Source organism: Hyperolius riggenbachi, chromosome 10, assembly GCF_040937935.1.
Source record: "Hyperolius riggenbachi isolate aHypRig1 chromosome 10, aHypRig1.pri, whole genome shotgun sequence".
Lineage (NCBI taxonomy): Eukaryota > Metazoa > Chordata > Amphibia > Anura > Hyperoliidae > Hyperolius > Hyperolius riggenbachi.
Window position 1 is genome coordinate 241,393,328 of NC_090655.1, and position 112,065 is coordinate 241,505,392.

At 44.8% G+C, this 112,065-nt stretch overlaps 2 protein-coding genes across 2 annotated transcripts; both read right to left on the reverse strand.

Moving 5' to 3' along the window:
• Positions 1-53,857: 53,857 nt before the first annotated feature.
• Positions 53,858-93,823, reverse strand: LOC137536998 (oocyte zinc finger protein XlCOF7.1-like). The gene is made up of 15 exons (XM_068259158.1): positions 93,764-93,823; positions 92,834-92,953; positions 89,732-89,863; positions 89,523-89,646; positions 89,288-89,385; positions 88,471-89,158; positions 80,498-81,408; positions 66,213-66,274; positions 65,938-66,019; positions 63,955-64,074; positions 59,541-59,672; positions 59,340-59,463; positions 59,108-59,205; positions 58,353-58,980; positions 53,858-55,961 (listed from the first exon to the last, which is right to left on the reverse strand). The coding sequence occupies exons 1-15, from the start codon at positions 93,821-93,823 to the stop codon at positions 54,889-54,891; spliced, it is 4,452 nt and encodes a 1,483-aa protein (XP_068115259.1). The 3' UTR covers positions 53,858-54,888.
• Positions 93,824-104,892: 11,069 nt separating this feature from the next.
• Positions 104,893-106,487, reverse strand: LOC137535046 (uncharacterized; the record flags this gene model as incomplete). Its single annotated transcript, XM_068256810.1, has 2 exons — positions 104,893-105,926; positions 106,424-106,487. Coding segments are annotated over 2 exons (1,098 nt in total), but the record flags the coding sequence as incomplete, so codon positions are not given.
• Between the last annotated feature and the right edge of the window lie 5,578 nt (positions 106,488-112,065).

Genomic DNA, 112,065 nt, shown 5'->3' on the forward strand with positions numbered 1-112,065 from the left:
AAGATGGTGATAGAAGGCAGCACAGGTGAGTCTGAAATAAATAAAGTGTGCATTTCAGTCTTTCGTTTCAGGAAAGGTGACAGAAGATGAGGCGGAAGACTGGAAAAAAAGAAGAAGATGGTGAATAAAGATAGCACAGGTGAGTCTAAGATAAATAAAGTTTGCATTTCAGTGTTTTCCGTTTCGGTAAAGGTGACAGAAGATGAGACGGAAGACTGGAAAAAAGAAGAAGATGGTGATAGAAGGCAGCACAGGTAAATCAGAGATAAATAAAGTGTACATTTCAATGTTTTGTTTCAGGAAAGTTGACAGAAGATGAGGTGGAAGACTGGATAAAAGAAGAAGACGGTGATTGAAGGCAGCACAGGTGAGTCCAAGATAAATAAAGTGTGCATTTTAGTGTTTCGTTTCAGGAAAGATGGCAGAAGATGAGGCGGTAGACTGGAAAAAAAAGAAGAAGAAGGTGATAGAAGGCAGCACAGGTGAGTCCGAGATAAATAAAGTTTGCATTTCAGTGTTTCGTTTCAGGAAAGGTGACAGAAGAAGATGAGGCGGACGACTGGAAAAAAAAGAAGAAGATGGTGCTAGAAGACAGCACAGGTGAGTCAGAGATAAATAAATTGTGCATTTCACTGTTTTCATTCAGGAAAGGTGAAAGAAGATGAGGCGGAAGACTGGAAAAGAAAAGAAGATGGTAAATAAAGACAGCACAGGTGAGTCTAAGATAAATAAAGTGTGCATTTCAGTGTTTCGTTTCAGTAAAGGTGACAGAAGACGAAGCGGAAGACTGGAAAAAAGAAGCAGATGGTAATAGAAGGCAGCAGAGGTTAGTCCGAGATAAATAAAGTGTACATTTCAGTGTTTCGTTTCAGGAAAGGTAACAGAAGATGAGGTGGAAGACTGGAAAAAAAGAAGAAGATGGTGATAGAAGGCAGCACAGGTGAGTCAGAGATAAATAAAGTGTGCATTTCAGTGCTTCGTTTCAGGAAAGTTGACAGAAGATGAGGTGGAAGACTGAATAAAAGAAGAAGACGGTGATTAAAGGCAGCACAGGTGAGTCCCAGATAAATAAAGTGTGCATTTCAGTGTTTCGTTTCAGATAAGGTGACAGAAGATGAGGTGGAAGACAGGGAAAATAGAAGAAGATCGTGATAGAAGGCTGCACAGGTGAGTCCGAGATAAATAAAGTGTGCATTTTAGTGTTTCATTTCAGGAAAGGCGACAGAAGATGAGGTGGAAGACTGGAAAAAAAGAAGAAGATGGTGATAGAGGCAGCACACGTGAGTCAGAGATAAATAAAGTTTGCATTTCAGTGTTTCGTTTCAGGAAAGGTGACAGCAGAAGATGAGGCGGACGACTGGAAAAAAAGAAGTAGATGGTGCTAGAAGACAGCACAGGTGAGTCCGAGATAAATAAAGTGTGCATTTCAGTGTTACATTTCAGGAAAGGTGACAGAAGAAGATGAGGTGGACGACTGGAAAAAAAAGAGGAAGATGGTACGAGAAGACAGCACAGGTAAGTCCGAGATAAATAAATTGTGCATTTCAGTGTTTCGTTTCAGGAAAGGTGACAGAAGATGAGATGAGAGATTGGAAAACAGAAGATGATGGTAAATAAAGACAACACAGGTGAGTCTCAGATAAATAAAAGGTGCATTTCAGTGTTTCGTTTCAGTAAAGGTGACATAAGATGAGGTGGAAGACTGGATACAAAAAAGAAGATGGTGATAGAGGGCAGCACAGGTGAGTCTGAGATAAATAAAGTGTGCATTTCAGTGTTTCTTTTCAGAAAAGGTGACAGAAGATATGGTGGAAAGACTTGAAAAAAAAGAATATGGTGATAGAGGCAGCACAGGTGAGTCCGAGATAAATAAAGTGTGCATTTCAGTGTTTCGTTTAGGAAAGGTGACAGAAGAAGATAAGGCAGACGACTGGAAAAAAAAGATAATGTTACTAGAAGACAGCACAGGTAAGACCGAAATAAATAGTGTGCATTTCAGTGTTTTGTTTCAGGAAAGGTGACAGAAGATGTGGTGGAAGACTGGATACAAAAAAAGAAGATGGTGATAGAAGGCAGCACAGGTGAGTCTGAAATAAATAAAGTGTGCATTTCAGTCTTTCGTTTCAGGAAAGGTGACAGAAGATGAGGCGGAAGACTGGAAAAAAAGAAGAAGATGGTGAATAAAGATAGCACAGGTGAGTCTAAGATAAATAAAGTTTGCATTTCAGTGTTTTCCGTTTCGGTAAAGGTGACAGAAGATGAGACGGAAGACTGGAAAAAAGAAGAAGATGGTGATAGAAGGCAGCACAGGTAAATCAGAGATAAATAAAGTGTACATTTCAATGTTTTGTTTCAGGAAAGTTGACAGAAGATGAGGTGGAAGACTGGATAAAAGAAGAAGACGGTGATTGAAGGCAGCACAGGTGAGTCCAAGATAAATAAAGTGTGCATTTTAGTGTTTCGTTTCAGGAAAGATGGCAGAAGATGAGGCGGTAGACTGGAAAAAAAAGAAGAAGAAGGTGATAGAAGGCAGCACAGGTGAGTCCGAGATAAATAAAGTTTGCATTTCAGTGTTTCGTTTCAGGAAAGGTGACAGAAGATGAGGTGGAAGACTGGAAAAAAAGAAGATGGTGAATAAAGACAGCACAGGTGAGTCCTAGATAAATAAATTGTGCATTTCAGTGTTTCATTTCAGGGAAGGTGACTGAAGATGAGGCGAGAGATTAGAAAACAGAAGATAATGGTATATAAAGACAGCACAGGTGAGTCCGAGATAAATAAAGTGTGCATTTCAGTGTTTCGTTTCAGGAAAGGTGACAGAAGATGAGATGGAAGACTGGAAAAAAGAAGATGGTGAAAGAAGGCAGCACAGGTGAGTCCTAGATAAATAAATTGTTCATTTCAGTGTTTCGTTTCAGGAAAGGTGACAGAAGATTAGGCGGATTACTGGAAAAAAAGAAGATGGTGATAGAAGGCAGCACAGGTGAGTATGAGATAAAGTGTGCATTTCAGTTTTTCATTTCAGGAAAGGTGACAGAAGATGAGGCGAAAGACTGAAAAAAAAAGAAGAAGATGGTGATAGAGGCAGCACAGGTGAGTCTGAGATAAATAAATTGTGCATTTCAGTTTTTTGTTTCAGGAAATGTGACAGAAGATGAGGTGGAAGACTGGATAAAAGAAGAAGATGGTGATAGAAGGCAGCACAGGTGAGTCTGAGATAAATAAAGTGTGTATTTCAGTGTTTCGTTTCAGAAAAGGTGACAGATGATATGGTGGAAGACTTGAAAAAAAGAATATGGTGATAGAGGCAGCACAGGTGAGTCCGAGATAAATAAAGTGTGCATTTCAGTGTTTCATTTCAGGAAAGGTGACAGAAGAAGATGAGGCGGACGACTGGAAAAAAAGAAGAAGATGGTGCTAGAAGACAGCACAGGTGAGTCAGAGATAAATAAATTGTGCATTTCACTGTTTCAATTCAGGAAAGGTGAAAGAAGATGAGGCGGAAGACTGGAAAAAAGAAGAAGATGGTGAATAAAGACAGCACAGGTGAGTCTGAGATAAATAAAGTGTGCATTTCAGTGTTTCGTTTTGGTAAAGGTGACAGAAGACGAAGCGGAAGACTGGAAAAAAGAAGCAGATGGTAATAGAAGGCAGCAGAGGTGAGTCCGAGATAAATAAAGTGTACATTTCAGTGTTTTGTTTCAGGAAAGGTAACAGAAGATGAGGTGGAAGACTGGAAAAAAAGAAGAAGATGGTGATTGAAGGCAGCACGGGTGAGTCCCAGATAAATAAAGTTTGAATTTCAGTGTTTTGTTTCAGGAAAGGTGACAGCAGAAGATGAGGCGGACGACTGGAAAAAAAGAAGAAGATGGTGATAGAAGACAGCACTGGTGAGTCTGAGATAAATAAAGTGTGCATTTCAGTGTTACATTTCAGGAAAAGTGACAGAAGAAGATGAGGCGGACGACTGGAAAAAAAGAAGAAGTCGGTACGAGAAGACAGCACAGGTAAGTCCGAGATAAATAAATTGTGCATTTCAGTGTTTCGTTTCAGAAAAGGTGACAGAAGATGAGGCGAGAGATTGGAAAACAGAAGATGATGGTAAATAAAGACAGCACAGGTGAGTCCCAGATAAATAAAGTGTGCATTTCAGTGTTTCGTTTCAGTAAAGGTGACAGAAGATGAGGTGGAAGACTTGAAAAAAAGAAGATGGTAATAGAAGGCAGCACAGGTGAGTCCGAGATAAATACAGTGTGCATTTCAGTGTTTCGTTTCAGGAAAGGTGACAGAAGATGAGGTGGAAGACTGGAAAAAAGGAAGAAGATGGTGATAGAGGCAGCACAGGTGAGTCTGAGATAAATAAAGTGTGTATTTCAGTGTTTCGTTTCAGGAAAGGTGACAGAAGAAGATGAGACGGCCGACTGGAAAAAAAGAAGAAGATGGTGCTAGAAGGCAGCACAGGTAAGTCCGAGATAAATAAATTGTGCATTTCAGTGTTTCGTTCCAGGAAAGGTGACAGAAGATGAGGTGGAAGACTGGAAAGATAGAAGAAGATGGTGATAGAAGGCTGCACAGGTGAGTCCAAGATAAATAAAGTGTGCATTTCAGTGTTCCGTTACAGAAAAGGTGACAGAAGATGAGGTGGAAGACAGGGAAGATAGAAGAAGATGGTGATAGAAGGCTGCACAGGTGAGTCCAAGATAAATAAAGTGTGCATTTCAGTGTTTCATTTCAGGACAGGTGACAGAAGAAGATGAGGTGGACGACTGGAAAAAAAGAAGATGGTGATAGAGGCAGCACAGGTGAGTCCGAGATAAATTAAGTGTGCATTTCAGTGTTTCGTTTCAGGAAAGGTGACAGAAGATGAGGCGGTAGACTAGAAAAAAAAAACAGATGGTGATAGAAGACAGCACAGGTTAGTCCGAGATAAATTAAGTGTGCATTTCAGTGTTTTGTTTCAGGAAAGGTGACAAACGATGAGGTGGAAGAATGGATATAAGAAGTAGAAGGTGACAGAAGGCAGCACAGGTAAGTCCGAGATAAATAAAGTGTGCATTTCAGTGTTTCGTTTCAGGAAAGGTGACAGAAGAAAAGGCGGACGACTGGAAAAAAAAGATGATGTTACTAGAAGACAGCACAGGTAAGACCGAAATAAATAGTGTGCATTTCAGTGTTTCGTTTCAGGAAAGGTGACAGAAGATGAGGTGGAAGACTGGATACAAAAAAGAAGATGGTGATAGAGGGCAGCACAGGTGAGTCTGAGATAAATAAAGTGTGCATTTCAGTGTTTCTTTTCAGAAAAGGTGACAGAAGATATTGTGGAAGACTTGAAAAAAAGAATATGGTGATAGAGGCAGCACAGGTGAGTCCGAAATAAATAAAGTGTGCATTTCAGTGTTTCGTTTCAGGAAAGGTGACAGAAGAAGATAAGGCGGACGACTGGAAAAAAAGATGATGTTGCTAGAAGACAGCACAGGTAAGACCGAAATAAATAGTGTGCATTTCAGTGTTTTGTTTCAGGAAAGGTGACAGAAGATGAGGCGGAAGACTGCAAAAAAGAAGAAGATGGTGAATAAAGACAGCACAGGTGAGTCTACGATAAATAAAGTGTGCATTTCAGTGTTTTCTGTTTCTGTAAAGGTGACAGAAGAGGAGACGGAAGACTGGAAAAAAGAAGAAGATGGTGATAGAAGGCAGCACAGGTGAGTCAGAGATAAATAAAGTGTACATTTCAGTGTTTTGTTTCAGGAAAGTTGACAGAAGATGAGGTGGAAGACTGGATAAAAGAAAAGACGATGATTGAAGGCAGCACAGGTGAGTCCAAGATAAATAAAGTGTGCATTTTAGTGTTTCGTTTCAGGAAAGATGACAGAAGATGAGGCGGAAGACTGGAAAAAAAAGTAGTAGAAGGTGATAGAAGGCAGTACAGGTAAGTCCAAGATAAATAAAGTGTGCATTTTAGTGTTTCGTTTCAGGAAAGATGACAGAAGATGAGAGCGGAAGACTGGAAAAAAAAGAAGTAGATGGTGATAGAGGGCAGCACAGGTGAGTCTGAGATAAATAAAGTGTGCATTTCAGTGTTTCTTTTCAGAAAAGGTGACAGAAGATATTGTGGAAGACTTGAAAAAAAGAATATGGTGATAGAGGCAGCACAGGTGAGTCCGAAATAAATAAAGTGTGCATTTCAGTGTTTCGTTTCAGGAAAGGTGACAGAAGAAGATAAGGCGGACGACTGGAAAAAAAGATGATGTTGCTAGAAGACAGCACAGGTAAGACCGAAATAAATAGTGTGCATTTCAGTGTTTTGTTTCAGGAAAGGTGACAGAAGATGAGGCGGAAGACTGCAAAAAAGAAGAAGATGGTGAATAAAGACAGCACAGGTGAGTCTACGATAAATAAAGTGTGCATTTCAGTGTTTTCTGTTTCTGTAAAGGTGACAGAAGAGGAGACGGAAGACTGGAAAAAAGAAGAAGATGGTGATAGAAGGCAGCACAGGTGAGTCTGAGATAAATAAAGTGTACATTTCAGTGTTTTGTTTCAGGAAAGTTGACAGAAGATGAGGTGGAAGACTGGATAAAAGAAAAGACGATGATTGAAGGCAGCACAGGTGAGTCCAAGATAAATAAAGTGTGCATTTTAGTGTTTCGTTTCAGGAAAGATGACAGAAGATGAGGCGGAAGACTGGAAAAAAAAGTAGTAGAAGGTGATAGAAGGCAGTACAGGTAAGTCCAAGATAAATAAAGTGTGCATTTTAGTGTTTCGTTTCAGGAAAGATGACAGAAGATGAGAGCGGAAGACTGGAAAAAAAAGAAGTAGATGGTGATAGAAGGCAGCACAGGTGAGTCCAAGATAAATAAACTGTGCATTTCAGTGTTTTGTTTCAGGAAAGGTGACAAACGATGAGGTGGAAGACTGGATATAAGAAGTAGAAGGTGATAGAAGGCAGCACAGGTAAGTCCGAGATAAATAAAGTTTGCATATCAGTGTTTCGTTTCAGGAAAGGTGACAGAAGATGAGGTGGAAGACTGGAAAAAGTAGATGGTGATAGAAGGCAGCACAGGTAAGTCCGAGGTAAATAAAGTGTGTATTTCAGTGTTTCATTTCAGAAAAGGTATCAGAAGATGAGGTGGAAGACTTGAAAAAAGAAGATGGTGATAGAGGCAGCACAGGTGAGTCTGAGATAAATAAAGTGTGTATTTCAGTGTTTCGTTTCAGGAAAGGTGACAGAAAAAGATGAGGCGGACGACTGGAAAAAAAGAAGAAGATGGTGCTAGAAGACAGCACAGGTGAGTCAGAGATAAATAAATTGTGCATTTCACTGTTTCAATTCAGGAAAGGTGAAAGAAGATGAGGCGGAAGACTGGAAAAAAGAAGAAGATGGTGAATAAAGACAGCACAGGTGAGTCTAAGATAAATAAAGTGTGCATTTCAGTGTATCGTTGCGGTAAAGGTGACAGAAGACGAAGCGGAAGACTGGAAAAAAGAAGCAGATGGTAATAGAAGGCAGCAGAGGTGAGTCCGAGATAAATAAAGTGTACATTTCAGTGTTTCGTTTCAGGAAAGGTAACAGAAGATGAGGTGGAAGACTGGAAAAAAAGAAGAAGATGGTGATAGAAGGCAGCACAGGTGAGTCAGAGATAAATAAAGTATGCATTTCAGTGCTTCGTTTCAGGAAAGTTGACAGAAGATGAGGTGGAAGACTGAATAAAAGAAGAAGACGGTATTGAAGGCAGCACAGGTGAGTCCCAGATAAATAAAGTGTGCATTTCAGTGTTTCGTTTCAGGAAAGGTGACATAAGATTAGGCGAGAGATTGGAAAACAGAAGATGATGAGGTGGAAGACTGGAAAAAAGAAGATGGTGAATAAAGACAGCACAGGTGAGTCCTAGATAAATAAATTGTGCATTTCAGTGTTTCGTTTCAGGGAAGGTGATTGAAGATGAGGCGAGAGATTAGAAAACAGAAGATAATGGTATATAAAGACAGCACAGGTGAGTCCGAGATAAATAAAGTGTGCATTTCAGTGTTTCGTTTCAGGAAAGGTGACAGAAGATGAGATGGAAGACTGGGAAAAAGAAGATGGTGAAAGAAGGCAGCACAGGTGAGTCCTAGATAAATAAATTGTGCATTTCAGTGTTTCGTTTCAGGAAAGGTGACAGAAGATTAGGCGGATTACTGGAAAAAAAGAAGATGGTGATAGAAGGCAGCACAGGTGAGTATGAGATAAAGTGTGCATTTCAGTTTTTCATTTCAGGAAAGGTGACAGAAGATGAGGTGAAAGACTGAAAAAAAAAAGAAGAAGATGGTGATAGAGGCAGCACAGGTGAGTCTGAGATAAATAAATTGTGCATTTCAGTTTTTTGTTTCAGGAAAGGTGACAGAAGATGAGGTGGAAGACTGGATAAAAGAAGAAGATGGTGATAGAAGGCAGCACAGGTGAGTCTGAGATAAATAAAGTGTGTATTTCAGTGTTTCGTTTCAGAAAAGGTGACAGATGATATGGTGGAAGACTTGAAAAAAAGAATATGGTGATAGAGGCAGCACAGGTGAGTCCGAGATAAATAAAGTGTGCATTTCAGGAAAGGTGACAGAAGAAGATGAGGCGGACGACTGGAAAAAAAGAAGAAGATGGTGCTAGAAGACAGCACAGGTGAGTCAGAGATAAATAAATTGTGCATTTCACTGTTTCAATTCAGGAAAGGTGAAAGAAGATGAGGCGTAAGACTGGAAAAAAGAAGAAGATGGTGAATAAAGACAGCACAGGTGAGTCTGAGATAAAAAAGTGTGCATTTCAGTGTTTCGTTTCGGTAAAGGTGACAGAAGACGAAGCGGAAGACTGGAAAAAAGAAGCAGATGGTGATAGAAGGCAGCACAGGTGAGTCAGAGTTAAATAAACTGTGCATTTCACTGTTTCAATTCAGGAAAAGTGACAGAAGATGAGGCGAGAGATTGGAAAACAGAAGATGATGGTATATAAAGACAGCACAGGTGAGTCTGAGATAAATAAAGTGTGCATTTCAGTGTTTAGTTTCAGGAAAGGTGACAGAAGATCAGGCGGATTACTGGAAAAAAAGAAGATGGTGATAGAAGGCAGCACAGGTGAGTCCTAGATAAATAAATTGTGCATTTCAGTGTTTCGTTTCAGTAAAGGTGACAGAAGATCAGGCGGATTACTGGAAATAAAGAAGATGGTGATAGAAGGCAGCACAGTTGAGTCCTACATAAATAAATTGTGCATTTCAGTGTTTCTTTCAGGAAAGGTGACAGAAGATGAGGCGAGAGATTGGAAAACAGAAGATGATGGTATATAAAGATAGCACAGGTGAGTCCGAGGTAAATAAAGTGTGTATTTCAGTGTTTCGTTTCAGAAAAGGTGTCAGAAGATGAGGTGGAAGACTTGAAAAAAGAAGATGGTGAAAGAAGGCAGCACAGGTGAGTCCTACATAAATAAATTGTGCAATTCAGTGTTTCGTTTCAGGAAAGGTGACAGAAGATTAGGCGGATTACTGGAAAAAAAGAAGATGGTGATAGAAGGCAGCACAGGTGAGTCTGAGATAAATAAAGTGTGCATTTCAGTTTTTTGTTTCAGGAAAGGTGACAGACGATGGGGTGGAAGACTGGAAAAAAAAGAAGATGGTGATAGAAGGCAGCACAGGTGAGTCCGAAATAAATAAAGTGTACATTTCAGTGTTTCGTTTCAGGAAAGGTGACAGAAGATCAGGTGGAAGACTGGAAAAAAAAAGATGGTGATAGAAGGCAGCACAGGTGAGTCCGAGATAAATAAAGTGTGCATTTCAGTCTTTCATTTCAGGAAAGGTGACAGAAGATGAGGTAGTAGATTGGAAAAAGAGAAGAAGATGGTGCTAGAAGACAGCACAGGTGAGTCTGAGATTGATAAAGTGTGCATTTCAGTGTTTCGTTTCTGTAAAGGTGACAGAAGACGAGGCGGGAGACTGGAAAAAATAAGCAGATGGTGATAGAAGGCAGCAGAGGTGAGTCCGAGATAAATAAAGTGTACATTTCAGTGTTTCGTTTCAGGAAAGGTAACAGAAGATGAGGTGGAAGACTGGAAAAAAAGAAGAAGATGGTGATAGAAGGCAGCACAGGTGAGTCAGAGATAAATAAAGTATGCATTTCAGTGCTTCGTTTCAGGAAAGTTGACAGAAGATGAGGTGGAAGACTGGATAAAAGAAGAAGACGGTGATTGAAGGCAGCACAGGTGAGTCCCAGATAAATAAAGTGTGCATTTCAGTGTTTTGTTTCAGGAAAGGTGACAGAAAATGAGGTGGAAGACAGTAAAAATAGAAGAAGATCGTGATAGAAGGCTGCACAGGTGAGTCCAAGATAAATAAATTGTGCATTTTAGTGTTTCATTTCAGGAAAGGCGACAGAAGATGAGGTGGAAGACTGGAAAAAAAGAAGAAGATGGTGATAGGGGCAGCACACGTCAGTGGTGCTCACCGCCAGGTCGTGATCATGCTTACGCGTGGATTCACGACCATTTTGACGCATTCCGCCTCGGACACGCTAAGCCGTGAATAGATTTTCAACCACGATAATCTGCTTCGGCTTCGCGTGAATGCGAACAGAAATCCGCATTCACGCTCGTGAAACCCGGCGCTGAAGTCGTGGTTAGCGGAAATGCGTCAAACTATGCGGAAGTGACACATTGCAGGCCAATCAGAGGGCCCCAGCCAGGCCCTAGCAACCAATCACAGGAGGGGAGCTATGCCCTCCCCTCCTGAATATAAAGCGGCGGCCATGATGGAAAAGCTCTGTCCTTGCTAGACTGTGGTGCTGAGAGGATTATCTCCAGGCCATTGTTGTTTGAGCAAGTGCATTTATTGTGTTAAAAACAAAGCGTTTTTTTTGCTAACACTGCTCTTATACTGTACACAGTTAGCTAGTCAGTGAGTGATTGCTGTAGTTAGTTGTAGTCAGTGTAGTGTAGTGGGAGTGTGGGAGTCTAGTGATTATTTAACTGTGTGTAGTGCAGGCAGGTTCAGTGCTGCAGTGTAGTCAGTGTAGTGGGAGTGGGGATTATCTGTGTGTAGTGCAGGCAGGCAGGTTAGTGCAGCTGCAGTGTTCACTTGTATATTCCAGTGACAGTTATACACTTGTACTATTTGCAGGCAGCCAGTCACACCGCCGGCGCCGCCACTCTCTGCCAACGTTGTTCATTCATTCTGTCAGTGACCTTGTGCCGTGCCCAGTGCCCACTGCTCGCTCGCTGGCATATAAGCATCTCATTACACAGTGTGACATCCTTGTGTGCCCACTGCTTCCTTCAGTGACCTAGTTGTATATCCAGTGCCCACTGCTGTGCCCACTGCATCCTTCAGTGACCTTGTACTGTGCCCACTGCATCCTTCAGTGACCTAGTTGTATATCCAGTGCCCACTGCTGTGCCCACTGCATCCTTCAGTGACCTTGTACTGTGCCCACTGCATCCTTCAGTGACCTAGTTGTATATCCAGTGCCCACTGCTGTGCCCACTGCATCCTTCAGTGACCTTGTACTGTGCCCACTGCATCCTTCAGTGACCTAGTTGCAGAGCCGGGACAAGGTCCTTCAGCACCCAAGGCTGAGAATGCAAAGTGCGCCCCTCCATCCCTCCCACCCCAGCCGTCACACACTAATTGCTATTAGACTAAGAGGGCCACAGGGCCCCCAACATCCCCAACACCTTAATCTCCAGTTATCTGGCTTGCAGTCACTGCTATGTATGTCCTTTTCTTATTTCTTTGTGCTTCAAACACAATTGGGAATTACAGCTGAATGAATTGTACACCCCCTCCTACACTGCGCCCTGAGGCTGGAGCCTCTTCAGCCTCTGCCTCGGCCCGGCCCTGCCTAGTTGTATATCCAGTGCCCACTGCTGTGCCCACTGCATCCTTCAGTGACCTTGTACTGTGCCCACTGCATCCTTCAGTGACCTAGTTGTATATCCAGTGCCCACTGCTGTGCCCACTGCATCCTTCAGTGACCTAGTTGTGTATCCAGTGCCCACTGCTGTGCCCACTGCATCCTTCAGTGACCTTGTACTGTGCCCACTGCATCCTTCCGTGACCTAGTTGTATATCCAGTGCCCACTCCTGTGCCCACTGCATCCTTCAGTGACCTAGTTGTATATCCAGTGCCCACTGCTGTGCCCACTGCATCCTTCAGTGACCTTGTACTGTGCCCACTGCATCCTTCAGTGACCTAGTTGTATATCCAGTGCCCACTGCTGTGCCCACTGCATCCTTCAGTGACCTTGTACTGTGCCCACTGCATCCTTCAGTGACCTAGTTGTATATCCAGTGCCCACTGCTGTGCCCACTGCATCCTTCAGTGACCTTGTACTGTGCCCACTGCATCCTTCAGTGACCTAGTTGTATATCCAGTGCCCACTGCTGTGCCCACTGCATCCTTCATTGACCTTGTACTGTGCCCACTGCATCCTTCAGTGACCTAGTTGTATATCCAGTGCCCACTGCTGTGCCCACTGCATCCTTCAGTGACCTAGTTGTATATCCAGTGCCCACTGCTGTGCCCACTGCATCCTTCAGTGACCTTGTACTGTGCCCACTGCATCCTTCAGTGACCTTGTACTGTGCCCACTGCATCCTTCAGTGACCTAGTTGTATATCCAGTGCCCACTGCTGTGCCCACTGCATCCTTCAGTGACCTAGTTGTATATCCAGTGCCCACTGCTGTGCCCACTGCATCCTTCAGTGACCTTGTACTGTGCCCACTGCATCCTTCAGTGACCTAGTTGTATATCCAGTGCCCACTGCTGTGCCCACTGCATCCTTCAGTGACCTAGTTGTATATCCAGTGCCCACTGCTGTGCCCACTGCATCCTTCAGTGACCTTGTACTGTGCCCACTGCATCCTTCAGTGGCCTAGTTTTATATCCAGTGCCCACTGCTGTGCCCACTGCATCCTTCAGTGACCTTGTACTGTGCCCACTGCATCCTTCAGTGACCTAGTTGTATATCCAGTGCCCACTGCTGTGCCCACTGGCCCACTGCATCCTTCAGTGACCTAGTTGTATATCCAGTGCCCACTGCTGTGCCCACTGCATCCTTCAGTGACCTTGTACTGTGCCCACTGCATCCTTCAGTGACCTAGTTGTATATCCAGTGCCCACTGCTGTGCCCACTGCATCCTTCAGTGACCTTGTACTGTGCCCACTGCATCCTTCAGTGACCTAGTTGTATATCCAGTGCCCACTGCTGTGCCAACTGCATCCTTCAGTGACCTTGTACTGTGCCCACTGCATCCTTCAGTGACCTAGTTGTATATCCAGTGCCCACTGCTGTGCCCACTGCATCCTTCAGTGACCTTGTACTGTGCTTACTGCATCCTTCAGTGACCTAGTTGTATATCCAGTGCCCACTGCTGTGCCCACTGCATCCTTCAGTGACCTTGTACTGTGCCCACTGCATCCTTCAGTGACCTAGTTGTATATCCAGTGCCCACTGCTGTGCCCACTGCATCCTTCAGTGACCTAGTTGTATATCCAGTGCCCACTGCTGTGCCCACTGCATCCTTCAGTGACCTTGTACTGTGCCCACTGCATCCTTCAGTGACCTAGTTGTATATCCAGTGCCCACTGATGTGCCCACTGCATCCTTCAGTGACCTTGTACTGTGCCCACTGCATCCTTCAGTGCCGTTGTACTGTGCCTGGTGCATCCTTCAGTGACCTTGTACTGTGCCCACTGCATCCAGTGATTCATTACTAGCAACATGTCTGGCAGGGTTTCGCAGGGTGAGAGGAAAGGGAGTTCAATTGCCTCAGCCACTTCTGGGACTGCTCCACGTCCAGGGAGAGGACGCCCAGCTGTACATGGTCGTGATGCAGCAGAAAGGGGGGCAGCAAAGCCTGGGCCGAGTCAGCGGCCGCCATTGTCCAAATATTTTAAAGTTTCTGGTCCCCGTGTGGTGGTTGAGCAAATGGAACCTGACGTACTCATGGACATCATGACTTCCTCCCAGACCTCTACTGTGAGCACCATTCCAAGCAGCAGCAGCAGCCAACGTCCCACGCTTGTTGTGACATCCACCCCAGCACCCACTGGTCAGCAGCCCTCCCAGGATGACAGCTTTCTGTCCCTCAGTCCGGCATCTGGGAACCTGCTGATGCAAGAAGCTCAGGACTTACTGGGGACTGATGTGGCAGATTTTGAGATCGGGCCACAATCACAAGCGTTGTTGAGTTCTGGTGATGAAGAAGAGGGATCTGTGTCTGGGGATGTAGGGACAGAAGAGGAGGCGGGGGAGTCAGAGGAAGAGCTGGATTATGATGATGCTGCTGATGATGACGACGTTGTGGACCCTAACTATGTGCAGCCTGCTGAGTCTGTGGAAGAATGGTCAGAGGCAGAGCAGGATGACGAGTCACCTCGGCCTAGGCAAGGATATCGCCATATGTCAGGCAGGGGCATCGGCAGCAGTGGGCGTGGAGGAAGTAGACAGGACACTGCTTCAGCCAGCACCAACCACCATGCAACCCCCGGCAACTACTACCACACATTGTTCCGCTGCACCCTCTGCTAGTGGGGGCCGCAGTAAATTAAAGTCACCAGTGTGGGATTGCTTTGAGGAATGTACTGATGACAAAAGGTATGCGGTGTGCAGGTTATGCAGCAAAAGATTGAGCCGTGGGAAAAGTCTGAGCAAGATAAGTACCTCATCCCTCCAGGGCCACCTGAGAAGCCACCACTGCCGCGAGTATGCGGAGTTTAAGAGGAAGCAGGCACTGCTGGCAGGGGTTCCTGAGAGCAGAAGGCCCACCAGCGCAGCAGCATCATCCCTCCCTCAGGGTCGTGAATCCCCCACAGCAGCAGCAGTAGTAGCACGCAAGCGCTCTTACACCTCGGCTACTCAGGACATAGACATTGAGGCTGGCAGCCAGTGTTCGTCTCTCTCCTCTGTCTCCCCTGCATCCCAGCGTCGTCAGACCCTGCTGAGCGACACCTTTCAGGGTCTGACCAAGCCTCTGCCTCCAAGCCACAGGCGGATCCGCAAACTAAATATCTTGCTGGCCCAGGCCATGGCATCACAGCTGCTTCCCTACTCCCTGGTGCAGGAGGGGAGCGCCATGCGGACGCTGCTCCAATTTGGCATCCCCGAGTGGCAAGTCCCCAGTCGCCACTATTTCAGCAGGAGCGCGATCCCAGCACTCCACAAGTTTGCGGTGGAAAACGTGGCCCGTTCCCTGGACTACTCTGTGGGCAAGCGGGTCCACGTGACCATGGACTCGTGGAGTAGCAGATTTGGGACAGGTCGCTACCTGTCCTTTACGGCCCACTGGGTGACACTGATGGAAGGGAGGGAGGACAAGAGCGCATCAGCCCAGCTAGTGGTGCCACCACGCGGGATCAGGGGGGATGCAGAAGGGTCCTGTCACGACACTCCCTCTGCACCCGGAAAGCAAGCCCGCCTCGGCAGCAGCAGCGCCAAGCCTCGGCACTGCCAAGCACTTTTAAAATTGGTGACCCTGGGGAAGGAGAGGCTTACGGCCACCAACGTCCTGGCCGCCCTCAGGAAGCAGGAGCGGAGGTGGCTGACCCCCAGAGGCCTGGAAGTGGGGTATGTGGCAGCCGATAACGGGGCCAACCTGGTGGCAGCAGTGCAGCAGGGAAACCTCCAGCACATCCCCTGCTTGGCCCATGTGCTCAATCTTGTGGTGCAGCGCTTCTTGCGCACCTACCAGGGGATGAGCGAGCTGCTGCAGGATGCCCGGGCGGTGGTACGCTTTTTCCGCCTGTCAGCCACTGCCTCTGCACTCTTGTCCACCTTACAGCAGCAGTATGGAAGGCCACAACACCGGATGATCATCGACATGCCAGTTCGCTGGAATTCGACTCTGGCCATGTTGGAGCGGCTGTGTCAGCACAGGCTGGCTCTTAGGGCCTACATGCTAGACCCAAGTGTCCCCAGCAACCAGCAAGTCCCCATGATTACTGCCACTCAGTGGACACTGATGCAGCAAGTATGCCTGGTGCTGAGTCCCTTCCTGGAGGCAACCAAGATGGTCAGTGAGGAGCAGGCCTCTGTGTGCCAGTGGGTGCCCTTGGTTTGTCTACTGGAGCAGGCAATGGACAATTTAATTGAGCGTGGGGATGAAGCCCTGAGGCAGTTGGAAGAACAGGAGCAGATGGCAGCACAGTCCAGCTCAGAGGAGGGCTCACAGCAGGTAGTGGAAGAGTTGGAGGTCCCTAACCTGAATGAGGAGGAGGAGGAGGAGCAGAGTGCAGCAGGCGTTGTACGTGGATGGCGGTTTGAGGAGGACAACGACATGGCACAGGAAGAGGACAGGCATGCGTTATGGGACAATGGCGAGGACGAGGAAGATCTTGCTGGCAGGGCCCACTTGTTTCCCATGGCTGTGCACATGTTGCGCTGCCTTCGCAGGGACCCCCGGGTGATCCAGATGCGTTCAAGGGAGGACATCTGGATTACCTTGATGCTTGATCCCCGTCTGAAGGGGAAGCTGGGAGACTTAATGACGCCATCCACCACCGAGCAACGCACAAGGGAGTTGAAGGAGGCCCTTGTGCGCAGACTACTGGAAGCATTCCCCCAGCCTTCCACCCCCACTGTAACTGCTCTGCCAAGCCAGCAAGAGGTGCCTGCCATTGCCACTAGCAGCACAACAACAACCACCAGCACCAGCAGCAGCAACTGGCGCACGGGAGACCTGAAGAGCCTAAGCAAGAGCCTGTATGCAGTGCAGCAGCCCAGAACAGAGGTGCCCGCCACAGCATCCACCACCAACCAGCACAAGCAACGACTGACCACCATGGTGTCTGACTATATGGGGTCATCCAGCGGGCTCAATGACACCGACAGCCCCGTGGACCCCTTGGAGTACTGGGTCAAGAGACTGGACATCTGGAGCGAGCTTTCCCAGTACGCCCTGGAACTCCTATCCTGCCCTCCTTCCAGTGTCCTCTCAGAGAGATGCTTTAGTGCGGCCGGTGGCGTGGTCACAGAGAAGCGCTCTCGGCTCTCCCACGCCTCTGTGGACAAACTCACCTTCCTGAAAATCAACCAGGCTTGGGTGGAAGGTGAGTTCCTGGCCCCTATTGTCGGACACAGGGGGACATGAAGTGGCTGCTGCATGTGCTGTTGTTAACTATGCCTGCCTTTATAAAGACAGTTACTACCTGCCTAGTGCCTACCTTGGTTAATTTTTTGGTGTTATGGTACTACTACCAGTAAGTTGCCATGGTCCTCCTTCTGAGCTGCTGAATTGACCGCCCGCTTTGTCCTCCTGACTCAGTCGCTACTACACTCTGCGTTCACACTGCCCGGGTCACTGGGTGCATTTAATTTTTTGGCCAGCACTATGACGCTGTGCTGCTACTACTACCACCAGTATGTTGCCATGGTCCTTCTGTGCTGCTGCTGCTGCTGAACTGAACGCCCGCTTTGTCCTCCTCCTCCTCCTGACTCAGTCGCTACCACGGTACCACCAATGCACTCTGTCTGCAGTATCACTGCCCGGGTCACCGGGTGCATTTAATTTTTTGGCCAGCACTATGACGCTCTGCTGCTACTACTACCACCAGAATGTTGCCATGGTCCTTCTGTGCTGCTGAACTGACCGCCCGCATTGTCCTCCTCCTCCTGACTCAGTCGCTTCCACCAATGTACTCTGTCTGCGTTCACACTGCCCGGGTCACCGGGTGCATTTATTTTTTTTGGCCAGCACTATGACGCTGTGCTGCTACTACTACCACCAGTATGTTGCCATGGTCCTTCTGTGCTGCTGCTGCTGCTGCTGCTGAACTGAACGCCCGCTTTGTCCTCCTCCTCCTCCTGACTCAGTCGCTACCACGGTACCACCAATGCACTCTGTCTGCGTTATCACTGCCCGGGTCACCGGGTGCATTTAATTTTTTGGCCAGCACTATGACGCTGTGCTGCTACTACTACCACCAGTATGTTGCCATGGTCCTTCTGTGCTGCTGAACTGACCGCCCGCATTGTCCTCCTCCTCCTGACTCAGTCGCTTCCACCAATGTACTCTGTCTGCGTTCACACTGCCCGGGTCACCGGGTGCATTTAATTTTTTTTGGCCAGCACTATGACGCTGTGCTGCTACTACTACCACCAGTATGTTGCCATGGTCCTTCTGTGCTGCTGCTGCTGAACTGACCGCCCGCATTGTCCTCCTCCTCCTGACTCAGTCGCTGCCACCAATGTACTCTGTCTGCGTTCACACAGCCCGGGTCACCGGGTGCATTTAATTTTTTGGCCAGCACTATGACGCTGTGCTGCTACTACTACTACCAGTATGTTGCCGTGGTCCTTCTGTGCTGCTGAACTGATCGCCCGCATAGTCCTTCTCCTGACTCAGTCGCTACCACCACTGCACTCTGCGTTCACACTGCCCGTGTCCACTGACAACTCTGCTGCGATGTCATTGCTAATTGCTGCAAAAACAAAAAAAAAATTACAAAAACCTCTCTGGGGCCTTTTTGGCGTCAGCCACTCATCCTCCTCCAGCGGTACCTTCGCCGCCAAGTGCCATTGGAACTCGCCTTCACCTCTTTGATTGCTTAACGCGTATATCCCTTTTTAAAACCACTTATTACCAATTAATAGCCCCATTTAAAGTGTTGATTTCACTTTAAAATCCTTTTTCTCTAGAAAAAATTTTTGGGGGGAATTTTTTATGTTGAAGTTATGTTGCCCCTTATCACCTCGATAATCCATGCAATTTGGGGGATTGTAGCATGTATGGGGGCTTTGTTATTAACGTTAAAAGAAAATCCGCCTCCGGGCGGGAATCCACGCGTGATTACGCCATTCACGGCAGAAAATCCATGTAGTTGCGTGGACGCGGATGAAAATCCGCATGCGGCGGGGCCGAATGCGGAATTTTTTTGCAACCACGCGGATTGCCGAATTCGTGGATGAGGCACATCCGAGCATCCCTGGCACACGTGAGTCAGAGATAAATAAAGTTTGCATTTCAGTGTTTCGTTTCAGGAAAGGTGACAGCAGAAGATGAGGCGGACGACTGGAAAAAAAGAAGAAGATGGTGCTAGAAGACAGCACAGGTGAGTCCGAGATAGATAAAGTGTGCATTTCAGTGTTACATTTCAGGAAAAGTGACAGAAGAAGATGAGTGGGACGACTGGAAAAAAAAGAAGAAGACGGTACGAGAAGATAGCACAGGTAAGTCCGAGATAAATAAATTGTGCATTTCAGTGTTTCGTTTCAGAAAAGGTGACAGAAGATGAGGCGAGAGATTGGAAAACAGAAGATGATGGTAAATAAAGACAGCACAGGTGAGTCCCAGATAAATAAAGTGTGCATTTCAGTGTTTCGTTTCAGGAAAGGTGACAGAAGATGAGGTGGAAGACTGGAAAAAAAGAAGAAGATGGGGATAGAGGCAGCACAGGTGAGTCCGAGATAAATAAAGTTTGCATTTCAGTGTTTCATTTCAGGAAAAGTGACAGAAGAAGATGGGACAGCCGACTGGAAAAAAAGAAGATGGTGCTAGAAGACAGCACAGGTGAGTCCAAGATAAATAAATTTTGCATTTCACTGTTTCGATTCAGGAAAGGTGACAGAAGATGAGGTGAAAGACTGGAAAAAAAGAAGCTGGTGATAGAAGGCAGCACAGGTGAGTAAGAGATAAATAAAGTGTGCATTTCACTGTTTCAATTCAGGAAAGGTGACAGAAGATGAGGCGGAAGACTGGAAAAAAGAAGAAGATGGTGAATAAAGACAGCACAGGTGAGTCTGAGATAAATAAAGTGTGCATTTCAGTGTTTTGTTTCAGGAAAGGTGACAGACGATGAGGTGGAAGACTGAATAAAAGAAGAAGAAGGTCATAGAAGCCAGCACAGGTGAGTCAGAGATAAATAAAGTCTGTATTTCAGTGTTTCGTTTCAGAAAAGGTGACAGAAGATGAGGTGGAAGACTTGAAAAAAGTAGATGGTGAAAGAAGGCAGCACAGGTAAGTCCGAAATAAATAAAGTGTGCATTTCAGTGTTTCTTTTCAGGAAAGGTGACAGAAGAAGATGAGGCGGACGACTGGAATAAAAATAAGAAGATGGTGCTAGAAGACTGCACAGGTAAGTCTGAGATTAATAAATTGTGCATTTCAGTGTTTCGTTTTAGGAAAGGTGACAGAAGATGAGGCAAGAGATTGGAAAACAGAAGATGATGGTAAATAAAGACAGCACAGGTGAGTCCAAGATAAATGAAGTGTGCATTTCAGTGTTTTGTTTCAGGAAAGGTGACAGAAGATGAGGCGGAAAACTGGAAAAAAGAAGAAGGTGATAGAAGACAGCACAGGTGAGTCAGAGCTAAATAAAAGTGTACAATTCAGTGTTTCGTTTCAGGAAAGGTGACACAAGATGAGGTGGAAGGCTGGATAAAGGAAGAAGAGGTGATAGAAGGCAGCACAGGTGAGTCCGAGATAAATAAAGTGTGCATTTTAGTGTTTTGTTTTAGGAAAGGTGACAGAATATGAGGTGGAAGACTGGAAAAAAAGAAGATAGTGATAAAAGGCAGCACAGGTGAGTCAGAGATAAATAAAGTCTGTATTTCAGTGTTTCGTTTCAGAAAAGGTGACAGAAGATGAGGTGGAAAACTTGAAAAAAGTAGATGGTGATAGAAGGCAGCACAGGTAAGTCCGAGATAAATAAAGTGTGCATTTCAGTGTTTCGTTTCAGGAAAGGTGAAAGAAGATGAGGTGGAGGACTGGATAAAAAGAAGAAGATGGTGATAGAGGCAGCACAGGTGAGTCAGAGCTAAATAAAAGTGTACATCTTAGTGTTTCGTTTCAGGAAAGGTGACAGAAGATGAGGCAAGAGATTGGAAAACAGAAGATGATGGTAAATAAAGACAGCACAGGTGAGTCAGAGCTAAATAAAAGTGTACATTTCAGTGTTTCGTTCCAGGAAAGGTGACAGAAGATGAGGTGGAAGACTGGAAAAAAAGAAGCTGGTGATAGAAGGCAGCACAGGTGAGTAAGAGATAAATAAAGTGTACATTTCAGTGTTTTGTTTCAGGAAAGGGGACAGAAGATGAGGCGGACGACTGGAAAAAAAGAAGAAGATGGTGCTAGAATAAAGCACAGGTGAGTTCAAGATAAATAAAGTGTGCATTTCAGTGTTTCGTTTCAGAAAAAGGTGACAGAAGATGAGGCGGAAGACTGGAAAAGAAGAAGATGGTGATAGAGGGCAGCACAGGTGAGTCCGAGATAAATAAAGTGTGCATTTCAGTGTTTCGTTTCAGGAAAGGTGACAGAAGATGAGGTGGAAGACTGGAAAAAAAGAAAAAGATGGTGATAGAGGCAGAACAGGTGAGTCCGAGATAAAGTGTGCATTTCAGTGTTTCGTTTCAGAAAAGGTGACAGAAGATGAGGTGGAAGACTTGAAAAAAAGAAGATGGTGATAGAAGGCAGCACAGGTGAGTCCGAGATAAATAAAGTGTGCATTTCAGTGTTTCATTTCAGGAAAGGTAACAGAAGTTGAGGTGGAAGACTGGAAAAAAAGAAGAAGATAGTGGTAGAAGACAGCACAGGTGAGTCCGAGATAAATGAAGCGTGCATTTCAGTGTCTTGTTTCAGGAAAGGTGACAGAAGATGAAGCGGAAAACTGGAAAGAAGAAGAAGTTGATAGAAGACAGCACAGGTGGGTTAGAGATTAAAAAAAGTGTACATTTCAGTGTTTCGTTTCAGGAAAGGTGACAGAAGATGAGGTGGAAGACTGGAAAAAAAAGAAGAAGCTGGTGATAGATGGCAGCACAGGTGAGTAAGAGATAAGTAAAGTGTACATTACGCTGCTTTGTTTCAGGAAAGGTGACAGAAGATGAGGTGGAAGACTGGATAAAAGAAGAAGAAGGTGATAGAAGGCAGCACAGGTGAGTCCAAGATAAATAAAGTGTGCATTTTAGTGTTATGTTTCAGGAAAGGTGACAGAAGATGAGGTGGAAGACTGAAAAAAAAGATGGTGATAGAAGGCAGCACAGGTGAGTCCAAGATAAATAAAGTGTGCACTTCAGTGTTTTGTTGCAGGAAAGGTGATAGAAGGTGAGGTGGAAGACTGGAAAAAAAGATGGTGAAAGAAGCCGCACAGGTGAGTCTGAGATAAATAAAGTGTGCATTTCAGTGTTTTGTTTCAGGAAAGGTGACAGAAGATGAGGTGGAAGAATGGTTAAAAGAAGAAGAAGGTGATAGAAGGCAGCACAGGTGAGTCCGAGATAAATAAATTGTGCATTTCAGTGTTTCAATTCAGGAAAGGTGACAGAAGAAGAGGCGGAAGACTGGAAAAAATAAGAAGATGGTGAATAAAGACAGCACAGGTGAGTATGAGATAAATAAAGTGTGCATTTCAGTGTTTTGTTTCAGTGAAGGTGACAGAAGACGAGGCGGAAGACTGGAAAAAAGAAGAAGATGGTGAATAAGACAGCACAGGTAAGTCCGAGATAAATAAAGTGTGCATTTCAGTGTTTTGTTTCAGGAAAGGTGACAGAAGACGAGGCAGAAGACTGTAAAAAAATAAGAAGATGGTGATAGAAGGCAGCACTGGTGAGTCAGAGATAAATAAAGTGTGTATTTCAGTGTTTCGTTTCAGAAAAGGTAACAGAAGATGAGGTTGAAGACTTGAAAAAAAGAAGATGGTGATAAAAGGCAGCACAGGTGAGTCCAAGATAAATAAAGTGTGCATTTCAGTGTTTTGTTTCAGGAAAGGTGACAGAAGATGAAGCGGAAAACTGGAAAGAAGAAGAAGTTGATAGAAGACAGCACAGGTGAGTTAGAGATAAATAAAAGTGTGCATTTCAGTGTTTCGTTTCAGGAAAGGTGACAGAAGATAAGGTGGAAGACTGAAAAAAAAAAGATGGTGAAAGAAGGCAGCACAGGTGAGTCCAAGATAAATAAAGTGTGCATTTCAGTGTTTTGTTTCAGGAAAGGTGATAGAAGATGAGGTGGAAGACTGGAAAAAAGATGGTGATAGAAGGCAGCACAGGTGAGTCTGAGATAAATAAAGTGTGCATTTCAGTGTTTTGTTTCAGGAAAGGTGACAGAAGAAGAGGCGAAAGACTGGAAAAAGAAGAAGATGGTGAATAAAGACAGCACAGGTTAGTCTGAGATAAATAAAGTGTGCATTTCAGTGTTTTGTTTCAGTGAAGGTGACAGAAGACGAGGCGGAAGACTGGAAAAAAGAAGAAGATGGTGAATAAATACAGCACAGGTAAGTCTGAGATAAATAAAGTATGCATTTCAGTGTTTTGTTTCAGGAAAGGTGACAGAAGACGAGGCGGAAGACTGGAAAAAATAAGAAGATGGTGATAGAAGGCAGTACAGGTGAGTATGAGATAAAGTGTGCATTTCAGTTTTTCATTTCAGGAAAGGTGACAGAAGATGAGGCAGAAGACTGGAAAAAAGAAGAAGATAGTGCTAGAAGACAGCACAGGTGAGTCCAAAATAAATAAAGTGTGCATTTTAGTGTTTCTTTTCAGGAAAGGTGAAGGAAGAAGATTAGGCGGACGACTGGAATAAAAATAAGAAGATGGTGCTAGAAGACTGCACAGGTAAGTCTGAGATTAATAAATTGTGCATTTCAGTGTTTCGTTTTAGGAAAGGTGACAGAAGAAGAGGCAAGAGATTGGAAAACAGAAGATGATGGTAAATAAAGACAGCACAGGTGAGTCCGAGATAAATGAAGTGTGCATTTCAGTGTTTCGTTTCAGGAAAGGTGACTGAATATGAGGTGAAAGACTGGAAAAAAAAGAAGCTGGTGATAGAAGGCAGCACAGGTGAATAAGAGATAAATAAAGTGTGCATTTCACTGTTTCAATTCAGGAAAGGTGACAGAAGATGAGGCGGAAGACTGGAAAAAAGAAGAAGATGGTGAATAAAGACAGCACAGGTGAGTCTGAGATAAACAAAGTGTGCATTTCAGTGTTTTGTTTCAGGAAAGGTGACAGAAGATGAGGTGGAAGACTGAATATAAGAAGAAGAAGGTGATAGAAGACAGCACAGGTGAGTCCGAGATAAATAAAGTGTGCATTTTAGTGTTTTGTTTTAGGAAAGGTGACAGAATATGAGGTGGAAGACTGGAAAAAAAGAAGATGGTGATAGAAGGCAGCACAGGTGAGTCAGAGATAAATAAAGTCTGTATTTCAGTGTTTCGTTTCAGAAAAGGTGACAGAAGATGAGGTGGAAGAGTTGAAAAAAGTAGATGGTGATAGAAGGCAGCACAGGTAAGTCCGAGATAAATTAAGTGTGCATTTCAGTGTTTCGTTTCAGGAAAGGTGAAAGAAGATGAGGTGCAGGACTGGATAAAAAGAAGAAGATGGTGATAGAGGCAGCACAGGTGAGTCAGAGCTAAATAAAAGTGTACATCTCAGTGTTTCGTTTCAGGAAAGGTGACAGAAGATGAGGCAAGAGATTGGAAAACAGAAGATGATGGTAAATAAAGACAGCACAGGTGAGTCAGAGCAAAATAAAAGTGTACATTTTAGTGTTTCGTTCCAGGAAAGGTGACAGAAGATGAGGTGGAAGACTGGAAAAAAAGAAGCTGGTGATAGAAGGCAGCACAGGTGAGTAAGAGATAAATAAAGTGTACATTTCAGTGTTTTGTTTCAGTAAAGGGGACAGAAGATGAGGTGGAAGACTGGAAAAAAAGAAGAAGATGGTGCTAGAATAAAGCACAGGTGAGTCCGAGATAAATAAAGTGTGCATTTCAGTGTTTCAATTCAGGAAAGGTGACAGAAGAAGAGGCGGAAGACTGGAAAAAATAAGAAGATGGTGAATAAAGACAGCACAGGTGAATATGAGATAAATAAAGTGTGCATTTCAGTGTTTTGTTTCAGTGAAGGTGACAGAAGACGAGGCGGAAGACTGGAAAAAAGAAGAAGATGGTGAATAAAGACAGCACAGGTAAGTCTCAGATAAATAAAGTGTGCATTTCAGTGTTTTGTTTCAGGAAAGGTGACAGAAGACGAGGCAGAAGACTGGAAAAAAATAAGAAGATGGTGATAGAAGGCAGCACAGGTGAGTCAGAGATAAATAAAGTGTGTATTTCAGTGTTTCGTTTCAGAAAAGGTAACAGAAGATGAGATGGAAGACTTGAAAAAAAGAAGATGGTGATAAAAGGCAGCACAGGTGAGTCCAAGATAAATAAAGTGTGCATTTCAGTGTTTTTTTTCAGGAAAGGTGACAGAAAATGAAGCGGAAAACTGGAAAGTAGAAGAGGTTGATAGAAGACAGCACAGGTGAGTTAGAGATGAATAAAAGTGTGCATTTCAGTGTTTCGTTTCAGGAAAGGTGACAGAAGATAAGGTGGAAGACTGGAAAAAAAAAGATGGTGAAAGAAGGCAGCACAGGTGAGTCCAAGATAAATAAAGTGTGCATTTCAGTGTTTTGTTTTAGGAAAGGTGATAGAGGATGAGGTGGAAGACTTGAAAAAAAGATGGTGATAGAAGGCAGCACAGGTGAGTCTGAGATAAATAAAGTGTGCATTTCAGTGTTTTGTTTCAGGAAAGGTGACAGAAGAATAGGCGGAAGACTGGAAAAAGAAGAAGATGGTGAATAAAGACAGCACAGGTTAGTCTGAGATAAATAAAGTGTGCATTTCAGTGTTTTGTTTCAGTGAAGGTGACAGAAGACGAGGCGCAGGGTCGTGCAGAGGGTCCTTAAGTGGGGGGTGCTCAAATTTTAAAAAAAGGGGCCTGGCAATGCCTTCTCCCGCATGCCCCTCCCCTCCTCGTTTCTGGCTAGGGGGGTATTGATTGTCATGCTGCTGAATGCAGATGATGGGTGCTATGTGGGTTCTGGGTGTAAGTACTGAGTGTCATGTGGGTTCTGGCTATGGTTGGGTATCGAGTGTCATGCAGGTGTTGATTGCAAGAACTTAGTGCCATGTAAGATCTGGGTGCATGTACTGGATGTCATGTGGGTGCTGGGTGCAGGTACCGGGTGTGACATGGGTGCGAATACTTGGCGCCATGCCTGTACTGGGTGCTGGCTATGGGTGGGCTTTGGGCATCACATGGGTTTTGAATGCAGGTACTTTGGGTGCGGTTACGGGTTAAGTGGATACTTGGTGCAGATAGTGGGTGCCATGTGGAAGCTGTGTGCAGGTGTGAGTACTGGGTGCAATTTTAGGCCTGGGTGCAGATACTTGGTGTCATGTGAGTGTGAGTACTGGGTGCCAGCTATTAGTGTTGGGCGAACAGTGTTCGCCACTGTTCGGGTTCTGCAGAACATCACCCTGTTCGGGTGATGTTCGAGTTCGGCCGAACACCTGACGGTGCTCGGCCAAACAGTTCGGCCACATGGCCGAACTAAGAGCGCATGGCCGAACGTTCCCCGAACGTTCGGCTAGCGCTGTGATTGGCCGAACGGGTCACGTGGTTCGGGCCCGAACGTGCTCTGATTGGCCGAACGGTCACTTGGTTCGGGTAAATAAATACCCGAACCACGTCATATCTCCGCCATTTCTCTGTGGGTTTAGCTTTGGGTAGGCAGGCAGGGTAGTTCGCTCTCCAGCCACGCTAGCCAGGGTCCCCCCCAGTCATTGTGTGTCGCTGCTGGGAACAGTAGTACACCGCTCGCTCAGCCACACTATATATATAGCATTGTTTACTGCCACTGTGTACCTCGCTCAGCCACGCTATATATAGCATTGTGTTTTCTGACACTCTGTGTACACGGCTTAGCCTGGCTATATAGCATTGTGTGTACTGCCACTGTGCACCTCGCTCAGCCACGCTATATATAGCATTGTGTTTTCTGACGCTCTGTGTACACGGCTTAGCCTGACTATATAGCATTGTGTGTACTGCCACTGTGCACCTCGCTCAGCCACGCTATATATAGCATTGTGTTTACTGCCACTCTGTGTACACTGCTCAGCCAGACTATATACCATTGATTACTGACACTCTGTGTACACCGCTCAGCCAGACTATATACCATTGTTTACTGACACTCTGTGTACACCGCTCAGCCAGACTATATACCATTGTTTACTGACACTCTGTGTACACCGCTCAGCCAGACTATATACCATTGTTTACTGACACGCTGTGTACACCGCTCAGCCAGACTATATACCATTGTTTACTGACACTCTGTGTACACCGCTCAGCCAGACTATATACCATTGTTTACTGACACTCTGTGTACACCGCTCAGCCAGACTATATACCATTGTTTACTGACACTCTGTGTACACCGCTCAGCCAGACTATATACCATTGTTTACTGACACTCTGTGTACACCGCTCAGCAGACTATATACCATTGTTTACTGACACTCTGTGTACACCGCTCAGCCAGACTATATACCATTGTTTACTGACACTCTGTGTACACCGCTCAGGCAGACTATATACCATTGTTTACTGACACTCTGTGTACACCGCTCAGCCAGATTATATAGCATTGTTTACTGACACTCTGTGTACACCGCTCAGCCAGACTATATACCATTGTTTACTGACACTCTGTGTACACCGCTCAGCCAGACTATATACCATTGTTTACTGACACTCTGTGTACACCGCTCAGCCAGACTATATACCATTGTTTACTGACACTCTGTGTACACTGCTCAGTCAGACTATATACCATTGTTTACTGCCACTCTGATTCTGCTGGGAACAGTAGTACACCGCTCACTCAGCCAGACTATATAGCATTGTGTTTACTGCCACTCTGTGTACACCGCTCAACCACACTATATAGCATTGCGTACTCTGCCAGTCAGTGTGTATATTGCTGGGATCAGTAATACTCCACTCACCGTCAACCACTATATGAGCTCAACATGAGTTCCCCAGAGACCTCCACTGTGAGCAGCACTCCCAACAACAGCAACAGCCAACGCCCCACGCAAGCTATAACATCCACCCCAGCAGCCAGTGGTCAGCAGCAGCCCTCCCCGGAGGAGAACGTTGTGTCCATCGGTCCGTCGCCAGAGCGATTAATGAGGGCTGCCATTGAGGAGATGATGGGGCCTGATGTGGAGGAGGAGGTCTGGCTCAGGCCAGCATCCCAAGTTAATGTTGAGGACGATGAGGGGTCTGTGTCTGGGGATGTTGGGGTGGCAGAGGTGGTGGGTGGGTCAGACTCAGGAGAAGAGTTGTATGATGAGGATGATGATCGGGATCATCTGTATGTGCCTCAGAGTCCGACCCCGGAAAACATGTTGTATCGTGTGTTTAGGTACTAAAATCTGCGTTCCCTCCCAGTAGTGTTGGGCGAACAGTGTTTGCCACTGTTCGGGTTCTGCAGAACATCACCCTGTTCGGGGTGACTATATAGCAGACTATATAGCATTGTGTTTAATGCCACTCTGTGTACACGGCTCAGCCACACTATATAGCATTGTGTTTACTTCCACTCTGTGTCTGCTGGGAACAGTAGTACACCGCTCACCCGCCACTGTATAGCATTGTGCTCTGTGTCGCTGCTGACAATAGTGGTACACCGCTCACCCACCACTGTATAGCATTTCTGTACTGCCACTGTACTGCTGCCAGTCAGCGTGTACTTTAAGGATAAGTGAAATGAGGAAGAAATCCGGTGAAAGAGGGAGGGGCAAGGGAAGAGGTGTTTCCCCTGACGGTTCACGTACAGGCCACAGGGGAGCACCCAAGAAAACCCACTCAATACCGCCCATGTTGTCCAGGACAACAACCCTCACAGATCCAAAAGAACAGGACCAGATAATTACTTGGATGACCTCTCAAGCGTCCAGCAGTGGGTTAAGCAGCACCAGCACATCACGCAAGAGGTCCAAGTCCTCAGCCAGTTACAAGAAGCCAGTGGGCACAAAGCTGACACAACCGGCAGCGACACCACGCACACAACTGCCAGATAACCAGACGACGTTGGAGTGAGCTGCGCAGAGGTTGTTCTGGGGAGCTCTACTCCACGGCGGCGGCCCCCCACAATGACATATGACGAGTTTGAGGAGATGGAAGAGGAGGGTATGGACAATGTGGACATAGACCCAGATTTTGTTTGTGAACGAGAACATCGCCGTCGTAGCAGCAGCACAGATGAGTCTGTTGAGGAACCCACTGCTGCACGAGTTCGCCTTGTGCCACAAGGTAGGCGGCGCGCAATTTCAGGCACCGCAAGCATGGAAGTTCAAGTGAGAGGCAAAAGAGGCGCAAACAGAAATCGCCAGCAAGGCAGGTGCTCCAAAGTCTGGGCTTTCTTTGAAGACTGCACTGAGGATGTTACCATGGCGATTTGCAAGGTGTGCAAGACCCGCCTGAGCAGGGGGAAAAGTATTAACAACCTCTCCACCACCAGCATGAGCCGCCACATTCTATCCAAACATCCCACTCTGTGGGCAAACGCGGCAGGACAGGGTACCACCAGCAACACTGCCTCCCTTGGGTTCACCAGACTCACCACCAGACCCGCCTCAGCAGCAGCAGTAGCCCAGCCATTGCGTGGTTCACAACATTCACAAACATCAGACGATGCTGACACTGTCACTTTCCGGACTAGTGCTCTTGAGGTCTCCCAGTGTTCATCAAACACAACAACCAACAGCCCTTCGGTGTGCAGCCCTACGGTTGAGTTGTCTGTCTCTGAGATGTTTGAGTGCAAGAGGAAATTGCCAGCAAATGACCCCCGGGCCGTGGCAGTAACAGCCAGCCAGCATAGCCAAGGTTCTGGCCTGCGAAATGCTGCCATATCGAGTGGTGGAGACAAACAGCTTCAAGGGCATGATGTCAGTGGCCATCCCACGTTACGTGGTTCCCAGCCGCTACCACTTTGCGCGCTCTGCAGTGCCTGAGTTGCATGAGCACGTGGTCAGCTAAATAACCCGAAGCTTGAAGAATGCCGTTGCCTGCAAGGTTCACCTCACCACTGACACCTGGACGAGTGCGTTCGGCCAGGGTCGATACATCTCCCTTACCGCGCACTGGGTGAACCTTGTGGAGCCTGGCAGCGATTCCTCACCTGCTACGGCGCGGGTGTTGCCCACGCCGCAAACAGCTGCACCGCCGTCCCTCCCACTGGATAACAACAGCAGCACCTACCTCTCTGACTCCTTCTCCTCCAACGCATCTCAAAGCTGTACCTCATCCGGAAACGCTAACCCAGCACCAGCAGCAGTAGGATCGTGGAAGCAGTGCAGCACAGCTGTTGGCATGCGTCAGCAAGCGTTGCTGAAGCTGATCTGCCTTGGGGATAAGCAGCACACAGGGGAGGAAATTTGGAGGGGAATAAAGGAACAGACGGATTTGTGGCTGGCACCGCTGGACCTGAAACCGGGCATGAAGCTAGACACCTGGCACGAACTGGCAATGTACGCAATAGAGGTGCTGGCTTGCCCGGCAGCCAGCGTTATGTCGGAACGCTGTTTCAGTGCTGCCGGAGGCATCGTCACAGATCGGCGTATCCGCCTCTCCACAGAAAATGCAGACCGTCTGACTCAAATTAAAATGAATCAATCCTGGATTGGAAACGACTACGCAACACTCCAGGACCCCAACCAAGTAACATGACCAATGAACATCTGGGATGGTTTAGCGTTTCCGGTCCCTGTTTATTGAACCTCTCATCTGTATTACATTTATGACTGCATGGCGGCAAAAAGCATTGCTGCTATATCCGCACGCTTTTTGTCCTCATGCAAGGCCTGGGTTGTTGTGTCTCAAAAAGCATGGCCTTCTTCTCCTCCTGCGCCTGCTCCTGTTCCATCACGTGTGCTGCTGCTGCTGGGTTAGCGTTGCCGCCCGGTCCCTGTTTATTGAACCTCTTATCTTTATTACATTTATGACTGCATGCATGGCGGTAAAAAGCATGCTATCCGCACGCTTTTTGTCCTCATGCAAGGCCTGGGTTGTTGTGTCTCACAAAGCGTGGCCTTCTCCTCCTGCGCCTCCTCCTGTTCCATCACGTGTGCTGCTGCTGCTGCTGCTGGGTTAGCGTTGCCGGTCCCTGTTTATGGAACCTCTTATCTTTATTACATTTATGACTGCATGGCGGTACAAAGCATGCTATCCGCACGCTTTTTGTCCTCATGCAAGGCCTGGGTTGTTGTGTCTCACAAAGCGTGGCCTTCTCTTCCTGCGCCTCCTCCTGTTCCATCACGTGTGCTGCTGCTGCTGGGTTAGCGTTGCCGGTCCCTGTTTATGGAACCTCTTATCTTTATTACATTTATGACTGCATGGCGGTACAAAGCATGCTATCCGCACGCTTCTTGTCCTCATGCAAGGCCTGGGTTGTTGTGTCTCACAAAGCGTGGCCTTCTCCTCCTGCGCCTCCTCCTGTTCCATCACGTCTGCTGCTGCTGGGTTAGCGTTGCCGCGTGGTCCCTGTTTATTAAACCACTTATCTTTATTACATTTATGACTGCATGGCGGTACAAAGCATGCTATCCGCACGCTTCTTGTCCTCATGCAAGGCCTGGGTTGTTGTGTCTCAAAGCGTGGCCTTCTCCTCCTGCGCCACCCTCCTCCTGTTCCATCACGTGTGCTGCTGCTGGGTTAGCGTTACCAGTCCCTTTTCCTGGAACCTCTTATATGTATTACATTTATGACTGCATGCCGACAAAAAGCATGTTACCTGTGCAAAGAAAACAGACATTTCCCGCATTTAAAAGACAGTTTTCCCTTTGAAACTTTAAAATCGATTTTCTCAAAAACTATAAGCTCTTTTTGCTAAAAAATTTTTCCTCTTGTACCCACTCCCAAGGTGCACATACCCTGTAAATTTGGGGTATGTAGCATGTAAGGAGGCTTTACAAAGCACAAAAGTTCGGGTCCCCATTGACTTCCATTATGTTCGGAGTTCGGGTCGAACACCCGAACATCGCGGCCATGTTCGGCCTGTTCGGCCCGAACCCGAACATCTAGATGTTCGCCCAACACTACCAGCTATGAGGGGAAGTGGTGGCTGATGGGAAAAGTAGAGGTCAGTGTGGGTGCTGCAGGAAGGGGCAGGGTCATGTAGAGAATCCTCAAGGGTGTGGTGCTCAAATTTGAAATCGATAAATCGTGCTAAATAGTGTATGTAATACCCCCTCTCCATAAAGCATAAGGCAGTCTTATCCCCCCCCCCCCCACACACACACACACACAAACACCTTTATAGCAGTATCAGGCAGACTGGGTGTCTCCTTCCAAATCTTTTGGCACAGTGGAGCCCACTGTAGGCACAGACTCCAGGCACAGACTCACCTTTCATTACTGGGACCTCTGTCCCTCTTGATCAGCACCCAAGCCTCTTTTTAGGCAAAGAAGTGGTTACCAATATGCAGTGGTTGCTAAGCATTAGTAGATGCAAAACTGCAATAAGTGCCAAGGTGCAGTGGGTGCCCAGATGCAGTGGGTGGTAAGATGCAAAGGTTCACTTTGTGCTAAGTTGCAGTGGGTGCCGAGATGCCAACGTAAAGTCTGTGTCAAGCTGCTTTGGGTACCAAGGTCCAGTTTGTATTGGGTGTTTATTTGCAGTGGGTGCTATGCATTATTGGGTGCTGAATGAGTAGCAGATGGTGATAAACAATAGTGGGTGCCATGTGAGAGCTAATTGGTACAGGGAGCCTTGTTAGTGTTGGACATGAGTGAGTAGGGAGTGCCATGCGTGGTCTGGATGTGTGCCATGGGAGAGTACTGTGTCTCATATGGGTTCGGACCAAGGATGGGTACTGGGTGCTATTTGGGTGCTGGCCATAGACGGGTACTAGGTGCATATAATGACTTTGGAACTTGGTGACGCGTGAGTACTGTGCCATGTGGGTGTTGATTATGGGGGTATGTGGGTCTTTGGTGCAAATACTGAGTGCCAAGTGGGTACTGGGAGTGAGTACATGGTGACATATGGGTGATGGGTGCTGGCTAGTGGGATATTTGTTGTCATGTGGGTGCTAAAGGCAGATGCTGGGTGCCATGTGGGTTCTGGGTGCTGGCACAGGGTGTCATGTGGATTCTGGCTGTATGGGTGTGTATCAACCATCATGTACGTGTTGATTGCAGGTACTCAGTCCCTTTTGAGTTCTGGGTGCAAGTACTGGATGTCATATGTGAGTGCTTGTTGTGGGTGCTGGGCACCAAGTGGAGGCTTAGTGCAACTGGAACTACTGCAGATGAAACATGTGGGTGTTGGGTGCAGGTAGTGGGTATCACATAGGTGCAAATACTTGGTGCCATGCCGGCACTGGGTGCTAGCTCTGGGTGGGTGTTGTGTGTCACGTGGGTTCGGAGTGCAGGTACATCGGGTGCTAGTACTGGTTATGTGAGTGGGTGCCATGTGGAGGCTGTGTGCAGGTGTGAGTAGTGAGTGATATTTTAGAGCTGGGTGCAAGTACTGTGCCATGTAGGTGTGAGTACTGGGTGCCGGCTATAGGGTGAAGGGGTGCAGGTATTGGGTGTCATGTGGCTGTTTGATGCAAGTACTAAGTGCCATATTGAGGCCAGATGTGAGTATTGGGTGCAGGGTGCTTGGTGCAAGTACTGGGTGCTTGCTATAGTGGGGGTTACTGGTTGAGTGTAATGTGGATGCTGAATATCGGTGGGATTGCTGTGGGTCCAGGGGGTGGGAGGTCACTGTGGGTACTGCTATGAATGGCATAGTTGCTGCTAGGGGAGGTCGAGGTCAGTGTGGTTGATCGGGGAAGGGTAGGTCACTGTGGGTGCTGGGGGGAGAAGTAACTGTGGTTGCTGTGGAAAGTATAGGTCAGTATGGGTGCTGGAGGAAAGTGAGGTCACTGTGGGTCCTTTGGGGGAGATCACTGTGGGTCTCAGGAGGTAGAGGTCATTGTGGGTGCTGCTATGAATGGCATAATTGCTGCTAAGGGAGGTAGAGGTCAGTGTGGGTGCTGGGGGAAGGGTAGGCCACTGTGGGTGCTGGAAGAAGTCAGTGTGGTTACTGGAGGAGGAAGTGGATGCTGGGTGTTGGTAGAAGCAACTGTGGGCGCTGGCAATGGGAGAGGTCACTGTAGGTGGTGCTTTTGGGATGGGAGGTCCCTGTGGGTGCTTCAGGGGACAGGAGGGTAGCCACTGGGGGAGGGAAAAATCACTGGGGGTGCTGGGGGAGGGAGAGGTCAGTGTGGGTGCTGGGGGAGACAGGATCTCTGCTAGTGCAGGGGAGGGAGAGGTCACAGTGTTTGCTAGGTGGAGGGAGAGGTCACTGTGAGTGCTGGGGGAGGGAGAGGTCACTATGGGTCCTAGGTGGAGGGAGAGATCACTGTGGGTGCTAGATGGAGGGAGAGGCCACTGTGGGTGCTGGGTAAGAGAGCGGTCACTGTGGGAGCTAGGTGGAGGGAGAGGTCTCTGTGGGTGCTAGGTGGAGGGAGAGGTCACTGTGGGTGCTGGGGGAGGGAGAGGTCCCTGTGGGTACTGGGTAGGGAGAGGTCAGTATGGGTCCTAGGTGGAGGAAGAGGTCACTGTGAGTGCTAGGGGAGGGAGTGGTCACTGGGTACTAGGTGGAGGGAGAGGTCACTATGGGTGCTGCGGGAGGTAGAGGTCAGTATGCCACACTAGGATTCCTGTCGGGGCTTCTTCACTTGAAAGTGTCCCTGGCGGGGGCGGAGCTTCCCGCGGGTGGGCGGGGCATATCACGATCGGGGGCGGGGCTTATTTTGCACACGAGAGGGGCCTTTTTTTGAAGATTTTAAAGAGGGGGGTGCTGGGCACCCAGAGCACCCCCCTGTGCACGTGCCTGACGAGGCGGAAGACTGGAAAAAAGAAAAAGATGGTGAATAAAGACAGCACAGGTAAGTCTGAGATAAATAAAGTATGCATTTCAGTGTTTTGTTTCAGGAAAGGTGACAGAAGACGAGGCGGAAGACTGGGAAAAAATAAGAAGATGGTGATAGAAGGCATTACAGGTGAGTATGAGATAAAGTGTGCATTTCAGTTTTTCATTTCAGGAAAGGTGAAAGAAGATGAGGCAGAAGACTGAAAAAAAGAAGAAGATAGTGCTAGACGACAGCACAGGTGAGTCCGAAATAAATAAAGTGTGCATTTCAGTGTTTCTTTTCAGGAAAGGTGACAGAAGAAGATTAGGCGGACGACTGGAATAAAAATAAGAAGATGGTGCTAGAAGACTGCACAGGTAAGTCTGAGATTAATAAATTGTGCATTTCAGTGTTTCGTTTTAGGAAAGGTGACAGAAGATGAGGCAAGAGATTGGAAAACAGAAGATGATGGTAAATAAAGACAGCACAGGTGAGTCCGAGATAAATGAAGTGTGCATTTCAGTGTTTCGTTTCAGGAAAGGTGACTGAATATGAGGTGAAAGACTGGAAAAAAAAGCAGCTGGTGATAGAAGGCAGCACAGGTGAGTAAGAGATAAATAAAGTGTGCATTTCACTGTTTCAATTCAGGAAAGGTGACAGAAGATGAGGCGGAAGACTGGAAAAAAGAAGAAGATGGTGAATAAAGACAGCACAGGTGAGTCTGAGATAAACAAAGTGTGCATTTTAGTGTTTTGTTTCAGGAAAGGTGACAGAAGATGAGGTGGAAGACTGAATAAAAGAAGAAGAAGGTGATAGAAGGCAGCACAGGTGAGTCCGAGATAGATAAAGTGTGCATTTTAGTGTTTTGTTTTAGGAAAGGTGACAGAATATGAGGTGGAAGACTGGAAAAAAAGAAGATGGTGATAGAAGGCAGCACAGGTGAGTCAGAGATAAATAAAGTCTGTATTTCAGTGTTTCGTTTCAGAAAAGGTGACAGAGGATGAGGTGGAAGAGTTGAAAAAAGTAGATGGTGATAGAAGGCAGCACAGGTAAGTCCGAGATAAATTAAGTGTGCATTTCAGTGTTTCGTTTCAGGAAAGGTGAAAGAAGATGAGGTGGAGGACTGGATAAAAAGAAGAAGATGGTGATAGAGGCAGCACAGGTGAGTCAGAGCTAAATAAAAGTGTACATCTCAGTGTTTCGTTTCAGGAAAGGTGACAGAAGATGAGGCAAGAGATTGGAAAACAGAAGATGATGGTAAATAAAGACAGCACAGGTGAGTCAGAGCAAAATAAAAGTGTACATTTTAGTGTTTCGTTCCAGGAAAGGTGACAGAAGATGAGGTGGAAGACTGGAAAAAAAGAAGCTGGTGATAGAAGGCAGCACAGGTGAGTAAGAGATAAATAAAGTGTACATTTCAGTGTTTTGTTTCAGTAAAGGGGACAGAAGATGAGGTGGAAGACTAGAAAAAAAGAAGAAGATGGTGCTAGAATAAAGCACAGGTGAGTCCGAGATAAATAAAGTGTGCATTTCAGTGTTTCGTTTCAGAAAAAGGTTACAGAAGATGAGGCGGAAGACTGGAAAAGAAGAAGATGGTGATAGAGGGCAGCACAGGTGAGTCTGAGATAAATAAAGTGTGCATTTCAGTGTTTCGTTTCAGGAAAGGTGACAGAAGATGAGGTGGAAGACTGGAAAAAAAGAAGAAGATGGTGATAGAGGCAGCACAGGTGAGTCCGAGATAAAGTGTGCATTTCAGTGTTTCGTTTCAGAAAAGGTGACAGAAGATGAGGTGGAAGACTTGAAAAAAGAAGATGGTGATAGAAGGCAGCACAGGTGAGTCCGAGATAAATAAAGTGTGCATTTCAGTGTTTTATTTCAGGAAAGGTGACAGAAGTTGAGGTGGAAGACTGGAAAAAAAGAAGAAGATAGTGGTAGAAGACAGCACAGGTGAGTCCGAAATAAATAAAGTGTGCATTTCAGTGTTTCGTTTCAGAAAAGGTGACAGAAGATGAGGCAAGAGATTTGAAAACAGGAGATGATGGTAAATAAAGACAGCACAGGTGAGTCCGAGATAAATGAAGCATGCATTTCAGTGTCTTGTTTCAGGAAAGGTGACAGAAGATGAAGCGGAAAACTGGAAAGAAGAAGAAGTTGATAGAAGACAGCACAGGTGAGTTAGAGATAAATAAAAGTGTACATTTCAGTGTTTCGTTTCAGGAAAGGTGACAGAAGATGAGGTGGAAGACTGGATAAAAGAAGAAGAAGGTGATGGAAGGCAGCACAGGTGAGTCCAAGATAAATAAAGTGTGCATTTTAGTGTTTTGTTTCAGGAAAGGTGCCAGAAGATGAGGTGGAAGACTGGGAACAAAGAAGATGGTGATAGAAGGCAGGACGGGTGAGTCCGAGATAAATAAAGTGTGTATTTCAGTGTTTCGTTTTAGAAAAAGTGACAGAAGATGAGGTGGAAGACTGAGAAAAAAAAGATGGTGATAGAAGGCAGCACAGGTGAGTCCAAGATAAATAAAGTGTGCATTTCAGTGTTTTGTTTCAGGAAAGGTGACAGAAGAAGAGGCGGAAGACTGGAAAAAGAAGAAGATGGTGAATAAAGACAGCACAGGTTAGTCTGAGATAAATAAAGTGTGCATTTCAGTGTTTTGTTTCAGGAAAGGTGACAGAAGAAGAGGCGGAAGACTGGAAAAAGATGAAGATGGTGAATAAAGACAGCACAGGTTAGTCTGAGATAAATAAAGTGTGCATTTCAGTGTTTTGTTTCAGAAAAGGTAACAGAAGATGAGGTGGAAGACTTGAAAAAAAGAAGATGGTGATAGAAGGCAGCACAGGTGAGTCCAAGATAAATAAAGTGTACATTTCAGTGTTTTGTTTCAGGAAAGGTGACAGAAGATGAGGTGGAAGACTGGATAAAAGAAGAAGATGGTGATGGAAGGCAGCACAGGTGAGTTAGAGATAAATAAAAGTGTACATTTCAGTGTTTTGTTTCAGGAAAGGTGACAGAAGATGAGGTGGAAGACTGGAAAAAAAGAAGCTGGTGATAGAAGGCAGCACAGTTGAGTAAGAGATAAGTAGAGTGTACATTTCAGTGTTTTGTTTCAGGAAAGGTGACAGAAGATGAGGTGGAAGACTGGATAAAAGAAGAAGAAGGTGATGGAAGGCAGCACAGGTGAGTGCAAGATAAATAAAGTGTGCATTTTAGTGTTTTGTTTCAGGAAAGGTGACAGAAGATGAGGTGGAAGACTGCAAACAAAGAAGATGGTGATAGAAGGCAGGACGGGTGAGTCCGAGATAAATAAAGTGTGTATTTCAGTGTTTCGTTTCAGAAAAAGTGACAGAAGATGAGATGAAAGACTGAAAAAAAAAAGATGGTGATAGAAGGCAGCACAGGTGAGTCCAAGATAAATAAAGTGTGCATTTCAGTGTTTTGTTTCAGGAAAGGTGATAGAAGATGAGGTGGAAGACTGGAAAAAAAGATGGTGATAGAAGGCAGCACAGGTGAGTCTGAGATAAATAAAGTGTGCATTTCAGTGTTTTGTTTCAGGAAAGGTGACAGAAGAAGAGGCGGAAGACTGGAAAAAGAAGAAGATGGTGAATAAAGACAGCACAGGTTAGTCTGAGATAAATAAAGTGTGCATTTCAGTGTTTTGTTTCAGGAAAGGTGACAGAAGAAGAGGCGGAAGACTGGAAAAAGAAGAAGATGGTGAATAAAGACAGCACAGGTTAGTCTGAGAAAAATAAAGTGTGCATTTCAGTGTTTTGTTTCAGTGAAGGTAACAGAAGATGAGGTGGAAGACTTGAAAAAAAGAAGATGGTGATAGAAGACAGCACAGGTGAGTAAGAGATAAGTAAAGTGTACATTTCAGTGTTTTGTTTCAGGAAAGGTGACAGAAGATTAGGTGGAAGACTGGATAAAAGAAGAGGAAGGTGATAGAAGGCAGCACAGGTGAGTTCAAGATAAATAAAGTGTGGATTTTAGTGTTTTGTTTCAGGAAAGGTGGCAGAAGAAGAGGCGGAAGACTGTAAAAAAGACGAAGATGGTGAATAAAGACAGCACAGGTTAGTCTGAGATAAATAAAGTGTGCATTTCAGTGTTTTGTTTCAGTGAAGGTGACAGAAGACGAGGCGGAAGACTGGAAAAAAGAAGAAGATGGTGAATAAAGACAGCACAGGTGAGTCAGAGATAAATAAAGTGTGCATTTCAGTGTTTTGTTTCAGGAAAGGTGACAGAAGATGAGGTGGAAGAATGGTTAAAAGAAGAAGAAGGTGATAGAAGGCAGCACAGGTGAGTCCGAGATAAATAAATTGTGCATTTCAGTGTTTTAATTTAGGAAAGGTGACAGAAGAAGAGGCGGAAGACTGGAAAAAAGACGAAGATGGTGAATAAAGACAGCACAGGCTAGTCTGAGATAAATAAAGTGTGCATTTCAGTGTTTTGTTTCAGTGAAGGTGACAGACGACGAGGCGGAAGACTGGAAAAAAGAAGAAGATGGTGAATAAAGACAGCACAGGTAAGTCTGAGATAAATAAAGTGTGCATTTCAGTGTTTTGTTTCAGAAAAGGTGAAAGAAGACGAGGCGGAAGACTGGAAAAAAAAGAAGATGGTGATAGAAGGCAGCACAGGTGAGTATGAGATAAAGTGTGCATTTCAGTTTTTCATTTCAGGAAAGGTGACAGAAGTAGAGGCGGAAGACTGGAAAAAAAAAGAAGATAGTGATAGAAGGCAGCACAGGTGAGTCAGAGTTAAATAAAATGAGCATTTCAGTGTTTCATTTCAGGAAAGGTGACATAAGTTGAGGTGGAAGACTGGAAAAAAAGAAGAAGATAGTGCTAGAAGACAGCACAGGTGAGTCCGAAATAAATAAAGTGTGCATTTCAGTGTTTCGTTTCAGGAAAGGTGACAGAAGATGAAGCGGAAAACTGGAAAGAAGAAGAAGTTGATAGAAGACAGCACAGTTGAGTTAGAGATAAATAAAAGTGTACATTTCAGTGTTTAGTTTCAGGAAAGGTGACAGAAGATGAGGTGGAAGACTGGGAAAAAAAGAAGCTGGTGATAGAAGGCAGCACAGGTGAGTAAGAGATAAGTAAAGTGTACATTTCAGTGTTTTGTTTCAGGAAAGGTGACAGAAGATGAGGTGGATGACTGGATAAAAGAAGAAGGTGATAGAAGGCAGCACAGGTGAGTCCAAGATAAATAAAGTGTGCATTTGAGTGTTTTGTTTCAGGAAAGGTGACAGAAGATGAGGTGGAAGACTGGAAAAAAAGAAGATGGTGATAGAAGGCAGCACAGGTGAGTCCGAGATAAATAAAGTGTGTATTTCAGTGTTTCGTTTCAGAAAAAGTGACAGAAGATGAGGTGGAAGACTGAAAAAAAAAAGATGGTGATAGAAGGCAGCACAAGTAAGTCCAAGATAAATAAAGTGTGCATTTCAGTGTTTTGTTTCAGGAAAGGTGATTGAAGATGAGGCGGAAGACTGGACAAAAAGATGGTGAAAGAAAGCAGCACAGGTGAGTCTGAGATAAATAAAGTGTGTATTTCAGTGTTTCGCTTCAGAAAAGTTGACAGAAGATGAGGTGGAAGAGTGGATAAAAAAAGAAGATGGTGATAGAAGGCAGCACAGGTGAATCCAAGATAAATAAAGTGTGTATTTCAGTGTTTTGTTTCAGAAAAGGTGACAGAAGATGAGGTGGAAGACTTGAAAAAAAGAAGTTGGTGAAAGAAGGCTGCACAGGTGAGTATGAGATAAATAAAGTGTGTATTTCAGTGTTTCGTTTCAGAAAAGGTAACAGAAGATGAGGTGGAAGACTTGAAAAAAAGAAGATGGTGATAGAAGGCAGCACAGGTGAGTAAGAGATAAGTAAAGTGTACATTTCAGTGTTTTGTTTCAGGAAAGGTGACAGAAGATGAAGCGGAAACCTGGAAAGAAGAAGAAGAAGGTGATAGAAGGCAGCACATGTGAGTCCAAGATAAATAAAGTGTGCATTTGAGTGTTTTGTTTCAGGAAAGGTGACAGAAGATGAGGTGGAAGACTGGAAAAAAAGAAGATGGTGATAGATGGCAGCACAGGTGAGTCCGAGATAAATAAAGTGTGTATTTCAGTGTTTCGTTTCAGAAAAAGTGACAGAAGATGAGGTGGAAGACTGAAAAAAAAAAAGATGGTGATAGAAGGCAGCACAGGTGAGTCTAAGATAAATAAAGTGTGCAGTTCAGTGTTTTGTTTCAGGAAAGGTGACAGAAGAAGAGGCGGAAGACTAGAAAAAAGAAGAAGATGGTGAATAAAGACAGCACAGGTTAGTTGAGATAAATAAAGTTTCGTGTTTCGTTTCAGAAAAAGTGACAAGATGAGGTGGAAGACTGAAAAAAAAAAGATGGTGATAGAAGGCGGCACAGGTGAGTCTGAGATAAATAAAGTGTGCATTTCAGTGTTTTGTTTCAGGAAAGGTGACAGAAGATGAGGTGGAAGAATGGTTAAAAGAAGAAGAAGGCAGCACAGGTGAGTCCGAGATAAATAAATTGTGCATTTCAGTGTTTTAATTTAGGAAAGGTGACAGAAGAAGAGGCGGAAGACTAGAAAAAAGAAGATGGTGAATAAAGACAGCACAGGTTAGTTGAGATAAATAAAGTTTCGTGTTTCGTTTCAGAAAAAGTGACAGAAGATGAGGTGGAAGACTGAAAAAAAAAAAGATGGTGATAGAAGGCAGCACAGGTGAGTCCAAGATAAATAAAGTGTGCATTTCAGTGTTTTGTTTCAGTGAAGGTGACAGAAGACAAGGCGGAAGACTGGAAAAAAGAAGATAAGATAAATAAAGACAAATTAGTATTAGTTCTAAGTATTAAGTACTTCGGTGTTTGTTTTGACGTTGCTCCTCCTTTAAGAAATATGGGAGTGAGATCATGGGATCAGTTACTTATAATAAAAGATCATCAGCATATAGGGATAGTTTGGCAGAGTGAGTACCAGTAACTATTTCCCTAAAGCTGGGATTAGCTCTGATTAGCTCTGATAGCAACTGCAAAGGATTCCATACACAAAATGTATAGTAAGGGAGAGAAAGGCATCCGAAGGGAACCCATTGACTCTTAGCCAAAGGGGAGCTATATAGGCCTAGGATCTTATGTAAAAGAGTGGGACCAAGCCCGATTTGGAGTAAGGTTACTTTGAGAAAGCCCCTGGATCTTGCTGAATGCCTTTTCAGCATCAACAGAGAATATTCATATAGGGATATTGTCCTTATGAGCTCTGTGTTTCAAGGAAATTGTCTTTAAGGTGTTGTCTCTAGCTACTCGAAAGGGGGTGAAACCTAGCTGGTCTGTGTGTATAAGATTGGGCAGCACCTCCTTGAGTCTCTCTGCCATGATCTTATGCTAGGTACACACCATACAATTGTCTGGCAGATTACCTGCCAGATCAATTATTTCCAGCATGTCCAATCTGAATTTCAATCGATTTCCATAGAAGTGAACGGAAATCAATCGAAATTCAGATTGGACATGTGGAAATAATCAATCTGGCAGGTAACTCTGCCAGGAAATTGTATGGTGTGCACCTAGCATTAGAGTAGACCGTGAAATCTAAATTGATAAGGGAAATGGGCCGATAACTGCTGCAAGAATTGAGGTCTTTACCGCTCTTTGGAATTACAACGATATGTGCCTGTAAAGCCTGTATGGGAAAGGATTGGTGTCAGAGATAGAATTAAAGACCTTAGTCATCAAGGAGGCTAGTTCCATGGCAAACATTGTATAGAATATGGTGAAATAACCATTAGGGCCTGGACACTTACCTGGTTTCAAGGAGGCGATACCAGAAGGGATTTTTGCTTTGGAAAAGTTCTCTACTAGTTCTTTAGTCTTCTCTGGATCTATGGTGGGAAGGTTTGTTTTGTCAATATAGGCCTTCATTCTATTGGAGAGTTCAACCGGATCCAGGTCTCTCCTTGAAACCTTTCCCTCTGTGCTAAGGACCTTTCATCTAAGATTATTATTATTATTATTTAGTATTTCTATAGTGCCGACATCTTCCGCAGCACTGTACAGAGTATATATATAATCTTGTCACTGACTGTCCCTCGAAGGAGCTCATAACCTTGTCCCTATCGTAGTCATATGTCTATATATGTATTGTGTATGTATCGTAGTCTAGGGCAAATTTAGGGGGAAGCCAATTAACTTATCTATATGTTTTTGGGATGTGGGAGGAAACCAGAGTGCCCAGAGGAAACCCACGCAGACACAGGGAGAACATACAAACTCCTTGCAAATGTTCACCAGGCTGGGATTCGAAACAAGGGAACCAGTGCTGCAAGGCGAGAGTGCTAACAACTACCCCAACGCGAAAGCGCTAACCACTATGCTGGGATTCGAACCAGGGACCCAGCACTGCAAGGCGAGAGTGCTAACAACTACCCCAACGCAAGAGCGCTAACCACTATGCTGGGATTCGAACCAGGGACTCAGCGCTGCAAGGCGAGAGTGCTAACAACTACCCCAACGCGAGAGAGCTAACCACTATGCTGGGATTCGAACCAGGGACCCAGCGCTGCAAGGCGAGAGTGCTAACAACTACCCCAACGCGAGAGCGCTAACCACTATGCTGGGATTCGAACCAGGGACTCAGCGATGCAAGGCGAGAGCGCTAACCAGGCTCGGACTGAGGAACCGAACCACCGATTTTTCCATCGGTGGGCCCCGGCCGCCCTGCCTTCTGGGGGCCCCAGAGCTGAGAAGGAGGGGGCACAGCGCAGGAAGGGGGAAATTGTGCACAGAGCGGCGGGAGGGGGGAAGCGTCCCCCCTCCCTCACCTAGGGGCCCCCCCTTCCGTGCTCCCCACCCCTCCAGAATTGCAGACAGCCAGCGGCAGCAGCGGGGAATAGCTTACCGGCATCGATAGCTCTGCGTGCCGCTGGGCTGGTCTCCTGCACTGACGTCACGCTATCCAATCACATTCGCGCAAGTACTTCCTGTGAGAGCGTGATTGGACAGCAGTGCAGGAGATGGAGACCAGCAGCGGCATGCAGAGCTATCGATCTGATGCTGGTAAGTGATTCCTGCTCGTTGCCACTGCTGGGTGAAATTCTGGAGGGGGGGGGGGGCATGGAAGGGCGGGGGAGGCTTCCCTCCCTCCCCTAGGTGAGGGAGGGGGGGAGGCTTCCCTCCCTCCCCGCTGCTCTGTGCCCACTGCCCCCCTTCCAGCATGTATGGGGCACTGAGACCTGCATACCTAACTGGGGGGAGCGCGGAAGGGGGGGGCTCTAGGTGAGAGGGGGGGAAGCTTCCCCCCTCCCCACCGCTCTGTGCCTGCTGCCCCCCTTCCAGCATACATGGGGCACTGAGACCTGCATACCTAACTGGGGGGGAGCGCGGAAGGGGGGGCTCTAGGTGAGGGAGGGGGGGAAGCTTCTCCTCCTCCCCGCCGCTCTGTGCCTGCTGCCCCCCTTCCAGCATGCATGGGGCACTAAGACCTGCATACCTAACCTAACTGGGGGGAGCGCGGAAGGGGGGGGGCTCTAGGTGAGAGGGGGGGAAGCTTCCCCCCTCCCCGCCACTCTGTGCCCGCTGACCTCCCTTCCAGCATGGGGGCCCCCACTAACTGGGGACCTGCCTTTGTGGGGATATCTGCCGCCAATATAATTGCATTTTGTGGGGATATCTGCCACCAATCTGATTGTATTTTGTTGGGAAATCTGCCGCCAATCTAATTGCATTTTGTGGGGAAATCTGCTGCCAATCTGATTGCATTTTGTGGGGGTATCTGCTGCCAATCTAATTGCATTTAGTGGGGGTATCTGCTGCCAATCTGATTGCATTTAATGGGGATATCTGCCGCCAATCTGATTGCATTTTGTGGGGGTATCTGCTGCCAATCTGATTGCATTTTGTGGGGATATCTGCTGCCAATCTGATTGTATTTTGTTGGGAAATCTGCCGCCAATCTGATTGCATTTTGTGGGCATATCTGCTGCCAATTTGATTGCATTTTGTGAGGAAATCTGCCGCCAATCTGATTGCATTTTGTCGGAAAATCTGCTGCCATTTGACTACTTGATGAATTATCATGAGTCATGTAACTACTTGATTATTTTATCTAAAATGTATCTGGTCGGACCTAATCTCTGTGAAGAACAAGGTTTGAAAATGTTGGTTTATATAAAGAAAATGCAAATACAAAAAATTAAAAGGTTGGTTTATGCCGTTCTCTTTGAATAACAGTCAAACACCTAGTAAGTGCTAGCCTTGATTGTAATATTTTAAGGACATAGTTCGTTTGCAGTCAGTCACCCCCATTTGGGCTTGTGCAGTCATATACCAGGGGAGTGCGGGATATTCATTGTACTGGATTCCTGAAGGAAGGTGATGGAAGATGGAGCGGGCAGGGGGTGGGGGTCAGTGGCCATCTTGTTGGCTCTTTTTTTTCATCAGCTGTTGTGTAGCTCCTATAGGGAGGGGAGGTTGCTGCTAGTGATCCTGTCTGCTGATTGGATGATGAGCTGCAGACCTACCTTCTCCTGCATTGTTCTTGAGCCAAACTGGACTGTTACTTAAGATGTGAGGACAATTATATATTACAGTCCATGTTATGTCATTACAGTTTCCACAGTATGCATTGGTAACTGAAGTACCAGCAAGAACTGTACTCCCATTGGTTGCACTGCTAAAATGGCATAAGGGAAGTGATTCATGTCACTAGCTGTCCCTCCTCTAAAGAGAATGTAGCTGAAAGAAAGGCTGTGGTGTAGAACAAGGCACATATAAGGAGATGCTATCTTCTATGAGAACGTTTATTCTCTTAAAAATATAGGCATACATTTGTTCCCCTAAAAAGGTATCTTTAATACATTCACATACATGTAAAATTGTCACATTCACAGAATGACTTATGACATAATCTTGTGAAACTGTAAGACAGTGATAAGATAACGGCAGTATTGGTCATCAAAAAACAGACAAAGTATAATTTCTGTACATTACCATCCTATCTCTCTCTTACCAGCCATATGATATCTGGAATGCAGCAAGCCATCTAAGGAGCTACTGAACTTATTTATACACAGAATCCAGCTGGCATATTTCCAGTTACCCATAATCCACCTGTGAGTCACATGAGTCTTACATCCACTACCACAATCCACATGGCTGCTAGCTGCAAATGAGCGCATTTATCCTTCTCTGTTTAGAAATGTAACAGCTCAGGCAGCTGCAGACAGTTATTCTCACATTGCTATGGTAAGGCGCGTCATTAACGAGCATTACCGTTATTAGCGTGCGTTACCTTAGCAACAGTCATGGTAGTCGAGTACCGCGGATTGCGCTTATAGAATAACTGGCAGTACACAGTAAGGGTAATATTGCCATGCGATGTCTAAGCACAGCAATATTACCATGGTTTCCTGCATCAGGTCAATGTCTCCTTTCACACAGAAAGATTTCCCAAACTCAATAATTTAAATAGATGCTCAGCTGTGTGACTTTTTTCATGTGAAAGTAGGTGTCCTCTGTGAGAAAAGCATTTCCCACATTATATGCATGAAAAGGGTGTTCTCTGGTGTATCTGTGGCTCTACTTTACTACCAATGCTTTTCCTACATTTTGAACATGAGAATGGGTGCTCACCTGTGACTTCTCTGGTGCGTAACTAGGTTTACTTTCTGAATTTCCTGCTCTCTGAACATGGAAAGGGTCACTCGCCTGTGTGAGTTTTCTGATGTCTTAGAAAATAACATTTATCACTAAAACCTTTCACACACTCTGAAAACGATAAAGCAAAGATGCCCGTGTGACTTCTCTGGTGTATAGGAAGTCTTCTTTTATATTTAAAGGACAACTGTAGTGAGAGGTATGTGAAGGCTGACATATTTATTTCCTTTTAAACTATACCAGTTTCCTGGCAGCTCTGCTGGTCTATTTGGCTGCAGGAATCACACCAGAAACAAGCATGCAGCTACTCTTCTCAGATCTGAAAATATTGTCAGAAACACCTGATCTGCTGCATGCTTGTTCAGGGCCTATGGCTAAAAGTATTAGAGGCAAAGGATCAACAGGATAGCCAGGCAACTGGCATTGCTTAAAGCAGTAGGATCAGCCATACTATGCCAGGGAAAAAAAAACACATATGTAAGTAGATACATATTTGATCTACTTACATAACACATGTATTATACTGTCCACGTTTTGATTTCAGTGAATGTTATATAGTAAATTACGAGAATTCTGTTCCTGGTGGGGGCCATGTCTTTTGCCCACAGTTAAGGCTAACTCGTGATGTCATTTCTGCCCTTTACTTTTTTCTTGTCTCCTCCAATCACTGAGTCGCCTCAGCCTTGCTTGTAGACACAAGTGAGTAGGGGATTAGGTTTCAGATAAGAAGCTGGCAGGGAAATAAAGGAAAGAGGAGGAATAGATTATAGATAAAAAGAACCCCCAGCATGCAATTCTTTGGCACGACTACTAAAGGGCCAGTGTTCCTTAAGTATGTGATAACTCCAAATCCTAACAGCAGAAAAAGTTTTGAACGTTTTGAATGCAGGATTAGCATCTTTATCACTTAATACACTCAGACCAGTTGCTGTTGAAATTTGATTTTTATGGTGACGATACCGCTTTAAAGGACACCCGAGGCGAAAATAAACGAATGAAATAAGCAAAGTCCTTCTCCTAAAAATGACTTTTCAAGATATCCTACAATTTTATTTTATGTTTAAATCTATGTTTTAAGTTGTAACTGTTTTGTTGTTTTTGCTCAATGACACATTCATTGAAGTATGCCAGAGCTAAATTTTATGAACTATTGACTCCGTTTATCTCTTTCCTGCTTTCAGAAGCCATTTTCTGCTAGTAGAGTGTTTTATAGTTGGAACTTCTTATCAGTGAGGGTCACGCTGTAGTCAGGAGTCAGGACTGAGTCAGCCACTTACATACCTGATATTTAACTCTTTCAGGCAGAGAAAGAAAAAAAGGAACACAGCATAGTTATGTGTGTGCTAGGCACTGTACATACCCATGTCTATCTCATCATGTCACATGTCACCACGGGTATTCTTTAAAAGGAAATACATATGGCAGCCTCCATATACCTTTCCTTACAGTTGTCCTTTAGAACATTTCCCACAATCTGAACAAGAAAAAAGCTGCTTAGGACCTACAGTACTTCCAGTTTGGACCTCTTGCAGAGAAAGAAGATCCATATAGCTTTTCTGAAGGAAACTCACCTGAGGTCCCACCATATTCAGACTAAATTTGATCGCAGATTCCCTTTGGCATTCCACTCTACCTCCACTGGCTCTTAAGGTGGCCACACACCATACAATTAAAAGATTCAATTTCATACCAATTTCGATATAAACGATCAGTTGTCTCGAAAAATCTAAAGCTTTTTTTTCTCATTCGCGCAGTACCATCCTATTGACGTCAGTGAGACCACGTGACCTGCGCCATGGAATGCAGCAGCAGCCGACCCGGAATCTGACCTGCCGAGGTCAGCTTTACCAGTGTAGGAGACCGGGAGCCACCGAAGCTGCGGCGAGGGCACAGGACGGCTGCAAGCGGCTGGAGGAAGCCCCAGGTAAGTGGATCTTTTGTTTTTTGTTTTTGCTTAGACCTTTACTTTAAGACTAAAGGAGTTTCCATTTTTATACAAAGGGATATTCCTGTTGGGCTGGAGGAGGTGGAGAGGGATGGCGAGGGTCGTTTTCTTTTCATGAAGGGGAAAACTGGCATAAGACGTGATCTCCCTAGCAACAGCATACGCTCCTAACAGCAAGCAGCCCTCCTTTATTACGTCTGTGATGTCTAAACTGATGGGGTTCTGCCAAAGTATCCTGATATTAGGTGGAGACTTCAATGTCCCTTCGCAACCACTGTTAGATTACTCTAATGGCACTTCCATTCTCGCTTATAGAGCCCTAAGGGCTCATTCCCACATAGGCCATATGCAATTACTTTTTTCTCCCGAGTTTTCTCCTAGGAGATAACTTTTCATCTTCTATTTAAAATAACTTCCCAGCACTTTTCAACTGAAAAAGTACTAAAAAGTAGGGGGGAAAGTACTATCAAAATTATGTTGAGTATTTCCATGCTTGCTGATGGCTTAAAAGGCATTTTATTGACGTGTTTAAAAATATCACCCAGGAGAAAAACGCAGGAGAAAAAGTTAATTGCATATGGGGCCATAGTGCGCTTTCATGCGCGCTTAAGTAAACACAATCGCAGGGACAGACAATGCATAGACAGCACTGTCTGCCGTTTCCATTCATGCGCGGCGATTCACCACTGAATTGCCACGCAAGGTTTGCTGCATTGCGGGGTGCTTCAGTCCGTGATACCCCCCCCCCCCCCGTCTGGATTGACACTCGGAGCCACAAGGATCTGCACTGCATGGAAACGAGCCCTTAAACATATCAAGAAAAACCTACAACAGTTGACGCTTATGGACCCCAAGTGGATAGCTCATTCGGTTGACAAAGACTATACTTTTTTTCATCAATACATAACAAGTACTCACAATACTACTTTTTTTGTGACACAGCGAGATTTGTCCTTAGTTTGTCTCACAGAAATAGGGTACAAAATGATCTCTGACCATGCTCCTATTTTTATTACATTAATATTACCCGAACAAACGACTAAAACTTAGAACTGGAAACTTAATCTATTGGCCGAGAGATGCGGAGTTCAGGAAATCTCTCATTCCCTTATTTCATACTTTGAGCAAAACAACGCCCTGGAGGTTTCTAAATTGACAGAATGGGAGGTGCACTAAGCAGTGGTTAGGGGTCACTTCATTTGGATGGGGGCTAAGCTCAAACAGGAGCGGGAAGAAGGTATCCCTGCACTGTCTGCTGATATTGTGGAAATTAACAGAGGCAGCAAAAGAATAAAAGTAGCTAAAACTTTTTAAAAAATGGGGAGGCAGTGATGGACTTACCTCCTCCAAGCAGACACAAAAACAGGTTGATATTATATCAACAAGCAAATGTATTTATATACACTCCAAAGGGTCAAAGCAACGCGTTGTGCAGGTGTGGCCCAGCTTCATCAGGCAATAGGGGATGGAGCATACAGCAACAAGTGTCTATGACTCAGCCTTGTGCCTCTGTGAGTGTCTGCTGATATTGCTAGGCTAGAGGCACTTCATAAACAGACCTTGGCTTGTCAAACTTTGGAGGAACTGACTGTGACTAGACTGAAATTACATAATCTCCTTTACAGTTGCTAAGTGGAAGGTGATGGCAGGGAAGAGACTATTTTATGAAATGAGAAACAAAAGTGGCAAATACTTAGCAAGATCTCTTACGAAGCATTACATATTACATACATTATGTACATTACATATTCGAACATCTCCTCCATCGTGGACAACGTAAGCTAGTTAGATCCGAAGACATAGTGGAGGAGATCAGGAAATATTACCTTTCCCTCTATCATTTCCCTACACCAGTGATGGCTAACCTTGGCACTCCAGCTGGGGTTGGAACTACAAGTCCCATGAGGCATTGCAATACTCTGACAGCTCTAAGCATAACTCAGGGAGGCCGAGGCATGATGGGATTTGTAGTTTTGTCACAGCTGGAGTGCCAAGGTTAGCCATCACTGCCCTACATGGTCTCCCGAATTGCAAGCTTCTACTTAAGTTGGCCACTAACAATCCAATTTCTAGTGAAAAATTGTTTGAGCAATCAGAAATTCTGATCGGAAGGTAAATTGTTCAGTAGACCATCAATGCACCAATCTTTGCTTCCTATCTATCACAACCAACAAGAAAAACCTTATTTTGGTTTGACGAAAATCCAATTGGACAACTGTTTTTATGATCGTTCATAATTGATGGTGCCCATCAATAGAGATTATTTACAACCAATCTGATCAGAATTTCTGATCGCTCAAATGATTTTTTTGCTACAAATTGGACCATTAGTGGCCACCTTAACAGAGAGGTAAAAATTGCTGAATTCCTTCAAAAATATGTCAAGCCTTTGAATCTGTCCCAATCTGACAAAGAGGACCTTGAAGCACCTTTGACGACTGATGAATTATTGATAGCAGTGAAAGCCTTAAAGGAACATTATCGAGAAAAAAGTAGGCAGTTAAAATCTGACAAGTTTTGGGCTAGTTCATATCCTCATGGGGGATTCTCTGGGTTTGCTTTGTTTTCAACAGCATTTCCTAAGCAGCAGTCTGACTGACAAAATAGTGTGCAAGTGAGTAGGGAGGCTGGCTGGTATCTTACTATTGTGGCAGTTAAACTGCTGTTCAGAAAATGCTTTTGAAAAAAACAAAGAAAACCCTGAGGAGATGGTCTAGTCCAAAACCTGTCGGTTCTGTCAGATTTTAACTGCCTACTTTTTTCACGATAGTGGTCCTTTAAAGCCTGACAAAGCCCCTGGCCCTGATGGACTCACTTCCCAATACTACAAATATTTTAGAACTTTACTAGCACCAGCCTTTGTCTCTGCATTTAATTAGATCTCACCTTCAACTATCCCATCTCGTAAATTTCTGCAGGCACACATTTCAGTGATACCAAAGCCTGGGAAAGATGCCCAACTATGCTCGAGCTACAGGCCAATTTAAATGCCAAATTACTAGCCAAGATACAAGCCAACAGACTTCTCCCCTTCATTCCTGGTCATATACAGTAGGTTTAGACCAACCTGGCTTTGTTCCTGGATGGGAGGCTAAGGATAATGCAATGAGAAGGGTGGGAATAATGGCATATTGGACCTTTTCTCCTGTCCACCGATGCCGAAAAAGCATTTGTCAGGGTAGTGTGGGGCTATATGCGCGCCACCCTGTCAAACCTTGGGCTGGGCACATCCATAAGACAGTGGATAGAACTGTTATACTCAAGTTTTTGTCAGGGCTTTTAACAACTGGGAATGCTATGAGGCAGGGCTGCCCCCCTTCCCCACTAATGTATATTCTTACGCTTGAACCTTCCCTTAATGCTATTCGTGAAGATAGATCTATCAAGGGACTTCAAATGGGTTCCTCTTAATCGTCGCAGCTTTCGCTGATGATCTTTTATTTTAACTCCAAGATCCACTGACGTTGCTGCCTAACCTTATTAAAAGATTCAAGGAGTTTGCATCCATTTCCAACTTTGAAATTAACTTTAATAAGTCACAAGCCCTTAATGTGTCCCTTGATGGTTCTTTAGTTTGCCTTTGCAAATCCTCCTTTGCTTTCTCCTGGGCTGGTGACTCCCTTAAATACTTTGGCATCAATATTCCTTCTAATCTGAAGGACTTCTATCCCTTGAACTGTACCAGGATAGGTAACAAACTGAAGGCAGATCTGTTAATTTGGAGACAGCAGAAAAGTCTTTCCTATTTTGGCTGTTTGGCTTCAGTGAAGATGAATCTCCTGCCTCGCTTCCTGTATGTCAGACAATGCCCGTCTCTTATCCTGCCACCTGCTTATATTAGAGACCTCCAGAAACATATCAATAAATTCATTTAGAGAAACAAACCTCCCTAGGATAAAACACCAGACCTTATCGCTACCAAAAGATGAAGAGGGAATGGCCCCCCCAAATCTTCACAAATATCACATGTCCTCTCAACTCTGTAGGGTGGTTGAATGGACCAATTTTGAAGCACCTAAAGCCTGGGTTTTAATTGAACAAGAATCGGCTGGGTTGAGTTCACAGGCTGTGGGATTGGTTGACTGCTCAGAACGTGATCTAATTGCATGGGGTAACCCCCTGATGATGGCACCCATTAAAACACTACCTAGAAGCCTGGCGCCGGTTGGTTCAGCATTCTTCCCGGGTATAGTGTAGTAAGTCTTGACATAAGATTATAATCACTAAGCATCAATACTCACAAACCAAGGTTACCACAAAGGCAGCCACTGCAATGGCAGGTGGGGGGTTAAACCTGACCCCACTCAGGTTAAGAAGTCACTCGCTGTAGATCTGAAAGATGGGGCAACACCCCTCCACCAAGGGTGGACTAGACAGTATACTAGGATGTATAACAGAGGCGCCAATGTAGTATAAAAATGTTTAAAAACAGTTTAAAAAGAGGAGGTAGTGGTGGACTTACCTCCTCCAAGAAGACACCAAAGATTGTTGGATTATAGTAAACAACAATTTATTCCCAATACTCCAAAAGTGCAATGTATTTTGCAGAATTAATCCTGCTTCATCAGGCAATAACAACGGAGTAATAGCATATAGGGTCAGTAGAAGAACCACAAGCCTCTATCAAGGTGCTTGGTTCTTCTACTGACCCTATATGCTATTACTCTGTTGTTATTACTCAGTTGTTATTGCCTGATGAAGCGGGATTAAACCTGCAAAACGCATTGCACTTTTGGAGTATTGTGAATAAATTGTTTTTTACTATAAACCAACAATCTTTGGTGTCTTCTTGGAGAAGGCAAGTCCACCACTACCTCCTCTTTTTAAACTGTTTTTATACTAGGTTGGCACCTCTGTTATACATCCTAGTATATCTTTCCTGGGTAGTCTGACACCTCTTTGTGACAAACCATCCTTTCCCCCTGCTACTGATATCCCTATTGACAGAAATTACCTTCTGGAAGTTGCCCGAGAGTTCATGACTTTATCACTCGAGATACAGTCAAATCCTTTTCAGATCTGGCAGCTCTTAGAGAGGATGCTACCCTTACCCAATAGCATTTTTTTCAAATCGGACATTTCCTGAACTCATTAAGGAGTAAATTTGATTGGTCCATGAGCTTGACAGCTTTTGCGAATCTTATTCTTGCTGATAACAAACCCGGACATTTAATCTCTCTTTTGAATCAATTGCTCCTAAGGAAACCAGGATCCATCAAATTAAAATTTCAGGATCAATTGGAAGGGGATCTGGGGAAAATGATTGCTGAGGAGCAATGGCAGAAGATTTTTATGTTGAACCGTAGGGGGTCCCTGTGTGTTAACAATCAGGAACTCGGATATAGGATTATTTCCAGGTGATATAGAACACTATTAGATTTGCATAAGATCTATCCTTCTGTGTCTCCACTTTGCTGGAGATGTGGTTTGCACGATGGAACCATGTTCCACATTTTATGTTCATGCCCGCTAATTAAGCCCCACTTGAGGCAAGTCCATCAGCTGATTACATGATACTTTAGATATTGTGAAATCGTATAAAAAAAAATCCCTGGTAATTCATATTTATTTATTGTATTTATAAAGCGCCGATATATTACGCAGCGTTGGACAATAAATAGGGATACATACAATATTTAGGGGCAACATACAGCAAAATGACAATACCTGAATACAAGAAAGACCAGATCATGCCGCACAGTATGAGTACAAGGTAATGCTTAGTCACTAGAGGGGAGCATGGAGATTAGGCAAGTTAGCTTCACTCAGATGCATAGCATGGGTGCACAGTAATGAAGGTGCATGATCAGGTAGGACACAAAAGGAGGAGGACCCTGCCCGAAGGCTTACAATCTAGAGGCCAAAGGCTTACAATCATATGGTGAATGCTGCTAGGGCTCTGATTCCCCTGAATTGGAAGTCCGTCACGCCCCCTTCCATAAAAGCATGGGTTAAACGTGTGGACACTATGGAATCTATGGAAGGGTTTATCCTTCTATCCTGGGACCGAAATGACTAATATTCTGTTACCTGGTTGGTGTGGGTGGAATTCTAATATTCACAGGAATATAACGATTTCATGATGACATGAGAGATTGACACTGACTTCCTTCCCTTTTTCCTTCTTTCCTTTCTACTCTCATTTCTTCTTATTCTTTTTTCTCTTTCCCCTGGCACAGGAAGATACTTACCATACGCAATTTGTTTTATGATAATAAGATCATAACTTGCCTCTTTAAAGATACTGTGTATGTCAAGTAAATATTAAGTTCTGATGACATGGTCAGTCAATGGTTGACCTTACTTTACAGAACTATCTCTGGCAATTTGCTATGTGTAGACTTTGTTTTACTACGCTAACTTGAATAGGCTGTTTGTGTTTAGTTTCCTTTTTCTTTTCTTAATTAAGCTTTTTTTTTGGCAAAAATAAAAGAAACCAGCTGCTTGTCTGTGTGCCTTTTCTCATAAAAGACCAGGCTTGCTTTCCAAACAAACATTTCCTACACTCTGAACATGAAAAAGGCTGCTCCTCTGTGTGAGATTTCTGGTGTCTCTGAAGTTCACTTTTCTCATTAAAGCCTTTCCCACACACAGATCAAGAGAAGGGATGGATGCCTGTGTGACTTATCTGGTGTCTAAGCAAGTTGTGTTTCTGAATAAATTTTTTCCCACACTCTGTACATGAAAATGGACGCTCTCCGTGTGAATTCTCTGATGCCTAAGAAGATTTCCTTTCATACTGAAAAGTTTCCCACACTCTGTACACGAGAATGGGCGCTTACCTGTGTGACTTCTCTGGTGTATAAGAAAGCACCCTTTCTGAGAAAAACATTTCCCACACTCTAAACATGAAAAAGGCTTCTTGCCTGTTTGGTGTCTCAGAAGGTCTTTTTTGCTATCAAAACCTTTCTCGCATTCTGAACATGAAAAAGGATAGATGCCTGTGTGACTTCTCTGGTGTCTGAGAAGGTGTATTTTAAGATTAAAACCTTTCCCACACTCTGAACATGAGAATGGATGTTCCCCTGTGTGAATTCTCCTGTGTACAAGAAGGTCTCCTTTCCTAACAAAACCTTTCCCACACTCTGTACATGAGAATGGGCGCTCACCTGTGTGAGTTCTCTGGTGTATAAGAAGGAATCTTTTCCTAACAAAACCTTTCCCACACTCTGAACATGAGAATGGACGTTCCCCTGTGTGAGATCTCTGGTGTATAAGAAGGTCTCCTTTCCTAACAAAACCTTTCCCACACTCTGAGCATGAGAATGGCCGCTCACCTGTGTGAGTTCTCTGGTGCATAACAAGGCTTCCTTTCTGAGTATAACATTTCCCACACTCTGAACATGAAAAAGGACGCTCACCTGTGTGACTTGTCTGGTGTCTACTAAGGCTTCCTTTACGATTAAAACTTTTTCCACACTCTGAACATGAAAACAGCTGCTCATCTGTGTGGCTTGTCTGGTGTCTAAGAAGGTCTTTTTTGTCATTAAAACATCTCCCACACACAGAGCATGAGAACGGATGGATGCCTTTGTGACTTCTCTGGTGTCTAAGAAAGGTTGTTTTATAATTAAAACCTTCCCCACACTCTGAACATGAAAAAAGATGGACACCACTGTGACGCGTCTGATGTGACAACGGTGCTGTATTCCTTGGATGAGGATGTCCCTCTGAAGAGTTCCCAACATCATGTTTATCTGGAGGGAAATTACATTTTCTTTAGAAACTGAATTTCTACTTAGTAACACCTTCACAAATCTATGGAATGCAAATGGGTCAATATAATATAATCCCAACATGAAAGTAGGAGCCACTTGCTAAGACAAAGTACCAGTACATCACAATAAACGAAATCACAGGGTAGGTATACTAAGGATAATTTTACATTAAGTAAAGGAGATGGGCCTTTCATATGGTGTACAGTATCTCCTCATTTGTTGGTACCGTGATGCAATACTGAGGCATATAAATGGGCCTTTCATATGGTGTGCAATATCTCCTCCTCATTTGTTGGTGCTATGATGTTATACTGAGGAATGGAGATGGGCCTTTCATATGGTGTACAGTATCTCCTCCTCATTTGTTGGTACTATGATGTTATACTGAGGAATGGAGATGGGCCTTTCATATGGTGTACAGTATCTCCACCTCATTTGTTGGTACTATGATGTTATACTGAGGAATGGAGATGGGCCTTTCATATGGTGTACAGTATCTCCTCCTCATTTGTTGGTACTATGATGTTATACTGAGGAATGGAGATGGGCCTTTCATATGGTGTACAGTATCTCCTCCTCATGTGTTGGTGCTATGATGTTATACTGAGGAATGGGGATGGGAACAGTAAATTCGGGCGCCTGAGGCTAGTGGACAAATTGGGCGCCGCCATTCACTCCTATAATAAATATCGTTTAATTGGCGCCCGATAGGAAAAAAGGGCACCGGAGAAAAATAACGTTTTAAAAGCGGCGCCTGGAGACTTAATGTTTTATTACTGTTTCTCATGATTACACATTATTTAATGATTTATACATTTTTAAATTTTATTTTTAAACGAAAAAAAGTACAATATTTTTTTAAACATTATTTTTAAACGAAAAACAGTACATTTTTTTTTTTAACATTATTTTTAAACGAAAAAACTAACAGGGGGGTCTTAGGTTTAGGCACCAACAGGGGGGTCTTAGGTTTAGGCACCAACAGGGGGGTCTTAGGTTTAGGCACCAACAGGGGGTCTTAGGTTTAGGCACCAAAAGGGGGGTCTTAGGTTTAGGCACCAACAGGGGGTCTTAGGTTTAGGCACCAACAGGGGGGTCTTAGGTTTAGGCACCAACAGGGGGGTCTTAGGTTTAGGCACTAACAGGGGGGTCTTAGGTTTAGGCACCAACAGGGGGTCTTAGGTTTAGGCACTAACAGGGGGGTCTAGGAGTTAGGGGTAGGTACAGGGAGGGTTACTTAGGCACCAACAGGGGGGGTCTTAGGTTTAGGCATCAACAGGGGGGTCTAGGGGTTAGGGGTAGGTACAGGGAGGGTTACTTAGTAAATTTTTTTTTTTAACGTTATTATACGTTTCACTATTTAAACGAAAGATTAACGTTTTTACAATTGCCGATTTAATGCACATTATTTAATGATTTATAACTTTATAAAACATTAATTTTAAACGAAATACAGTACAATACATTTTTAAACGTTATCCATGATTATCGTTAAAAACCCGGCGCCCTTTTTTCCCAGCGCCCCTTTTTAACGTACGCATGGAGATGGGCCTTTCATATGGTGTACAGTATCTCCTCCTCATTTGTTGGTACTATGATGTTATACTGAGGAATGGAGATGGGCCTTTCATATGGTGTACAGTATCTCCTCCTCATGTGTTGGTGCTATGATGTTATACTGAAGAATGGAGATGGGCCTTTCATATGGTGTACAGTATCTCCTCCTCATGTGTTGGTACTATGATGTTATACTGAGGAATGGAGATGGGCCTTTCATATGGTGTACAGTATCTCCCCCTCATTTGTTGGTACTATGCTGTTATACTGAGGAATGGAGATGGTGTACAGTATTTCCTTATTTGTTGAATGAAGAGGAGGTAAGTGTACACCTTAAAAAGGAAGCACAGAGATAATAAGAGCCCCAATAGCGCAATATATGTAACCAAAAGGTGTGTTGCAATGAGGGAAGCCAACCACATAAGTGGAGATTCACAATCCCAACTCCACTCGGATCTCCAGAAAGGTACTAGATGTGAAACTCTCTTATGAAAAAAACTGGTACAGCAAAGCCACGGAAGACCAAACACACCCCTCTAATGTATAAAATTTGGTAAAAAAACAACTAAAATTGAGAACAAGGGGAGGTGGCTTACCTCAATAATGACAAATTAATATAACAATTAAATTTATGATGCACCTCAACTGCTCCCAAATTTCAAGCATCACCTGCACCTGCTGTTCCTAAATCTTCTCTTAACTCATCACTAACTCATCACTCATCTGATCTCAGCAGCCCTAAACCATTAGTCCAGTCTAACCTCATCAGGTGCAAATTAAAAACTATTTCAGCATTTTGTATTTATAACTTACCTGTGCTAATATTCAGAGGCAATTTTTCTTCTTTAATAGATTGAATGTCATTATCTTCTGTAGGTTGATGATCACTTCTTATGTACGTTCCTTCATTAGTTATCCTCAACATTTCACCTTCCTCCGTATAGAGACAATCATCTCTTACATATGTCTTATCTTCCTCCTCTTTAATTGGCACCATCATGTCACCCTCCTCCATAGACTGCTGATCACTCCTCACACAGGTCTCTTCTTCTTCCGCTTTAATTGTCCTCATCATGTCACTCTCCTCCATATGCTGCTGATCACTCCTCACATATGTCTCTTCTTCTTCCTCTTTAATTGTCCTCATCATGTCGCCCTCCTCCATAGGCTGCTGATCACTCCTCACATATGTCTCTTCTTCCTCTTTAATTGTCCTCATCATGTCACTCTCCTCTGTAGACTGTGGATCACTCATCACATATATTTCTTGTTCTTCCTCTTTAATTGCCCTCATCATGTCACCCTCCTGCACAGACTGCTGATCACTCCTCACATATGTCTCTTCCTCCTTTCTCATTAATTTACTTTCCACTTCAGATTGCTGTTGAAATTTCACATGACTCACTTCAGTATCAGTTTTCAGATCAGTAAATTCTACACTCTATATTAAAAAAAAAAATCAAGAGACTTTTTTTTAGAATTGTAAGATTTAATAAACTGAAACCACAGAGTATAATTTTAGAGAGTTTGGCGTAACTTTTTAGCTTTAAACCTTCAGTTCCACCTACCTGATAATGGCAAGCATAGTTGTGGTCTTCCAGTGGACAATCCTGAGAGTAAAGAGGACCTGTACAGCTCTCTGGTGGGTTTCTGTTACTGGATCCATCTGTCGGAAACACACACACTGACTGAACACATCGTCTCTATGTGTTTATAATATGATGGGGGGGGGGGAGAGGGAATCTAGGAGGACCCTCCATACTGCCCTCTCCTCAATAAGAAGCACAAGTCTCCTCTTACCCAGTGATGTGAGGGGTGGCTGGTTCTCCATCATAATGTCCTTGGAATAGTCTTTGTGCCCTTCTACATTCTGCCACTCCTCCTTGGAGGAGAAGGTTGGGACATCCTGACAACCTATAGGAACCTGACACACACAATGACACAGTCACCATCCAGACATCTCCCTTGCCATTACTGTCCAATGTCCAAAGCACTGCTCACCTCTCCCATCAGCAACTTAGTAATCTTTTTGATGACTTGCAGAATCTTCTTCATGTTTCTCTCAGGTACCAGGAAGTGAGGTGGAGGAACTGTGATTGTCACCTGGTCACCAGACTTCACAGGAGGAAATCCCTGTATTGAAAAAACACCAGCAATGTTATGTGACCTCCCAGAATCCTCCTCACCTCTCTGGTCTTGTCTTTGTTTTAATAAAATGGTTTGACACTCAAATTTCATCTTTGGGCTAAAACATTATACACAGCATAAAACTAAGAAACCATATATATAAATGGTTTGCAAATTGTTGGAAGGGTTTAAAGTTAACTTTTCTTCTTTACTCAGGAGTGAACTGATAAGATAGCTGTTCTGAAATTATTAGAATATTAAGCTGTTTGTGCAGAGTAAATACGAATGAAATGCTTCCCCTGTGTCCAGGGGTTAAAGGTAACCTAAAGTAAAAAATAAACTTATGATATAATGAATTGTATGTGTAGCACAGCTAAGAAATAGAACATTAATAGCAAAGATATAACTCTCATATTGTTTCCATTACAGGAAGAGTTAAGAAACTGCACTTGTTATCTATGCAAAAGAGCTTCTCTGAGTGCTCTGACTAATTTAGTCAGAGAGTAGTGCTATTTTCTGAAGCACTTATACATCACAGAGACAATGAAAGACAACTTCTGATAAGATTTTACCACATGGAATTTCAAAGGTTCATTAGCTCTGCTCTGTTTCATAGTGTAAAATACAGAGTGTAGTTTATAAACTGCAAACATTAGAGAATGATGCAATGGTATAAAAAGCTATATAACTAAAAATAAAAATATGAGACCCTTTTCTCTGCTAATGTTCTATTAATTATCCGCACTATACATACAATTCATTATAACATTCTTTTTTTTCACTTCAGTGTCACTTTAAAAAGAGAATTTTATATTTTTTCACTCAGGAATTACTTAATTACAAGACAATCTGATAATCTGTCAAGCAAACAGGTAACGCCGTCAATAAAATTTAGTGAAGAGGAACAAAGCCTTGCCAAAGCCGTAGGAAACTACTCCATCCTGCTACTCCTCGATCTCTCCTCAGCATTTCATACAGCAGAACCATCCCCTCCTCCAGTCCCTACAGTCCTTAGGCATTTGCAACAGAGCCCTGGCCTGGATCTTCTCATACCTCTCTGATCACCTCTTCACAACCTCTTTCAATAATAGTTCCTCCTCTACTACACCCCCCCCCCCCCCCAGGTCAGAGTCCCCCAAGGCTCTGTTCTGGGTCCTCCACTGTTTTCAACGTACACCTCCTCCATCGGCCAAGTCATCTTCTCCCTGGGCTATATGTCGATGACCCCCAGATCTCTCTCCATACACCCAATTTCTTCCCCTCCACCATGGACAAGGTCTCCTCCTCAAAGCAGGTTGTTTCAGCACACGTCGCTCAGTGCCAAGTGCCGAAACTAGGCTCCCCATAGCAACGCTTGCCAGACCTTGAATTACATTTCACTCCGAGTTGCGACAAATTGAAGGAGGAATATTATTTAAGAACGCTGGGGACTTTTGCAGCAGCAGGGAGAGCCGTCTTTCAGCTTGCCCTGCCCCCACCTCACGTACGCCTCCTCCTGCCTCTCAACCATCTCCTCCTGGATGTCAGCCAGTTTCCTGATGCAAGGGTATAACAGTAGACACTGCAAGGGATGCAGCCACAGGGAGGGTCAGAAGCCGCAGGTGGCCCAGTGGTGGAGATGCTTCTTTTTCCTCCTGTCCTGAGAGAATGAAAACTAATAGCACGGATAGAAAAAAACTTTTCTGCTCACTACACAAATGTTCTAATGACTGCATCTGCTCAGATTTGTAGACAGTCCCTATTCAGTGTGCAGCAGGCTCTTGTGTAGAGCGCCCGGCCCCCAACCTCTCTACCCCTCCCCAAGTGCGATGTACTGTAAGGATGCTGGAAAAGTCTGCAAAGCCAGTTCTGCTTCATCAGAGATGAACAGAGCAAGTGCAATAAGCTGAGGCTGGGAGCACACTCGTCTGTCAGTTTTCTGTATGCATTTTCTGCACACCATGGGGTTGATTCACTAAACCGTGCTATGGTAAATATCACACCTTATCAAAGATATCACACCTTATCAAAGTTAATACGCCTTATCAGAGTAGCATAGCGAGCACTATGAAAATGCAGGGGCTCAGGGCAGGACAAGTGCCATTGCCAATTAGCAGGCATAAGTTCATAACGCTCGCTGTGCTACTCTGATAAGGCGTGTTAACTTTGATAAGGTGTGATATCTTTGATAAGGTGTGATATTTGTCATAGCATGGTTTACTGACTCAGCCCCCATGTGTGTCTGTATGTGTGAAAACATGGACATTTTATCACAGAAGCGAATGTAATTGATAGTGAAAATGCATTCAGTGCTTGACTGCCGTCAGTTTTAATCTGCATGGGGAAAACAAATTCAAGTGTGCATTAATCGATTAACATTGGTTCTTAGTTTACCTGTGCATAAAGCGAGGGTGGGGGGGCATACAAAGTTTTGCAGGGGGGCCCAGTGGTTTCTAGTTACACCATTGTCCTGATGCTTAACTTGGATAAAACTGAGCTCCCGATTTTCCCGCCCAAGCTGAACCACCCATCCCGGATATCCACGCCACGATCAATGGCACAACCATACGCCCTACCTCCCAGGCCCGCTGCCAAAGCATCACCCTAGAGTCTAGGGCCTAGACTCTGCTCTCTCCTTCAGCCCCCACATCTAAAATGTTACCAGAGCCTGCAATTTCCACCTTCACAACATCTCCAAGATCCACCCCTTTCTGAGCCCAGACACTACCAAGCTTCTCATCCATGCCCTCATCATCTCCCACCTTGACTATTGCAATGCACTACTGTCAGGCCTCCCTTTGAACCACAAATGCACCCGTTCAATCAGTCATGAATGCAGCAGCAGCTAGACTAATACATTCTTCCCAATGCTCTGCTTCCACTTCTCCCCTCTGTAAAGCCCTACACTGGCCCCCTATCTGCTTCAGGATCAGTTTTAAGATTCTCTGCCTAGCCTAAAAATTAGTCCACAGGACCTGCCCAACTTACATCCCTGAGCTCATCCACGGATATATACCTGCCCACCCCCTCCGGTCCTTAAATGATCTCTGCCTGACTGCGATACGCATTTCTCACTCCCATGCATGCCTACAGGACTTCTCAAGAGCCACCTCCAACCAAGGGAACCCCCCCAACTCTCACCTTCCTTCAACACCTTCAAGCAAGCAAGCCCTCAAAATACACTATTTTAAAATGCCCCCCCCCCCCCCCATCTACCACACTTTAACTATCTCAGCCGGGCACCTTTTCCGCAGCCCTAACTTATGTGTCCCTCCCCTTTAGATTGTAAGCCTTTGGCATGATCTCCCCTTGATCTCGTCCTCCTTGCTCTTTCAATCCCACCAATGACACACTTCTCATGGACTAACTCAGACTTGAATTGATGGGTCTCTGTTAACTCACATGATAATTCATCTTATACCCTAATTGCATGGATAACCTTGTGCTATGTTGTAGAACTGTGTGCTATCTCTCTGTCTGTCAATCCTTGTTTACATTGCGTATATCCCTATTTATTGTTCAGCTCTGTGTAATATGTTGTTGCTTGATAAATACAATACATAACAATATTTAATTAAAACCAGTATTTCCTTGTCTTTTGTTTTATTCTGTGCCTAATGATTTACAGCATAGATGCAATTTTGAGTTTTATAGCTCTTTACAAACCTTGTATAAGAGATTTGCGCAGCCATGCTCCCATCTGTGTGCAAGCGTGGCAACACTGCGCTGACGCTTGGAGCCACCCTGGATACAAGTGGATTCATGCACTGACGCAGTCCATGAAGTGCGTCTGCACAGTGTGGCCACGCTCATTCATATACGGAAGCATGGCTGCTAGCTTTCAGAGGGTCCCGGGCAGTGGCGATGGTCTGGAGGAGGATTTGGGAAGTCTCTGGAGGAGCCACAGGCTTCTCTCTGCCGGGATAAGTATCTGACTTTTCCCCACCTAAAGCTAAAGGTTTGCTTCATTAGACATAAAAGTGATGTCATGTGACCCTCCCACAATATTACTCACCACCAGGGACTAGCCGGCGGGTACGAAACTGTGCTGTGTATTGGTAGACACATAAAGTGTTAACTCACCCATGTCGCCATCTCTTGCAGCTGCACTGCACACTGCTCTCCATCTTCCTGACACTTCCATCTTCACAGACGGAAGGAGTACATGTCAGGATGATGGAGAGCAGTGTGCAGCACAGACACGAGTTATCACTTTCTGCCACGGCTTGTATACACTAATTTGCGGGATCACATTTTAACTGGTTAAGTGTGTGGGTTTTTTCATGTGACCTCCCAAAATCCTCTCTACCTCTCCGGTAAGCAGGCAGATGATCTCCAGTGTGAGGTCGAATATCCTCTCAGTCATGTGACTCCAGTCCTCTTCCATCCTCACCGATGTGGTCATGTGATCCATACAAGAAGTCCTTATCTGTAGGCAAATAACATCATGAGAATTATCGAGACTGCAGGAACCTGGGCTGTATTAGGGCAGGAAAGCATTACATGTGCCACACACTCTGCATTGTGGAAGCTGATGGTTATACCTTATGATACTAAAGTAAACCTGAAGTGGAAGAACAAGACAAGACACTAAGCACCAGAACCATAGAGGTGGAGATCACCCACATCAGAGCTAAGATGCAGGCATACCTCTCAACTTTTTGAGATGAAAAGGGGAAAATTAAGCCACGCCCCTGCCAGGCTGCCACACCCATGATCACGCCCCGTCAAACCCCTAGACATGCATACCATAAAGATTTCATAAGAAAGAAAAATTGTTTGTAAATAAATGTTGTTTTATAATTCAAACCACATTGCTCCTTTCTATTCTGGTTCATTTTCCATCACATTAACATTTTAAAATTAGTAATATATCAATTTAAAGGATGTGTTAAAGTTTAGAGTCAATCAAACACATTGTTTAGCAGAGAAATATATATATTTACATAGAAAGAGGGACAAAGTCCTGAAAGAGGGACAAATGAGGAGGAAAGAGGGACAGGGCTCCCAAAAAGGGACTGTCCCTCCAAAAGAGGGACAGTTGGGAGCTATGTGCAGGCTGTACAAAGAATCCTCAAGGACAGTCCAGCATACACTAAATGGCACAGCCACATACTGTAGCTTGCATTGTGTACACAGGAACATCTGCACAGCATGTGTGATAATAAAGGTGGCCACACATGATACAATAAAATGATCCGATTTTACAGTAATTCGATAAAAATGATCGTATCTCCCGAAAAAATCGAAAGCTTTTTTTTCATTCGACTGAAAAATCCGATCGGATTTCCCGTTTTCTTCGATTTTAATCGATCCGGACTGCCAGATATTTTTCTTCAATCTCTCTAAAGATTGTATGGTGTGTGTTGGATTGTCAATTTATTAATATACACACCCTAGCAATTTTGTTAGAGTTTCCAATCATTTTTATCATAATTGGGGGAAAAATTGAACATAGGTGTGTGGTACATTGGTCATATTTTTGAAATGTTACAATCAGTCACAAAAATTGATTGCAATTCTTAAATTGAACAGATATTTAAAAAATTGTATGTTGTGTGGCCACCTTTTAACTGGTTAAGTTATGGTTCTGGCTATTCAACCAGCCATAAAGCTAGCAGACAAGACAAGCTAGAAGACTACAGTGGTGACAGATGTGGCAGTTCTAAGTGACAGCAACATCAGAAGGAGGAGAAGGAGGAACTGGAGAAGAACCAGAGCCTGAGAGAGGAACTAGAGAGATTCTGGAGGGAGAAGACCAAAGAGGTGCCAGTGGTGACAGGAGTAGTCATTGCTTTCACTCCTAAGCTAGGAGATTGGCTCCAACAGATGTCAGGAACATCAGAGCGCTCTGTCCTGAGAAGTGCAGTGATAGGAACAGATAAGATTCTGTGCAGAACTCTCCAGCTCACAGGCCTCTGGTAGAGGAGCTGAGGATAAAGAAGACATAATAATAATAATAATAATAATGGCAGTATTTGTATAGCGCCTCTCTCCTGTCGGACTCAAAGCGCTTGCGAGGCAGCCACTAGAGCGCACTCAGTAGGCAGTAGCAGTGTTAAGGAGACTTGCCCAAGAAACTCCTTACTGAAATAGGTGCTGGCTTACTGAACAGGCAGAGCCGAGATTTGAACCCAGGTCTCCTGTGTCAGAGGCAGAGCCCTTAACCATTACACTATCCAGCCTAATATATACACTGATCCATATACTGTATGTGTGTAACAGCTGCTGCTAGTGATGGGGGAGGGATATGAGGGTTACAGGGTGTAAATATAAAATACTCTCTTCTTACCTCTACTGCTGCCAGTCCCAGCAATGTCTCCTCTGTACTTCCTCCCTCTTCATCTATGGCTTCCTGTCTGTGTCTTCTATTCCTTATAAATAAGTGACACCACCATCTTGTGGAGAATAGGTGAACTGCAGCGCTCATGTATCTGTACTATAGTTTTTAATCATTGTTTAGTATAGTGATCAGATGAGGGCTGCAAGGACTGTGCATAATCATTAAATCTCAACATCAGAAAAGAGAATTATTTTAGTTTCAAACTGTGAAAAGTAATTAGTTACTCTTTTGGGGGTTTTCTTGTTGTTTGGTGTCTTGATTTAGTATAACTTCTTTCACTTCCATCCTGTAAGAAAGCGAGTTAAAGGACAACTGTAGTGAGACAACTGTAGTATGGAGGCTGCCATATTTATATTCTTTTAACCAATACCAGTTACCTGGCTATCCTACTAATTCTCTGCTTCTAATACTTTCAGCCATAAACCCTGAACAAGCATACAGCAGATCAGGTGTTTCTGACATTATTGTCAGATATGACAAGATTAGCTGCATGCTTGTTTCTGGTGTGATTCAGAAACTACTGCAGACATATAGATCAGCAGGAATGCCAGGCAACTGGTATTGTTTAAGAGGAAATAAATATGGCAGCCTCCATATACCTCTCACTACAGTTGTCCTTTATTCTCTCCAGTAAAGATAGACAGGGCGCCACAAGTTTTCTCGCCTGGAGTAACCAAATGGCTAGAGGCGCTATTAGTGCATATGTCCCAGCTGTCCCTTTATGGAGGGATATTCACTATTTTGTAGTCTGTCACTCATTACTCCTCTATTGTCCCAATTGTAGGTCTTATACATAGGTCTGAACATGCACTGGCATAGGGCTCATGTTCAAAGGGGTCACAGGCTCGTGTGGGCTTCAGTGCCCTAGCCTATTCCAATCTTTTCCCCCTCAAATTTTAAATCTTATAGTGCTGCAGCACCAGCATGACACACACACAGAGGCCCTCTGGCAGTGGAGTGGCTGTATACTAGCTTCCTGATGGTAACCTTTCTAGTCTTCCTGCTGCTGTTGCCTCACTTATAAAGCTGTGGCTGGGCTCAGTAAGTTACTAGTGCTGGGCATAATGGAAAGAACTACGCTTACGGATCATTACGCGTAATTTTACGCTATTACGCATTACGGAATTACGCTTACGGCGTAGACATTTATCTACGGTTCATGTCTGTAATTACGCATGACCCTTACGCAATTACGCGTAAGAATACCGTAATGCAGGTTTTTACGTTATTGCCTTACGCATAAATTGCTACTAGCAATTAATGCGTAAGGCAATGCTCCCAAGCGGAAAAGTTGACGCATGGATCAATGTTAGGTAGCCGCCGACTTTAAGAGTTAATAGCAAAGCCCCCTTAATTGCTGAGAGCCTCAAATTTGGAGAATATATTAAGGAGATCAGAAGGAATAAGAGGAAAAAAATTTTTTGCAAAAAGACCTTATAGTTTTTGAGATGTTAAAGTTTCAAAGGAAAAATATATACATTTAAAAACCCGCCGACTTTAACGGTTAATAGCAAAGCCTGCTTAAAATTTAGGAACACCAAATTCACAGGGTATATTAAGGGGATCAGTGGGAATAAGAGGAAAACATTTTTTTCAAAAAGACCTTATAATTTTTGAGAAAATCGATTTTTAAGTTTCAAGGGCAAAAATGTCTTTTAAATGCGGAAAATGTCAGTTTTTTTTGCACAGGTAACAATAGTGTATTATTTTCATAGATTCCCCCAAGTGGGAAGAGTTTTACTTACTTCGTTCTGAGTGTGGGAAATATAAAAAAAAAACTACGTGGGGTCCCCCCTCCCAGACCTCTTTAACCCCTTGTCCCCCATTCAGGCTGGGATAGCCAGAATGCGGAGCACCGGCCTCGTGGGGCTCCGCACCCTGACTATACCAGCCCGCATGGTCCATGGATTGGGGGGTCTCAGAAGGGGAGGGGCAGCCAAGCTTTCCCCTCCCCCTCCGAGCCCTTGTACAATCCAAGGACAAGGGGCTCTTCTCCACCTCCGATGGGCAGTGGAGGTGGAGGCCGCGATTTCCTGGGGGGGGGTTCATGGTGGCATCTGGGAGTCCCCTTTAAAAAGGGGTCCCCCAGATGCCCCCCCCCCCCCCCTCCCAGGAGAAATTGTACCCCTTACCCATTTCCTTTAAGAGTTAAAAGTAAATAAACATACAAACACTTAGAAAAAGTATTTTAATTGAACAAAAAACATAACCACGAAAAAAGTCCTTTAATATTCTTAATTAACCATTAATACTTACCTGTCCCTTTAAATAAATGATCCCTCGCAATAGCCTCGGAAATGTGCTATCAGTTACAATGTAACAAAGTTATTACAATGTAACAACTTTGTTACATTGTAACTACGCCGCACCCGACGTCACTCGCGGCTCAGCCGCCGCATACACTTACGCGTCCTTGCAGGACGCTACGTCCCCGCCGGCTCCCGCCGGCTCCCGCTGTCCACCCCGCCCACATCTATCACCCACATGTCACCCACATGAGGGTGACATGTGGGAGAGGCGGGGAAGGCAGCGGGAGCCGGCGGGGACTTAGCGTCCTGCACGGACCCGACAGAGCTCTGAGCTATATAGCTCAGAGCTCTCTAAGCTGAATTTGGGCTCCAAGGAGCCCCATTGGTCCTTAGCAGACCAATGGGGTTCCTTCTGATTTGAAGGAACCCCATTGGTCTGCTAAGGACCAATGGGGCTCCTTGGAGCCCAAATTCAAAGATGCTTAGAGAGCTCTGAGCTATATAGTTCAGAGCTCTGTCGGGTCCGTGCAGGACGCTAAGTCCCCACCGGCTCCCGCTGCCTTCCCCGCCTCTCCCACATGTCACCCACATGTCACCCACATGTGGGTGACATGTGGGTGACAGATGTGGGCGGGGTGGACAGCGGGAGCCGGCGGGGACTTAGCGTCCTGCAAGGACGCGTAAGTGTATGCGGCGGCTGAGCGGCGAGTGACGTCGGGTGCGGCGTAGTTACAATGTAACAAAGTTGTTACATTGTAATAACTTTGTTATATTGTAACTGATAGCACATTTCCGAGGCTATTGTGAGGGATCATTTATTTAAAGGGACAGGTAAGTATTAATGGTTATTTAAGAATATTAAAGGACTTTTTCCGTGGTTATGTTTTTTGTTCAATTAAAATACTTTTTCTAAGTGTTTGTGTGTTTATTTACTTTTAACTCTTAAAGGAAATGGGTAAGAGGTACAAGTACCCCTATACTCATTTCTCCTGGGAGGGGGTTGGGCATCTGGGGGACCCCTTTTTAAAGGGGACTCCCAGATGCCACCATGAACCCCCCCCCCCCCCCCCCAGGAAATCGCGGCCTCCACCTCCACCGCCCATCGGAGGTGGAGAAGAGCCCCTTGTCCTTGGATTGGACAAGGGCTCGGAGGGGGAGGGGAATGCTTGGCTGCCCCTCCCCTTCCGAGACCCCCCAATCCATGGCCATGCGGGCTGGTATAGTCAGGGTGCGGAGCCCCACGCGGCCGGTGCTCCGCATTCTGGCTATCCCAGCCTGCATGAGGGACAAGGGGTTAAAGAGGTCTGGGAGGGGGGACCCCACCTCGTTTTTTTTTTATATTTCCCACACTCAGAACGAAGTAAGTAAAACTCTTCCCACTTGGGGGAATCTATGAAAATAATACACTATTGTTAACTGTGCAAAAAAAAATGACATTTTCGCATTTAAAAGACATTTTTGCCCTTGAAACTTAAAAATCGATTTTCTCAAAAACTATAAGGTCTTTCTGAAAAATGTTTTTCCTCTTATTCCCACTGATCCCTTTAACATACCCTGGGAATTTGGTGTTCCTAAATTTTAAGCAGGCTTTGCTATTAACCGTTAAAGTCGGCGGGTTTTTAAATGTATATATTTTTCCTTTGAAACTTTAACATCGATTTTCTCAAAAACTATAAGGTCTTTTTGCAAAAAAATTTTTTCTCTTATTCCTTCTGATCTCCTTAATATATTCTCCAAATTTGAGGCTCTCAGCAATTAAGGGGGCTTTGCTATTAACCCTTAAAGTCAGCGGCTTTTTTATATTATACGGGAGCGTAATATTACGTGATTACGGCAGACTGTGTAATTTCAATAGGAGTTTACTGTCTTACGCGTAATTTGTTACGCGTAATAACGTAACCTACGGTCTACGCGTAATTAATTACGTGTAATACCGTAACCTTACACGTAACGCTTACGGTGCATTTGTAGTGAATTAAGATGCGTAATTACGCTAATGCGTAATTTCGGCCCAGCACTGCTCAGTACCCACTACAGCGCCTGCTCTGTTACGTCTCTCCAATGTACTCCAAAGCAGCTGTGTTTGGCTGGGAATATTCTGTTTTTGATACTAAATAAATCAGCACGTGCAGCAGTGTTGGTTCTCTCTGCTCTTTTTACTCCGATCTACAAAGTAAAGTACACCACAGCACGCTCCAGCTGATTTAAAGGGCTAGTTGAATGGACTACCATTGCACAGCTTGTATCTTGCATCAAAAGTAATGCCAACCCGCTACCCTCTACACTTCGCTGCAGTATTATAGTACTCGTCCCTGGCGGTACTGTCTTAATATTTGAGTCCCTTGCATCTGCTCTGCTCCCCACCCCTTCCCTTGGCATCATGATCACAGATCGGGGCGGAGTACAGAGCTGAAATGGGGGACTTGAGGTGTGGGTGGAAAAAATGTCAGCAGGGACATGTAATAAGGATACTTCAACTCACAGTATGTGTCCCTGCTGGGTGTTAGGCCTTGTTCACATTATATCTTATAGCTTCCGCAAGCGCTGAGTGATTTGTAGAGCGTTTTTCAAAACGCTTTTCCCTGTGCTTTGTGCTTAGAAAAGCGCTTTTGCTGAGCGATTAAGATTTTCACTTCCTGATATCAGTTAGGAAGTGAACTGTTCGATCCGGAAATTAATAAATACAATGGGCCTGATTCACAAAGCGGTGCTAACAGTTAGCACGCTGGTGAAAAGCCCTTTATCACGCCTAAACTCAGTTTAGGCATGATAAGTTTAGGTGTGATAAGTTTAGGCATGATAAGTTTAGGTGTGATAAGTTTAGGCATGATAAGTTTAGGTGTGATAAGTTTAGGCGTGATAAGTTTAGGTGTGATAAGTTTAGGCATGATAAGTTTAGGTGTGCTAAGTTTAGGTGTGATAAGTTAAGGTGTGATAAGTTTAGGCGTGATAAGTTTAAGCACCAAGGGCCATATCCTATTCGAGGTGATAAGTAGCTTGCAGATGCGAGCTACTTATCACCTTGCCATCGCGCGAGGATTACCGGCAAATCCTATTGCCCATATCCTTCGCGCGATGGCCGATCGTTAGGGAGCATTACTCAGGCGAAAGCCTGAGCGATGCTCCCTGTTACCGAGCGATGGGGAGTGAGGTTTACGCTGTGGTGCTGTCCATCAGCACCACGGCCTCACTCCCCACACATGCGCACTCGTCCGCCGAACATCGCCGACATCTTCCACCGCAGCATCTGGGGGTCTCCTTTAATAAGGAGACCCCCCAGAGCTCCCCGTCGGGTCGCCGCACAGTTTAGAAGCCAGCGCACAGCTCTGCCGGGCTCCTCTGTCATACGTACCGCCGCCAATCACCCGCCGCCTCTCGCCGCAAAATCTGTCACGTAATTACAGTGTATCTAACACTGTAATTACTGTGCGCATAGAAGGAGCCCGGGCAAAGCATCTTTGAATCTGCAGCCGGGCTCCCCATTGGTCTGCTGTCTGAACCAATAAAATGGCTCACACAGCAGACCAATGGGGAGCCCGGCTGCAGATTCAAAGATGCTTTGCCCGGGCTCCTTCTATGCGCACAGTAATTACAGTGTTAGATACACTGTAATTACGTGACGGATTTTGCGGCGAGAGGCGGCGGGTGATTGGCGGCGGTACGTATGACAGAGGAGCCGGGCAGAGCTGCGCGCTGGCTTCTAAACTGTGCGGCGACCCGACGGGGAGCTCTGGGGGTCTCCTTATTAATGGAGACCCCCAGATGCTGCGGCGACGACGTGCGTTAGCTAGTTTAGACCTGCTTTTTGCAGGTCTAAGCTAACGCTCATGTCTGCCGGGAAGCATCGCTTCCCGGAGACATGATAAGGGTAATTGGATTCCGTGTTAAGAACTCGCTGGGCGATAATATCGCCCAAGCGAGTTCTTTTCCGCCTGGGGGGGTCTAAAGTTTAATTAGATTAGGCGATGCCCCCATCGCCTAAGTTAAGAACTCGCCAGTGCTTAGCGCTGGCGAGTTCAGCAATAGAATATGGCCCCAACTAAACTTATCATGCTTAAACTTATCACCCCTAAACTTATCACGCCTAAACTAGCTTTTCACCAGCGTGGTGCAATGGTTATCACGCCTAAAGTCTCTAACTGGGTTAGCACCGCTTTGTGAATCGAGCCCAATGTATTTATTCTTAAAAGCGTGCGGGAAATCGCAATTCAAAGCGTTTTCAAGCACTTTGTTATTTCCCATACCTTACATTGAGCCAAAACGCTCAGAAAATGGTACATGTAGTGTGTATGCAATTTTAATAAAATCAGAATGCTCACATGTGAACACTCTCATAGGAAATCATTGCAAAAGTGCTTTTAGAGTGATTTCTAAAATCGCCAGCGTTTTAAAAAAGTAGAATCAAAAACGCTCAAACGGGTTGATTCACTAAACCGTGATATGACAAATATCACACCTTATCAAAGATATCACACCTAGTGCTTGATTCACAAATGTTTTTCGCCCGCAATCACAAATTTTCACGCACAATCGAAATGTTTTGAACGAAAACATATGCATTTTCCCATGAAAATTTGCGATTGCATGTGAAAGATCACGATGGCACACAAAGAAGTTATGCGTGTTATAACGCACGCAAAACGCTAGCACTGCTTTGTGAATCAAGCCCCTTATCAAAGATATCACACCTTATCAAAGTTAACGCGCCTTATCAGAGTAGCATAGCGAGCGCTATGAACTTATGCCCGCTAATTGGCAATGGCACTCGTCCTGCCCTGAGACCCTGCGGGTTTGTAGCGCTCGCTATGCTACTCTGATAAGGCCGTGTTAACCTTGATAACGTGTGACAACTTTGATAACTTTTCATAAGGTGTGATATTTGTCTTATCACGGTTTAGTGAATCAAGCCCATAGTGGGAACAAGCCCTTGCTCTTGTCTTCATGTAATAAGGAAACTGTAACTCACCTGGAAGCTCTGCAAGAAGGAAATATTGTTTTATTTTGCGCTGAAGTTTTCTGCAGCACTTAATCCTGCCCTAGTCTAATGTCCTACCATATTTTATGTATTTATATAGCACATAAGAAAAGATTGAGGGAATTGTGAGAGTTACAGTAATTATTGGCCCTTAGCATTGGGACTGGGTTTAGATAAGATATTAGGTGTAACCCCCCCCCCCCACCACCACACGTGGTTTGCTATATATTGATGGAATGGCGGACTTGGTACATTGTTTTTTTTCTCTTTCTCTCTTTTCTATTTCTTCTATTTAAATATATTACATAGTTTCATGATTGGATGGGGATGATCTTCCATGTACATTATAAGAAATAAAACTGATAACCCAAATGTAGGTCATTGGGTGTGAGTTTACTAATCTTATGTGGGATCAGACCATGAAGATTAGATTTTGATGTGAAAAGGCTACATTACTGTTGTAACAATGCATTTCATTTTTTTCTTTTAATCTCTGTTTGTATGGAAAAAAATTGAAAAAGAAAGAATATATATAGCACTGACATGTTCTGCAGCACTTTACAGACTACATAGTCATGTCACTGACATCTTCTGCAGCACTTTACAGACTACATAGTCATGTCACTGACAACTTCTGCAGCACTTTACAGACTACATAGTCATGTCCCGCAGAGGGGCTCATAATGTAGCCCCACCTTAATCACATGCCCAACACAATCTAAGGCCAATTTTGGGAGAACCAATTACCTTTCCAGTATGTGCCTAAACTAGAAGAAACCCACACAAACCTGGGGAGAGCATATAAACCCCATGCAGATAGTGTCCTGATCCGGACTGGAACTGAAGACCTGGCGCTCCCAGGCAAGAAAGCAATCTGCTACATCACCGGATTTCAACATGCATTCAGCTGTGCGGTGTACAGCTCAGGATTCCAGTAGTTGTAGCATTACTGATAGAGCTGGAGGGATTTGTGCTGTTCATCATTACGTAAGGTAAGCAAGGCCGGATTTATACTTGTGTCTCCTTTTCCATGGGCAGCCCCCTTTTCTGTGTGTAACATTAGCCTTATCCCCGCCCCGGAGAGCAACGGTCCGTGAGGAAGCTACTTCAGTGAAACAATTGTCGACCGTACGGGTCTCTGTGGGTGTTGACACCGGATCTGGTGATGTATTGCGACTGAATACACCATGCTGTCCCAAATGTTTTCACCATGCAAGTCCTGCTATTAAATTGGCAGTTTAAACCAGTTGGTGCCCATGTGTAAATACTGTTTGTGGCTGTCTAACACTATTGTACAGCAGCCTCTCTTTCATGTACAGCTCCCTTGGCCAGCAGATCCCCTCCTCTGTGTGTTGCTCCCTATTAGCAGCCTCCCATTCCATGTGCAGCTTCCTCTTCCATACGCAGCAAACCATCTTCCATATCCAGCCGCCCAAGGCTCAGACCTTTGTGGCCTTCCCAGAAGGAATACTGTTTGGGGTAAAACAATGCTAGCATTTCCTAATTCAATGTTCAGTCTGGTGTTCCATGTGCTGCAGCTGACCGACTCAACACATCACTTTAATCGAGTACCTAGATGCCATTGCTGCATCACGAATGCAGCTTTAGAGAGGAAATAGCAAGGTGTGAAAATGTTAGTTGATATAAAGAATACGCAAAAAAAAAAAATGTTAGTTTATGCAATTCGCTTGAATAAAAGTCAAACAATTAGTAAGGGAGTGCTAGCCTTGTTAGTAATAGTGTATGGACATTGTTGGGGGGCAGTCAGTCACCCCCATTTGGGCTTGTGCACTTATATACCGGGGGAGCGCGGGATATCGATTGTACTTGGCTCCTGAAAAAAGGTAATGGAAGATGAAGCGGACAGGGTGGGGGGGAAGGGGGTTGTCAATGGCCATTTTGTTGGCTTTTTATGCATCAGCTGTTGTGGAGCTCCTGTGGGGGGAGGAGGTTGGTACCTGTGATCCCGTCTCCTGATTGGATGATGAGCTGCAGACTCACCTTCTGCGCCTGATCCAAACTAGACAGTTACTAAAGATGTGAGGGCAATTATTAATTACAGTCCATGTTATACCATTACTATTTTGCACAGTATATGTTGGGAACTGAAGTACCAGCATGGACTGTACCCCCATCGGTTGCACTGCTAAAATGTCATAAGGGAGTTGTAATAATTCCTGTCACTAAGTGTTCCTCCTCTGAGGAGAATGGCCAGACTGGTTGGAGCTGAAAGAAAGGCTGTGGTGTAGAGCAAGGTGTGATGGAATGAGGTCACCCTCCAATTCCTGTTCTCTTTGCCACAGTTTACCATTCAGACCCTGAGGGAATCCTGAAGTCAGCACTGCTGGCAAAGTAACCTTTTGGATTGGTTGGTAAGTCCACACACAGTCCAATTTCAATTGTATGTACAATCTATACAATCTGTGATCTCATATACAGACCAGGTTGCTGCCACCAACCTGCAATTAAGTGTGCGTATACACTAAGTCTAATTCACTACCTTTCTAGAGATAGTAAAATAACAATATTAATATCAAAACAGTTATAGTATCGTTTGTCTTAGGAGATGTGAATCCTTTGCAGAGCCTTTCAGAACAGTACTTAGACAAACGATTTCTTATTGTTTATTTAAAAAATAATGCACAAATTAAATATAAAAATTGATACATATTAATACAGTTAAAATAATAAGGAATTAAATGTGAAAATAATAACTAATTATAGTCTGAGCAATGGTCAAGTTACCGTATGTTCTTTGGAATTGTAAGTCCAACAGGAGATAGAAAGTCCAATTATGGAAAGTTCTGTGGATAGAAGTCCATGGATAACACAGCCAATCCGTGATGGTTTATGGATGGCTGAAGAAGGACTCTTCTTTCACAGCCTGTGTCCAGCCATTTAACCCTTTCTCCACTGCAGGGTGGGGATGGTAATAAGAGATGGTTCCCCCCTTATACAACCCCCCCCCCCCCCCCCGTTAGTAATATGACCTCAGGCTGCAGTCCAGCACCTTTTGTTTTAGGGATCGAATTGAGTATTTTCTCCAATTATGCCATAACTTGGTGGATATCAGACATATGATATAAAAACCAGCATTTTACACTCCGTCATTATGCTCTGAACCAATCGATATCAAACTCGCTTGGGGTGACACCTTCTCTGTCTAGGGAATCGATATCTCAGGCTGTGAGGCAGCTATTCGATCAATTCATCACATCTCAGAAAGCATACTACGCTTGTCGCTTTACGCACTGTGATTTGTGAACGACTGGGCCCCAGCGGTTTGGCAATATCCATCCATCCATGGAATCATGTGTATTTTATATATCAAAGTTTAATTAAGGGTCACTCACTGCCCTATAGCATACAGGCCTGTGGAATGTCTCTTTGATTTTTATAGTTTTACGACCGGGTGATGTTCTGGCTTAGCTATAGTGTCCCTCTTTGAAGTAGGAACCAGGAATGTAAAGTGACTCTGCCATCATGGTTTATTTATTTCCTCTAGTGTGTGGCTGGCTCAGACATGCAGAATATTTTCTTGTTTTTTCAGTGAGGCTGGGAGCCTAAAGAGGCACTCTACATCACACCTTCATGCACATTTTCATGTGATTGCGCAAATGGCGCTCGCAAAATACTGACACAAGGCACATATAAGAACATGCTATCTTCAATTAACCTTCACTCTCTAACAATAGACAGAGATTTGTTCCCATAAAAAAAGTATCTTTATTACATTCACATACATGTAAAATGGTCACAGCTCATTCATAGAATCATTTATGACATGATCGTGTCAAAACATAAAACAGATGACAGCAGTGCATACTGACTGGAACAGCAGGACAGCATAAAAATGGCCAAGGCCTGGCAGCCATGATGGAACAGAGGAGGAGGGGTGTTACATAGAACAGGTTTACAATCAGCAGTATAATTTCTGTACATTACCTTCCTCTCTCTCTCTCTCCTCCCAGCCATATGATATGATATTGGTGCACAAGCAAAGAGAAAAATCGGCACTAGATGCAGTCCTGGCAGGTCAGGGGATGCAGGTGCATGAAGCAAGTTGTGCCTCCAGTAGATGATGTATCAGTTAAAAAGGAAAAAAGAGCTTCTGGGCACCAAGATGCATAAGGACGTCACCTTTAATTTATCCTCCCAACACCTTCAAAACATACATGCAATGAAAATCAGCCTAACAGCCGTTTCGCAGGATAACCTGCTTCTTCAGAGGCAGCACATACTGTGCTGCCTCTGAAGAAGCAGGTTATCCTGCGAAACGGCTGTTAGGCTGTTTTCCGAATAAGTCCTTCTCATAAATGACTTATTTATCACCTACCTACCCGTATTTTTCGGACTATAAGACGCACTTTTTCTCCACCAAAATTCCAAATGTACAGATTTGTGTCCCCCAAAAGCAGATGCAGGACATAGCGGGAGCTCTCACCTATCCAGCCGCGGGCTCCGAGTCCTGCATTCTGCTTTGTCCAGCGATTGGATCCAGCTGTCATCACGGCTTCTCTTGCTGATGAGCGGCACACCCCCAGAATCCTGCGCTCGCCTGTGCACCCCGTCTGCAGCCGCTCCACCACCGCTGTCTCACACTGCCGGAAACCCAGGCTGATGTTCCTTGCCTGCACGGATGATGAGCGGCACCCCCCTGGAAATCTGCACTCGCCGCTGCACCTTATCTACAGCCACCCGACTACTGCTTTCACCACAGGTTGATGTTCTTGCCTGCAGGGATGATGAGCGCCACGCCCCGGAATCCTGCGCTCGCCGGTGCACCCGGGGAATCCTTCCCTTCCTGGTGCACCCCGTCTGCACCCGCCCGACCACCGCTGTCACCACACTTCCGAACCCGGGCCTATGTTCCTGGCCTGCGTCACACCCCCGGAATCCTGCGCTCGTGAGCGCACAAAGTTTGCAGCCGCTCCACCACCTCTGACGCTACTTCGCTGGAGACCCGGGCCAATATTCCGGGGGTTTCGTCATGAAGGAGTCCGCACACAGACTAATCGGAGCAATTACCACAAGTTTATTGTCCCATCACATGTATTATAAATCCACAGTCTGACCTGCATAGGCCTATGCAGGTCAGACTGTGGATTTATAATACATGTGATGGGACAATAAACTTGTGGTGATTGCTCCGATTAGTCTGTGTGCGGACTCCTTCATGACGAAAGTATTTGATGGCCTTGGGGCCCGGCACCAGCTTACCCACTGACGTGAGTGCGGTCTTTTGATTCACAATATTCCGGGGGCACGCCCCCGGAATCCTGCTCTCACTGGCGCTGAAGCTGCTCCATGCCCACCAAAGACCCGGACCGTTATTTCTGCTGGACTGCCTCTTACCCACATACTTTCAGACGGCTGATGAGCAGCACTCATGCTCCCATCTGTGAACAGGGTGCACACCACGTGGGGACCTCCAGCTCCTGGCTCCTATACCGATGCTGATGAGAGACCCTGCCACTGCAGAGGACCCACAGCAGCTGTGATTCTGTGTCCCTGGAAGCCCCCCTCCGCAAGTATTGGAAATGTTGGATGACTAATGTATTAGTATTTAGTGTAGGTTGTGGGGACTATGTAGTTCAGTGTAGGTTGTGGGGACAGTGTAGATTAGTGTAGGTTATGGGGTCTGTGTACATTAGTGTAGGTTGTGGGGGCAGTGTAGCTTAGTGTAGGTGGTGGGGTCTGTGTAGCTTAGTGTAGGTTCTGGGGTCTGTGTAGGTTGTGAGGACAGTAGTGTAGCTTAGTGTGGGTTGTGGGTACAGTGTAGCTTAGTGTAGGTAATGGGGGAAGTAGGGGTTAGTTTAGCTGGGCAGTGTAGTTTAGAGACAGTCTGCGGGAAGAGGGAGAAAGGACCATAAGATGTCCCTGCACTATAGATGCACCAGGTTTAATTTTTTTTTTCCATGGTTTTTGTCCTCTGAAACTAGGTGCGTCTTATAGTCCGGAGCGTCTTATCGTCCGAAAAATACGGTAATAGATAAAATTAACCTTTCAGCACATTTACAAGCAAAATAATCACTAAAACCGTAACATCTGCAAGATCTGCCCTTTCCTGACCTCTGTCACCACCAAACTCCTCACCCATGCCCTCATAATTTCCCACCTTGAATACTGCAGTTGCCTTTTGTCTGGGCTCCCTATGACCCGAATTGCCCCGCTGCAGTCCATCATGAATGCGGCAGCAATAATTATCCACTCCTCCCATCGCTCCACTATGGTGGCTCCCATCTGTGAATCCCTCCACTGGCTTCCTATCCAGTCCAGAATCAGATTCAAGATACTGTGTCTGTCCACAAAACCTGCACAACCTACATTTCCGATCTTACTCAGAGGAACACACCTAGCCGCTCACTCCACTCCTCTAATGAACTTTGTCTCAATGCCCCCCGCTTCACCCAACCCCATGCACGGCTCCAAGACTTCTCAAGAGCTGCTCCAACACTATGGAACCTATTCACCCACCTCCATTCCTGTAAACCCATCCTATGGATCTGAGTGAACTCTTGAGTGAACTCGACTTGCCTAATCTCCATGCTCCCATCCAGTGACTGACTAAGCATTACCTTGTACTCATACTGTGCTGTGTGATCTGGTTTGCATGTATTCCTGTATTGTCTTATTGCTGTATGTAACCCCTAAATATTGTCTGTAACCTTAACTAATGTCCAGCGCTGTGTAATATGTTGGCGCTTTATAAATACAATAAATAAATAAATAATAAATACAAGTAAGTTGTTCCTGACTAACTTCATTTAAATATTACTTTTCTTAGTTTAATTTTTTTGCTCTTTGGGAGCTTAAAAAAGTAACACAGATTAGCTTAAAACAGAGGAAAACAGGTGAAAAAGCTTTGTGAATCATGCCCAATGTCTTCTTTTGCACAGAAAGATTTCCCACACTCTGAGAATTTAAATAGATGCTCAGCTGTGTCACTTTTTCATGTGAAAGTAGGTGTCCTCTGTGAGAAAAGCATTTCCCACATTCTATGTATGAAAAGGATTTTCTCTGGTGTATTTGTGGCTCTACTTTACAACCAATACTTTACCCACACTCTAAACATGAAAATGGGTGCTCACCTGTGACTTCTCTGGTGAGTAACTAGGTTTGCTTTCTGAGACAAACATTTCCCGCTCTCTGAACATGGAAAGGGATTCTCACCTGTGTGTTTTCTGATGTCTTAGAAAATAACATTTATTACTAAAACCTTTCCCACACTCCAAAAGTTTTCACACTCTGAACATGAAAAAGGCAGCTAGCCTGTGTGGGTTGCCTGGTGTCTAAGAAGGTCTTTTTTGTTATTAAAACTTTTCCTGCATTCTGAACATGAAAAAGGATAGATGCCTATGTGACTCCACTGGTGTCTGAGAAGATGTGTTTTAAGCTTAAAACCTTTCCCACACTCTGAACATGAGAATGGACATTCCCCTGTGTGAGATCTCTGGTGTATAAGAAGGTATCCTTTCCTAACAAAACCTTTCCCACACTCTGAGCATGAGAATGAGCGCTCACCTGTGTGAGTTTTTTGGTGCATAAGAAGGAATCTTTTCTTAAAAAAACCTTTCCCACACTCTGAACATGAGAGTGGACGTTCCCCTGTGTGAATTCTCTGGTGTATAAGAAGGTGACCTCTCCTAACAAAACTTTTCCCACACTCTGAGCATGAGAAAGGGCGCTCACCTGTGTGAGTTCTCTGGTGTATAACAAGGCTTCCTTTCTGAGTATAAGATTTCCCACACTCTGAACACGAAAAAAGACGCTCACCTGTGTGGCTTGTCTGGTGTCTATGAAGCTCTGATTTGTTATTACAACCTTTCCCACATTCTGAACATGATAAAGGATAGAATCCTGTGTGACTTGTCTGGTGTCTACGAAGGCTTCCTTTCTGATTAAAACTTTTCCCACACTCTGAACATGGAAACAGCTGCTCATCTGTGTGGCTTGTCCGGTGGCTAAGAAGGTCTTTTTTGTCATTAAAACATTTCCCACACACAGAGCATAAGAATGGATGGATGCCTTTGTGACTACTCTGGTGTCTAAGAAAGGTTGTGTTATAATTAAAACCTTCCCCACACTCTGAACATGAGAAAAGATGGACACCTCTGTGACGTATCTGATGTGACAACGGTGCTGTATTCCTTGGATGAAGATGTCCCTCTGAAGAGTTCCCAACATCGTGTCCATCTGGAGGGAAATTACATTTTCTTTAGAAACTGAATTTCTAATTAGTAACACCTTCACAAATTTATGGAATAGAAATGGGTCAATATAATATAATCCCAACATAAAAGTAGAAGCCACCTGCTAAGACAAAGTACCAGTACATTACAATAAACTGAATCCCAGTGTAGGTATACTGAGGATAATTTTACATTAAGTAAAGGAGATGGGCCTTGTGATGGAATAGCCGTGAGAAACGCAGGCAAATCGGGAAGATTCGCGCAGTCGATTTTCTGATCGCTTCCCGGTTAGATTTGCGCAGTCATTGCAGCGATCAGAATGACATTTTTTCTTTTCCTGAAGTATGTTTGCTGACCAGTGAAGACATGTTGGTTTAAATTAACTTGATCAAAAGAGGCCAGTTCACACGTTCCTGTCACAACTCTGACCAGGTAGTTACCTCATCACAGTTACCTGTGGTGGACAGCATACACAGGAATAGTCAGGAAAAGCCACAGCAGGGGGCCTATTCAAAACTGCAGTCCCATAGACAGCACGGCAGCAACAGAGCAGGACATTGTCATGTGGACAGCCAAAAGTGAAAATATAGCCAGTCATTTTTTGGTAACACTGAGGCAGGATGCAACTGACTATCTCTACTAAAATAACACATTTAGGCGCAGTTGAAATTGCGCACGTTTTAAGACATTGTGGGAGTTTGTAGCCATTCCTAAGCAGAGCTATTAATTTTGGTGCAACCACTTGGGCTAGACTCAGGATTTTTAGTCTCTGTATGATTCCCCGAATCCACTGTGTATTAATTTGTTATCAGCGCAACTGTGGTTTTATAAGTTTAAACCTAAATCTCTCTCCAAAGACTTGAACTGTGATTGGTTTGTCAACCAGAGGGGCGGGCTTGGTCCCACCCCAAAACTAGCTTCCTCAAAACCAGGATGCATACAAGGGGGGGGGCAGTGCTCTCCTGTGTACCATCACCTGATCAAGCCAGCCAGAGGACCATGTGGCTGGTGGCCATTTTGCCTGAACTGAAGCAAAGCAACTTTACGTTTTTCCAGAAAGGACATATTTCCATGAACTTAAGTATTTTCTTCCCTTATTTTTATTTTCCATACTGTGCTACTAATGTCTCTATAATTGTTGATTTTAACGATTTCCTGTATATATTATTTATAATAAACGACGCTAACGACATTTATTTGTTCGGCTACACCTATTATTCAGCAACACCAAACCGAACCTAGCTTCTGAAGAGTCGCTACTATTATTGATAGCTAGATAAACTAGAGTGTTGAATATACAATGGAGAAACTGTGCCACTAACAATGTCAGCTGCTCCAGTGGACTGAGTGTTCCTCCAACACCTTAATAACCGAATAATCAAATATATAGAGGTCCACAGCGCTAAAAAATATATATAAATCAATTTTATTGCTTTACAATAAAAACAAATGGTACCTAAATGCATGTGATTTAAAGGGACAGGTGCTATTTTAGTCTAAGGTCCTTTAGGTACCATTTGTTTTTATTGTAAAGCAATAAAATTGATTTATATATATTTTTTAGCACTGTGGACCTCTATATATTAGATAAACTAGAGTGTGTTTAACCGTTTTTATTTGCAGGTATTAGTCACAGTATAGTTGGAGCTCCTACCCTTCTGTAGGATGGTGGCAGTTATACCCTGAAATAGTGTGTAAATTGTATTACCGTAACTCACAAGCTCCCTTCTAGTCGTTCTGCTGCAAAAATCCCAGCGGTTTCTGCACACCGATTGCATGGTGTGTGTGCTGAAACCGATTGGAAGGCATTGTGCGGTCCGGCCACTAGAGGGCTTGTGATAGGCCTTTCATATGGTGTACAGAATTCCCTCATCATTTGTTGGTGCTATGATGTTATATTGAGGAATGGAGATGGGCCTTTCATAAGGTGTACAGTATTCCCTCCTCATGTGTTGGTACTATGATGTTATACTGAGGAATGGAGATGGGCCTTTCATATGGTGTACAGTATCTCCTCCTCATTTGTTGGTACTATGATGTTATACTGAGGACTGGAGATGGGCCTTTCATATGGTGTACAGTATCTCCTTGTTGGTGCTATGATGTTATACTGAGGAATGGAGATGGGCCTTTCATATGGTGTACAGTATCTCCTCCTCATTTGTTGGTACTGTGATGTTATACTGAGGAATGGAGATGGGCCTTTCATATGGTGTACAGTATCTCCTCCTCAGTTGTTGGTACCATGATGTTATACTGAGGAATGGAGATGGACCTTTCATATGGTGTACAGTGTCTCCTAATTTGTTGAATGAATAGGAGGTAAGTGTATTCCTTGAAAAAGGAAGCACAGAGATAATGGGAGCCCCAATAGTGTAATATATGTCACGAAAATGAAATTGTCAAAGGAAAGGAAGCATAAAATTCTTACAGGTGGGTTGCAATGAGGGAAGCCAACCACATAAGTGGGGATTCACAATCCCGACTCCACTCGGATGTCCAGAAAGGTACTGCATGCAGTCGCTCTCTTATGAAAAAACTGGTACTAGTCTTGGCAAAGCCACGTGAGACTAAACACACCCCTCCAAATGGGGGGTGTAAAGCACAGAGGGGGAAGGTGGTGCCCAAGGATGTGTAAAGTTTGGTTAATTGTTTACATGATATGTATACATGTTTGAGTACATTATCTGCTGGCCCTTCCGTGGTATTTAATGCGTTTTCATTATCCATTTTATGTTAATTAGTACTAAAAACCTATTCCTTTATGGATCTCCCGACTATCATCCTAGTTTATCTATGTTCTCAATATGGAATATAGAGTATCTGCTACTTTGGTTGCAATTCAAACACAAGTAAACTATACTTCTCTGTTATTACGTTTTAATTAACCTTGCCTTCTGATAATTGCAATAGGCCTTAATATTTACAGTATGGATGACACATATTATTCAGTTGGATAGACTCTAGGGGTCATTTTATTGCACACAGTCAATAGTCCACTGGACTTCACTGACAATGATGGAACATTTTTCTTATATATATTTAACTAGTAAAAAGGCCCACCTGTTAAAAAACAGGCACTAGGCCATGGCCGCTATGCAAATTGCATACCGATGCCTCCCGCTCACCAGTCCCCCACCACTGCCCGAAATATATGCATACAGGGAGATGTTGCAGAGGGGTTTTATTATATAGGATACCCATGGCGTTATACAGGGACCTGCTAGAATGAGCAAGGGGTCTAACTGATACTTATAGTTAGTTGAATGCATTGCCCTATTGGGAACCTGGACCTTATTCTATTATAATATGGTTTAGACCTTTGTCTTGTAACCCTTGAAACTTGATATCTTTCCAAAGTTTCTCTCATTATTTAATTATTGATTACGGTAATGTTCAATATATTACCCTCAGCTATTTAGTTGGGTGTCCCGGGTTGCGGGTCTCCACTGCTGTCTGTTTCCCCCACAGAGGGGCTTACTTTAGCCTATATTGTTGGCTGCCCCTGTTTAATTCACATTTTAGATTGTTGGGTATAAGATCTCCATACCCTTGGTTATGGTTATGGATGTAGGGTGGGTCAGGTTGTTGGGCATTTTTTCTTCATTATGGTATGTTCTGGATGTTAGTCATCTTATCATACTGATTTGTCCTTTCTGCTCTTCTTTCCTTCTTCTTCCTCTTCTCTGCTCTCGGCTCTGGTAGTCTCTCCTCTAGGGTCATACAATTCTTGTCATCAGTACCACATGGCATGTTTATCTACTTAAAGATGGATCCACTGTTTCAATTCTCTTTTTAATTTTTAAATGGCTACCCTTAGATACATAACATGGAATGTTCGAGGTTTAGGTTCACAGATCAAACGGTCCTTAGTATTTAATTATCTGAAGCTCTTAGCGGGGCTGGTTCCTGATATACACGATTGCGACATTTCCGCAATTTTTACTGCAATTTTAATGAAAGTGAATGAGTGATTTTTAAAAAGCGCTAATCAATCACAAAGCGCCCAGAAAAGCGTTTATAGTGTGTAATGAATGTAGAATTATCTCCGTGGTCAGCGCACAAAATGTGCGCTGACACTGTGGAAATCCTCCACAAGCGTTTGAATAACAGAACCCAGCTTTGGTGCAATGCGCCTGTAGAGGGGAATTCCCACCGGCAGATGGAGCTGTGGAGTGCAGGAATAAACCCTCTGCACTGCCACAGATGCCAGATAGGAATTGTACGAGGGGAAGCAATACAGGGCAAGACAGCCCCTAGTGAGAGAGAGTGAGCACAGAGAAAGAATGTATGTATGTCCACCAATCTAGTCGCCACCTAGTGACGGTGAACACACAACAGCGAAGACCAAGTGGGAAAGCAATCGCAAGAATGGCGATTGCTAATAGCGACGCAAGACTCAGTAAAGACAGAGCATAGGTGCAGTAAGAAAGACACAGCAAACAATAATGAACAGAACGCCAAGGAAAATAACAAATGCACTAGCTAAACACGGTCGCCGCACGAGAAGCGCAACAGAGACAAAACATGCCAACCCTGACTAACAAATGAACCCAGAAACACAAACAAACAACAGAAACGCTTGCTATCCGGTTGCCTTACCTCAGGCAACAGCAAGCGTTTGCTCCGGACAAACAGACAACAGGAACAAGTTAGATAGGATCCACTGCTCTTCCGCAAGAGCAAGTGCGATCCGTACACAGGAACAGGACTGAAAAGATCCGCTGCTCTTCCGCAAGAGCGAGTGCGATCCGCACAACAAGACAGATGGAGCAACCAGTAGCAACCGCAGCCGAGGTTAAACTCCAAGATAGAATACAGAAAGCTCCACCGCCTCTAACGCTAGGGCGAATGCGATCCAAACAGACAGAGCGATTTCCTGTCAGCCGCCGCTGGCGACAGAACTATCGCAACAGAAAGACAGAACAAGGCAATACAGATAATAACGACCTCACTATGCTAGAAGGAATGCAAGTGCACTCCCAAGGAATTACTCTAAGATAGCAATATTAGCAAACAATAAGCAGAGGGCTGAGACTCCAGGTAAGTTAGCAGGAACAAACCTCTATGACCAGCAGGGAATTCTGGGAGGAAATGGTATTTATACTGCAAGCCATCAAAGGAAGCAGCTAAGCAATTTGCATGACAAGTGGATGCAAATTCCTTCATAGAACAGCAACTCTGAAAGTTGCAGAGTGAAGACAGGTCTCTTTTCCAGGGACCTGCAGCACTCAGACCTAAAAAATGGTCAAAAAGCTGTCTGCCTGTGCAGACAACAGAGCAGATCATTACATAGTGTGTGAATGGGCCTTTAAAACTCCAATCTTGGCCAGAGATAGATTAATACAAGTTAAATTCCTACATCGTACATACCTCACTCCTGAGAGAATGCACAAAATCTCCTCATCCAATAGCGCTATTTGTCCAAAATGTCCATTAGAGCGTGGTACATTTTATCACATGATCTGGCGCTGTTCCAAAATATTGTTTTTTGGAGTGCGATTTATCAGTGAAATACTCTCTCTGCAAATTGTAAGCTGTCTGAAAATAGCTCTACGAGGACATATGCCTGAAGTATCAATTGGCAAACACTCCCAATATCTTATTTGAATTCTCTGTTTTTATGCTAGGAAAGAGATTTATGTATGGAAATCGAACGCTGTATCGTCAATTAATCGGTGGAAAAAGACAATTGACACAGCTCTTCCTCTTTATCGTATGACATACAAAAACGCAATTGCCCAATGAGATTTGATAAAATATGGCCACCCTGGTACAGCAACAAAGACACTGCCGGCACTGAACCAAATTAATCTGTATATCATCATGGATTGCCATGCCTGTTGGGTTGTCATTTTGGTACTGAGTAGTTAATTCCTGTTCTATATGAACCATGAGGGGGACGCTCCAGAGCTTCTCCTTTTTCTCTTCTCCTCCCCCCCACCTTTCCTTTTCCCTCCTTTTCTTGCCTTCTTCCTCCTTTCTTTTTTTTTCTTCTTCTGCCATGTCATTGGGTATAAAAATAGAGTTATAGCTAGGGATGATCAATAAGATGCACATTTTTCCAAAATTATGCAAATTTTTATACAAATGTATGCAGTCTGAAAACGGACCAATTAATTTAAACCCAGGTTTAAATTGGTTGGTCCATTTTCAAGCTGCATATATTTGCATAAGAATTTGCTTACATTTGCATCAACTCGGAATACTTTGCATATCTGTGATCAGGAGTATTGCAGTGTATAATCAGTACAAGTCACATAAGACAAATAAGTCAACATATGACAATGAGGACATAAAAGAGCAGTTGCTATAACTAGGGATTAGTTATAGACACTGCTCTTTTATGTCCTCAATAGCAGACCAAAGCCCATTTAAAAATAGGCTCTAGGGTCTGTTTCTCGCCGCCGCATGCACTGCGCATGCGCGCGTACACCTACCACACTGGCGCGCACCCGCCGCACACGTGCTCACAACCGCTGCATGCACACCCGGCCGCCCGCTCACACACCCGCCCGGCTCCCTGGCCCCGTCCCTGTCCTCCAGTCTCTGTGCGGCTGGGTCCGTGCTGCGTACATGCGCAGTAGCAAAAAGCACGGACCCAGCTACACAGGGACAGCGTGACGCAGGAACACAGGTTTTATTATAGAGGATTGTCATATATTGACTTATTTGTCTTATGTAACTTGTACTGATTATACACTGCAATACTATTGTGTATTTCTGATATACAGTACTATAATGACTTAACCCTCTGCGCAGGGCTTTCCTCTTGCTTTTCATAATATATTGTTCTTTAACAAAAAGAGAAAAACAATAAAAACAACTGATGTTGAGAAAAAGGGGAAAAGGCTTACCTTGATAATGACAACTTTATATAAAAATGAAATTGATGATGCACCTTAGCCGGTCCCAAATTTCAAGCATCACCTGCACCTGCTGTGTCCTATATCTAAAACGTCTCTTAACCCATCACTAACTGGACCCCCTTCATCTGATCTCAGTAGCCCTAAACCATTAGCCCAGTCTAAAAAAACTATTTCAGCATTTGATGTTTATAACTTACCTGTGCTAATATTCAGAGGCCATTTGTCTTCTTCAATAGTTTTAATTTTGTTGTCATCTTCTGTAGGTTGATTATCACTGCTTATGTATGTTCCTTCATTAGTTCTCTTCAACATTTCATCTTCTTTTGTAGATAGACAATCACCTCTTACATATGTCTCTTCTTCCTCTTTAATTGTCCTCATCATGTCACCCTCCTGTATACACTGCTGATCACTCCTCACATACATCTCTTTTTCTTCCTCTTTAATTGTCCTCATCATGTCACTCTCCTGTATAGTCTGCTGATCACTCCTCACATACGTCTCTTCCTCCTCTTCAATTGTCCTCATCATGTCACCCTCCTGTATACACTGCTGATCACTCCTCACATATGTCTCTTCTTCCTCTTTAATTGTCCTCATCATGCCACCCTCCTGTATAGATTGCTGATCACTCCTCACATATGTCTCTTCTTCTTCTTCTTTAATTGTCACCATCATGTTACCCTCCTCCAGAGACTGCTGATCATTCCTCACATATGTCTCTTCTTCTTCTTCTTTAATTGTCACCATCATGTTACCCTCCTCCATAGACTGCTGATCACTCCTCACACAGGTCTCTTCCTCCTTTCTTATTAATTTACTTTGCTGTTGAAACTTCACATGACTCTCCTCAGTGTCAGTTTTCAGATCAGTAAATTCTACACTCTATATTAAAAAAAAAATCAAGAGAAAAAAACATTTTAGAATTGTAAGATTTAATAAAGTGAAACCACAGAATATAATTTTATAGAGTTTGGAGTCACTTTTTAGCTTTAATCCTTCAGTTCCACCTACCTGATAATGGCAAGCATAGTTGTGGTCTTCCTGTGGACAATCCTGGGAGTAAAGAGGACCTGTACATCTGTCTGGTGGGTTTCTATTACTAGATCCATCTGTAGGAAAGACACACACTGACTGCATACTTTGTCTCTATGTGTTTATCACATGATTTGGAGGGGGGGGGGGGGGAGATCTAGGAGGACCCTACATACTGCTCTCTCCTCTATAAGAAGCATACATCTCCTCTTACTTGGTGATGTGAGGGGAGTCTGATTCTCCATCATGATGTCCTTGGAGAGGTCTTTGTGTCGTTCTACATTCTGCCACTCCTTCTTGGAGGAGAAGGTTGGGACATCCTGACAACCTATAGAAACCTGAGACACACAATGACACAGTCACCATCCAGACATCTCCCTTGCCATTACTGGGCAATGTCCAATAATTCCCAGCACTGCTCACCTTTACTATCAGCACATCAGTGATCTTGTTGATGACTTGTAGAATCTTCTTCATGTTTCTCTCAGGTACCAGGAAGTGAGGTGGAGGAACTGTGATTGTCACCTGGTCACCAGACTTTACAGGAGGAAATCCCTGTATTGAAAACCACCAGTAATGTTATGTGACCTCCCAGAAGCCTCCTCACCTCTCTGGTCTTGTTTTTGTTTATTTAAAGTGGTATGACATTCAAATTTCATCTTTGGGCTAAAACATTATACACAGCATAAAACTAAAAAAACATATATATAAATGGTTTCCAAATTGTTGGAAGGCTTTAAAGTTAAAGTTTCTTCTTCACTCAGTAGTGAACTGATAAAATAGCTGTTCTGAAATATTAGATTGTATATTCAGCTGTTTCTGCAGAATGAAATACTTAAAGTTGAAGTGAAGATAAACGTATGTTATAATGAATTGTTTGTTTAATACAACTAAAAATGAGAACATTAGTAGCAAAGATATGACTCTCATATTGTTTCCATTACAGGGGTGTTAAGGAACCTCACTTGTTATCTATGCAAAAGGGCTTCTCAGAGCACTCTGACTAATGTAGTGAGAATGATGTAATGTTATAAAAAAGCTATATAACTGAAAAGAGAAACATGATACCCTTTTCTCTGCTACTAATGTTCTATCAATTATCCGTCCTACACATACAAATCATTATATCATGTTTTTTTTGGTCAGATAGTACAGATAAGAAGAAAACCTTATCTATATTTGCTGAGGAATTACTTATTTACAAGACATGTCAGGAAGATGGAGATAAGTGTGCAGCACATAGATGAGTTATTCCTTTCTGACACGGCCTGTGGCCACCAATTTGCAGGATCAAATATTTACTGGTTAATATGTGTGGGTTTTTTCAGGGCTGTGGAGTCCTCCGACTCTGACTCCTGAGGTTAGGATTCCACCGACTACGACTCCTCTAATTTGCATATTACAATCTTGTTTATTGAAAATATGTAATATAAAATGCATCTCTTAACTGTCAATGCTTAGGAATTTTAAAAGGCAACTGCATTGAGGGGGATATGGAGGCTGCCATATTTATTTCCTTTTAAACAATACCAGTTACCTGGCTATCCAGCTGATCTTCTGCCACTAATACTTTTATAGTCATAGACTTAAAGGGAACCTTAACTGAACGGGGGGTAAAGAGTTTTACTTACCTGGGGCTATTACCAGCCCCCTGCAGCAGTCCTGTGCCCTCGGCGCCGCTCTGGAATCCTCTGGTCCCCCGCTGTCACTTAGTTTTGTTTTTGACGACTCACCAGTCGCCGGCCGCCATGCGTATTATTGGACGCATTCACCAATGCAATTAGCGCTATTGCGGACCGCAATGCGTACAAAAATACGCATTGCCGCATTCCGCACGCGTAGATATGCGGCAACGCGTATTTTTGTACGCGTTGCGGTCCGCAATAGCGCTAATTGCATTGGTGAATGCGTCCAATAATACGCATGGCGGCCGGCGACTGGTGAGTCGTCAAAAACGAAACTAGGTGACAGCGGGGGACCAGAGGATTCCAGAGCGGCGCCGAGGGCACAGGACTGCTGCAGGGGGCTGGTAATAGCCCCAGGTAAGTGAAACTCTTTACCCCCCGTCCAGTTAAGGTTCCCTTTAAGCCTCGTTCACATCATACTCGCTTCCATGTGCATTTAGAAGCGCATATGACGTGGTAACATGCAAAAATGGCAAAGGGTAGAGACAGCCCTTCTGCCGTTCATATCAAATGCAGTACAATGCGCTTGCGTACTGCTGCATGCATTCTGCCCACAAGAGCAGAGCTGACCCATTCACTGTCAATGGATGGGATCAGCAGTGCAGCGGGGAGCAGCGCAGATGGCGTGCAATCGTATGCGTTCCAATCATATGGCCATCTGCGCTGCATAGATGTGAACGAGGCCTAAAACTAGTCCTTGGTAAGATTACTTGTAGATGGTACAGTCAGGAACAAAGATGTAACTGTGGATACATGTAAGAGTGATGTGCAGGTACTCTGCAGGGGAATAAGGGGATTCTTCCTCCATTACACATTCTTCATGTACAATCTGAACCAGGTTTATGGGTGATAGACAACACCTCTGTGTTCAATGTGCACAACATTCTCAGTGGATTCCCTGCAGCTCTGTGGGGAGTGCATATATAGAGTAGTACTACGGTGTAACAAAGTAAACCTGAGACAGATAAAAGTTTTATACATACCTGGGCCTTCCTTCAGCCCCATTCAGGCTAATCAGTCCCTCGCTGTCCTCCTCTGCCACCTAGATATTCTGCTATGGGTCCAGGCACTTGAGCCAGTCGGGCATAGTGCGCATGCACATACTCACCGCCAGGAATGTACTACACCTGCACAGCACTATTGCACAGATGCAGAACACTCCTGGTTGTGGAAGCGGCAGAACTGCGCTGACTGACTGAATTACCGGGACTCATAGCAGAAGATCCAGGTGGCGGAGGAGGACAGCGAGGCACTGATTAGCCTGAAGGGGGCTGGAGGAAGCCCCAGGTATGTATAAAACTTTTATTTTCCTCTGTCTCAGGTACCCTTTAATTTGTAGTCACCAAACAAATTTTAACAACATATCAAATTATTTGATTCCATGAGCAAACGGAATTCATAAATTTGCATAAACCAGCATCAACGCAGAATTATTTCCATCTCACTTACCATCTCTATTAGTGACACGGCTACACATCAGGCTTTATTCTTACAGCATAGATGTTATTTAGTATATATAAAAGATTCCTGTGTACACATCATATATACAGTCACAATCAGATATGTATATCTGACTTTAAAAATACAGGGACTGCTTTATTGAAGCAGCACAAGTAACTATTTTTGATTGGTTTATTTTATTACTGTATATATAATTTATGATGACTATTATCTGAGAAATAGAACATTTTATCATATTTTCTATTTTAATTACAGTTTAAATTCATTAGGAGTCGGAGCATTTTTTCCTGACTCCGACTCCAGGTACCCAAAAATTGCTCCGACTCCACGGCCCTGTTTTTTTTAATGAGTGAGGTCATGTGACCAAAATCCCCCTAACCTCTCCAGTCAGCAGGCAGATGATCTCCAGGGTGAGGTTGAATATCCTCTCAGTCATGCGACTCCAGTCCTTCTCCATCCTCACTGGTGTGGTCATGTGATCCCTACGATAAGTCCTTATCTGTAGGCAGAGTACAACATAAGAATTATCTACACTGCAGGGACCTGGGCTGTATTAGGGTTATATGTGTAAGTGTTACATACACTAAGCATCAAAACCCACATCAGAGCCAAGTTGCAGGCTGTACAGAGAAGCCTCAGTCCAGCACATAGAGCCGTGGTGTAAGACACAGGCAGGGACAGCATACACTGAATGGCATAACCACATGCTGTAGTTTGCATTGTGTACAGGGACATCTGCACAGCATGTGGGATAAACCCTCTTAAATGATAGGAGATCCCACAGAAGGTTACAGAGGAGAACAGAGAAAAGATCCTGTAGGACATCTATATCCAGATGGACAGACAAGTTCTGACAAATCAACTGGCCATCAAGATAGTAAACAAGGACCAGAAGACAACAGTGGTGACTGATGTGGCAGCTCTAAGTGACAGAAACATCAGCAAGAGGAGAATGAGGAACTGGAGAAGTACCAGGGTCTGAGAGAGGAACTAGAGAGACTCTGGAGGGTGAAGACCAAAGAGGTCCCAGTGGTGGAAGGAGTAGTCATTGCTTTCACTCCTAAGCTAGGAGATTGGCTCCAACAGATGTCAGGAACATCAGAGCTCTCTGTCCTGAGAAGTGCAGTGATAGAAACAGATACGATTCTGTGCAGAACTCTCCAGCTCACAGGCCTCTGGTAGAGGAGCTGAGGATAAAGACTTTATCTATACACTGATCCATGTACTGTATGTGTGTAACAGCAGCTGCTAGTGATGGGGGAGGGATATGAGGGTTACAGGGTGTAAATATAAAATACTCTCATCTTACCTCTTCAGCAGCCAGTCCCAGCAATGTCTGCTCTGTACTGCCTCCCTCGGGCCTCTTCATCTACGGCTTCCTGTCTTTCTTCCTTTCCTTATAAAAAGTGACATCACCATCTTGTGGAGAATAGTGGAACTGCAGCCCTCATGTATTTGTTCTATAGTTTAACTTGGTGTATTTGCCTTCTTAAAATAGAAGGAAATCTGCAATAATTCAGCTATAAGCGAACATTTGTGGTTACCCACAATGCACTACTACTGAATATGCAAATTATCCCTTTTCGCCCTTGGTAAGCCAAGCAAGCATCCAGAACCGCTGGTGTATAGCAAGCCTATGGCTTTAAATTTTACACAACCATATCAAACCCACATGTAGACAGCCTGTTTTGGACGAAAAGGGATAATTTGCATATTCAGCAGTAGTGCATTGTGGATAACCACAAATGTTCACTTATAGCTGAATTATTGCAGATTTCCTTCTGTTTTAATAAGGCAAATACATGACGCTTTGCTTTTTTTTTTTTTTTTTTTTTAATAGGAGGGCTTTTTGGTCCCTTTTATCCCCCTATACATTCCTAGTAGTTTGGGTCACCCTGAGCTGCTTGGTTACTCTGTTCTATAGTTTAACAGACTAAGCAAGAAGCTCAGGGTGACCCAAACCACTAGGAATGTATAGGGGGATAAAAGAGACCGAAAAGCCCTCCTACAAATAAACAATGCTTGGTGAAATTTTCCTTCTTAAAACAGAAGGAAATTTGCAATAATTCAGCTATAAGTGAACAAAATTCATATTATGTTCAGTGATCAGATGTGGGCTGCAAGCAGGGGTGTAGAAATAGGGGTTGCAGAGGCTGCGACTGCATCAAGGCCCTTGGGCCAAGGGGCCCTCTCTCAACTACAGTACTAGCTCTCTATTGGTCCTGTGCTCATAATAATCACTTCTATAGATACTTTGAATAGTGGTAATCATCAGGGCCGGGCCGAGGCAGAGGCTGGAGAGGCTCCAGCCTCAGGGCGCAGTGTAGGAGGGGGCGCACAATTCATTCAGTTGTCATTCCCAATTGTGTTTGAAGCAGAAAGAAATAGGAAAAGGGGATACATGGCAGTGACTGCAAGTCAGATAACTAGAGATTAAGGTGTTGGGGAGGTTGTGGGCCCTGGGGCGCCTCTTAGTCCAGTAGCAATCAGTGTGTGACGGCTGGGGGGGAGGAATGGAGGGGCGCACTTTGGTGTTTCAGCCTTGGGTGCTGAAGGACCTTGTCCCAGCTCTGGTAATCATTAACAAACTGTTCCCCATCCCAGTTCTTGCACCTTTGACACTGTGGTTGTTGTCCTTGGCAGGTTTTGGTGCACTGTATCAATTGTTAAGTAGAGTGCTTGGGGGCCCCGTTGTAAAACTTGCATCCGGGCCCACAGCTCCTTAGCTACCCCACTGGCTGCAAGGAATCTCAGCATTAGAAAAGTAATTTCTTTTAGTTTCATACTGTGTGGAAAGGCATTAGTTACTTTGGGGGTTTTATTGCTGTCCGGTGTCCTGAGTTGGGAAGTATGTTTTTTTCACTTCCATCCTGTCAGAAAGTGAGTTAATCTCTCCAGTAGAGACAGACTGATAGTGCATGTGTCCCAGCTTTCTCTTTATACAATACAATACTATTTCTATAGCGCTTTTCTCCCATACGACTCAAAGCGCTTAGGCTCTCTCAGATTCAGTAGTTGGTAGTAGGATGAAGTATTCACACAACAAAAGTTATATTTCTGCAAATGCCAAACTGAACAGGTGGGTTTTCAGTCTGGATTTAAACACATCCAGGGATGGAGCTGTCCTGATCTGCTGAGGTAAGGAGTTCCAAAACGTAGGAGCAGCATGACAGAATGCTCTGGGGCCAAAGGTTTCCAAGTGGACTCTGGGTATGACTAGATTATTAGAGCCTGTGGACCTGAGATTGCAGGGATTACTATGCAGCTGTAACATTTCTTTCATGTATCCAGGGCCCAGATTATGTAGTGATTTTAATGTCAGTAGGCCGATCTTAAATAGGACCCTCCATTTTATAGGTAGCCAGTGAAGGGAGTGCAGGACTGGCATTATGTGGCAGTGACGGGGTTGGTTGGTTAACAGTCTGGCAGCAGTATTCTGTATCAGCTGTAGGTGGTACAAGTCCTTTTTTGAAAGGCCAGTGTAGAGAGCATTGCAGTAGTCCTGTCGGGCAGTGGTGCTCAGCAGAGCTCGAATATTCGAGTAGCTCGAATATTCGAGCTCTTTTTCAGCTATTCGAGCTCGGTATTCGAGCTCCGAATAGCTGGAGCTATTCGAATGGGCTATCCGAGTACACTCGAATAGCCCATTCACTATTCGAGCTATTCGAGCAACTCGGCGCTATTCGAGCTCGGTACCGAGCTCGAATAGCGTCATAGCCCAGATTGATGTCCTTAGAGCCAATCAGAGGGCTCCCAGGCCCTCTGACGGCAGCCAATCACAGAGGGGGACCCTGGCCAGCCCCTACCCTATAAATAGCGGCCGCCATGTTCCGTTTCTCCATGCTTGCCTGAGACTTGTACAGAGAGAGAGTTGCTCCTTTGTGCTTTGGCTTAGCAAGTGCTCTATTGTGATCATTTACCTAGCGTTTTTGCTCACCTACACCTGCCATATACACCTATATTGTTGTTAGTTAGATAGACATTGTATTTTAGTTAGTAGCTTGTGTGTTACATTAGAGACAGGCAGCTGCTGCAAGCTTACAGGTTTAGGCCTCAGGGGGGCCTTGCCTCTGTGGGCAGCTGTCCTCTGTTTATTTCTCTCATCTATACCAGTATTTCTGCTGTCCTTTACTAATAGTATTGTAGTTATACTGTACTAGGAGTAGGACACTCACTGACTGTCACTGTTTATAGGCTACTAGCTAGCTCCTGCGTGTGTGCACTCACTCACTGTCTGTGTGTACACACACTCTATTTCCTTCTGATTACTGATAGATTATTGTTAGTTAGTTGTACTTACTTACTACTTACTCTTACTGTACCCGTAGGGACACTCACTGTCACTGTTCATATAGGCTACTAGCTCCTGTGTGTGCGCACTGCACTCACTGTCTGAGTGTACACACACAACACACACTCTATTTCCTTCTGATCGCTGATTGATTATCGTAATTAGTTAGTTCTACTTACTGTTACTACTTACTCTTACTGTACTAGGAGTCTAGGACACTCAGTCACTGTCCATAGGCTACTAGCTCCTGCGTGCGTGCACTCACTGTCTGAGTGTACACACACCCACACTCCATTTCCTTCTGATCGCTGATTGATTATTGTAATTAGTTAGTTCTACTTACTGTTACTACTTACTCTTACTGTACTAGGAGTCTAGGACACTCAGTCACTGTGTTCATAGGCTACTAGCTCCTGCGTGCGTGCACTCACTGTCTGAGTGTACACACACCCACACTCCATTTCCTTCTGATCGCTGATTGATTATCGTAATTAGTTAGTTGTACTTACTGTTACTACTTACTCTTACTGTACTAGGAGTCTAGGACACTCAGTCACTGTGTTCATAGGCTACTAGCTCCTGCGTGCGTGCACTCACTGTCTGAGTGTACACACACCCACACTCCATTTCCTTCTGATCGCTGATTGATTATTGTAATTAGTTAGTTCTACTTACTGTTACTACTTACTCTTACTGTACTAGGAGTCTAGGACACTCAGTCACTGTGTTCATAGGCTACTAGCTCCTGCGTGCGTGCACTCACTGTCTGAGTGTACACACACCCACACTCCATTTCCTTCTGATCGCTGATTGATTATCGTAATTAGTTAGTTCTACTTACTGTTACTACTTACTCTTACTGTACTAGGAGTCTAGGACACTCAGTCACTGTGTTCATAGGCTACTAGCTCCTGCGTGCGTGCACTCACTGTCTGAGTGTACACACACCCACACTCCATTTCCTTCTGATCGCTGATTGATTATTGTAATTAGTTAGTTCTACTTACTGTTACTACTTACTCTTACTGTACTAGGAGTCTAGGACACTCAGTCACTGTGTTCATAGGCTACTAGCTCCTGCGTGCGTGCACTCACTGTCTGAGTGTACACACACCCACACTCCATTTCCTTCTGATCGCTGATTGATTATTGTAATTAGTTAGTTCTACTTACTGTTACTACTTACTCTTACTGTACTAGGAGTCTAGGACACTCAGTCACTGTGTTCATAGGCTACTAGCTCCTGCGTGCGTGCACTCACTGTCTAAGTGTACACACACCCACACTCCATTTCCTTCTGATCGCTGATTGATTATTGTAATTAGTTAGTTCTACTTACTGTTACTACTTACTCTTACTGTACTAGGAGTCTAGGACACTCAGTCACTGTCCATAGGCTACTAGCTCCTGCGTGCGTGCACTCACTGTCTAAGTGTACACACACCCACACTCCATTTCCTTCTGATCGCTGATTGATTATCGTAATTAGTTAGTTGTACTTACTGTTACTACTTACTCTTACTGTACTAGGAGTCTAGGACACTCAGTCACTGTGTTCATAGGCTACTAGCTCCTGCGTGCGTGCACTCACTGTCTGAGTGTACACACACCCACACTCCATTTCCTTCTGATCGCTGATTGATTATTGTAATTAGTTAGTTCTACTTACTGTTACTACTTACTCTTACTGTACTAGGAGTCTAGGACACTCAGTCACTGTGTTCATAGGCTACTAGCTCCTGCGTGCGTGCACTCACTGTCTGAGTGTACACACACCCACACTCCATTTCCTTCTGATCGCTGATTGATTATCGTAATTAGTTAGTTCTACTTACTGTTACTACTTACTCTTACTGTACTAGGAGTCTAGGACACTCAGTCACTGTGTTCATAGGCTACTAGCTCCTGCGTGCGTGCACTCACTGTCTGAGTGTACACACACCCACACTCCATTTCCTTCTGATCGCTGATTGATTATTGTAATTAGTTAGTTCTACTTACTGTTACTACTTACTCTTACTGTACTAGGAGTCTAGGACACTCAGTCACTGTGTTCATAGGCTACTAGCTCCTGCGTGCGTGCACTCACTGTCTGAGTGTACACACACCCACACTCCATTTCCTTCTGATCGCTGATTGATTATTGTAATTAGTTAGTTCTACTTACTGTTACTACTTACTCTTACTGTACTAGGAGTCTAGGACACTCAGTCACTGTGTTCATAGGCTACTAGCTCCTGCGTGCGTGCACTCACTGTCTGAGTGTACACACACCCACACTCCATTTCCTTCTGATCGCTGATTGATTATTGTAATTAGTTAGTTCTACTTACTGTTACTACTTACTCTTACTGTACTAGGAGTCTAGGACACTCAGTCACTGTGTTCATAGGCTACTAGCTCCTGCGTGCGTGCACTCACTGTCTGAGTGTACACACACTAAATTTACTTGTGATTACTACTGATTATTGTAACTGCTAGTTGTACTTCCTGACTGTTACTACTTACTTACTGTACTAGGGGACACTCACTCAGTCACCTCACCAACCAACCCACTCCATTAAAGTACCCCACTTTTCACCCGCCCTTTTACAAAACTTTTGTCTATACGCCCAAAACATTTAAGATGTCTGGAAGTGGCAGCCAGCGCGGTTTGGGCAAGGGGAAGGGCAGCAAGGGAATCAGGAGGAGAGGGAGCAGCATTGTGGCAAGCCGCGGCCGCGGGCGCGCCACCATGCACAGTTCCGCAGCAGCAGCAGCAGCGTCAGTGGCTAACATTCCTCCCATAGCCACTGGCCGTGGTCGCCTTGGGCGCCGCCCAGCAGGAGCATCTGCAACTCACGCTGCAGAGACACAGCAGCAGCAGCGTGTAGCACCTGCTCCCATTTTCCTCCAGCCGGGTCGGAAACGTCCCATTGAGGAAAAGGATGCAGACACTGTGGTGCAACTCATGACGGAGGATGAGCAGCCCGCCATCAGCTCTGCACCTGAGGCCTCCACCCTCACCACCACCACCACCACCCCTGTTCGCAGCAGCCGCCCAGCAGGGTCTGGGGAGGAGGCCAGTTCACCGTCACTCGCCGACCTGTCATTCAGCAGTCTTTTGACCCCAGGCATCATGAGTAAATTGTCTGCGGTTGTTGGCGATCTTGAGGAGGAGATGCTGATGGGCACTTTGGGGGATGAGGGATTGGACAGCAAGACTGTGGCGACAGTCAAGCAGCCCATCCATGCATCAGGAGAGGAGTTTGGGGGGTCCTCATCCCAGCAGGACATGTTTCAGGAGGGGGAGGATGATGATGACCCGGTGACAGACAGAGACTGGGTGCCACCACCTCCAGGGGATGTCGTCCTCAGCAGCTCTGAGGAGGAGGAGGAGGATGCGCTTGTGGGCCTTGCAAGGAGGCGCATCATTGCAAGCATTGGCAGCGTCCCACAGCCTGCTGGTGTCTCAGGCTCAGCAGCAGCAGCAGCAGCATCAGCCAGTACCACCCCCAGCCGCACCCAAGCCCCCCCCCCAACCACCACAGGGAGACAGGCAGCAGCACTTCCATGCCGTAGGGGGAAGTTTCTGTCACCAATCTGGCGGTTTTTCACCATGCCCACTGTGTACAGCAAGTACGCCACTTGCAACCACTGTCAGCGGAAGTTGAGCAGAGGTGCAGACCCCTTAAAGTTCAGCACCAGCTCGCTCATCAACCACCTTGCGGCTAAACATTTCCACCAGCATGAGGAGTTCCAGAGGCTGAAGGCATCTGCTGCTGGCAGTGGCACCACACCCATCACTGCACAGCCTTCAGCAGCAGCAGCAGCAACAGCAGCCACCCGCCCTCCTGCTCCTCCAGCAGCACCAGCAGGAGTGCGGAAACGCACTGCTCCTCCCCCCTCTGCAACTCCTGCCGCCGACACTGAGGCCTGTTCTGGCAGCCAGTCCTCAGTGGCCTCCTCTGCTGTGTCTGCTGATTCCCGTGTCAGCAAAAGGCCACGCCAGAGCCTTTTGAGCGAGTCCTTCCAGGGGGTGGTTAGGGCTCTGCCTCCCAGCAGCCGTCGCGTGCGGCAGCTGAACGGCTTGCTGGCACGGGCCATGTGCTCCCAACTCCTGCCGTACACGCTCGTGCAGGAGGGGAGCGACATTCGTGCGCTGCTTGCTTGCGCAGCCCCAGACTGGCAGCTCCCCAGCAGACACTTCTTTGCCCGCAAGGCCATTCCTGCACTGCACCGCTTTGTAATGGCCAATGTGGAGCGAGGGCTGGAGCACGCGGTTGGTGAAAGGGTCCACGTCACCATGGACTCCTGGAGCAGCCGCTTCGGGACAGGCCGCTACCTGTCCTTCACTGTCCACTGGGTCAGCTTGGTGGAAGGGGGTGAGGATGGGAGAGCAGCAGCGGGCACAGCAGCAGCAGCAACACAGTGGGTGGTGCCACCCCGCAGGCTCAGGGGAACTGCAGCAGGTTCCTCCGATCCTCTGCCATCCTCCGGCACACCTGGCCAAACCCCCCGCCTCAGCAGCAGCGTGAAGGCCCGCCACTGCCAAGCGCTGCTGCACTTGGTCAGCCTTGGGAAGACCAAGCTGACGGCAACCCATGTGTTGGCCAAATCCAGGAGCAGGAGAGGATTTGGCTGACCCCCAGAGGCCTCAGAGTCGGAGAGGTGGTGGCCGACAATGGGGCCAATCTGGTTGCCGCAATAGACAGGGGAAACCTGACCCACATCCCCTGTCTTGCCCACCTGCTGAACCTGGTGGTGCAGAAGTTCCTGCGCACCTACCAGGGGATGGGCGAACTGCTGGAAACGGCAAGGAATGTTGTGCGTCACTTCCGGCGCTCGGCTGCAGCCTGTGCGAGCCTGGAAGACGTGCAAAAGGAGCTGGATCTGCCACGCCATCGGCTGATCCTTGACGTTCCGACTCGCTGGAACTCCACCCTGGCGATGTTGGAGCGTCTGGTTGAACAGAGGCGCGCTGTCAAACAGTACCTTGCCCTGGCCACTGTTTCCGCAGCTCAGAGAAGGGACAAGACCAGCAACTTCCCGTCCATCGTCCCCGATGATGACTGGAGGCACATGCAGCAGGTGTGCTTAGTGCTGGCTCCCTTCCTGCAGGCCACAAACATGGTGAGCAGGGACCATGCTATGGTCTGCGAGTGGGTGCCCCTGGTTTCTCTGCTGAACAGGGCCCTCGATGCTTTGCTGGAACAGGGAGCGGCAGCCTTGAGACCAGCAGGAGCGGCAACCAGCTGCGCAGTCCACCTCTGAGGGAGGAGGAGGAGGACTTGGTGGAGGTCCCTGACCTGGCTGCTGATGAGGGGGATCAGCACAGCGCAGCTGAGTTGGTGCGGGGGTGGAGAGAGGATGAGGCGGCAGAGGAGGAGGATGAGGACAGCACTGACGTCGATGTGCCAGCAGACGTGGGCCGCCTCTTCCCAATGGCAGCGCACATGCTGACGTGCCTGCGCAGGGACCCCAGGGTGATCCAGATGAAGCAGAGGGAGGACATCTGGATCAGCATGATGTTGGACCCACGCCTCAAGGGGAAGTTGAGCCAGTTCCTGCCGCCTGCAGGAGGAGACCCAGCGCAACAAATAAGGAGCTTGCAGCAGGCCCTTGTTGAGCGCTTGGAGGAAGCCTTCCCCCAGCCTTCCACCCCCACTGTCCAGCAGCCAGCACAGAGGCAGCAGCAGGTGCCTGCATCCAGCAGCAGCAAGCGCCCACAGACCTGCTGTCTCTCAGCCACGAGCTCTACAGGACTGTAGAGGCTCCGGCAGCAGTGACTAGAGAGGAGATGCATGCAGCAGCATCCTCCTCCGGTCACAGCCAGCGCCTGACCCGCATGGTGGCTGACTACATGGGGTCGTACAGCGGGCTTGACAGCGATGCCCCTGTTGATCCCATGGAGTATTGGGTCAAGCGCATGGAGATCTGGAGCGAGCTGGCGCAGTACGCCCTGGAAGTGCTGTCCTGCCCCCCTTCCAGCGTGCTGTCCGAGCGCTGCTTCAGTGCAGCTGGTGGCTGGTCACCGAGAAACGCTCACGTCTGTCTCACAAGTCTGTGGACAGACTGACGTTTCTCAAGATGAACCAGGCGTGGGTGGAGGCGAGTTCCTGGCCCCTGTTGTCGGCGAGAGGGGGACATGAACTGGCTGCCGGAACCATCGTTAATGTGCCTTACCACCCTTTACCACCTCCTGGCTCCTGCTCACTAAGCCAGCCTGGTTCACTTTGACTATTACGTCGCCTGCAGCCACACATTTTACACCTACAGTGGGCTGCTGTGTACTGCCCTTCTGCTGTCTGTCTGTGTTTCCCACTGCCAGGTACACAGAATTACCTTCTTCTGCTGCCACTCTGCCACCAGCTATTACGTCAAACAATAGCTATATTGGTTGCAAAACCAAAAACCAAAAAACCATAAAAAACAAAAAAAGGTTTAATTTTTCTGAGGTGCCCGGGTTGAAAACTGTGTTGTCCCAGTTGTGTATTGGACACAATGTGGCTGCACGACCGCTGTCTGGGACCTCCTGTTGTGTTTATTTACAGCCCTGGTATCACCGCTAGGTACCAGGGCTATTATGTCACGCTGCCTACCTGCTGCCACACTCACACTGCTCCTCCATACCTCCTCCTGCTGCCTGCTGCTGCTGCTGCTGTCTGTCTGTGTTTCCCACTGCCAGGGTACACAGATGATTTACCTTCTGCTGCCACTCTGCCACCAGCTATTACGTCAAACAATAGCTGCTCGCCTACTCCTCCATTCCTCCTCCTGCTGCTGCTGTCTGTCTGTGTTTCCCACTGCCAGGGTACACAGGATTAACTTCTGCTGCCACTCTGCCACCAGCTATTACGTCAAACAATAGCTATATTGGTTGCAAAACCAAAAACCAAAAAACCATAAAAAAAAAAAAAGGTTTAATTTTTCTGAGGTGCCCGGGTTGAAAACTGTGTTGTCCCAGTTGTGTATTGGACACAATGTGGGCTGCACGACCGCTGTCTGGGACCTCCTGTTGTGTTTATTTACAGCCCTGGTATCACCGCTAGGTACCAGGGCTATTATGTCACGCTGCCTACCTGCTGCCACACTCACACTGCTCCTCCATACCTCCTCCTGCTGCTGCTGCTGCTGTCTGTCTGTGTTTCCCACTGCCAGGGTACACAGATGATTTACCTTCTGCTGCCACTCTGCCACCAGCTATTACGTCAAACAATAGCTGCTCGCCTACTCCTCCATTCCTCCTCCTGCTGCTGCTGTCTGTCTGTGTTTCCCACTGCCAGGGTACACAGATGATTTACCTTCTGCTGCCACTCTGCCACCAGCTATTACGTCAAACAATAGCTGCTCGCCTACTCCTCCATTCCTCCTCCTGCTGCTGCTGTCTGTCTGTGTTTCCCACTGCCAGGGTACACAGAATTACCTTCTGCTGCCACTCTGCCACCAGCTATTACGTCAAACAATAGCTATATTGGTTGCAAAACCAAAACCAAACAAACCATTAAAAAAAAAAAAAAGGTTTAATTTTTCTGAGGTGCCCGGGTTGAAAACTGTGTTGTCCCAGTTGTGTATTGGACACAATGTGGGCTGCACGACCGCTGTCTGGGACCTCCTGTTGTGTTTATTTACAGCCCTGGTATCACCGCTAGGTACCAGGGCTATTATGTCACGGCGAGCTGCCTGCCTCATTGACTGCCTGCTGCCACACACTCATCCTCCTCCTCCTGCTGCTGAATTTACCTCCTGCTGTCTTTGTGTTTCCACTGCCAGGGAGCACATACAATGGCGCTTCCAACATGCGTGCGCCCACCAGCTATTTGTTACGCTCAAAAATAGCTGCATTTCTTAAAAAAAAAATTGAAAAGAGAAATACGTGAAGAAGAAGAAGACGATATTGAAAAGGAAGGAGAAGATGAAGATGAAGAAGAAGAAGAAGAAGAAGAAGATGAAGAAGAAGATGAAGAAGAAGATGATGAAGAAGAAGAAGATGATGAAGAAGAAGAAGAAGAAGAAGAAGAAGAAGAAGAAGAAGAAGAAGATGATGAAGAAGAAGAAGAAGAAGAAGAAGAAGAAGAAGAAGAAGAAGATGATGAAGAAGAAGAAGAAGAAGAAGAAGAAGAAGAAGAAGAAGAAGAAGAAGAAGAAGAAGAAGAAGAAGAAGAAGATGGTGAAGAAGAAGAAAAAGATGGTGAAGAAGAAGAAGAAGATGGAGAAGAAGAAGAAGAAGAAGAAGAAGAAGAAGATGGAGAAGAAGAAGAAGAAGAAGAAGAAGAAGAAGAAGAAGAAGAAGAAGATGGAGAAGAAGAAGAAGAAGAAGAAGAAGAAGAAGATGGAGAAGAAGAAGAAGAAGAAGAAGAAGAAGAAGAAGAAGAAGAAGAAGAAGAAGATGGAGAAGAAGAAGAAGAAGAAGAAGAAGAAGAAGAAGAAGATGGAGAAGAAGATGGAGGAGAAGAAGAAGAAGAAGAAGAAGAAGAAGAAGATGATGAAGAAGAAGAAGAAGAAGAAGAAGAAGAAGAAGAAGATGATGAAGAAGAAGAAGAAGAAGAAGAAGAAGAAGAAGAAGAAGAAGAAGAAGAAGAAGAAGATGGTGAAGAAGAAGAAGAAGATGGTGAAGAAGAAGAAGAAGATGGAGAAGAAGAAGAAGAAGAAGAAGAAGAAGAAGAAGAAGAAGAAGAAGAAGAAGATGGAGAAGAAGAAGAAGAAGAAGATGGAGAAGAAGAAGAAGAAGAAGAAGAAGAAGAAGAAGATGGAGAAGAAGAAGAAGAAGAAGAAGAAGAAGAAGAAGAAGAAGAAGAAGAAGAAGAAGAAGAAGAAGAAGAAGAAGAAGAAGAAGAAGAAGAAGAAGAAGAAGAAGAAGAAGATGGAGGAGGAGGAGAAGAAGAAGAAGAAGAAGAAGATGGAGAAGAAGAAGAAGAAGAAGAAGAAGAAGAAGAAGAAGATGGAGAAGAAGAAGAAGAAGAAGATGGAGAAGAAGAAGAAGAAGAAGAAGAAGATGGAGAAGAAGATGGAGGAGGAGGAGAAGAAGAAGAAGAAGAAGAAGATGGAGAAGAAGAAGAAGAAGAAGAAGAAGAAGAAGAAGATGGAGAAGAAGAAGAAGAAGAAGATGGAGAAGAAGAAGAAGAAGAAGAAGAAGAAGAAGAAGAAGAAGATGATGAAGAAGAAGAAGAAGAAGAAGAAGAAGAAGAAGAAGAAGAAGATGGAGAAGAAGATGGAGAAGAAGAAGAAGATGGAGAAGAAGAAGAAGAAGAAGAAGAAGAAGAAGATGGAGAAGAAGATGGAGGAGAAGAAGAAGAAGAAGAAGAAGAAGAAGATGGAGAAGAAGATGGAGAAGAAGGAGGAGGAGGAGGAGGAGGAGGAGGAGGAGGAGGAGGAGGAGGAGGAGGAGGAGGAGGAGGAGGAGGAGGAGGAGGAGGAGGAGGAGGAGAGGAGAAGGAGAAGGAGAAGGAGAAGGAGAAGGAGAAGGAGAAGGAGAAGGAGAAGGAGAAGGAGAAGGAGAAGGAAGAGAAGGAGAAGGAGAAGGAGAAGGAGAAGGAGAAGGAGAAGGAGAAGGAGAAGGAGAAGGAGAAGGAGAAGGAGAAGGAGAAGGAGAAGGAGAAGGAGAAGGAGAAGGAGAAGGAGAAGGAGAAGGAGAAGGAGAAGGAGAAGAAGAAGAAGAAGAAGAAGAAGAAGAAGAAGAAGAAGAAGAAGAAGAAGAAGAAGAAGAAGAAGAAGAAGAAGAAGAAGAAGAAGAAGAAGAAGAAGAAGAAGAAGAAGAAGAAGAAGAAGAAGAAGAAGAAGAAGTATATACAGTAACACTACTGAACAAAATTAAGGACACAACTTCTCTTTCCACATTTTTTTTTAAAGGAACATCCCCACATAATCACTTGCTGTTGTTACTTGGAAAAAAAGAGGTTTCTTGCATCATTCACCCTCAAAACAAGTGTTGGAAGCTATTTAAGGCCAATTCGAATAGTCAGCTCGAATAGTTAGCTCGAATACCGACTCGAATAGTGAGCTCGAAGTCCGAGGTCGAATCGAATAGTAAAAATTATTCGACTCGAATATTCGACTGACCTCGAATAATTTACTATTCGAATTCGACCAAACTCGAATTTTAAAAAGGGGTATTTGAGCATCACTACTGTCGGGATGTAATGAAAGCATGAACTAAGGTTTGTAGATCTTCTGGGGGGGATGAGGTTCTTGATTTTTGCAATGTTCTTCAGGTGGAAATAAAATGATTTCATCACAGCAGAGATGTGAGTTCTGAAGTTTAAATCCCCATCAATTATAACTCCCAGGCTACGCACATGATCAGAGCTGTGTAGATCTGTGCCTCCTATTCTCAATGGTGAAGACTGAGACTGGAGGGATATTCCCTATTTTGTAATCAACTTCCTCTGTCACTCCTTACTCCTCTCTATTGTCCCAACTTTAGGTCTTATATATAGGTATGTACAGGCACTGGCATAAGGCCCAAGGTCAGAGGGGTCACAGGCCTGTGGTATTCAATGAATTAGTCTATTTTACCCTTCCCCAAGTACCGTCACCGCCGGTGTTAAATCTGATTGTGCTGCAGCACCAGCATGATACGCAAACACAGAGGCCCTCTGGCGCAGTGTAGGGGCTGTGTACTACCCTCCCGACAGTGCTCTTTCTCTCCCTCCCTGAATCAACCTTATCTGCTCTCCTCCCCTCAGTGGCATGGCTGAGGGGAAAGGCGCAGTGCTTAGTACTCTCTACCCCTCCCCTCAAAGGAGATTTCCGCATCCCGCGTTGGAAGGTCCGCTTGCCGAACTGGATGCGACCATATTTCCGCAATCCATCCGGCGTTGCGGATTTTTCGTTACAGCTGTGTTTGGCTGGGAATATTCTGCGCATGCGTGGTTCAGAAAAAAACTGTAACCGTGCATGCACAGAATGCTCCTGGCCATGGCTGCCATACACAGCTGCTTGGAAGCACAATCAGGGAGGGACATGAATGGGACAGAGCATGAGCAGTAGCTGCGATTAGGCCCAGTCACTGCTTTTGAAGATGGGCAACAGCAACACAATGAAGGAGAGTGACAAGAAACTGAGGGGCCATGAATACTATGGGGGTCTGGAAGAAACCCCAGGTAGGAATAAATCCTGCTTTTTTTTTTAGTTCAGGTTTTCTTGCCCTGGTGCTCCATCGTCTGATCTGTCCTCCATCATAGTGGTCAAATGTCAGATGGTTGGAGCGCAGTGGCCAGAAGAGGCTGTACATATAAATTATCCCTCTCTGTTACAGCCCCCCTGACACAAGTGGGTACAATTTTGCTTTGCGAACTTGTGGTTGCTCCTCCCTGATGGAGAGCTCCGATGAGGATTTCTGCCCAATAACTTGTTAAGAGGGCTGGAGTCTCATCCTGCCCTCCCTGTTGCAGAGCAGAGTGGAGTGGCTGTATTATAGTTCGTGTCCCGTCTGCTGCTGTCTGAATCCTTGAGTCCCTTGCATCTGCTCTGCTCCCCACCCTTCCCCTTGGCATCATGATTACAGGCCGGGGTGGAGTGCAGAGCAGTTATGGGGGACTTGAGGTGTAGGTGGAAAAAATGCCAGCAGGGACATGTAATTAGGATACTGCAACTCAGCTTGCAGCTCTCCAAGGAGTAAATATTGGTTTATATTTATTTTGCGCGGGCGCTTTCTGCTGTGCTTTTCAGCATACATAGTCATTTAACTGGCTGTCCTCAGAGGAGCTCTTAATCTAGTCCTCCCATAGTCATAATCTAATGTGCTACTGCTACCATATTATTATGTATTAGCTGAAGACCCGGCGTTGCCCAGGTATAAATTTGGTTATCTGTGCATGTAGACAAATAGCCCAGCACTTCTTTCCACAGGATAAAAGAGCTTTATTCCATAAGCTCATGCAAGTATAAAAAATAGCTTGCTAACCAGCATGACTCAAGTCGACCATCTTCAACACACTTGGCATAAACCCATACCATTACATGCACTGGCTGTGGGGTGGTGTGGGAGTGGCGGCCTGCCTAACGTCCATTTCGGTATACAAGTTTCTTCAGAGGCTATGTGGCAATGGCAGCATCACATCTTGGGAATTAAATAATGTGAGTCCACTTCCTCTAAAAAAACAGAACAAAACAAACACAGAACATTTATGTCGTGCTTTTCCCTGGCAAACTCAAAGCGCCAGAGCTGCAGCCACTAGGACGCGCTCTATTGGCAGTAATAGTATTAGGGAGTCTTTCCCAAGGTCTCCTACTGAATAGGTGCTGGTTTACTGAACAGTCAGAGCCGAGATTCGAACCCTGGTCGCCTGTGTCAGAGGCAAAGCCCTTAACCATTACACTATCCAGCCACCACCTTTAAACGCCGCCTAAATCACTCTGTCGAATTAAACATGCCCACGTGCGCCATTTGACGTCATGTGTACATGCGTAGATTCACGCATACCGCCAAACATATTTTGCATCAGTTTGTATTGTTGGTGGATCTGACTCAATGACCGAGTTTATGAGTTTTGGGGCCCATGGTATCAATAGTGTGAGAATGGAGGCAGTTGAAATTGTCCCAAGCAAAGAAATAAATTGACTGTTTGTGGCATCTAAATTTGTACTGCAGTCACCCAATGACCGATTGTAGCAGGTGTGAGACCTCTGCCATTAATAGTGTAAGAATGGCAGCAATTTAAATATTCTCCTTGAAATTCAATCGTTGGTTTTGATTGACTCTTTTAGGCCCCACCCATTTTCCTGAATATTAATCCCAGTTACCCAGTGAACAATTGTGCCCAGTTTGAAAATGCTGCTATTAACAGTCTAAAAATGGCACCTCTATATCTACCTCTGCGTCTGATAAGTATATTTTTATACAGTATGTATAGCTGTTTCAAAACTTTTTTAAAGATGTTGAAATAAATGTTATACATTTTTAAAGTGATGGTGAGCTGCTCCTGGAATCTTTACCCCTCTTTTTGAAAACAATGAATTATCTATGCAATTTTATCTGGATGTTGCACCACCTACGTTGAAGTTATTACAGTGGACTTTACTGTGTGCACTCGCCACGCTCTGTCTAGACTTAAAGAAGTCTAAAAATGGCTGCAGTTTACATTTTCCCATTTGGTTGTTGTTGGCTCACCCCACTTTTCATAACCTTGACACACAGTCACTTATTGACCATGTTTGCAAGCTTTGGGGTCCTTGGCATCATAATAATGTGAAAATGGAAGCAGTTTATCACTCGATGGATTGGTTTCTGGCTCTGCCCATTTTCTGAATTTGAATCCCCAGTCACCCAGTGACCGATTGTACCAAGTTTAAGGCCTCTGCCATTAACAGTGTAAGAACGGCAGCAATTGAAATATTCCCCTTGAAAATCAATATATCCAACTGCGCATAGTTTTAAAACTCTGCCACTAATAGAATGGCTGAAGTTAATAAAAATAATCTGATTAGCTCTGCCCCCTTTACTGAATTTGCACCCCAGTTACCCAATGACCGACTGAAGCAGGTTTGAAGTCTCTGCCATTAACAGTGTAAGAATAGCAGCAATTTAAATATTCCCTGTCAAAACCAATAGGTACATTTTGATTGGCTGTTGTAGGCTCCACTCACTTTCCTGAATATTAATCCCAGTCACCCAGTGAGCAAGTGTGCCAAGTTTGACAACCCTGCCAATAGTAATGTTAGGCCCAATGCATTCCAACAACCGCTAGCGCATCCGCAAATGCTTAGCGTTTTTTGAAGCAGTTTTTCAGAGCGATTCTAGGCATGTGCAGAGCAATTTTCTACACATGCCTAGCATTTTTGGGAGAGTTTTGGTGTAGTATACTTTATTTTTTTCACAGCAGAGCTGTAATTGAACAGCTTCTGTAACAAAAACGCTTGGAAAATCGCTCTGATCTAGCGCTTTTCAGAGCAATTTTCCACTTTCCTATACTTAACACTGGAGCAGAATCGCCTCAGAAATCCGCAAAAATGCTGTAGAACCCGAGTTTGGGTAAAAAAAAGAATTTCTCTGGTGTGCACCATCCCATTCAAATACATTAGCCAAGCGCTTTTCAAAGCACAAGCGTTTTTAAAAACGTTTAGAACCGCTCTTTGTGTGCACCAGCCCTGAGAATGGCTATAGTTTAGATTGTGTAATGTAAAATGAATGACTGTAATTTGATTGGCTGTTTTATGCTCCGCCCACTCTCCCAGTGTTTTTAACCTCGGTCATCAAGTGATCATCTGTACCAAGTTTGGGGACTCTGGCTGAATTACTGTGAGAATTGCAGCCTTTTAAATTTTTCCCATTGACATGAATAGGTGGAAACCCCCAGTACATATCATCCCAACCAGTAAGGGATCTGTATACCAAGTTTTATTTAAATTGGTCAAGGCATTTGAGTGATCGCGGCACACCACACACATATACACACACACATATTGCACTGACATCTTCTGCAGCACTTTATAGACTGTATAAGAAGAAAAGATGGTCCACACTTGTCCAATGTCGTTTTCACACTTTATTTAGGACATATCCAAAAGAAGAACCAGCATCACAAACAGCTGACATGTTTCGGACCGCCATGGTCCTTAATCATAGCTAACAGGTAAAACACTAAAACTCTAACTATATTTACACACCCACAGGAAGGGGTGGAGTGGAGGAATAGTCCTCAATTTCTTTGCCCAAGGACAGAGATGGGAAGATCCCTCAACCCATGTGAAATAAATGTACATGTATCGAAAAAACACAAATACTTTGATATTTAGTCGATATTGAACCTGATATTGGTCTACGGACAGCATTTGTGCAATTAGAATCTCTATTACAGAAAGAGACTAAAGTGTGCTCGATATTGAACCAATATCAGATTTAATATCGACTAAATATCTATCTTTTTAGCTGGTTTTCTCTCTGTTCACCCGGGACACTGTGCTAGGAGTCATTTTTTTTGCTTATGTCATTCTGTCCCGTTGTGTGGGTGCCTATTATTTTAATGCTCTTTTGACGCATGTACCTTTAGTGTTGTTGCTGTCAAAATATTTATGTGTTTTAGATACATGAAAATTTGTTTCATGTGGGTTGAGGGATCTTCCCATCTCTGGCCTTTAGGCGGAGAAATTGTGGACTCTTCCCCCACCCCACCCCTTCCAGTGGGTGTGTCTATATAGTTGAAGTTTTAGTGTTTTACCTGTTAGCTAGGATTAAGGACCATAGTGGTCTGAAACATGTCAGCTATTTCTGTTGCTGGTTCTCTTTTTGGATACATCCTGAATAAAGTGTGAAAACGGCACTGGACGAGTGCAGACCATCTTTTGTTCTTCAATTCTGTTTGGACACAAGCTTCCAGGTTCCTGCACAGTTCTTACAGGGG

Excerpts from the sequence above, each read along its gene's own strand:
- LOC137536998 (XM_068259158.1), bottom strand. The coding sequence starts at position 93,823 with ATGAAGAGGCCCGAGGGAGGCAGTACAGAGCAGACATTGCTGGGACTG. Across the intron at positions 89,864-92,833 it reads TCTGCCTGCTGACTGGAGAG|GGATTTCCTCCTGTAAAGTC; the intron begins GTTAGGGGGATT and ends TTTTCAATACAG. Across the intron at positions 59,673-63,954 it reads TCTGCCTGCTTACCGGAGAG|GGATTTCCTCCTGTGAAGTC; the intron begins GTAGAGAGGATT and ends TTTTCAATACAG.